Source organism: Cibotium barometz, chromosome 14, assembly GCF_041138505.1.
Source record: "Cibotium barometz isolate CiBa-2024 chromosome 14, ASM4113850v1, whole genome shotgun sequence".
NCBI classification, from domain to species: domain Eukaryota; kingdom Viridiplantae; phylum Streptophyta; class Polypodiopsida; order Cyatheales; family Cibotiaceae; genus Cibotium; species Cibotium barometz.
In genome coordinates, this window is record NC_141059.1 from 52,450,016 (window position 1) to 52,594,194 (window position 144,179).

General features: G+C 42.0%; 2 protein-coding genes across 3 annotated transcripts; one reads left to right on the forward strand and one right to left on the reverse strand.

Annotated features, from left to right (window-relative positions):
• Positions 1 to 23,859: 23,859 nt before the first annotated feature.
• LOC147632176 (uncharacterized) lies at positions 23,860 to 90,274 on the forward strand. The gene is made up of 9 exons (XM_086808813.1): positions 23,860 to 24,532; positions 43,055 to 43,094; positions 44,886 to 44,945; positions 45,106 to 45,155; positions 45,333 to 45,388; positions 45,694 to 45,727; positions 89,282 to 89,354; positions 89,590 to 89,682; positions 89,757 to 90,274. Exons 1-9 carry the CDS (start codon positions 24,075 to 24,077, stop codon positions 89,916 to 89,918), a joined length of 1,026 nt encoding a protein of 341 aa, XP_086664939.1. The 5' UTR covers positions 23,860 to 24,074; the 3' UTR covers positions 89,919 to 90,274.
• A 20,572-nt stretch (positions 90,275 to 110,846) lies between these two features.
• On the reverse strand, positions 110,847 to 114,607 carry LOC147632177 (uncharacterized). 2 transcript variants are annotated; one of them, XM_086807942.1, is made up of 5 exons: positions 113,890 to 114,607; positions 113,585 to 113,633; positions 112,647 to 113,374; positions 111,344 to 111,578; positions 110,896 to 111,058 (listed from the first exon to the last, which is right to left on the reverse strand). In XM_086807942.1, the coding sequence occupies exons 1-5, from the start codon at positions 113,914 to 113,916 to the stop codon at positions 111,039 to 111,041; spliced, it is 1,059 nt and encodes a 352-aa protein (XP_086664068.1). In that variant the 5' UTR covers positions 113,917 to 114,607; the 3' UTR covers positions 110,896 to 111,038. The 2 variants fall into 2 exon arrangements, with proteins under 2 accessions (XP_086664069.1, XP_086664068.1); XM_086807943.1 differs by lacking the exon at positions 111,344 to 111,578 and having other exon boundaries at positions 110,847 to 111,058.
• Positions 114,608 to 144,179: the final 29,572 nt, after the last annotated feature.

The following is a 144,179-nucleotide window of genomic DNA, read 5'->3' on the forward strand; positions in this document are numbered from 1 at the left end:
TCTCATCTTGGGATTACAGCTACTTGTTGTGTGATAAGATTAACTTTTTTGATATGCTTTTCCTTCATCTTTGCAATTATGCCTTTAGGGCGGCTTGCTTCTAAAGAAACCTTGCCCTTATCGCATAGGTGCACACATCATCACCCACAACTGATGATGGAGGAGTCACCAACAACTAGAGTTAATGGCTAATTTTTTTGATATGCTTTTCCTTCATCTTTGCCAATTATGTCTTTAGGGCTTGGTTCTAAAGCAACCTTGCCCTTATCGCATAGGTGCAGACACATCGTCTCACCACAGCTAATGATGGAGGATTTGCTAACAACTAGAGTTAATGGCCCACCATTGCTAATGGAGGAGTCCTCCACCCCCATTGTTGATGGAGGAGTCACCAACTTGAGTTAATGGACCACCGAAATCACCCTGAGCATTGCCTTCAAAAGTACCTCTGACATTATCCACCTAGTCGAAACCACTATCTGAGCCACCCCAATGGTATCATTATAAGGCATATTTTCTTAAGGCTATCACGGTAGCACGATAGTCCAGATCCAAGATCAACTAAAATTTGTAGGATATAGCCTATTTATAGTTGTTCCATTAAAGTAGTGACTTAGATTTCTAGGTTATCTATATGAGTAGCTATTAGTTCATAAACCTTGGTCTCCTCTAAAGATCTAAGGCATCAATCAGCTTTGCAGCAATAGTAATAGTTGTGCCCATTCTCTACACATGGAACTTCATGCTAGGTCATAGCAAAAAGATGATAATGTCGGGTTTGACTTGAGCTCTACATCAATATTTTGTACATCCAATAGCTCTACATCAGTATATTTTTGTACATCCAACAGCTCTTGTTAAACTCTATCCTTATATACTTTATTCGAGGTCCCCCTAGAGTACATCCATCGTTTGATTCCAAACTATTTGTGTCACTTCTAGCTTGGTGACTTTGACTTGTGTAGTGGTCGAGATAACCAAATGCTTCTTTAGGGTATTCACCCCCTCATCAGTCTTTGTAATTGGGTGTTTGCCATTTTCAATTCTTGAACTATTGAGCCCACACACCCCTACCACTATGCATTAATTAATGAAAGAGCATACTATCTGGATGGTGGCTACATCCATTTCTTAAGGAACAACAAATGTTTTTATAGTGGGACTTGTAGACATGGACAAATTTTTAGAAGTGGTCTCACTAGTGTTAGAGGAGTGTTGACGGTATATTTCTCTATATCCTTATCAACCTTAGAGGAAGAAATCTCAAACTTAGGAGTTGGATCTTAGATTGTAGACATAGATAGCTTTGTAGAAGTGGTCTCACCAGTGTTAGAGGAGTGTTGATGGTATATTTCTCCATATCCTTATCAACCTTAGAGGAAGAATTCTCAAAATTAGGAGTTGGATCTTAGATTGTGCCCTCCATTTCACCAGTGGTACCCTTGTCCTTCTCACTGGAGCTTGCCTTGGTTTTCTCAAGAGTTGGATCTTCGACTATTTCAACCTCTGTTTCACTAGTGGTATTGTTGGTGGGTGATTAGCCCTTAGCTCACCCGCAAGGGAATTCTAATGGATTCACTTCAGTTATGACAATCTTGTTGTAACAACTTCTGCTCAATGGGTAGTCCCGAAAGAGAAAGAGTGGAGACACTTCTCATATAAGAAAAGTATGAGTGTAACTAAGGGTGAGACTTATGAGAAAGATAAGAGGAATTTTGAGTGAGAGGACATCTCAGTATGATTCATGAGAGCAAAGCATGTTTTGGCAAGGATACAACAGAATGGGCAGAATGTTGCTGTGACCGAAAAAACAGGCACATTGCTGAGATTATGCAAGCATTGATGGAGAGAAGAATATGCCGCATAGGTATTGGGCCGAGGCTGTTTCTACAGCAGTTTACATCATGAACAGGACTCCAACTGCAGCCATACATGATGTAACTCTAGAGGAGAGGTTTACTGACAGAAAACTTGATTTGTCTCATCCTGAAAGTCTTTGGATGCATTGCATATGTGCATGTGCCAGATGAGCTGAGAACTAAGCTGGATCCAAAAGCTAAAAAATGTGTGTTTATTAGGTATTCCCTTGAGCAAAAGGGATACAGGTGTTATAACCCTACTACACGTGAGCTGAGGGTAAGCAGGGATGTTGTTTTTTATGAGGTGATCAGCTAGTATGCTACTGAAAAAGAAGCTATTGGGGCTGATGTGAGTGGAAATGTGGTTGCACAGAATGCAAGTCAGCAATCATAGTCTTTGAGTGGACCAGGAGAGTCCTCATCTAGTGGTTCAGTTGTGATAGATCAGGGAGTGGCAGGCTGTGTCATAATACCAGTCCTGCAAATGTGATTAGTACATCACATAAAGGCAAAGAGAAAGTGGTTGAGCCCCTCAGTATGCCTGACATTTCTACAGGGCATTCTCATGTTGATGTGGAGAGTTTAGTGGCTTAGAGATGAGCCTTGATGAGGATCTTGGGATACCAGCTATGAGAACACCTGGTGTAAAGAAGGCTATGGAAGCCATGAATGCAAAGCTGCGAAGATCTGGGAGAGTGAAGAATCCTATGCAGAGGTTTACCTATGATGGTTATATGGCACATCACTATGCATACATGACAAAAGTTGTACAGGTTGTAGAGCCCACATGCATTGATGAGGCTGTTGGAAGAAATGTGTGTTGGGAGAAAGCTATGGATGAGGAGATGGATGCACTATATGGAAATGAGACTTGGGATTTAGTGCAATTGCCTGAAGGCAAGAAAGCCATTGGATGCAAGTGGGTGTACAAAGTAAAATATAACAATGATGGAAGCATAAGCAGGTACAAGGCTAGATTGGTAGCTAAAGGATATGCACAGACATATGGCATTGATTGTGAGGAAACTTTCAACCCAATTGCCAAGATGGCAACAGTGAGAGTTGTGATAGCAGCGGCTACGTCAAAGCAATGGTCCTTACATCAGATGGATGTAAAGAATGCATTCTTGCATGGGGATTTGCAGGAAGAGGTGTATCTATTTGCAGCCACCTGGTTATGAGGATGTGAGTCACCCCGAGCATGTTTGCAGGTTGAAGAAAGCCTTGTATGGCTTAAAACAAGCACCAAGAGCATGGTCCCACAAGATTTCTGAATATCTTGTCACTATTGGCTTTCATGTAGCCAATGTAGATTTCTCGCTGTATGTGAGTCACAGTGATAGAGGGGTTGTGCTTGTTGTCATCTATATAGATGACCTGATTATTATGGGGGACCATGATGCAGAGATCTTTGATGTAAAGATCTTGCTTAGACATAAGTTTGAGATGAAGGATTTGGGGGAGCTCATATATTTCTTGGGCATTGAGGTGATTAGGTCACCACATGGTATTGGATTACTGTAGAGACAGTATGGCTTGGACATGTTGTCCAAGTATGGTATGACAAGCTGTAAGCTTATCTCAGTGCCATTGGATTAGAATGGCAAGTTGAGTGCAGATTCAGGAGAGATTTTGAAGGATCCTACTATGTATAGGCGCATAGTAGGAAGCTTGATCTACATAACGATCACCAGGCCAGATTTGAGCTATGTTGTTGGGTTGGTGAGTCAGTTTATGCAGGTTCCTCGAAAGCCGTATTTGGATGCATTGAGACGCATACTGAGGTATGTGAGATCTACTTTGCATTGTGGACTGTTTTATGAAACTGGGACAGAGATATGTGTACATGGGTACACAGATGCTGATTGGGCTTGTAGTATCTTAGATAGAAGATCTACTAGTGGCTTCATGTTTTCTTTGGGGAGTGCTGTTGTGACTTGGAGCAGCAAGAAGCAGCCTACGGTTGCTCTATACAAAGGCCGAGTACAGAGGTGCTGCTATGGCAGCATGTGAGGTAGCTTGGTTGAGAAAGCTACTTGTAGATTTGGGTCTATCAGTGGATAGACAAGTTGTCATTTTCTGTGACAACATTAGCAGTATACAGTTGGCCAGGAGCCCAGTTTTTCATGCTCGCACGAAGCATATAGAGGTCCACTACCATTTTGTCAAAGAGAAGGTTTTGGTAGGAGACATTGACCTTGTTTATGTCAACACATAGGATCAGGTCGCTGACATCTTCACCGAAGCATTGGGTACAGAGAAGTTCCGCAGATTCAGGGCTTTGCTTGGTGTACATGAGATGGAGTTGAGCTCGAGGGGGAGTGTTGAAATATCGAGCTCATCTAGTGAGGCGGTGGACACTGATGACCCGCGCCTGGGGGATAGGCCCCACACTTACACCACTAGCATGGTTGGTGAGATCATGGATGATATGCGGCCAGTGGGATGACAGGCTGCTGTGTGACAGCCATTCTAGAGACTGGCATAGTTATAATGCCAGCTCATTTAGTTGGGTTCACAATATAGAGAACCCTAGTATGTATTTGGTTGAGTACCTTTCATATTGTGTGTACTTTTATCTTTGTATATGGTGTGTTGAGTGTTGTGTGAAGAAGAATATTTTCACCTCTCACCTTGTGTGTTCTCTTTTAGGGTTTTGTGAGTGTGTGTGTGCTTGCAAGAGCTCAAGCTCTCTTCTCCGCTACATCTTTTCACCGCTTCCTTCCTTGCTTGCCTCCTTAGTTCTCACACGGACCAGGCTCTGATACCATAAAGAGAATGTGGGGGAGATGGAGAGCTTCAAACCCTAGAAAGTAAACACACACACACACACACATAAGAGAGAGCAAGACACAAGAGAGATGGATAGCTGAATTTTCTTCTTTCTATCTTCTTCTCTACTCAACCAACATAACATAAAGATAAGAGTACACAACACTATATGGGTTAGTACTCAACTACTACAACATACAAGGGTTAGTCCATAATGTGAATCTGACTAAATGAGCTGGCGCTATAACTATGCCAGTCTCTAGTAATCCAAAATGGCTGTCACTAGCCTGTCATCCCACTGGTCGCATATCGTCCATAATCTCACCAACCATGCCAGTGGTGTAGATGCGAAAGCTATTACCCAAGTGGGTCAATGTCTGCCCTAGCACTAGTTGAGCTTGATATCTCAACACATAACCCTTGGAAAATGTTCAAGGAAGCCATGGCTTCATTAGCCAAAAAATTTCCCGGTGTTCTCGGGAGATAAAGGGGAAGATGCAAATTTGCATGTGAGGAGGTTTGAGCAATAATGGAAAGTGGCCAAACCTCAGGATGTGGAAGAGCCAGAGCTGAGTGAAATCCGCAGAGATTCTTTCATGAATACCTTCAAAGTCAGAGCCACAGAGTGGGTGTCAAGATATCAAGACAACCATTTCCAGACCTATGAAGAGATCATCATGACTGCTTTTCTGGGAAGATTCTGCAAGATAAAGTCTGCAACTCAACTCTGATCAAATGAGAGAGCTCGAAAAGAGGATATGGATGTGGAAGCTTATGCAACAAAGCTGCTAAGCTTGAGACAGAGAGTGGCGAAACAAACCTAACCCTCAATGCAAATTGTTACTGATTGGTTTGTACAAGGGCTTACACTAGATATCCACGTAGCAGTTAGCACAAACCAAGTGAAAACTGAAGAGGAGTTCGAGGAACTGGTTGAGTTGGCCAAAATTGCAGAAAAAAGTCGAGAAAGGAGACAAAAGAGGAAGCCCAAGAAGAGTGTCACCAGAGGACGATTCAAGAGCGACTCCTTGCGGGACACTCTAGTGGCAGTAAAGAAAAAAAAAGGAAAAAAGAAGAAAATCAGAAGACACAAGTGTCAGGCAAAAATCTGAGAAGTGTTTTGGGCTAGTGTACATATGGGATGCATGGTTTGCGAATAAACTTTGCCCTGAATGCCCTGGTAAATGTACAGACTGAATGGCTTGCAGTGAGCTAGTACACGTTTGTTTTTTTTGGGAGCAGGTGCTTAAGATTTGGAAGTTTTTTTATTGCAGCAGCATGGTGTGCGGGTGGTTGCCAAATGCAGGGCACCGATTGGAATGGTCGTGTTTTGGTAAGTCATGATGCAGCTAATGGAAGCTTGTAGGCAGTTCTTGCACTGGAAGTCGTGGGCGTCGCACGTGCAGGTGAAGCAAGGTAATGAGAGGGTGATTGTGGCCATCTAATTGAGGCTCTAAAGGAAAAATAAAAATAATAAAATACACCACAACGTGGCCAGCATGAAAAAAGACCACGTGGGAGCCTAGCTTTATTGCCAATGCATTTGCCAGCGTGAAAAGAATACACGAGAAGGTTGGCGAGAAGAGCTAATGAGTGGGGAGTAGCGGCCTGGTATAAAAAAGCCTCTTGAGTGATCGTGTGGAGCTAAGGGGAGACATGAGCGACAACAAGGACGGTGATAGCTGGGGAAGCCGCCTCGGTCATGTTGAGAGATGAGGCCTGGCGGGTGATTCTGCAGAACAGAGGCGAAGAGGCCGCAGGTAGCCGCCTGGTGCAAGAGAAGCTGCAGGCCTCTGGGTGCGCAAAAGGGCTGGTCGTCAGGGTTGAGAGAGGCTAGCTGCAGGCGCCGACCATGGGGGCTCTGGAGTGATTGAGGAGAGCGAAGAGAAGGGGCTGTAAGGTATTGTTGCAGCTGCAGACGTAAGGAAGCCATCTCAGAGAAGCTGGGCGATGTGGTAGCTTCTGCTGGCAACGGGCTGGTGCAAGGTATTGTTGCAGCTGCAGACGTAAGGAAGCCATCTCAGAGAAGCTGGAGTGATCGAGGAGAGCGAAGAGAAGGGGCTGCAAGGTATTGTTGCAGCTGCAGACGTAAGGAAGCCGTCTCAGAGAAGCTGGGCGACGTGGTAGCTGCTGGTAACGGGCTGGTGGTGCAAGCTCGTCTTGGTGAAGTCATCGGGGAGGCAAAGGCGGCTGGGAGACGCCAACATAGATGTGCAGTGGGGCTGGCGGTGTGACTGGAGCAGCGAAGAGGCCAGCTGAAGTGTGGATAGTTGGGCTGCAGAGGAGGTTTCGCCTACGAGGGCTGTGGGCTGGGACAGAAGGACTGAAGAGAGGCAGACGCAGAGTGTGGAAAAGATGGTTTCCACTTGGCGCTTGTTTGGTCTGCTAGAGGAGCTATGGACTGGCACGTAAAGCAGCTGCAGAGGTGGCTGGTAGTGCCAAGACAGGTGCGAAGGGCTGGTAGTGCCGAAGACAGGTGCAAAGGGCTGGTAGTGCCAAAGACAGGTGCGAAGGGCTGGTATCATAAGGAGTTGGTGGCTGGTAGCACAGAGAGAGAGAGAGCCTTGGGTGTTTTGTGTTGGCTGCAGTAGAGGTGCTGATGTGTGGGCTGGAGATAGGTGGGGCTCGCCTATGACACTTGGCAGGCACAGCAGCTGGACAAAGAGTAGCCGGGCTACAGAGGAAGTTGAGGGTTGCTGGTGGGGCGCCCTCTGAAGAGAAGCAGAGACCAGGAGAGAGGCTTGGTTTGTTAGATGCAAGGGTGAATTCCCTTGGCAGTAAATCCAAGCCTGAGTCTTGGTTTTTGGTGTAACTGCTGAGTTGGTTAGAAGTGTGATGAAGATGGGATTGGATTTCCCAAAGTTGTATGGTGTGGATGGTGCTGTGTATGTTTTTTGCTGGATAATCATTTGTTTATCGTGATTTTGAGCTGTCTTTCTGGTGTGGGTGGGTGGTGAACAGTGGAAAGTGTTCCAGTCGGTGGTGGCTGGTGGTGCCCCCGTCATGTTAGTATTTTCAAAGTTGGGAGGTGAAGGGCTATAGAGGCATGGCCTTTTTTTCTTGTTTTCACCTCACAACAAGCAAGCCCTGAAGAATTGATGTTGCAGGTAAAGTAGCTGATGCAAGAAATGAAAAAGAGCAAAGGCTCATATTTTCACAAAAATGTGTTCTATTCCCAATGCAAACACGAAGGTCACCTAAAGGAGGAATGCATTGTGCCACCAACTTGTACCATTTGCAATATGTATTTATGGCTTGGAAGAAGTTATGCTTATGGAATTTGTGGTACCCAGCCTAAGAGTGGCCATTCAAGAGAAGCTGCCACCAATGGAAGAATCCCAGGAGCATAGAATACAGGAACTCCTAACCTTAGAGGAAGGAAGGCAAATTAGCTCTCTAAAGGCGGAGATAGTGCAGCGGACAAGAAAGGCTTGGACTGATAGGCATCTCAAGCACGAGATTTTTGAGAAAGGAGATCTTATATTGGTCTACAATTCCAAGCTGGGACCTCACCCTGGAAAATTCAAAATCCGATGGATAGGCTATACCTTTCATAGTAAAAGACCCAGTCAGCCAAAATGCCTTTACCTTAGAAAACTTAGATGGTACACCTTTTCCAAAGACAATAAATGGCTTCAGCACTAGAAAATACAAGGGCCAGCCCGGTGGTAATTACACTGGAAGACGAAGAAGAGGAAGACCAGGTGCCGGTCCGAAGCAAATGCTATGGCATGATCTCACTAGTGGAGGTGGATGCAAAAAATTCAAAAAACTACAAAGTCGCGGAAGAGTGGTCACTCCACAAGGGTGGCCAGACTGCAAAAACTCATATCTCCGCAACCAATCAAAGCCAGGACACTAAGAAAGCAAGTGACTAAGTGTGTGCCAGCCTGATCCACGTCAACAACTCAAAAGGCCACGATGTTGGCATAAGCAATTGCATGAAGGACAAGTGTCACGACATCATTAAAACTCCACTCGCAAAAACAGTAAGATGGGAAGATAGCAAGAATGCTTTAATACCATGAATCCGAGATGGCGGGCATGATATTGTTGAAATATACAAGTGAATAGGGTGTGTGCGGGAACAAGCCCTTGGTTAGAGGCTGTAAAAGAGAATCTATAAATGTGAGAGAACTTGTGAAAAGGTGAGAAGAATCTACTGGGAGAGAATAAAGCGTAGCATGAGAAGATTTCGAAAGTGTGGAGATATTCTGGGAGGTGTGGATATATTCTGGGAGAGGTGGAGAGAATCAAGCAAAAGAGGCTGTAAAAGAAAATCTATAAATGTGAATCTACTGGGAGAGAATAAAGGGTAGCATGAGAAGATTTCGAAAGTGTGGAGATATTCTGGGAGGTGTGGATATATTCTGGGAGAGGTGGAGAGAATCAAGCAAAAGAGGTGGAGTGAATCAAGGAGAAATTAGTGGGATTAGATGCTTGGATGTAAACTCTATAAATTGAGAAGGGTAGCATGAGAAGATTTCGAAAGTGTGGAGATATTCTAGGAGGTGTGGATATATTCTGGGAGAGGTGGAGAGAATCAAGCAAAAGAGGTGGAGTGAATCAAGGAGAAATTAGTGGGATTAGATGCTTGGATGTAAACTCTATAAATTGAGGCATTGTCCTAATGAGAATTTGCTGGTTTTTTATTATCCATACCTACATTAAGCTATTTGTTAATTGCTCACTAATCACATCTTAATTACTAATCACATCTTAATTATTTACTAATCACTTTGTTAATGATGTTGATTCTAGTATTTGATCCACCATAGCTCATTACATTGCTGTAATTTTAACATGGTATCAGAGCCAAGCCTAGAATTCATCAAGTTTATGAGCCCATTATCTAGTTAATTAGGATTAGTAGATAATTAGGAAATAATCAAAATTTTTAGTTATTTTCAACTAACCTCTATACCCCCAGCCAGTGGAGGAGCTCCCTCTCCTTACACACTCAAAATTAGCCCAAACCCTTCTAGCCCAACATAGCCAGCCTCTCCACGATTCACCTCATCGAAACAAAAGCGCAAACCGCAAAGACGGATTAAGGAGAAATCGCGATTTTGTCAAGCGCCTGTTTCTGGGAGAAAAATTGAGATCTTCTCTTCCACAGATCAAATGGGTCTAATTCCTCTTAGCCCCAAGTGTTTTCAAGCATGCTCTACAAGCACGTGAAGTCAAAAATTGATTTGATCAAGTCTACATTGAGATCCAAGCTCTTCATCAAATCTGTAGGTGACTTTGGTAAAACAGAGATTAAGCATTCAATGTTTGGTCAAATCATGTGTTTCTTGGCTTAATCCTCTACTAGACTAATTGCTATTGATGGGGCCTTGAAAGGATTTGAGCTCATTTGAACTCTAAGGCCTCAGATCTGGGCTCCCCGCATACTCTGTTTTCTACACACAAAATAAAGGATTAATTTGCTAATTAGTGATTAATCAGTGCTAATCACTATATTTTGGTGCAATTGAGGATTCAAATTAACCATTAGATATCTGATACACATCCCTATAACTTCATATTACAATTCGGAGTTGGTTTGATACTCCAACCATTCCGTACAAATTGGTTACCCTTGATTTAATGTAATTTCTGGTAAAATTATGCTCATAAATTTGTGATAGTCATCATTTCTCATGTCCGTGGTTAATGCCTGCAAATCACACTCAAATTCAAGATTATTCACAACCAGAGTTGCATTTGGGAATGTGCATAAGAATGAATGCTATATGCATTATGTATTGGGCACATTACATCATTGTAAAAATGGGATCAGACATTGCCCTTGTCCAGAATAAGGCAAGAGGTAAGACCTCCCAGATAGATTTGGGTTTGCATTGCATAATGATACAAGATAAACATCAAAAGCCCAAAAGAACTGTCAACAAAATGTTTAAACATGTTGCTCACATCATGGAGCAAGAAGACCTGATGGACAAGCTCATGGCCCCAGCCATGAAAAAAGAAGAACATCTCTTTCCAAGAAGAGGATCCATGCCGAGAAGAAGATCTAGAGGAAGCATTGAAGGAAGACATGGACATGAGAAAAGCTGCCACACAAGAAGACTGAAAGAAGAGAAAGACATGGATGCGTGAAGAGAATCTGCCGACAAGAAGACTGAAGACAAGAGGAGCCATGTGAAAATCTCTGAGAGAGAGAGAGAGAGAGACCCCACAACCCAATGTAACTTGCCCCAACAAAGTAAAACCACCTTTGAGCCACCGATGATGTAGGCCACGTGGTAGATGTATGTGTGAGCACTTTAGTCAAGGTCGCGAGCACTTATAGTAGCCTTGGACACATAGAGAGAGAGTGTGTCAAGGACTATGAGTTTAGGGACTTGAGGCACTGGTCGCTGACTATCAAGTAAGAGAGAAACTTGGTATAGGGTCCAGGTGTGCTAAGTTCACTTGAGGGGAAGTGTGCTAGACACTGGTCTCGCGGACTATCAAGTAAGAGGGAAACTTGGTATAGGGTCCAGGTGTGCTAAGTTCACTTGAGGGGAGGTGTGCTAGACACTGGTCTCGCGGACTATCAAGTAAGAGGGAAACTTGGTATAGGGTCTAGGTGTTCTAGGAGTATTCACTTGAGGGGAGGTGTTGAAATATACAAGTGAATAGGGTGTGTGCAGGAACAAGTCCTTGGTTAGAGGCTGTAAAAGAGAATCTGTAAATGTGAGAGAACCTGTGAAAAGGTGAGAAGAATCTACTGGGAGAGAATAAAGGGTATGGAGGAGTATGAGACGAAGCCCAGAGCACAATCAATCAGATGTGTGCCATGAACCATAAATAGCATGGAATGCTAATGAATGCCACAACTAAAGCCAAACATTTAGAGAGCAAATCACAAATGATAGCACAGCAAACCGAGGATATGCATAGAAAGATCTCCATGGCAGAAAGGGCCCTAGTACAACAAAAGGAGCTGAGTGAGGGGAAGATCAGAGCCCTCATCAACGAAAGGCACCTACTCCAAGCTCAGGTGGAAGGGCTATGAGAGGAATTAGTAGAAACAAAAAAGCCAGCTCTCGGCCAACACCATCCAAAGGACTGAAGGATGAAGTGCTGGACAGCACAACGGCGTTGGCAGTCGCCCAGTGAGAAGCCCAAGCCCTGAAAAACCAAGAAGAAGAAGAAGAAGTTATGTGCCTTTCGCTAGATACCAAAGCAGCAGTGATAAAGACAACAAAGGCCAGACACAACAAGGTTTGGGATCAAAGCCTTGATAGAGATTCAAGAATAGATGTCTTGCAAACCGCAACAGGTCATTCATGACCTAGAGGAAGATGATGATGAGCAGACAAGGAGCCGCAACACAACAACATCAGCTCCAGCAACAACGACAACAGCCAGTAGGCCAGGAGTCCCCCAAAACCAGTGCTTCAAGAAAGGGAAAACAAGTAGAAAATGAAGACCAAAATCTGGCACAAGCACTGAAGTAAGTCTACTACTTTGGAAAGCAGAACATTGGGAAAAGGAGGCGAAGAAGTTAACTGAAAGAAATAAGGCATTGCAGAGCAGGAGTTGCAAGATGTCACACCTCCAAGAAATATGCAGATATATTGAGAGAAGCTCTCCAAGATAGAGACAAGGCCAAAGAGTAGGAAAATGAGTACAAACAAAAGCTTGAAAGGAGCACAAAATTTGAAATAGACACCATCAATGAGTTGAATGCACTGGAGTTGGAAATGCAACACTACATGGAGAATGAAAATCAGCTCAGAAAAGAAGGGCCCATAGACTGGGAAAACTACAAAGCTGTCCTCCAGCTGCAAATAGAGGAGGCACGGCAAGTGGCAGAAAGGGTACATCAAACCCAAAAGACAAGGCTACAATGGAAGTTAGAGCTAAGGGAAGCAAAGGAAGAAATGGCCAGACTCCAAGGAGAACTCGTAAAAGTAAAGGCCGATGCTGAGCTAGCCACAGAAAGAATGAAAATGTTGTCACTCAAAGTACCCACCAAAAAGGAGCGCGGAGAGCTATTGGTTGAAGTTCGGAAGTTGCATGACACCAACCAAGCCTTGCACAAAGAAAATGAGCACCTGAAAGATTGATTGGTCAATAGCTCAGCAGCTTCGTAGACTAGCCTGGACAATCCATTCTTTGAAGCTTCACATGTGATGTTCTCTGAGTTGTTCAGAGTTAACAAAGAGCTACCACCATATTTTTAGAATGCAAATAGAATAAGATCCATGGTTACCAGGAAACCTCTTTCTCTAGAATACATATGCTCACAATTCTTGTTCTCACAGATGCCGGAGGGAAGGAGGATGCTTCCACCTTGAATGTAACCACCTACAAGTATCAATGTTTGGAAGTGGGGGACCAGAGACCCAGAAGCAAAAAAGGTACAAAGCTCACCTTTAGATGATCCAACATAATATGAAGAAGATGTACTAGTCAAGTGGAGGCCCATACCAATGGGGCGGAAAAGAAAATTATAGGGCAACAGACCGGTGGTAAAAGTTTTTGATCAGAAGACACCAGAGACTGATAAACAGGGGTCTAGCTTGCTCAAAAGAAAAGGCAGAAAAAATAAAAAGGATGTAGAAGCACGCTACCTACTCGAATGATGTATACATCCCAGACCATACTCCTCCAGAGATGTTCATAAGATTAAAAGAAAATTTTGTTAGGGACAATAGTTCTAGAGCTGAAGCTTAAGCACCGGGCATGCCAGGTGTTGCGCCCAGCAACTCAGAGGGTGGCAGAAGGCACAGACAACCCACTCCACATGTTGTGAGCACCACCTTGGTATCACACGTGTGGAGGTGGCATAACTCTAACCACCAGAGAACCATTGCAAGAACAAGAAGTCTCAGCATAAAAGGGCAACTGATCACTACAGATAGAGACACAAGGGAGATATGGTGATAGATAGAGAGAGTGATAAACACTCAGATAGAATGAATGTATAAAGGGTGCAGTCATTGTATGTTCTCAACTAATAGTTGATAATCTGTGTCATGAAGCTTGTTATAGTGATAGTGCTTAGGAAATGGTAATATGTACAAAGGCAATTGCTCTATATTAGTCTACAATTATTCTGGAATGTAACCAAGAGCAATCTTGCCATTTCATCATGTTTATGTGTTACTCTCTACACTATGTGGATTAAGCCTGCAGTGTCTCTGTTTTACTGAATATGATGTATGTGTGGGAGAGTGAGTGTGATATTTAGTGGAGAGATGCAAAGTGAGAACTGAGAGAGTGAAGGTTTGCTCAGTAGAGTGGTGTTCTGTGTGTCCTTGTGACTATTTGAGAGTTGGTGTTTGTACCTAGAAACTCTGGTGGGTGACTACACGTCTCCCATGGCATTGCCTGACTGATCTATCACCCCAAACTACTGTCTTGCCATTCCGCTGAGAGAGAAATCAACGAGAAACACCCCCCCATTTATTAGTCTTATATAATTTTCACTCTCTTTAACACCACATTATCAGCTCGACCAAAATTGACCTAAAAATCTGATTCCCCTTCAAAAAAAAGTTGTTACTGCCCCCCAAAAAGGTGTACCTATCCTCATAAAAATTACAACCACCCTCAAAAAAGCCCTCATATACCTACCTATGGGTAAAGCAAGTTTTTAAATATTCAAATGCACATTTCAAGCTTCATAACCACTCTATTTCTTTACTTTTAAATACCTAGACCACCATATCATCATCATGCCCACTAAAGGACATTTAAAAAAGAACATTTTTAAATTTCTTTCTAAAATCTTGCTAGCAACCCTTACAAAGCTCTCCCATGCATACATGTCATCAAAATATTCTTTTTGATCTTGCAAATCTTGAGATTAAATATTTTATTCCCTCATTTTCAGTAGATCTGAACCACCACATCATCATGTGTCAAAAAATTAATCAAAAAAATATCCCCCCAACACATAAAAAAAAGTAGTAACTACTATAAAAGAAGCTATCCCATACCTGCCTATGATGAGAAATTTATCTATAACCATAGATTAGGCTCTATAATGATGCCTTCTCACCTCTCCATTCTCTCTTCACTCCTATGGTGGCATCGCACCTTCCTATTTTAAGTGTTGTAATGAAGTCTTCTTGGAATAATCTATTTGATGTCTCTCCACTCATGTTACATCCCAGCTTTCCATTTCAAGTGTTGCAATGGAATCTCCCTATCATCTCTTTAATATTTGAGATGAAAAAACTTATTGGATAAAACTCCTTGGATTTAAGCGAAGCACATTAACAATACCTCTCCATCTCTAGTTTGCCCAACATTGTTGTAGTTTTTATCCTGCTCTTATCAATTGACATAATCTTCTAATGTTTTCATCTCTTGTATATTGCCTTTTATGCTGACTTTTTTGTTTCTTTTGGTCTATTTCTCTCACCATCATCACCCAAAAATGGAATGCCCTGGAGATATTACAAATCCTAAGAGGAAAGATGATCTTCACATTTAAGTTGATGAGGAGTATGCTACATGTAGGGGTGCACACCACAAGTAGGCCATCACGATAAACACGATTACTTCGTATCAAATACAAGGAAAGGAGAATATTGATTTGTGGGTGGATAGTTCTTTACATCCAGAAGATCCCCACCATTAAACCATGCAAATCCTCCCTTTTCAAAATTTCTCATCCTTGGTGAGGTATGTTGATGAAGTGAGTATAGATTATTGGGATATTATTGCATGGTCTTTTATACAATACACAACAATGTATCATCTTATGAAAGATAAACAAGGTGGTAGCCCCACTGCTCTCTAATCCTGCTTAATCTTTGGTGGTGGTGTTAGCATGTGAGATAAGGTGTCACAACCACCACTGCTCCTTACTCTTGCTTAATCTTTGAGGGTGGCAGTATCAGAGGCATGACTTTAGGTCTCCACACCAACTTGGATTTGAGGTTTGCATCTCCACACCAACTTGGATTTGATGTTTGAGGGTGTGCTTGTAGAGACCCAGGACATGGTTTTCTTTGACCTTAAGGTTCTATTGGGATCCATTGAAGTGTTGCCTATTGGGGTGACAATGCGTGTTAGGATCATTGCTTAAATATTTTTGGCCTAGGGGGTTGTGGTGTAGATGGAAAGGTTTTTGGGACCCAAATAGAGGGGTTTCCCTTATAGTATCCTTAAGCTTCTAACACTGATTGGGATCTAGCGAGACCATGACACCTTTTCTCGAGGCTCCCACTTAGCATAGTTGTGCTTCATAGGTAGGTTTTGGATCAAATGGTGGTTGCTGCTAGGTCTTTACTTTGGTGTTGTACCTATGGTGGATGGCTAAGGTACTCTCCATGCCTTCGTAGTAGTGACATCCCAAAAGGTCCATTGACCTTGAAGTTTTGGGGGTGGTCTTCGTCTCTGTCTCGTTGAGGTTTTGGATCTCCATTATAGGCTAATGAGTTGAGGGAAGAGGAGTGTTGAGTGTTAGGGTTTACTTGAGATGAATGAAATTAGATGACAAGGCTTGGGATGTTGAAGGGTTTGGGGTGTCTTGGTTAACCATTCCATGGGAGAGCTCGAGTCTCGTAATTCTTCTACATCACCAACTGATTCCACAATTAATCGCTTCCAAGGATGATGCATTCTTTCATTTTTGTACTTGTAACAGGGCCCAGGGTCACATAAAACTTTTAAGGTACATGTTTGATCCCATGGAAAACTCTACTTCAAAATAACCGACAATCATGGATTGGGAATTACTTACCATGATCGATAACAATAGCTGTGGATAGTGTGAGGGGTGGTGGTGGCCTCACGAGACTCATGTCTCCCAAGATAAAATATTATGACTAGCCCGAGACTAGCCACATAGCTAGGTGGTCTTTCTAGGGTAACTCTACCTCCAGGCGATCAGCTCCACAGTTTATATCTTGGGGGTTATGTTCTCTTTAGTTCTTTTATTATCAATAAATTCCTCTTACTTACCTGGCCAAGAAGGAGAAAACCGCATAGAAAGTTAAGAAGCATCTTCTCCCCATGGAGATGGATCTTCATCGGGGCTTCAAATGTCAAGGCCGTGGATTCACATGAGACCACCATATAGTGGGAATATAACCTAAACATTGTTTCGGTTTCCCACTAGAAATATTGAGCTATCATTGTAGGACACATTTTATAAATAAAGTGGTGGAGTTCTTGCTCAAAGAGTTCCTTGTGGTGCATAAAAAATTTTGACACCTTACTATCCACAAGAAAATGGCCAAGTTGAGAGCACAAACAAGATGTTGTGCATCACTATTCTCACTAAGATGGTGGTAGAGGCATCGAAAAGTGATTAGGAGCACAAGTTGTACTCTACTCTATTGGCCTACTGCACCACCTATAAGGTGGCTATTAACAACACACCTTTCTAGCTTGCATCTGGGCTTGATGACAATGCATTAGTATACTAGTATGAAATTCTTGGTTCTAAGCCTTTGAGTCCGTAAGGCATAACCTCAAGGGAAACCCTCTCATGGAGAATTTAGTTTCCTTAGAGCAACTAAGGAGCGAGCAAATTGTGCTCCACGTACAGATGGATAGTTGATAAAATACACTACAACAACTAGTCATCGATGACCAACTAAAGGATAAATGTATGAAGGTAAGAGACATGGTACTTATGTATAGTGTCAAGAACACCAAACCAAAACCCAAGTACAGAGGCGTCCCTACTGAATCACAAAAATTTCACCTCAAACTATAGTAAAGATAGAGACCCTAGATGGGGCCGACAGAAGGCTATTTTGATGGTGGCAAGCTAAAATGCTACTATGTACCTCTCACCCAAGACATGCTCTAGTAAATTAACAAGAAAAAGGAGGAGAAATCAGAGGTTGATAACAAAAATTTAAGGGCACACCTCAAGAAAGTTGATCCTTCTTCCATGGAGGAGTCCTCGCCACTAGCTACTCCTAGTTTAAAGGTACTATTTGCTCCCAAAAGGGATGCTACACTCGGGAGATTATTTCCATCTCATCCAGAGTACCCATGGTTACTAAGACATGAATCCAATTGTCATAGTCGTAAGGCTTTGCAAGAGGCTTGTAATCTTAGTTCCTACCTTCACTATCCGACAGCTTGGTGCAACACATGTTGACTGAAGCAATTCCAGATAGTTATGTCAGCATACACAGTAGTGAGAATGCCTCGACCCATGGGATGAGTCTTCCCTATTTTCAAGTCTATTTTCAAGGAATGGTTACCTTTGCATATGTAAATGTGTTTGGTTTCCCAATCATGAACCAACCTTGCTTCTCTAGTTTAAGACCTTCCAATGATCATGGTGTATGGCCCTCTTCTCTGAAAATCCATCACCACAAATATGTGGTGGAAACTGAGTCCGAAGATCTTAATCTTTGCATCTTACAGAATGCCTAAGTGTTTAAATGCGTTCTTGTCAAGCAAGCTTGAGACCACAAAGGATTATGCCTACTATGAGTGGCAGTATTTGCAGGCCTCCTGCCAATCCTTAGTGAGCACCACCATCCAAGGTCGTGGAGATTGTCATTGCTTAGATAACACAACAATCATTTAGTTGCTTTTAAAATAGTGTCCCAACTTATTCATAATCACTTTTGGTTATCCTTTGGTTTTGGTTATGGAGGGATAGTGCTCAATTTGCCACAACTCATGCTCCACCTCTTTAGGTTCGGGTTCAGTTGAGGTTCTCATTTATCTAATCAAATAAGTCTCTCTAAAGTTGAGAATTTCCTTGCTATAAAGAACTTATCGAAACTCAGACTTTCGAGGTGAAGCTCTAGAAAAGGAGTGGGACCAGGACCAAGAACCTCCAAGTTCACTCCCTTAGGTAGGTTAGTGGTGGTGGTGGACGTCACAATGTTGGTGTCAATCATGGGGTTATCCCAAGCTAGCCGCAGCCCAACAACCACAGTTGATAGCAATCAAGACATGTCCCTTTTGTTGTACTATTAGGGGTAAGTATTCTGAAAAACACCCAACAACAAGGACAGACAGAGTGTAAGCAAGAGTCCCACCTTCTACACATGAGCCCATTATAGAAGTTTCTTAACCAAGTTCCAGTTCCTCTTTATTTAGGTGTGGACGGATGAGGAACAAGAAACATGGGGAAGGGTAAGGAGCCAATGACTAGGACTATCTCAAACCCACGGGATCCACACGGGGAATGGTAAAGAGCTAATGATTGGGACTATCTCAACATGGGGAAGAGTAAAGAGCCAATGATTGGGACTACCTTAAACCCATGGGATCCACATGGGAAATGGTAAAGAGCCAATGTATAGGACTACCTCAAACCCACGAGATCTATACGAGGAAGGGTAAAGAGCCAATGACTAGGACTACCTCAAACCCACAGGATCTATATGAGGAAGGGTAAAGAGCCAATGACTGAGACTACCTCAAACCTATGGGAACCACAAGAGCATTCACATAACAAGTCCTTAGCCATAGCATACTTGTAGCCATATATCCAGGCTAGCATATGATAAGTGTCATTGGACGAAGCCCAACCTCTTGGGACAAGAAATTCTAAACTCTAAAACAAAAGCATTCATGCAACCACTTCCATTGCCACGTGAATATGCAAAAGACATGCTTAGGATAGTATTGAAATGGGAAAGGGGGTTCTCCCGCAAACATAGCCCCTAGAGATTTAGAGTTGGGCAAACAAAGCCAATCCGCTCAAAGGATGATGACTAAATTTGATGGAAATGGAGACCCCACTTAGAGTTGGGCAAACAAAGCCAATCCACTCAAAGTTTATGAGACGTGGGAAGAATTTGATTCCACCAAAATCTATTCATTCAGGCTTTATCTCGAAGGCAAAGTAGGCTAGTGGTTTAGGTCTCTAAACATACTTAAAAAGGTAAGCTACGAGGTCTTCAGAGATACATTCATTGTGGGATTCTCACCTAGTGGAGCAGATGGAGCCCCATCTCCCAAATTTATAATCTCAAGCAAGAGGAATGAGAGACTACATGACTATATTGTCTCTCATTCCTCAAGCAAGAGGAACGAAAGACAATGTAGGACTATTTTGCTAGAACCAAGTATCTCCAAAAGACTGGATGAGTTATCGCGTATCGTATAGCAACTTCATGATCGGTCTCAAGGGTAGGCTTCATGATTATCTCTATAGGTCACTGTGTATTGTTCTGTGAGATAATGGACCTAGTAGAAAATTTTCAAGATAAAGATATAGAAGTTATCCACTAGAAGCAAGACATAGGGGATGCATCATCCAAAACCTCAATGGCTAAAGGAGCCCAACTAGAACCAACAAGAGTTCTAGTCACGGACATGAGCATGGACTAGTCTGTAGAAAATCTACTCGATCGATTGGGCTAGTAGTGACATGATGGCCATCCCCAAGGACAGTCCTATATAATTCCTCAAGATGGACACCTACACTTGTTTCCATGAAGAGATAGGGTTTGGTGTTGCAATTGGCTTAAAAACAAAATAAGTACGAGGCTTTAATTTTGCTAAGGCCTAGATAGCAACAAATTTGTGCTCATCTTGTGAGTGCCATGGAAACCATGATATAAATCATTGTTGTTGGTACATAGGAAAAACCTAGCAGGGTGGACCTCGACACCACGATAGATGCTCCTCGTGCCAAGGCAACCATTAGCCTTTCCAACCCCACTAGTCACTTCTCAACCAGCACAAGCTTGAGTGCTTGCTTACTAAAACCCCTTACAAAGAGGTATGTATAGATCACCACAATTGCCATATGCACCTTTGGTATTACCACCTTAATCAGTTCCTCTAAGAACTGCACCAACATAACAATACTGATAACTCTATTGACATAAATAGAAACTCTAGAACAAAAGAGCTATGACTCTTATGAACAAGAAGGCTCATATGAGGAGCATAAGTATGATCCCTATGGGCATCCTGAACAAGCTTTAACCATATATTATGCCTCTCTGTTTGAAGCCATGGTGCATCGAAGAACAAGAGAACTCAACAATATGGTACGTAGGCTACCAATGTAATTCTTTTTATACAAAGGCCAACAACATGTTACAAAATGTCCTCAAAAAGACCTTGTACACTAAATCCCCTGAGTGCTCCAAGCACTCCCAATGAAATTCACAAGGCTCAAAGCGAACAGTTAAAGGAACATCCAAGGCTGCCAACAATAAGCAAAAATCTCAAGCTTTCACTTCAAAAAGCAAGCAGCTAAAAGCGTGAGGTGTAAGCCCCAAAGGTTGTAGTAGTTCCTAAAAAGGCTAATGAACTAGAACCAAAACCAAAGCTCCAAAACTAGATGGCTTTGAAGAGCACATGAAAATATAACGTGCAATCAATTATCAAAGATGACAACGTTGTGACATTTAAAAGTGGTTTAATAAGAGCTCTAGAGCTGCCTCCCTCACGGAGAAAATGAATGATCTCCTACTCAAGCTGGCTCTTCCCAAAGAAAAGAAGCTCATTGATTATGAAGACCTTTCAAAGAAACTCCAAGAGTATTCTAACCTGGTGTTGAGAAAGAAACAAGCCCAAGAGCTTGTAAGAAAGGTGCTGGCTAAATTAGAGCCTATTCTTTAGCAAGTGGTTGAGTAGGAACCACTAACCCCCCCACTTAAGCATATCCTAGACCCGGTGCCAAAGCCAATCATAAAACCAGTGAGGGAACTTTAAAGCGTGCCAAGGGCCTTGACTGAACCCATAATCATTCTTAACAGGCCGCATAGAAAGAGCCATATTTTTGAAGCCTCTTCCTCTGGAACTAATCCAACAAGACCTCACATTACTAGATGCGATGAAGGAGGACTTAGTGGGAGGAAAAAGTTAGCCTTCCACGTTCATCATAGTCATCATAACATTTTCTCTGAGGTGATTAAAGAACTCTTGCTTTCTTAACAAGGGAGCACTCAATTGAGTTTGGGCGCATTTAAGCTGGGTTGGTTTGCTGTTAACTTTATTGTCATTTTTTAATAATTAATTCGAACTGAACACACATCAAAGGGCATCACTGTCGTGGAAACGGTCTCTAATGCTTCCTAAAGCAGGTCTTAATTTGTTTTTTGACACATCTTTTCTACTCAAGCTATTTACAAATAAGTTTGTTTGAGTTGTTTTTTATCTTTTGAACCCTTTTTTTGCCAGGCTTACGTCTCTGGGTTCATGCTTGTAGGCTCATGTCTCTAGGCACACGTATGTGGATTCATGCCTCTAGACTCACATATGATGGATTTACGTGTATTTTGTAGAAATAGTCTTAATGCAAGTCTAGTGAGCTAGATTTACGTCACGCCTAGTGAGCTCATGTCTCTAGGCTCATGCCTATAGACTCGTGGATTTAGGCTACTATATGTAGACTTATAGGGCTCATGCTTACACACTCACGTCTGTAGGCTTACACCTTTTTTTGTATGAACTAGATTCCAAATTTAACTTTTATGAAATAGGCCTACCTAGGTACACAATTTTATGAGCTTGGCCTATGAGAGGGTTGGTGTGTAATTATTGGTTAATAATGCCCCAATAATTGTAAAGCACAAGATTTTTCCTTGGAAATTATAGTTGGTATACATACTTTATGATAAGAAAATCCTTAAAGGACATGTGAGTAAGTATACATACTTTATGATAAGAAAATCCTTAAAGGACACATGAGTAAGTATGTCCTTGGAAATTATAGTTGGTATACATACTTTATGATAAGAAAATCCTTAAAGGACACATGAGTAAGTATGTCCTTATAAGGACACATGATAAGAAAATTCATGTCCTTATAAGTCTAAGTCATTTTTCATTCGTTGATATAATATTAGGTATACCTACCTCTAGACTCACAGCTCCAGATCCATGGCTCACGTGTCCAAACTCACGACACTTGTGTTAGACTCACGGATCATGTGTCACACATTAGGTAAAATCACGGCTGGTAGAAGCCAAGATGCGAACTTGAAAGATATAAATATCCTTGACTTGTTTAATAATATCTGCTCAATGCAAAAGTAGTATCCTCTTAATGCAAAAATTTAATCCATAGTACTCTCTAGCTTTGCATTATAAATAATAAATAATCCACTTAAACATGTAGGATACCATCATCATATGTGTCAAAGATGGGCGTTTTACCAAAATCCACCTAAGTGAGTCTTGTGGGCAATCATACTTTTACCATTCTTAAAAGAAAACACATGTTCTTTAGCTAAGGAGCAGGATAAAGGGATAGGATTCATCATTATATAGTATTCAAATTACCTTTAGAATTGTCCATATGGAATAAAACCACATAATTTGAGAGTTGTCAAAATTAACCCTTCTAATATTTTTTTTTTGTACGATTACACCTCATTCCAAACCCGTTATCTTCCACATATGTCACCCAATTGCGCTCAAAATTTGTAGGGAGTGTTTTCTTAATGTCCTTTACAACTTTGTAGAAGAACATTAACTCTAATTCTTCATGGCTTTGTTGTAACAAGCACTTCAATCCCCTATTTTGAGATGCCCAAAAATTGCAACAGACACTACTGAGCTAATTTCTCACTCAATTCATGGGATAATGAGGTATAACTTTGTGGTAACTCCATCTAACACAATTTTGGGAAAGCTTATGTGAATAAAGAGAATCAATAGTTTCTCTCTTGAGCTTGGTTTCTATATTTTTTACTAAATGAAAAGAATGTAAATTGCCTCACACCAAGATTAGTGGATGGACAACTCTTGCTTGATTTAAAATCATTGCACCTCTTGCTTGATTTTCTACACTGTAACGTAACAAATCACCACTAGAGCTACTTTTCACTAATCACTCTCCTTAGGTTTCAAACAGTATGAAACCAGAAATTAATGCAATTTATATCATGAAACGAACGCTTTGTGGTGGTGTTTTTTACAAAAGCAATCTATGCTCATTTTGTGCATTTGCATAATCATCTACAGAAAAGCTCGCAAGCTTGCATAAAAAAAGCTAACTAAATGAGAACTCCAACACCACACAATCAAGTCATGGTGGTGAGGTGGCATAACATTAGATGTGGAAATAGTCACGAACATCTGCTTTGGGCTCCACCTAATCCTTAGGTCGAGCATACTAGCATAAGTAAAAGGTTGAGGAAGCCGTCGCCCTGTCACCATCATGAATTCTCATAGCCAATGCCAAAGCATGGCACCCTTTTTTTTGATGTGCACCTGGTAGTCGGTGGTGGTGGATGCCACCACCATTGATTCGAGCATCGGAGTGGGGTGGGTACGTGTGAAGCCACCCTAAAAATCAACAGAGGATGACGTATGGGTGGGAAAAATGTTTTAGGTAGGGAAGCTATTTGCAAGTATGGTATCCTGCTTTTGCTTTTGTGGAGTTGAGAGATTGGATCATTTCTCAGCATCTTCATTAAACTATAAATACCTGTGCATCACCTCCAGCATCGATGCAAACCAGCTACAACAGCACAGGCAACAAAGGTTAAAGATAACCGCAGAAGCCGCTAACAGAGCAGAGTATACTGTTTTCTGTGCAGGGTTATGGCAGCCTTCGTTGCAGCCGCTGGCTCATTTGGGCTCTCCATTGCAGCAGGGAGCTCATCCTTTCCTTCCACTCCCGAACCACACCTGCAGACTGGCGCTAGGGTTTCAGCAACCTCTAACTCTAGGGTTTCTTCCCGTTTCAGCTGCAGGACCTCCTACAGTTCTAGGGTTTCCGCAAACCCTAACTTTAACTCATGCTCTAGGGTTTCATCAGTTTCTAGGGATTTTTCAAGCTCCGGCTCCAGGGCTTCATCAGTTTCTAGGGTTTTGCTAGGTTCCAGCTCCATTTCGCATGTGTGGAGCCATGGCAGAGGCAGCTGTATGAAGATTGTAGCCAGAGCTGGTGGCTCCCGCCCTCCTCCTGGTGCTAGACGGCCTAGGCCTAACAATAACCGACAGCAACCAGCAGAAGACGACAGTGCACGCGACCGACTGCCTGTAAACGAGGAGATAACGTAATCTTTGCTTCCCTTAAGCTCTTTGCAAGGCCTGGGTAAGCCTGTTTCACTTATAGGCAATGGCTTTTCATGGAAGAGTAGGTTTGATTATAGCAACCGGCATAAATAAAGCTTTTGATCAATCTAATTGGCTAGATGGCCGTAGAATCTGGCATCAAAACGGGGCTTCTGAGGTATTTGCAGCCATGATGAGCCTGTAAGGGGTTTTATAGGCAATATAGAATACCTGTCCACAACATTAAGAAGATGTAGCCTGGGTGGAATGAGCCGGGTCCATTCTGTGTTGAGGAACGGCAGCCAAAAGATGGTTCTTGGCCCTCATGCATAGTTGGGGATGGCCTCACATGTGGTATGAATTAGTAGAGCCCTGTGGATTTCATCTTTAATTGATAAGCTGAGTGATTCCACGCTAATTATTGATTAGGAAGTATCAATGAAAAAATCCAGGCATTCGATGGGAGGACCCTGTTGTCTGGGCTTGGATTTGCAATTGTTTGGTCTGTGGGTGGGGGTTTGATCAGTGACATTGTTGCCTATGGGGTTACACATTGATTGGTGGGCGTTCGGATTAGTAACATTGTTGGCCATGCGTTACACATTCCTCATTCGTTGGTGGGGATTTTCGAGGGGCAAGTGCCATTCATCCTATTGATGAGTGCTTGGATAACCCGTAGTGGGGGGGTTATAAGCAAGAGTACTTAGCAGTGTGCCAGACATTTTCTCATTCAATGGGTGGGAGTTTAAGCCTCGGGGTCGATGGTCCATGCAAGATTGCTTGCCTTCTCTGCCACCTCTCTGACGAGGACTAGGTGTTGATGTACAGTGGCCCTTTGTGGCTAAGATGGTTATTGGTTGGGGGCCTGGTTACTGCGCGCTCCTTTGAATCCATGACTGAGGAGGATATCTTATGCTCGTGGAATGCTAAACTATTTCTAATTTTTGAGGATCGATCACCGTTAAAGTATATTTGTTAATTGAATCTGATCTAATTAGAGATCCTTGGGGCATTGGTGCAATAAGTAGCAGAGGAGCCAGCTCTCAATTACTGAATTTGTGCACCATGTTGTACTGCTGAAATGCAAGGCTCTGAAGATGCTCATTTGTTTGCTGGATCTCTGGCTGGTTCTGGTTCTGGTTCTCCTATGGCTGCACTTGCTGTCTGCACCGAGCCTCAAATGGGCTGAATGGAGAAATGAGAAACCTAGGGTGCCTTCTTAATGTTTAAACACACCCCCCCCCCCCCCCCCCCCCCCCCCCGCGCGCGGCCCCTCAGTGCACCCCCTTCCCGGCACACCCAAACGAAAGAAAGAAAAAACTAAAACATCCTTCCACCACCTCGGGCTAGCAATAAAACCTTTCCCTATGCTGCTTTTTTGTTCTCAGCCTGAATTGCCAAGCTTGGCTCAGCATTCCTTTTCTGCTTCTTAGTGCTCAGCCCGAATTGCTAAGCTTGGGCAGCACAGGAGGTAGATATGTTATACCCGTTCATGGCTCTTTTATTGGTTTTTCCATTCGTTGCTTGACAAGATCTTAGTTTGTGAAACCTGGGGGTGGGCTGCTCAACTTGGGGATCTAAAAGTATGAGTAGTGGGCAATTGGGTTCAAATGCATGTGTGAGGGAGGACCATATGGTTTTGGTTTTTGAAATGTTTGCTTGTTGTCATGAACCTATGGTCAGGGGCCTAGAGAGGTAAACATTACTCAATTGAGGATGTAATTGCCACTATTTGGGCCTTCTTTGTGCTTCCGACCTATGGACGGGCTCCATAGTATGTACATACCACCTCATGGCAGGGAACTAACCTTGTCAGGAAGGTTGGGAACTTTGGTGCATGCTTAGATTCAGAGTCCTTTTGCACAGAAATTTGATGCACACGAGGTTATTACATCTCATTTTGGGGGGACAACCCGGGTAGAGAACCCTTGACACAGACACAAAACAGAGAACCCTTGACACAGAAAATATAGATTTTTGGAAGTTTAATAACTTCCTAGGTGTTTGTTGATGAAGCACGGTCGTTTCCGGTGACGTTTCCATGCCAGTGCCAATGAAGACTTTGTTGATGATGTTGCTTGTGATGAAACAATTCTTGTGGATGATGCGGACGACATGTAAGCTCGGTGGAGTTGATGGTTTACTGTCTTGTGGATGACTACCATGAGGTTATAAATTGCACTTTCTCATAAGGTGAATTTGGGCATGCTCCTAGATTCATCTAGGTATATATAACATGCGGAAGCTCGGTGGAAGGATCGGTAACTTCAATGTTCAGAAATTAGCAATTGTTCGTGATGAAGATAACGCACGAGAGAGAGAGAGAGAGAGAGAGAGAGAGAGAGAGAGAGAGAGAAGCCTCTGAAGGTTAAAGACATGCTTGGAAACATGCATGTATCTTTTCATTTCATGTCCGGTGGCAAAGAAGGTGTGGGATTTTCTTTCTCGCGTATGGATTCCGTTGACAGATAGGCCCGTAAAGGTTAAAGATTGGATTTTTGGCAAGATTCCGAATGGGCCGGATAACCTAGAACATTTAGTCTTCTTTCATTTTTGAGGTGGACAGGTTTGTGGCATATCCTACACAAGAGTCTAAGGTCAGGTGTGCACTGTCCTGCACATGATCAGTGCCGGTCCGCGCTGTGAGTCTCCCTCTGGAATGATGTCAGTGACTCTGTGTATTTGGTATGGTACCGGATGCGAGATCACTGAGTAGTTAGTGATTAGAACAAGGGGCCAGCCCATAGGGCTACCCTGGGTCTTTGTGTGGGCATGGGGATGGTGTGAAATCACCCCCATGAGGGCTAGGAAGGCCCAGGCTGAACCCACCAGCCATGGAGGGGCTGTCCTAGGACAGCCCTAGGACAAGCTAAAGGCAGATTCCAGGAGTATACAGCCTTTGCAGGGCTGTAGGGCAAGTATGGGGCAGCCCATACAGGCTGCCCATACAGGCTGCCCAGCCCTAAGGATGATTGCAAAAGCCTTGTCCAGCCCATCAGAAACAGGTGCATCACTTTCAGCCTGTTAGGAAGAAAAACGCAGCATTTAATGTGATTTATTTCAGCATTTTATGCTGAATTTCCAGTCGTGGGAGCATTAAATGCTGGCCGCCTGCAGCAGAACTGACCGATTGCTCATACTTGAGTAGTATAAATAGAGATGGCCACTCCCTCTCTCTCTCTCTCTCTCTCTATTTTCTGCACATCTCCTTTCAGTTTGTGCGTGTTTAGGCCAGCCACCTTTGAAGACGCACTCTCGCTTACGCAGAGTGCAGAAATGAAACATAATGGTGGCAAGCCCAAGACTTCCCAGCCGGCTTCTCCCAGGGCTACCGCCTCGGGGGGGGGGCAAAAGCCAGAACCAGACGGGGTCTTCCCCAGGAAAGAGCCCAGGAGCCTCTGGCTCCAAGAACTCGAACAATGCGTCTAAGCTTACTCCAGATGAGAAAGCGGAGGCAGGCAAGACAGGTGGCAAGTTGAGTGTTGAAGAGCTTTCTCAATACAAGAAGGAGGGTAGATGTTTCTTTTGTCATACAAAAGGACATACTTCTCGGGATTGTCCGAAGAAGCATCCAAAGCTCGCCGTCGCCGCCGCCTCCACAGCTTCCGTGGTGAGCTCAGCTCCCACACAGACCCCAGCGGCTACCCCTAGTTCTTTAAACCCTGGTGCTTCAGTTGGAGCAATTATTAGCCGAGAGCTCGAAGATAAGGAGAAGGGCACCCATGACCAAGAGTATGAGCGCAACGAATTGCTCAAGTCCTTTGGCTACATAGGTGGCCAGAGAGTCGTTGTCTTGTTTAACAGCGGCGGCAGCACAGAGGATGTGGTCACGGAACAGGCCGATAGGCGTGCCCGTTTCGAGTTGACTTCGGTGGACAAACAGGTTGAGGGTTTTAGCACAGGCATGACAACGAGCGTCAAGTATGAAGCTCTAGGTGCTAAGTTAGTGATTCAGGGCATAGAGTTTGTGCGTGATTTTATGGTTGCCCCTCTTGTAGGAGTAGACATAATTTTGGGTATTCAGTGGTTTCACAAGTTTCTTCCTGATGTCAAGTGGGACAAGCACACGTTCCATATCAATCGGAATGTGTCAAACGCCCCGGTGACCATTAAGTGTGAGCCAGGAATTTTGAACTTTCTGCTCATAAGCCACTTGCAGGCTAAGCGAGCAGTCAGGAAAGGCGCACAGTGTGCGATGATTTACATCCATACAGCCCAGACGGTGGCAAGTGTTTCTGAGAAGTACTCGGTTCTCCATGAAAAGTTCCAGAAGATTTTTCTTCGCGACAGCCTCCCTCCCCAGCTCCCCCGTCCAGACCGGAGGACCACAAGATTGACCTCCTCCCAGGCTCAGAACCCCCGAGCAAGTTTCCGTATCGCCTTTCCAAGGCAACGGAATCGGAGTTGGACTGCCAACTCCAAGAATTGTTGCAATCTGGCTTCATCCGCCCCAGCGTGTTGCCATTTGCAGCACCGATCTTATTTGTCAAGAAGAAAGATGGGTCTTTCCGTTTGTGTGTTGATTATCGTGCACTCAACAAGCTGACTATCAAGAGCAGATTCCCGATGCCTCGAATTGACTATATTCTCGAGAAGCTGAATGGAGCAAAGGTGTTCTCGAAACTGGATTTAAAGAGTGGGTACCACCAGGTACGGATTGTGGAGGGGGACATTCCCAAGACAGCCTTCCGTACGGAACGGGCCCACTATGAATTTGTGGTCATGCCATTTGGCTTGACGAACGCCCCCAGCTACATTTAACCGCATGATGATGCGTGTTTTCCGAGATTTGATTGGAAAGTGTGTGTTCATATTTTTCGACGACATACTGGTATTTTCAGCTACGGTTGAGCAGCATGACGTTGATGTGGAGAAAGTCCCTTAAGTTGCTGGAAAGCAACGAGCTCTACGTCAATGAAAAGAAGTCGGAATTTTATTTGTTCTTGGTGCATTACTTGGGATATATAATTAGTGCTGAAGGCATTCGACTTGATCCGGCTAAAGTGGCCGAGATCGTCAACTGGGAAGTACTTCAGACAACCCATGACATTAGATCCTTTGTGGGTATATGCTAGGCATACTCCACCCACATCGACAAGTTTTCTTTTGACCTCTCAGCAGATCTCACCGATCTGCTAAAGGGAAGTGAAGACAAGAAGGCAAAAGATTCGAATCACTCCACGAGTGTTGGAGGCATTCCAGAACCTCAAGGTGGCTTTGTCAGAAGCGCCTTGTTTAGCACTTGCCTCGTGGGACGAACCATTTCAGGTGATCACCGATGCGAGTAACATCGCAATTGGAGGTGTATTGCAACAGAATGGTCATCCAGTAGCTTACATGTCTCGTAAGTTACTGCCCGTAGAGAGAAACTACTCAGTCTATGATCGTGAAGTCCTAGCAGTTATACAAGCCTTGAAACATTGGAAACATTTTCTGTATGGCCGTGACTTCGAGGTTCGCACTGACCATTAGGCAATACGCTGGATTCAGACAATGCTAATGCACAGTGGAGTGATCGACAACACCGCTGGAGTCAGATATTCCAGCAATTCGGTGGTATGATTGAGTACCTTCTAGGAAAGGCCAATCTAGTGGCCGATGCTTTGAGCAGGAAGGGACAATGTCTACGATTCAGACCACTAGACTTGATCTTGTTGGTACAGGACTGGATGACATGAAGCACACGTACGCGGATTCTGAGGAATTCGGTACACAGTGGGAACATGCATTGGATGCCACAGGACCATGCCACATTCTGATACGCAATGGTTGGCTTTTCTACAAAGGCCGATTGTGTGTCATGAAGTCGTTCAGGGCAGCTCTTCTCCCATGATGCCCATGACGCCATTACAGGTGGTCATAGGGACATGAATTGGACTCTGGAGAAATTGGAATGGCAATACTATTGGCCAAAGCTGAGGCGTGATGTGTTTACATATGTACAACGCTGTGACATTTGTCAAAAGGTGAAAGCTCCTCGTGGAAAGAAGATAGGGTTGTTACAGCCCTTGGCCAATTCCTGAGGGTCCTTTCCAATACATTTCCATGGACTTTGTCACAAATCTGCCTCCCAGTCCGAGTAAGCGTAATATGCAGTGCTTAACTATTGTTGATAGGGTTAGCAAATTTGTTATGCTTATTCCCTTGTAGGGTCAATGTGACCGCCGAGGATGTTGCCTAGTTGTTCATTCGGCATTGGTACCCGATTGGCGGGATTCCTAGGACCATAGTGTTAGACCGAGATGCCAAGTTTACCAGTCATTTTTGGAGGGCATTGTTTGATAACTTTGGTACTAAGTTGAATTTTTCTAGTGCGTTCCACCCACATACGGATGGTTATGGTTCCATAACAGATCCTTCTGGCACCGTTTCAAGCATGGCTCAGGCCGAAGACTGACAGTTCCTCATGAAGTTTCAGGACCGAGGAACCCATGAAGTGGTATGGCTCGACAAAGAGTTTTTCGAAGACTATCCGCCGTCGTTATTGACGGATTATTTGGAGGCTATGCAGCTTCCGTCAAGTTAAGCAGAAGGGGATGTCACGAGCATCCCGCACTTGGATGCCATGTAGACATTTCTGTACAGAAGGTGCAAGACTTGGGATGGTGAATTGGTCCCATATGAGCCCAGTCCGGGACGAGTCAGCCAGGGATCCATCTCAGTTGTCCGAGGTCAGGTGTGCATTGTTCTGCATAGGAGTCTAAGGTCAGGTGTGCATTGTCCTGCACATGAAATAGTGCCAGTCCGCGCTGTGAGTCTCCCTCTGGAATGATGTCAGTGACTTTGTGTATCTGGTATGGTACCGGATGCCAGATCACTGAGTAGTTAGTGATTAGAACAAGGGGCCACCAGCCCATAGGGTCTTTGTGTGGGCATGGGGATGGTGTGAAATCACCCCCATGAGGGCCAGGAAGGCCCAGGCTGAACCCACCAGCCATGGAGGGGCTGTCCTAGGAGGGGCTGTAGGACAGCCCTAGGACAAGCTAAAGGCAGATTCCAGGAGTATACAGCCTTTGCAGGGCTGTAGGGCAAGTATGGGGCAGCCCATACAGGCTGCCCAGCCCTAAGGATGATTGCAAAAGCCTTGTCCAGCCCATCAGAAACAGGCGCATCACTTTCAGCCTGTCAGGAAGAAAAACGCAGCATTTAATGTGATTTATTTCAGCAATTTATGCTGAATTTCCAATCGTGGGAGCATTAAATGCTGGCCGCTTGCAGTAGAACTGGCTGACTGCTCATACTTGAGTAGTATAAATAGAGATGGCCACAATCCCATTCATTCATCTCATTCTCCACCAAGAGCTCAAGCATAAGAGGCTAGACAAAGCCAAGAGGGTGCTAAGCAAAGGGGTGAAGGATTTCAGGTCAAGGGCAGGGAATTCCCAGCCAAGAAAAGGTCCAAGATTTCTGTATTTTCTTTCAGATTCACATCATTCTAATAAAGCAAATACACCATCCGTGGTGGGGGCCCTACAGAGGGTAATTGGGACCCAATATCGTGTCCTCTCCATCTCTCCCTCTCTCTGAAACTCGCGCGGCGGGTGCCCGGGGGACTAGGGCCTTTGACACACTTGTTGATACCATCAATGCATATTAAAACATTTAAACATGGCCAGAGCCTTAACACATATCCATCATCACTTTGCATAAAACATAAAGCTGGACAAAACATCCACAAATGCTGAAAATGGAGTTTGCACGTGTGACACCGCATAGAGGCCGGAATGGGCCGACCCCCCCCCCCCCCCTTGGAGTATTTTATTACCCAAGGAGAATAATATCATGTACAAGCTTTGAGGGCCTTACTCTCCCCATGGGAGATGCCGGATTATCCCTATACAAATGCCATAACACAGCCCAACACGAGGCAACCAAGCCGGAACATAGGTTGTAGAAATGCCGAGCCAACAATATAATCCATATATCTCCGTGTGGGTACTGATTCTTCCCCAAAAACCACGGGTCTTCATGCAATAGAAAGGATACAGCAAGTACAACTCTCCATTCAGCCGGTACAGCAGGTACAATGGCTGGTACAATTGGTATGGTGGCTGGTACAGCAGGTATAGCCGGTACAATGGGTGGTACAGCAAGTATAGAAGCTGGTACAGCCAGTACAAGGGCTGGTACAGCAGGTACAGAAGCTGGTACAGCCAGTACAAGGGCTGGTACAGCTTGTACAACAAGTACAAATGCTGGAACAACAAGTATAATGGCTAGAAATCATAATAAATGATTAAATACCCTTGCCTTCAGTATTTCTTCGCGATGGAAGCCTCCAAAACAGTCCCCAACAGCCGGTATTCTTCATGGGCAGCCTTCAAGTGAGAGAGAAAGAGAGTAGCCATCATTAGGGCAACCTGTAACGGTGGTAGAGGCTAGTGTGGAGCAAGAGAGCCTCCATTAATGAAGAGAGAGGGCTCCAATTTATAGATTTGGGCCTCCCATGAGCTAAAATGGCAAGAGAAGGTTACGATGACAAGTGGAGAGCCACACAATAGCTGAAGTGACAAGTGTGAGGCCACTTGTCTCACTTTGATCCTTTTTCTAACAAGTGTCAGGCCACTTGTCTCACTTTGGTCCACTTTCTTGCCACATGTCCCAATCTAAGAGATGGGTCCTTCCATAATCTTTACCTCTAAAAATATCCCAACTGGTAGACATTCTGTCATAGGCACTTTGCCAACTCTTGGTATCTGCTCAATTCCAAATGTAATGACGCGAACAGAATTTCCATCGGAGTCGGGCCAAAAATAGCAACTCTCCTAAATTTTAGGAGTGTGGTCCTTTGTATTCTAGGATAATCCCCCATTCCCAAAGCTTGTACTTTCCAAATATTTAAACATCTTGGAGTCCACCAGACCCTTTTCAGACTGGGAAATGTCCAGGCTGGTGACACTTTCTCTCTCTCTCTCTCTCTCTCTCTCTCTCTCTCTCTCTCTCTCTCTCTATTTTCTGCACATCTCCTTTCAGTTTGTGCGTTAATTTCCGACGCGAAAAGAGTGCTGAATTCTGAGTCCACCAGACCCTTTTCAGACTGGGAAATGTCCAGGCTGGTGACACTCTCACTCTCTCTCTCTCTCTCTCCCCCCCCCCCCTCTCTCTCTCTCTCTCTCTCCCTATTTTCTGCACATCTCCTTTCAGTTTGTGCGTTAATTTCCGTCGCGAAAAGAGTGCTGAATTCTGAGTATTGAAGTTACCGATTCTTCTCCGAAGCGTCCGCATGTTATAGGTCGTCTGTGGAGTGGTAGTCTTCTTTGGACAATCCTTAGGATTGTGTCCTTTTGTGTGACAAAAGAAACACCTTCCCTCCTTGTATAGGGTTGTCTCTTCAGCACTCAGTTTCCCACCGGTCTTGTCTTCTTGAGCTTTCTGGTTTGGAGTAATCTTGGCCGCATTGGTCGAGTTCTTGGAGCTAGAGGCTCCCATGCTCTATCCTGGTGAAGACTCCGTTGGTTTGGCCTTTCCCCCCCTGAGGGGGGGTGCCTTGGGAGTGGAAGGTTGGGAAGTCTTGGGCTTTCCGCCATCGTACTTCATTTCAGTACTCTGTGCAAGTGAGAGTGCATCCTCGAAGGTGGTTGGCCGAAACATACGCACTTCCCACTGGATTTGCGTGTCAAGGCCATAAAGGAACTGCCCTTTCTTGTCCTATGCTTAATTGCAAACATAGGTTCGAAATTTTATCGGCAAACCACAGTACTGGTTGCGCATTCTGACGTGCCCCCTTGAACTCGTATTTGAGTCGCTCAAGGTAATGGGGTGGGAGAAATCGCCGCTTAAGATCTAGGACAAACTTGTCCTAGATATAAGCTGCCATACCTAATCTTGTGTGGGCATGAGCCCACTAGGTCCACCATGGAAGGGCCTCATTTTCCAAATACCAACTAGCTAAGATAACTATGTCAGTATCATTCTTTCTAACTGCAGCAAAGTAAGCTTCAGATTGATGCAACCAACAATAAAGGGTTGTGGGGTCGAGTTTGCCATTATTCTTATTGAAGTTCATCCTCTCGGGAGGATGACTCAAGGAAGCCGTTGGTGTCGCTCTTGCGTGTAAAGCCACAAGAAATCTTTCGTACTCCACGTGTCACCTGGCGTCTTCTTGTGCAGGAGCATCGGATGCTGCCACATGGTCTTCTATCAATCGAATCTCCATTGCTCGCATCTGCAACTCGAGGGTCGAACTTGGTTGCGTTCGTAACCCTTCAAAAGGGTTATTTGGTAGAGGATTTGCTATCGGGATTTGGGAAACGGAAGGAGAGAGAGGAGGAGATGGAGAAAAAGGGGCTGGAAAATGGCTTCTTTCGAGATCTGCACCTTCTGCTCTTCCAATTTGGTGCTCTGGTCTGCGATTGTGTGCATCATTGTCTGGAACATGTCATGTACACTCATGTCCGTTGCCCGCGAAGGACTGCCTGGTGCTCTTTGTTTGGAAGTTCTTTGTTCTCTCTCTTCATCAAAGCTCGCCATAGTGGGAAAATGCACATCCTTACCGGAACGCAATTTGACTATCCACTAAGAGTCTGGGAGACTTTCTGGAGCAACCGTCCTTCTAGGGACAGAATTCACACCGAAAGTGGTGGTCCTCAACAAGCGAGAGAGAAATTTTCTTTCTATTTTTTTTTCGGTTTTCTGGCTGAATCTTTACACTTGAAGAAGGCTCTGATACCAATGTAACATGCGGAAGCTCGGTGGAAGAATTGGTAACTTCAATGTTCAAAAATCAGCAATCGTTCGCGACGAAGATAACGCACAACATAGAGAGAGAGAGAGAGAGAGAGAGAGAGAGAGAGAGAGAGAGAGAGAAGTGGACACAATATTGGGTCCCAAATACCCTGTATAGGCCCCCTCCACGAATGGTGTATTTGCTTTATTAGAATGATGCAAAGCTGCAAATAAAATCTGGTTCTTGACCTACACTCTTCACCTTGGTTGAGAGTTCCCCTTGGCTGTCTTGGCCCTTGGAATTCAGCAACCCGATGTGAATTATGAGATGCTATGACCGATTTATGGTATTTATACCCACTTTTGATGCTGGTCGGCTGTCTCTATAGGGGTCGGCCTATTGCTGAAAAACCCCATGGCCAGGTCTAAATGAAATTAAATGCTTTTTATTGAGCATTTCACACTGTTGGCCTGCTGCCCATCTGCGCATGCTGCTGTGTGCAGTGTGCTGCTGTCCAGGCTGGCTGCTGGGCAGCATTTGGGCACTGGCCGACTTGCTGCTGGGCAGCCTATCAGGCCTGGCCTCTAGGGCCTGTCGGCTGCCTGGGTTGGCCGACAGCCTTCCCAACCATCCATTGGGCTGGTGGGCAAGGCCTAGGGCCTTCTTGCCTAAGCCTACCCAATACCCACACGAGATGCAACATCTCCTTCTTGGGGTAGCCCTAAGGGCTGGCCCCGTCCTACATGCAAACTACATGCTTCCTACATACACCTGGTGTCCGGTTGCAAACCCAACATCTGACATCATTCCAAAGGGAGACTCATAGTACGGACTGGCTAGCTCCATGTGCAGGACAATGCACACCTGACCTTGGACGCTTAGAGTGGAATCCTGGCTGACTCGTCCCGGACTGGGCTCACATGGGACCAGTTTGCACTTCAGGTTCTGCACCTTCTTGTTCAAATATGTCCATGTGGCATCCAAGTGCGGAATGCACGTGACATGACACCCATGATGATAATGATGGAGACCGCAAAGGACTAGACATAATGACCATGTGAACAGGCTCTCATGAAAGTTCTTTCACATTGATTTTAAACCACTAAGGTTAATAACCTTTAGGGTTTCTCGTGTGATGTCTATCGATGATGTTGGTGACTGATAGGTGGGAGGCGGCCAGACTGTCAATGACGCGAAGAGCGTAGGTAGGAGGAGATGGCGGGCGCAAGTGTTTGGACGGTCCCAAGTGGCTAAAGGCAACGAGTAGATGCACTAGAGGCGGAGGAGGTGAGAGGACGTAGGTGGAAGCTGAGTTAGGCTGCCAGAGGGCATAGGTAGGTGGAAGTTGAGGAGTTAGGCTGCGAGTGGTGATCAGGCGTCGTTGGCAGCGAGGAGGTGCTGTCAGCAGTGAAGTGGCACAAAGGCGTCAACATTACACGTTTAGGCGGCAAACCTCTAGAGGGCGACAATGGTTGTATTAGGTAGTTGTAGGCGACGCTAGGATCCAGAGGTGGATGTTGGGTTGGCAGCATAGCAATAGCAGCAGTTGATGTCGGTGCTAGGCAGCTATAGTGGATCTGACATGTGGCGGAAGCAAGAGCAGCTGGCTCTAATACCATTTGCTGAAAATGGTGAGCCATGGGAGCTTGCACACGATAGACTATGGAGGATGAACGATCTCCATGGTGGGCGTGTGCAGAGATTTCAGCTTAAGGACATCCAGAGGCTTGACAACAGTGAGGTAATCATTTGCCGATTGAGCCATAGGTTGGAGAAGCAAGAAAGCATTCCAAAGAGCATGTGTATGGACTGGTTTTGCAGAAAATTGCCTTCTTCTACCTCCTCTTCAAAATGGCACCGATTTTTGTTGGGGGAGAGGAGAGAGTAAGCCTTTCCATACATTGAGAGGGTGGCCATTGGGCCACCTCAGGAGAGGCCACACCTCTCCCACAAGTGGAGAGGGTGCCCATTATGTTGCCCACACCCTTATAATGAAAAAGGTGCGTGTTTTGTGAGAGCCTGGCTGTCTCCATCTAATAAGTGCCAAAACTTACTTATAACTTGTGTGCCCACACTTAATGAATCGTGGATGCCCAAACTCACTTATAAGTTGTCCAATCATACTTTAGAGAAGTGTGACTAGCAAAATAGAAAAGTGAGCTATAACTCTTAACAAATATAAATAAAGAGTTTTATAGTCACACCTACCACAACCCACAACAAGGTTAGAATACAGATTCACACACTGCTCACAAGAGTGTTGGGTATCTAGAGCCTCATGTATGTGAACAAGTGTAGAGTTGCACAATAGGGAAGCAAAACAGAGGAGAGAGAGAGAGAGAGAGAGAGAGAGAGAGAGAGAGATGGCTAAGAGAGAGAGATGTCAGACAACGATCAACTTGTATTATAGCAAGAGGTTTACACAAGGCCAACAGATGGGTGGAGACAATCATGCGCTGAGAATGAATGGATACAACAAGTGGGGAGAGAAGCCTTTATATAGTGCTAACCCTTATATAAGTGGGGATACAACAAGTGGGGAGAGAAGCCTTTAATAAAGTGCTAACCCTTATATAAGACCTAGTTCCCACAAAACACATGAGATGCACATATTTTAACACCCCCTTTGCAGCTCATAGTGAGAAAATGTCTGAAGAAGAAAAGTTGATGAAGACGTGACCGTGGACACCCCAGTACTCAGATATTGGAAACACCGCGGAAGATGCACGTGCCAACCTATCTCCTCAAAACATAATGCCACCCTGAACAACAAAGAAATATGCTTGGCTTCGAATTCCCACACCAATGTGCATTGAACTCCAAGTATAGAATGATGAGCTAACGGACATACCACACCCATAATCTTCGAACAGTGGATTGTGAACTCATCATGTCCAAAAAACATCGAACAATGAACTTGGAACACATCTAGTCCATAATCTCTGCTACACCAAGCAATGAATTTGAAATGCATTCAATCCATAGCTACGAAAGCTGAGCCCTTGTATGTGTCGCTTCTTGTGTACCCCTATTTATGTGTCCTTGTATGTGTGTGTGTGTGAACAGCCCCTAAAAGGGTTTGAACACTCCCTTATGTTGTTATGTGTGTATGTGTGTGAACGCACTCTTAGAGTGGTAAGCATAATATCTAGATATTTTGTGTGTGTGTGTGTGTGTGTGTGTGTGACATAAGCAATGATGTCATGAGCTGAACCTTTATACCTATAAAGATATTGTACTTGATTGAAGAAATCCAACAGTCACATCATTTTGAGTCGTGCATTACTACCTCTCTAGTGTTGTGGGTTCTGGACCTTTTATTGGCATATTCATATTTTCTCATGTTTGAACCAGTCGTGAGGATTTATGCAGGTCGTGGGGCTGCTGTCGGCCAGCTACATGGCCTCCCTATATAATGTCCTCTTCCTCTCATCATTTGTATCCAGCTCAGTTCATTCCTTCACAGGCACATTGTTCTACGCCATCTGCTAGCTCATATTGCCATTGTAAAAGCCTCATGCTACATAATAAGATGTTCAGTGTTTGATGTCTCCCTCTCTCCTATGTTTTGCTTCCGCATTGTGCAACTTTATCATGGTATCAGTCGCTTAGGTGACCGGCACTTAAGGCGGTAGTGAGTTTCCTTATTGCAAGAAGTTCAGTGTTCTTTATTTTGGGGAGTAGAAGAAGGCTTGTGTTTTTCACCTACATATGTAGTAGAAGGATGTGTTTTGTGTAATTTTCTAGGCAGCTGCGTTTTCTTGATGACTTAGTGGCTATGTTTCTTTTGGCTGCTGCGTTTTCATCCTGAAGGCTGCATTTTCACATTGGTGGCTGCGTTTTTCTTCCGGGGGTGGTGCGCTTCAGCTTTGGTGGCTGCGTTTTTGTGGTGGCAGCAACACTTTCTCTCCTATGCTATCTTCTCCATCATCCAGTGTCGTTGGTGGTGCATGGGCTGCGTTTTCAGCCCTGGGCAGCAGTGGAGGTGTTTCTTTGCTTGTGCTTCAGCCTTGCCTTTGCTTGAGAGAGGGCTGATGGTCTTGTTCTTCCACGGTGTTGGAGCTTGGAGCAAAGCTCTGGACAGCAGTTGGTGGTCCTCTTCTTCGCGTGTGGAGAGCTACAGACTTGTGTCATCTTCAGCCTGCCTGTTCTTCGCGTGTGGAGAGCTACAGACTTGTGGCATCTTCAGCCTACCTCTTCTTCCATGGATCTACCTACTTTGTGGGTGTTTTCCGGCAAGTTTTGGTGGACTGTTTGCTATTGTCCAGTCCCTTTCTCTCTCAGTTTTGGGGGGCTGCTTGTTCCTTGTACCTCGTTCTGTTGGAGAAGTGTTGGAGATTGGTGGAGTGTTGAGATCATCGGTGGCGCAAAGGCTTGCTTGTAGAGGTGTGCTATTGCCGTGGATGTGGGTTCCCTCTTGGAGGAGGCATCTATCCTTGTTTCTCGAGAGCAGGTAGTAGTAGACAGAATCAGGCACTTGGTATAGTGCATCAGACAGGACGGTGTAACTGCTACTCTTTTGGAAAGCAGGTTCATTTGGCCAAGTATTGCAAGACCAAAGGTACAACCTAGGCCAGGATCAAGTTTTCAAAGACAGGTAATGATCATATACAGGATGATAACTTTTATACTTCTAGTGTCCCCAAGGCTGCACAAGCCAGGTAGGACCTGGATGGTCAACTTCTATAGTTATACAGATAGTTCTTCTCCATGTGCTTCCAGTCAGAGGAGGCTCGTGGGCGGGAGAGGGGGTTATTCGTAACTTCATTTCTGGTGCATGTGAACCGTGAGTCGGAGTTCCAAGCATTAAAATATCTAGCGAGACAAGTTCATTTTTTGGAGCTATGGACTGGATGTGTTCCAAGTCTATTGCTTAGGGTAGTAGAGATTATGGATCGGATGAGTTCCAAGTTCATTGTTCGAGGTTTTCTGGGACGTGATCTGTTCATAGTCCAATGTTGAGGTGAATGGAGGTCGCTGCACACCGGTGTGGGAATTTGGAGCCAAGTAGATTTCTTTGCTGTTCAGGGTGGCATTTTGTTTTGAAGAGACAGGTTGGTAGGTGTATCTTCTGCGGTGTGTATTTAGTATGCGGCCGGTACTGGGGTGTCCATGGTCTTATCTTCTTCAGTTTTCTTCTTTCGACTTTTGCACAATATGAGCTGCAGAGGGGGTGTTAGAATTTGTGCATCTCAAGTGTTGTGGGTTCTGGACCTTTTATTGGCATATTCATATTTTCTCATATTTGAACCAGTCCTAAGGATTTATGTAGGTCGTGGGGCTGCTGTTGGCCAGCTTTAGGGCAGTCGGCCAGCTACATGGCCTCCCTATATAATGTCCTCTTCCTCTCATCACTTGTATCCAACTCAGTTCATTCCTTCACAGGTGCATTGTTCTAGGCCATTTGTTGGTTGGTATTGCCATTGTAAATGCTCATGCTACATAATAAGATGTTCATTGTTTGATGTCTCCCTCTCTCTCTGTGTCTCTCTCCTTCTCTCCTATGTTTTGCTTCGGCATTGTGCAATTTTATCAGATAGTTGGTTATGGAAGATCCACATGAAGTGGATGAGTTGAAGAGAGGTTACAACTAGAGCAAATTGTGCTTCACAAGGAACGTAAGCCTGCAGGTGGCAAACTTCAAAGTGGCCATCTCGTGAAGTTTAAGAACTATTCACCATGGGTGCTAAGTGGATGGATGAGGAGTATCCACAGCTCCTAGAAGCATACTTGGATAAGTTGTGGTCAACTGCTTAGAAGCTGGGAGGATGTCACTATTTGGGCATTCTCTGCGCGTTGAGCTCCATAGTGTAGACATAACATCTCATGGCAGGGGACTTACGTCTACGCCAAGGTTCATGTGGACTGACACCTCATGGTAGGGGACTTATGTCTACACCAAGGGTCAATAGGATGGATCTGGTAGGTTGGGGACTTTGGTCCGCGCTCAGATACAGAGTACGATATTCCGGTTGGTGTGAGAACGTAATGTCTACGCCTAGAATGACCGCAAGCTATAAGCTAAATGAAAGAAAGATTGTCCAATACATATTTGGCATTCGTGCATGCCTAGAACTATTTTTCGCGTGAACTGTTTTACGCAAGATTTGTACGTGTAGTTTACGGAAAGAGGATGCCCCTCTGTGAATCATGCGTGTGAATCTGTATTTTGGTCTTGCTTGTGGGTTGCAGATAGGTGGTAGGTGTGATTCTAAACTCTTTGTTGATACTTGTTAGAGTTATTGCCCACTTTTCTGTTTTGTTGGTCCACACTTCATTTGTCACGTGCACACCCATTAGGTGTACAAGTGGCATGGCATCATCAAGCATTAATCAAGACATTTAAAACAGTTCACTCATCATATAGTCATCATAGGCAGCATATTCAGTCCATGATCTCATCTCTCTTCAGTGTTTCCTATCCATGGAGCAAGGGAGACAACAGATCAACAGTTTAGCCAGCATATTCAGCACATAGTTCATCATTCCTACCTCCTACATAAAGGGAAGTCGGCATCGAAGGGTGGACCTCAGCATTGGAGCAGGGAACAGTCCTCATCGTTAGCATTCACCATATCCTTCTCATCCTGAGAAGGATCTTCATCTAGGACAGCATCATAGATCTATTTAGATCTCATTGTAACCCATTCATCTAATATAGCTGCATTGCATTGCATTGACACTATTTGTCTATGTCTTAAGCATCATTAAGTGAAGTTTAGTTAGCCTAAGGTTGTGATTACTACGATCAATCTCCCACATGTCACATCATTAAAGTATGGCCAAACAACTTATAAGTGAGTTTGGACATCCACTCTTCATTAAAGTGTGGGTGGACAAGTCATAAGTAAGTTTGGGCACTTATTGGTTGGCGGCCGGCCAAGGTCTCACAAATGAGGCACTCTTTTCTCATTAAAAGGTATGGATAGCATAATGGGCACCCTCTCCACTTATGGGAGAGGTGTGGCCTCTGTTGAGGTGGTCCAATGGCCAGCCTCTCTATGTATGGAAAGGCTTACTCTCGCTCTCTCTCTCTCTCTCTCTCTCCCTTGGGTAATTGGTGCATTTTTGAAGAGGGGGAAGGTGGTGGCAATTTTCAGCAAAACCAGTCCATACACATGCTTTTTGGCATGCTTTCTTGCTTCTCCAACCTATGGTTCAGCCAACAAATGATTACCTCTTTGCTGTCCAGTCCCTGGATGTCCTTTTCAGCTGCCATCACTTGGATATCTACCTGTTGAAAATGCAATTTGACGTCAAGCTGATTTCTACTTACAAATTTCAGCAAATTCACTGGTAAGAGCCTCTTTGAGTTCTATTATCCTAGTCTATATTCGCGTGCTTGACCATTAAGGTCTCACGTCTCGGGTTGGCGCACATGTGCTTGTGTATGGATACTAGTGGAGCATAGTTGCTTGTGGCAAGACACTGGGGGATTGAGGAGTGAGGTTCTTTGCGACAAAAGCTGTGGAATCAATTGGAGTTTGACAAATCATGTTTGCAAAGCGTTTTCATTGCATGTATGTCATTGGAAATCTGGCATGTGATGCCCATGAAGCTTGTATCTTGAGGAATCTTTGGTAATACAATCATATTACAAGGGGGTCGACTCTTTCCAACCCTATTTTTGCTAGTGTCATTTAAATTTCAGCATTGCTATCTTGTTTGGTTTTGGCGCCATTTCATCTTGTTTAATAGTATTAATAGTTTAAGTGTGGCAAGATTGTGCTCAATCCCGTCCGGGGCAATTACATAATCCTAATTAATACACATTCAATGCAAATGTTAAGTCGCTTACAATCATTGCTTTTCTACAATTCCAATAAGGCTAAATTTATGTGTTTGGTTCTTGTATCAGGGCCAACACTGTAATGCTTCTTGGAGAGGATGGCAAATTGGTAGGCTTCTTGTTTTTGTGACTGACCAGTCTTTATCTCCCATGTGGTTTGTGGTCTTTGAAGTAGTAAATTAGGAAAATAAAATTTGTATTATTATGCAATAAGAATTATTGAAGATTTTTTTACATATTAATAGAATGGATCTAATTTTTTAAGGTCTAAAAATTATCATAAGAGAAATAAAATTGTCAAGGTTTTTTAAATTGAGTAAGTGAGGGAGAATAATTATCGAAGTTACTTTATTATTAGTAATGTGACGAGATTTATTACGCTAGCTTTTTGTGGTACATCCTTTTGATAATATAATTGAACATTATCCTATGTAATTTCTTCTTCTTTTATATTTTTAGGTTTTTGAGGTTTTTTGACGTTGCCCTCTTGGTCCGAAGAATCTAAGTCCAACGAACCCAAGTCCAAGTTCCAAGTTCCAAGTCCAAATCCAAATCCAAGTCCAAGTCTAGATCCAAATCCAAATCCAAGTCCAAGTTCAGGTTCCAAGTCCAAATCCAAATCCAAGTCCAGCTCCAAGTTCAAGTTCCAGATCCAAATCCAAATCCAAGTCCAGATCCAAGTTCAAGTTCTAGGTCTAAATCCAAATCCAAGTCCTAGAATCACTTGCTCATCCCATGAGTAACCTGCACATCTCCTACAGCCTTGTCGATGAAGAAAACCATGGAAAAGCTCTTTCTGGCAAGAAAACAGATATAAAATTTGTTTAATGGTTTTTGGGCAATAAAACTTCCAAAAAGCAGTTTTTAGAGTTTTTGGAGTAGTTTTAGGGTTTTTGAAATTTTCAGTCCATACAGCTCCGCACATGTGTATAGTCATGCGGATAAGTGATGACGTGGCACAACAGTCGATGGAGGCACTTTGAATCAGCAGGCAGCGATGAAAAATTCCATGATTTGGTTCATGATCAAGTTGATGATGATGGAGAAGATGATCTCCATGCTTCATTGAAGATGGCAACGTGATGAAGAGGTTCTTCTTCAACTTGATGCTCAAGAGAGGCTCATGCTTCTTTTATACTTGGGGAAGCCTTGCTTTTTGCAAAAAGTGATGCTTTTGCCTTTTACTTTTCTTTTGGTCGCTTTTAATAGTAAAATATTACTCAACTTTTAGTGAAAAGTTCTTATTTTGCTTTTCTAGCTTCAGGACCTTGCTTTTTGGCCCTGGAGTTGCTTTTTGAAAAAGCAGCTTTTAGCTTTTTGGTCTAGCTCAATCTCCTCTTTCGAATGGTGCCCCTGACTCATAGTCAACCTTGTTTGACTTTTTGCTTTTTCTTGCTTTTTGACCAAAAATGGTGCTTTTCTTAATCAAACCTTATGGATCTTGTCTCCGTGTCTTCTTCCACCTGTCTGGTGTCCGGGCATGGGTTTCATCATGTGAAATAGAGCTAGGAGGGACAAATAGTTACATTGGTAGTGTTTGCTCGTGGGTTTATCCTCCAGAAGAGATAGTGGTAGCGTTCGTGTACTCATAGTAAACTAGTCATCTAAAAATGTAATGTTGGTCAAATTTGATTTCCCCAGTACTAGCATGCATACCCGCTGTTTGTCGCGTGGGTACAGAGACTTTTGCAAACCCAGTGTCATGCCCTTTTTCTGCTAGTAGCCTTGATGACGCATGGCTAGATTTGGGGGGGGGGGGTGGGGAGAGAGAGAGAGAGAGAGAGAGAGAGAGAGAGAGAGAGAGAGAGTATATGTTTGCACCTATGTATGTGTGTAAGTATTTATACACTTATTATGTATTTGTGTATGTTAGTCATTCCTAGAATTTATTGGACTACAGGTTGGGACCATCTCAAGGGAGGAGGCACTCTTTAGAGCAAGAGAGCAAGAACTTGATCTGGTGCGGTTTTGTTCAATTAAGCTTTTGTTGTGGTTTTGCATCCCTTACGGTAGGATGTTTGATTAGCCATTGCTGAAACTTTGTTTGTTGGTTTGATGGTTGGGGCCTAGTACTAGAGGTCTTACAATCTGTAGGCTCTGTTATTTGGATATATATACAGGTGCAATTGGATAAACAAGATCCTCCATGTGTAAAGATAGTTCAGTACAGGTATGATGGGATATTCTCACTCTCTGTATGTATTCATTTAGTTAGTTTTTATGATGGGTGAAGTGGCCTTGTTTCTGAGGATTATACAGCAAGTTGGAGCTGAACCTAAGTTAGCCAAAATAGTTTCATTTTTTTTTTTTGGGGGCTAAATTTTGTTCTAAATTTCTGCATTCACAGCAAGCTCAAGTATGAACTGCAGAAAAGGAAGAAAGAGCAGCAAAAAAAGAGCTCAGGTGAGGACATTCGTATTGATGCATGTGCATGCCTAGGTATATATGTGTACACAAATAGGCAACACACACATACATATGTGTGTATATATGTATTGTGTGTGTCTGTGTACACACATGCACACACACACGCACATGCACAACACATACATCTACAATGTTTACACGCATGCACGATACTGAGATGGACATGGATATACATACATATGTATAATATGTGCATTTATGTATATTTATCATTTTTATAATGCAGTTCTTTATGCTATCCTTGTTTCACACAAGCATCTTTGTATGCCTTGTTACTACAGCAAATCGCATGGATTTGAAGGAATTGAAAATGCGGTATGTGTGCTATCTGTCCTAATCTTCACGTTCCACTAATCGCTTCTTTTCTGAATTTACCATGTTCATATGATTGCAATGAAGGTATTCAAAAGAGGTTTTACACATCCATGCCTGCACATGCACACCTGAGAACATGCTTGCACTTGCATAGCGGTGGAGCATACCAACCTCTCACATGCACTTGTCCCTTTGCATGTGCAGAGGTGTATGGATGAATTGTCTATCAGGTTCTCTTAGGAGAAGCATTTACCTATAATCGAGATTTGTTGCTTAAATGCTCAAATGACGGGAATGCCCCTCTTTCAATTGAGATCTCCCCTCCTGCGCCTGCCCCCAACCCATCCACCAACATACACATACACGAACACAGGTTGGCCTGCTGTGCATTTGGCTGTACGAGCCCTTTGCTGGAGCTTGGATGCCATTGCCAGGTGCTGTAGTAGACATTTTCTTAAAATCAAGGTTTTAGGCCTGTTGGCCTGCGATAATAGAAACCCCTATTTTGTGCATTTTAGCCCTTTTCACATGCCTAGTGGACGACCTGCTGGGGCTGCTTTAGGGGCATGTTTGGCAAATCCATAATGAAATCCATTACTATACTCTCCCATTGCTGAAGAAATTTTTTGGATTCCATGCCTGTCAAATTTCACCCTTTGGCAAGGTAGGCACTATAAGGCATGCCCATGGATTCCCTTTTGCATGCTGGGCGAAATACAGTTCCAAAGCTTTCTTAGCTGGAAAAATCCCTCTCTGTCCTGCATGTGGAGGTGCATGACATTCCACTATTTTGTTTCTTAGACTTCCAACCACGCAGAGACAAGTCTTTATCATAAGATACCCTTGTACCGTGTAGGATGGATCTACGGTCCTTTGCTGTACAACTGCCCACACAGGTGCAAAATCAACATCTAAGTGATAAGAATCCCGGATATGCGAAAGGTCCTATTGATAGGCAACTGAAATTGCATAAACCTAAGGCCTTGTAGATAAGGCATACACAATTTTTGGTCGTGTGTAAAGTTTGAGACGTTGATGGTCGGTTTTGGTGTAAATTCAGCACCTAAAAGATGGCATTTACATTGTGAACTACAGCGAGTAACTTGTTTTCGTATACACCCATAAAAAGTGCAAAAGCTTGTTACTGCTCTCAAAAGCAACCGCATGAGACTTTGGATTAAGGACAACTCCTATGCAATCCCTACTGCCAAGGTTATCTACACCTGTAACTTGTGTGGGGTGTTTAAGAAATTAAACTCAACCATTAAACGTGAACTAAGACGATATGACAAATTTGTAAACCATTCAAACATGTGAATAACAACAAAAGAAATACCATCATGAGATAATGTAACATGGGTGCTTGCGGAAGCATTTTATGATTGATTGAATGCAATTAGCGCTTGACTTAAACCCATGCACAACAAACTGTTTCTTCTTCATGCTCAATGCACAATAGAGAGAGAGATAGTAGGTATCTACCATGTATTACTAACATGAAGTAAATACACTGTTGCATAGAGTTACTAAACGGTAGCATTGCTCTTGAACTCTCAATGACTCAATGATGACAGATTGATCAATGAATGAATTTGGCTAAGGCCTAGGTTCTTGTTTATAGTGTCTAATGTTTGTGAGTTGACTACCAACCCTACCAACCCTAACAATAATGTCCAACTTAGTGTGTTCACAAAGTAACCCAATAACTTTATCCACACTAAGTTACTCATTTCGCAGTTGGACAATAATACAATGATCTAGAACAATAGCCCTTACAAACACATGAATATGGCCATGTACTCGACCTTTGAGTTGGCCAATGCGTAGAAGCATGTCCACATCACACTCGGGAGAGTGCTCACATGACAGATAAAGGCACCACACTAAACCGGAACGGTTGGCCCTCCCTTATGGAAATCATTAATTGCTTAGGAGTTTTCAAGTACAAGCACCGGGGTGTCCCGAGGGACCATCAGATTTCCACATGAACATGAAAGCAAACATAAAGCATTGCCTAGGAAGAGTGCTTTGTGGATAAGTCCCTAGAATGCTCTTTCTCCGTTACAACCCTCATCTCTTCATGGAGAAGTCAACAAAGCATTCATGTCAAGGTTCTAGGTGATCTACACAATGGATCAACCATCTAATGTACCATACTGAACCTCTCTAGCCTTACAAGAAAGCTATATTTACTTACCCAACCTATCCAAGACAAGATATTCCTTGGGACACGTGATTACTTGTTTCCAACGTGTGATATGCAGCGGAAGTCTTTGTATTGGTTGATCCTGTCACACAATATGCTCACACCGTCTTCTGTATCCTGAGTTTCGTGAGTTTAGCAATCCATTTCATTTACTTCAAACTTTAAAGAGTTGAGAGAGAGATAGATGAGAACTGTACACCAGATTGGGTCCCGAATTACCCACTGAAGGGCCCCCTATCCCGATAACGAGATAGTATTTGCTTTATTACTTTAGAGAGAATGACTTTGGACTGTAGATAAGCCAAATGCAAGATCTCGGAGGATCGGAGTAGGGCTGATCTGTACACTGCTGTAGAAACACCTCGATGACTTGATCTTGAGCCTATGCACTCCTCCCAAGGGCATGAGGAAGGGCTGCACACCTGAGGCTCAAAGAAGAAGAAGGTGGACTGTTCTACACACTGTTAGAATGCTGAAAACACATATGAATGCTGTGTTACCTTCACCAGATGACTGCTGAATGTGCTGATGATGCAGAGAATGCTGAACACTGATGCAAGCAACTGTTTTAGGGCTGGAAACTGTTGTAGACTGTTGCTTCAAGGCTGGATTCTGCTGTGGACAGAAACGCAGGTGTCTGGAGTGCTGGTGGACTGAAACGCAGGTGTCTTGGGGCTGCTGGACAGAAGCTGCAGGGTACTAAGGCTGCTGGACAGAAAACGCAGCACTGCTGCTGTACGGCTGTGCAAAAACGCAGGTGAATACAGGCTGATTTCTGGCGTTGAACTGAGGATGAACTGTGGACTGAAACAGGGCCTGAACTGAGTGCTGAATTCAGGGCTGAATGCAAGCACCTAGCGCTGAATGAAGCTAGGGTTTCTCAAGGGCTGGAGAAGCAAGCTTATGGGCTCTAGGGTTGGATTAGTCTTGGGCTGAAAGCAAGAGAGAGGAGAGCTCTTAGCACAATGAAGACTGAATGAGCAAAAGAGGCTCTAGGCAAGCCTATTTATACTAACTGGAGGTTGGTCATTTAATAAAGTTAATATTTATAAATGCCCAATAATGCAAATAATGATAAATAAATACTAATAAATATGGGAAAAATACCAGATAAATCCCAGTAAATTCCCTAAGGCTTTGGGGATGTTCTAAATGATGCACAGGCATATGTATGCATATTATGCAAGATGCAGAGTGCTTTCTGATGCAAACCCTAAGGCTTCTACTGACTCTACATGCATGAATGATTCTCTCCAAGTGGGTTAAGGGACTTGACTGACTGACTGACCCGCTATGGCTGAGGAATGACCTACGTAGCTCGTGCCTGACTTATCCTGGACTGAGGATGTACAATGGGGTCACGGCGTACGACAAATATCATCCTACTGGGTTCTAAAACTGTACAAATGCTGCACTTCTGATGATGAGCCATCTTGTCACCATGCACTTAGTGCAGAGTGCATGTGACACAACGCGTTCCCACGCTTCCGGCAAGTCTTGGAGTGAAGGCCAAAAGTGATGGCATCTCTTAGGAGTTCTTCACACGAACCAAGAATCAACGGAAGGCCAAAAGTGATGGCATCTCTTAGGAGTTCTTCACACGAACCAAGAATCAACGGAAGCCACATCACACACACACACACATGGGAGTATAGCCTCAAGATGATGTAGAAGCTGTTAGCAGTCATCTCCTGTCTATACACTATGTCAGGGCCTCTGTTGTGGGTGTGCCTGCCCAATTTTGGTGTCCCCATTTTTTCTCACTTCCATGTATTTTTCCCATTTTTTCTGGGTGTGGGAGGGCTGTCGGCTGTCTCCTTCTGGTGGCCGACTGATTGTTTGATACCCGACTTGCTGTACAGCCTTGACTGACTTTAGATTTGTTGGCCGACTGGACTTGTACTGGTTGTGGGCTACTGTCGGCTGTTTTTCTGCCGGTCGACCAGCAACCTGGGGCCATATAAAATGGCTCCTTGCCCCCCCACACTCTCCATTGTGTATTCCAGGATTTATTGGTGTATATAGCAGAGTTACAGTAGCTTCTCTCTCTCTTTCATCTGTGTATTTCTCTCCACAGCAGTTTTCTTCATTTTCGTTGTGCATTTTGACATGGTATCAGAGTCCGAGGTGGCTTGAAGCTTGGAGACAGTGGGACGTCAAGGGTTTGCTAATTGAGGTGCTGATTGGAGACTGTCTGGGCTGTACGGCACTTGGAGATCGGGTAGAAGGCGGCCATCATCGTTGGACAGCCACCTTGCATTCTATTTGCAGCCTCTTCTTCTTTTTTTTCCCGCCACCCTCCCTTCACAAGACCTTGTGAACCCTTGAGATGGCAGATTTGCTTGAGATGGCTGATAAGCACGTGAAGATCCTGACACTCCCCACGTTCCCGCCCGCTGGACGGGAACAACACGGCATATGGAAGGTAATGATGGAATCTGTTTTGGAGTCCTATGACTTGGTTGATTTCATTGTTGTTGGGGTTCCACGGCCGGAGTTGGAAGAAGGGGAGTTACCCTCTATTCGGAAGGAACGGGAGGCACATGCACAGTTATCGGATCGTGTCAATACCTGAGTCCCTTCTTTCATCTTCCTTAATTACACACCACAGGTGATCAATCACATAAAGCATACGAAACTGGCCAGAGGGATTTGGCAGCATTTGGCTTCTCTCTACAACAGGGTATCATCCATGAAGAGAATCTCCTTGGAAGTTTAGATGCGGGTGATGAATCCTGCAAAGTTGTCGACGATGCGGGAGCACATCAACAAGCTGCAAGCTCTTCAGCAAGAAGTTCTCCAGGCCGGGAAAGAGATATCGTTAGAGGATATGGCCATAATGTTGTTGTCACATTTGCCCTCTTAGTACTCAGCCTTTTACTCCTCTTTGATCACCAGTGGCAGGCTCAGCACCATCACATGGGAGGAGCTTGTGCCCATGGTCTTGGACCAGGAAGAGCGATTCATGAACCCTCCACAGGGCGGAGGTTCTGAGTCCTTGATTGGCCAACGGTCGAAAGGTCGTAACAACAACAACAAGGGCAAAGGGAAGTCTTCATCGGAGAAGTCTTCTGAGAAGAAGCCCGATTCAGACCGAGAGAAACTGAAGGCCGAGAGGACCTGTAATGATTGTGGCGAGAAAGGTCACTATTAGAGGAAGTGTTAGGAAGAGTGCTGATTCTTCAGCTTCAGCTGCAAAGACTCCAGCTTTTGTGCACTTGGAGATGTTGGACACCGATGCTTCATCTTCTTCGAGCGAGGAGGCAGTTGGCTTCACCGCCAAGGATACTGCTCTCTACAGTAGTTGTCTTCATTTCCGCTGTGCATTTTGATAGAAGCATGGCCAACTGCAGATGACATCAACTTGCTGTAGGACAATGTGCAGGTGTACGGCTGTACCGTACATTCGCTCATGGTGTAGAAGCCAGCTATGAGACGACCTCCAGCAACATGTACAACACACGGCAGCCTCCAACAACAGAACATGCCGTCCAAAAGAGTATGGGCATAAGCTGAGTGTATGGAAAGGAGGTAGTAGATCGCTGTATGGCACTGCCCAGTTGTACGGACAGAGGGGTGGTGAGGATCTTCAAGCATACCAGCAGCCCAGCCCTGTACAGCAGTAGCAGCACGATGATGGCAACTGTTGACCCAAAGATCCGGAAATCATACCACTTGACCTTGAGGGCCCGAGAATCGTACCACTTGGTTCTCCATTTGGCATAGATCGGCTGGGTATCGTACCACTATATCTATCTTGCCAAACTAGGCTAAAGAGTAGTACCACTTGAGCCACTAGCTCACCACTAGAGCTAAGACACCTAGACTCTGGGGATCACTCCACCTGAGTCTACTAGTGTCACATCAATGGATATAACTTCCAAACAAATAAATTTTATAAACAAAATAAAATGAGTTATGAAGATAATCAAGGAATAATCCAAAATGGTAACAAATTCAAACGCCAACATCCATTTTTTTTTTCCATGCTGAAATCTGTCCTTTTTTGCTGACCAAACTTGCTCTGTGTGTTCCTGGTGCACCTAATCTACATGTGTGTATCTTTTATTCTCACTGTCACTCTAGCTTTGTCCTTTTATCAAATATAGCTGCTCACAAAATGGCTAACACTTCAATTATTCTCTTATAGCTCTCGAATATTGTGTCACACGCATCCATGTTGGGAGTGATCCATCTAACACCACCTTTGTTTGCTATTGAGGAACATCCTTCAAGACAACACAAGTGCATGCAAAAGCACGAACACACACAAACTAAGAAACCCTACTTCTTTTCTTTTTAGTGCATCATGTTCTTCATTTGTTTTGGTGCTTCATATGTAGCTTAACTTTAAACTTTTTTGCACATTATTGGAAATTGTTATCCCCTCCCCCATGCGTCTCTGTCTTCTCCTCCTCTTCCCCCTCCCAAAAGAAAATGGTGGAAAAAATATGGGATTATTTTCTTGCTAGCACCAAGCAATTTATGGTTTCATTTTCTAGAGGGGGAGAGAGAGAAAGAAAGAAATATCTACAAAAGACCCAATTGGTCTATGAGATCAACATATGTTACAAAAGTTCCGTGTGTAGACTATGAACATGGAAACAAAAAGTGAATAAAATGAGATGAAAAGAAGATCCGCATTGTAAGGACTACATACGTGGAAACCCTAATAAGGTTAAGACAACCCGTATCGAATTTATTGTCGAGGAGATTGAGATAGATTGTGGCTTAAAGCTCACCTCACAGCGATAGGCTCCCTTTTGGAACCACCCCTGAACCCGAGGTTAGATTGTCGTGAGTCAGTCAAGCCCAGTACGCCATCCTTGGTGTCCCATACCAGTAGACTGCCAGACTTGGAAACCCTAATAAGGTTAAGATAACCGGCATTGAATTTGATGTCAATGATCACGATAGATTGTGGCTTGCAACTCACATCCCAACAATAGGCTCCCTTTCGGAACCACTCCCGATCGTGAGGTTAGATTGTCGTGAGTTAGTCAAAGCCTCGTACGCCATCCTTGGCGTCCCATACCACCAGACCGCCAGACCTAGCATCCCATACCATCAGATTGCATGCTTGCCTGCTACTCTGGCGGAGAAGTCCTGCACGCCTTGGAGACCTCCTTCTCCATGTAGGGACGCAACATTATCTCCCCCTTCCATTAGATTCATGTCCTCGTGAATCCAAATAGGAGACAATCCACTGTAAGCTTGACCTTGAGTTTGTCTATCCCAACATAGCATCTGCATAAGTTCCCTGGCTCTTAGCTAAGCGAGTGTGGAACCCGTGTAGCAAATCCTTACTATTGGAATGAGTCATGACATAATTCCTATGAGGTAACTTGCCTATTTATCCAATTTAATCCTAACTCAAAGGTCGGATGTCATGTGCATGCCACATGGACAGGAATAACCCTAGACTTCGGCAGCTGATTCAGTAGATTTATTATGGCTTTTGCGGATTCAGGAGGGCACAGGAGCAAGTCCAAGGGACTGGACAGCAGTTGGCCAAGAGGACAGGCCACACGTGTGGGAAGTCGGCAGCTTTTTAATGATGATTTATTGTCTTTTTGCTGCCCCCGACAGCAGGTCGGCCTGCTCCAGGGTGTCGAGTGAGCCTATATAAGGCAAAAGCATGGTGTTGTATCATTTATCTAGTTCCCTCTTGGGGATCAGGTCTAGCATTAGGACTTTAGGAGTCAAGGTCACCTTTTGGAAGGCCAAGGGTCTTCAGACATTGTATATCTTACATACACTTTTGGATATTATGAATATACTGTAGATTAGGTGAAAACTTTGCATTTTTCTCTCCATTGCTTCTACATGGTTGTATCTATGTGTTCCTATGAAAGGTGTTTAGGGCTGAATGAAGACATAGAACTTCCACGCATGTAACATCGGAGTTGGATACACAAGAAAAACTAATTAAAAAAGCCAAAGTTACTAGATAAAAGCATGATCCCATTGTTAGCCCCCACATACTCCTCTTTTAAGCATGAAAACAACTAAACATGTGCTTTTTTGCCTCCAAATAAAAAGTATTTATGCTATTAGTGGCTTTAGGCCCTTGCTTTCTTTTTTCTGGGAGTAAAAGTGTGCCATATGCGCTCAGCTGAGCTTGTATCTGCAGCCCTGTAGGAGTGCTTGCCTACTGTATGGCACATGTACAGCCACCTGCACAGCCTGTCCAGCACCTGCGCTATTTCCAGCAGATCAGGCCTGCTATATGGCCTGCGCAGCATGCTACATTCCCACGGGGTATATTCAGAGCACAACAGCCCATATGGTCTGCTCTGCACACAACATCCCCACGCTCTGCGGCAAGATATGCGCTCCCGCATGCATTAAATGAGGGTCAAATGGTTTGTACTTCATTCTAGATATCTAATCAAATCAATCCATTATCGTTGTACGTGCAATCCTCTCTCTCTCTCTCTCTCTCTCTCTCTCTCTCTCTCTCTCTCTCTCTCTCTCTCTGTGTGTGTGTGTGTGTGTGGACATCTTCTATCCTCCCTAGCTATGAGCAAACCCTGACCGTGGCTTGAACCAACAAATGGTATCAGAGCCTTGCCTTCATCTGCTGCTTCCATGCACATGGCGATCGTTTCTGCATGTGCCTGTATGAGGCACCCCCGTCACTGATGCTGTGTAGGTCCGTTGGCGTCACCCGGTTTTCATTCGGCCTAGATCGGGTGGAGCTCGGTTGGTGGCGGAGCAGTCAGGGAGCTGCAGACCGTGTGTTACGACCTTGTGTTTTTCCCTCTGGACAACAAGCAGGTGGGCACGAGCGCGGGCACGGGACGCACAGTGTGGACAGGCATCAGTTGAATGTGAAAAGGAAACTCATAAAGTGTGACCAGCCCAAGTGTGAAAAGGGGACAAAAGGGATTTTGATGTTATAAGGTTTTTAAAACATTTGAGGATAAAAAAAAATAAAAATAAAAATATTATTCTTTGAAAAGCATGCGTTTTTAAAACTTTTGCTTTTTGGCGTTTTTATGAAAAGCGCATCGTTTCTTTAAAGAGAGGGAAGGGTGGCGAGTCGGAGATGGTGATCGCTATGTGGAAAGGTGGCCGGATGGTATGCAGGCGCATCTCCTGGAGCGCTGCTGTGCATGAGGTGCTGCTGCTGCCCCCATCATCTGCTGCTGCCGCCGCCATCTGTTGTTGCTGTTGGCCGTTGCTGCCTGCTGCTGTTGCCGCCTGATGTGCCGCCGCCGCCAAGTGTAGCTGCCACCACCGCCAGCCACTACCGCTGCTGTTGCTGCCGTGCTGAAGCTGTTGTTGTTGGCTGATGCTGTTGACATGCTGATGCTGCTGCTGCCGCCGCCGCCGTCGGGTGCTACAGACGGGTGTTGCTACACTTGCACGCATGAGTTGCTACTCCCGGGCGCTGACAAGGTGCTGATGCACATGGCCTACAGCAGGGTGCTGCTGTTGGGTAGGAGGGAAGCTAGCCTGTGCACACACACACACACACAACCTCAAGCACAGAGAAACGTGAGAGTGCTGGAAAAGATGTACTCAATAATGATATGAAATGAAAGTACAAGTGAGTACTAAAAGGCCTAGGGCAAAGTGCCCAACACACATAAGTGTGTTCACACGGGGAAAAAACCTGTGTCCAGTTGATGGGGAGAAAACCAGAATTAGGGTTTAGAGTTCATTCATGGGAGACATACACAGAGAAGCAAGGGAGAGAGAGAGAGAGAGAGTTGTGGGGATAAGTCAACTCATGAAAAGCATGAGTGTGTGACTCCCCTATCACACATGTATATTGCACTAGTACACATAGTGCACTTAGTACATTAAAAGTACTAAGTGTACTATGTACTATAACTTATGGGCTTGTACACACTATAAGGGTGGGCATAACGCCTTTACCCCAACAACCTCCCACTTAAAGGCAAAGTGCCCTTAAGTAAAGGAAAAGAAAAAATCAGCATGTACATGATAATATACAAGGCCATATCAAGGCTGAAAATGGCCTCATCCAATGCCCATCAAGTGTCTGCAATGAGCAAACCGCTCCGGAGGCAAACTCTTCGTCAACAGATCAGCCGGGTTGTCATCCGTATGAATCTTAACAAGCTGAATTTGCTTGTTCTCTATCACCTCTCTGATGAAGTGATACTTCACATCCACATGCTTCGTCTTTGCATGAAAAACAGGGTTCTTTGCCAACTGAATGGCACCCTGACTGTCACAATGCAACAATGGAATATCCCCTGTATAGCCCAAATCAACCACTAACCGAGATAGCCATAATGCCTCCTTGCAAGCCTCTGTGGCTGCAATATACTCGGCCTCTGTAGTAGATAAGGCTGTGCACTTCTGCATCCTGGATATCCATGACATAGCACCTCCTGTGAATGTAAAGACATAACCGGTAGTAGACTTCCGGTTATCTGGATGACCGGCATAATCCGAATCCGTGTAACCATGCACTAATGCATCCTGTTTGCCAAAGCAAATGCACAAATCCTGTGTGCCCTTCAGGTATCTCATGACACCTTTCACTGCTTCCCAATGCTTCTTGCCAGGGTTGGCCATGTATCTAGAAACCACTCCCACTGCAAATGCAATGTCCGGCCTAGTAGCAACCATGGCATACATGAGACTGCCACAAGCTGAAGCATACGGAATCTTGGCCATATCAGCCCTGTCTCTATCTGACTGTGGGCTGTCCATAGCACTGAGTTTCACATATGGAGGCAAAGGAGTACTAGCTTTCTTCCCCCCGTCCATATTGAACCTCTGCAAGACTTTGCCAATGTATTCCTTCTGAGACAAATACAACACATGCTGATTTCTGTCCCGAAGTATCCGCATACCCAAGATGTGATTAGCATCACCCAAATCCTTCATATCAAAGGTTTGATGCAGCCTCTGCTTCAAAGCATCCATCTCTTTACGAGATTTCCCAGCAATCAACATATCATCAACATACAAAATGAGAATCAATAGACTGCCATCCAAAGCTTTCTTGGTGTACAAGCAGTGATCTATGTCACTTCTCCTGAATTTCTGTGATTTCATGAATGTATCAAATTTATGATACCATTCTCTTGGTGCCTGTTTGAGCCCATAAAGACTCTTTTTCAGCTTGCATACAAGCTTCTCCTTTCCACTTACTGCATAACCCTCTGGCTGCTGCATATATATCTCCTCATGGAGATCACCGTGAAGAAAAGCAGTCTTCACATCCATCTGAATCAAGTCCAGATCATCATGCGCAACCAAAGCCAACACAGCTCTAAGTGTGGTCATTTTGACCACTGGAGAGAAGATCTCATCAAAGTCCACACCATATTCCTGCTTAAAGCCCTTAGCCACTAACCTGGCTTTGTATCTTGGCTTTGCATCTGGTGCAACTTTGAGCCTGTAAACCCACTTGCATGGCAAAACCTTCTTGCCTGCAGGCAAAGGCACCAACTTCCAAGTTCCATTTTTGTGCAGAGAATCCATCTCTGACTTCATGGCACGCTCCCAAAGAGCCTTGTCTGCCCTCTGTAAAGCCTCTTTATAACATGAGGGCTCCCCACAGTCAGTAAGCATCAAGTAGTCAACCCCTGGAACAAACCTGTCAGGGGCTCTGGAGGGTCTAGTGGACCTCCGTACCCAATGACCATCATTTTCAGGTTGCTGTCCAGCCTGCATATCACCCATTGGTGGCTCCTGTTCCATGCCATAAGGCTGAAAAATCATGCCCGGTATCTCCTCTAACTGTGGTATATCCATAGGGATATCTTCTGCCATATCTGGCTGTCCATTTGGACCATTTTCAGCACCATTTAAGGGCTGGTTTTCCTGCTGTAATGGCTGATTTACAGCCCTTTGTTGTTGTCCATGATGTCCATCATCATCAAAGATGACTCTGCCAGGCTCCTGTTGCCTTGCAGGCTCCTTATACATGCATGTTTCATCAAAAATGACATCATTGCTGCGTATGATCTTTCTATTTATGGGATCCCAAAGTCTATACCCCATTTCACCTCTGTCACCATATCCTAGGAATATGCATTTGTGAGACTTAGGATCAAGTTTGGTGCGCATTTCCCTGCGTATGTGCACGTACGCAACGCAACCAAACACTCTCAAGTGCTTGTATGACGGAGGCTTCCCTGTCCATACTTCTTCTGGCACTTTCCCACCAAGCCTCGTGTTAGGTGACCTATTTATAAGGTGAACGGCTGTCATAACAGCTTCAGCCCAAAAACCATGAGGTAATGCAGCATGTGACAACATAGAACGGACCTTCTCCTGTATGGTCCTGTTCATCCTCTCTGCTGTCCCGTTTTGTGGAGGATCATAAGGAGTAGAGAGCTCCCTCTTGATGCCTTTAGCATCACAAAAGTCCTGAAACTGTTTGGACGTATACTCTCCACCATTGTCGGAACGCAAAGCCTTCAGTGTTTTGCCAGTTTGATTCTCAACAAGAGCAACAAACTTCTGAAACACTGAGAATGTATCACTCTTCAAACGAAGAGGATAAACCCACACCTTGCGTGTGGCATCATCAATAAAAGACACAAAATATTTTGCCCCTCCCAAAGAAAGCTGAGGCATCTCACATACATCTGTATGCACAAGCTCTAACTGAGCATCTTTCTGTCCAAGAGCTTTCTTGTGGGGGCACTGTAGTTGCCTACCATATATACAATGCTCACAAAATTGAAAACTTGAAAACTTTAGAGAAGGCAAGTAACCCAAACGAGACAATTGCTCCATTCCCTTGACACTCATGTGTCCCAACCGGCTATGCCATATAGAAATTTCCGGCAGCTCGGTTGCATTTACATTAGCATGGTGACAAACACCTGCATGCATAAAGTAAAGAGTGTCCACCTTAGAGCCTCTGGCAACAACCAGTGAGCCCTTACTAATCTTCCACTTTCCACTACCAAATGTGGTAACATAATCAGCATCATCAAGCTGTCCAGTAGAAAGCAGATTCTTCTTGATCTCAGGCACATGCCTGACATCATGGAGCATAAGCTGTGAGCCATCTGAAAATACAAGCCTCACATCACCTCTGCCAAGAATTTTGCATGCATGGTTATCACCCAAATAAACCACTCCTTCATTGCCAGCAGTATACCTGACAAACAAGTCTCTGCAACCTGTGACATGAAAGGAGGCACCTGAATCAATGATCCATGAGTGCATACCATGACCACCTGTAAGAAGTGAATGGGCATCAAGTGAAGACGTAAAGAGGACGTCATCCTCACTGCCACCTGCATGTGACACATTGATTTCTTCGATCTTGACTCCACTTTTGCCCTTTGGCTTTACATCTTTGGCTTCATCCTTGTCTTTGTCTTTGCCTTTTCCCTTTTCCTTTTGATCATTTTTCCATTTGTAGCATTGCTTTTTGATGTGTCCCTTCTTGCCACAATAATGGCATTCCAAATCCTTTTTGGAGCGAGACTTGCTCCTTCCCCTTTCTTGGCTTTTCCCCCTTTGCTGGGATCTCCCACGTGCATTCATTGCATTAGACTTGCCAACAGAGTTGTTTTTCCTGTTCATCTCTTCTTGAAGAAGAGCACCCTCAACATCTGCATATGACAGCATAGCATTCGAATTGCTAGTGGCTGTCCTGAATGTGTCCCAACTCTCTGGCAAAGTGCATAACAAAAAGGTGGCTTTGAACTCATCGTCCATTGCCAACTTTTGATTAATGACTTGGCTGACAATACCATTAAACTCATTGAGATGGGCTGTCATAGATGCCCCTTCCTTCATCTGAAGACCTATGAGTTTCTTCAACCAATACACTTTGCTTGAGGCACTTTGTTGGGCATACAAGTCCTGCAATCTCTGCCACATTCCCCAAGCTGTCTTCTCTTCACGAATGCTGAAAAGTAATGAGTCTGACACTGACAACATGATAGTAGATCTTGCCAGCTCATCCATATCTTCCCACTCTTCAGCTGTAAGAGAAGCGGGCATCACACCCCTTTCTTTGATAGGCTTATGTTGCTTTTTTTGTAGCAACACATTGTAGCACTGGGTTTGCCAAATATCATAATTCTGCGAGCCTTCAAGCTTCTTGATGTGAAGCAATGAAGAGCTCTCACCTGTGGTTGCCATAGCAATATGCAACCTTTAATGCCTGACTCCCTGCAAATGTGCAAACACTGCACCCAAGATGTGCAAACACTGCACTCAAAGCACACAAAGTGCTCACAAATGTTCTCCCAAGCTTTATCTCCCACTGCGGAAGCAAGAATGCAACTTTTCTCCCACTTTATGTGATGAAAACACCAAAATCTGGTTGCTGCAGATTTTGGATAGCACCTTAAATGTGCTCTTTTGCCCTTCCAAAGTACTGTACAGCAGTACTAAGCGCTCACCAATGATGTACCAAACCTGTACCGGCAATTTCAGCAGCTGAAATTGAACCTTTTGGTCACTCAAAACAATGTACAGCCATGCCAAAACATGCACAAAGCTGTGCCAAATCTGTACCAGCAGGTACAGTAGCAATAAATGCTCTCCTGGCTCTGATACCAGTTGATGGAGTGTGTGACTCCCCTATCACACATGTATATTGCACTAGTACACATAGTGCACTTAGTACATTAAAAGTACTAAGTGTACTATGTACTATAACTTATGGGCTTGTACACACTATAAGGGTGGGCATAACGCCTTTACCCCAACACCAGTCATAGGGAAAAAGTGCCCGTGAGTAAGCTGGGTTCACACCTGAACTAGCCGGGAGTGGACATGACCAACAACTGCTGCACGTGGGCAGCTAGGCAGGTAATTAGGTAGTTAAGCATGGGCTACCACCAAGTAAAAAGCGACCAGGCGACTACATCTATGGGCAACCAGCAATGGGCAGCCAGGCAGGCGTCAGGTAAGAGTTTCTCTGCAGACAATTGGGCAGCCAGACGAGTGTCAAATGGGAGGCTCTCTACGCCAGGTGGTTGCTTGTGTGGAAGCAGTCAGTGTGGGTCTCTCTCTCTCTATCTCTCTTGAAAGAAGGTGAGCTGAAGGAGGCACCGAGGGGCTAACAGCCAAGGAGTCTCTCTCTCTCTCTCTCTCTCTTCGCAAGCAGGCTTTGTTTACGAGATTTGGATACAGAGGATCAAGTTAAGATGCACAGGATGATGTTCTTGGAAGAGATGTGTGTTGCTCTTCGTCTTGGACCTATGTGTATTCAGGGATTGCTTGACACATCCTCTATCTTTCTCTCTCTAGGTTTTTGGCATCGTGATTGGATGGTGCATATGAGGATTTATCTGTCATGGAAATAGGACATTGGTCTTTCGTGAAGAAACAAGACTATGGTTTATGGCTACAGGTCTATGGTTTATCAGATACAGGTCTTTGGTTTCGTGTGGAAAGCATGCCTCTGGATTCATGTGAACAGGTTTTAGTTTTCTTCAGGTTACATGCAAGTTGTGACTATAGAAAGGACATATGGTTTGGTACAGCCCTACTGCTGTTTGGGAAAGGGTTGTGGGATCCATGGTTGAGATGGAGAAGATCTTTTCAAGCAGGGAGGTGTCGTACAAATGTGCCTTCTCTATGGAATGCTTTGCTGTAATAGCGAGAGATCTTATTTGGAAAGTCCTGGGTGAAAAGCTAAAAGGGATCCTATTGGTAAAGGATTTGACAAGTTGTACTTTGTACTCATTTTTGATCAAGTAAAGAAATACCGCAAGGGGCGCCACTGCGTTTTGGGGCCAATCGGTGTCCTTGTACTATTTGCAGGAGCATTCTAGCTCCCCTGTTTGTTTTCCTTTTCCAGGTTCTCATGGGTGATGAAGTGTTTTGTGTGCGAGTGTTTGCTCCACCTCCCGTCAGATTTCTGAAGGCCGGTTTCATGGTTCCATCGCCAGGATATCGTCGACTTTCTTAAGGAGGCGAGCCCGTGGTTGTCACATCAAAAGCTTCAACATGGGAAAGTGAAAAGGAAGTACATGAGACAGTGCAGGATTGTGTATCTTTGCCCATATGAGGTGAAGAGGAAAAGCTAAAGATGAAGCTCAGGAGAAAAGACACCAAGGACAGGAAGTAGTCAACTAGGAACAAGAAGCAGTTGAAGTGTTATGGTGCAAGAGATGGGTTGAAGGCTATGGCTTTCGACACTTTGTCACCAGTGGTATCTTCACGGAAGCTTCATGGGTTCGGAAGGCAGCTTCTTTCTATGTTTAGCAGTGGTGGTCTACTATGCTTCATCAGGAACTTGTGCTTACCACTTGGGTCGAGTGCAATCAAGTTTTGGGTGCCTGAGGATGTATCAGATGAGGCTCAGATGGAAGCGGAGGATTTTGATGAGGTTCTTATTCCCGAGCAGATACTGGCACACAAGGAAAGAAAGGTACAAAGTAAAGTTTCCCATCGCTATCCTGTGAAGTTCAAGAACTATTCACCAATGGATGCGAAGTGGATGGAGGAGGGTGACTTAGCAGATTCACCTTCGGTATTGCAGCTTTATCTTGACGCCTTTGAGTTGGAGCCGACTCTTGCGACGGCTCATTTAGGTTCAATAGAGCATGGGTCTAGAGCATTGCCTGATGCTCAAGAGGGGGAAACACCTCCGCTCCCTTGTTACAGACAGGCTCAGTTTTCATCTAGAAGTCGCTTGGTGACATCTTTGTATTCACCCGAAGGTACTAAGGCTGACAGTACATCTGCTTATGGGACTTATATGATATTGTGTACTAGTCACATGAGATGGTAAAGTTGGGTATGGTTCACAGTCGGCCGCACCATGAACTATAACTGCAACTATGGATAACTCTGTCTACATCTATGGGTAACAGAGATGGTTCTTGCCTTTGGAATGCCATGGTTTCGTTGAGCTCAAAGTTTGCAGCAACCTGAGCTAACACTTCGAGACTTTATGGAGGGCATAAGTCTTGCGAGCAGTCCTAGAGTTGGTTTGGTTCATTGATATATGGATTGAACTCTATTTGTGCATGTATGCATACACTTTCCGAGATATTATGGTATTCTTGTGCCATTGAATCCTGGTACCCTTGAGAATACATTGGGCAATACTCTGGATGTGTCAGGATGAGATGCATGTATGTTGGTATGATGCATCAGGTACTTTACCATGTTCATGGTGTATAACTGAGTGGCTCCTGCGGGATGGCCATGTGTAGAGCGTGTAAAGCATCAAGAGGGACATATGTGGAAAGTACTTAGTGGATGTATAGTTTAGATGCATTGAGTGCTTTCATATGCTCATGTTGTACCATCAGTCGTGGGTCCTGCGGGATATACATGGGTGTAAGACTTGTGAGCAACCTCAGACTGTTATATTGGAGTGGGTAGAGTATCTTGAGGAGCATATTGTTTGCGAATGCATATATGTGTCATGCATATGTTTGTCATATGTAGAATGATGCATGGTTTTGTTTTTGGCTAACACAGATTACGTGTTTCCACTTGATTTTAGACTTTTTGCTACAGGTTCTGAAGGAACAAGCAAGAGTTGTTTGTCACTTCGACGTGACAGTGTGACCTATTGTTCAGGATGATTGTTTCATCACCCAGATGCACTGGAGGGGCATTGCTTTGGTCATATGGGGAATCTTTCTTCATTGGATGCTTACTGTGTTATTGAGTGCAATCGAGGACGCTTGCTATTTTTCAAGAGGGGGTTATGTTACGACCCTGTGTTTTTGGATACAGGTCTATGGTTTATCAGATACAGGTCTTTGGTTTCGTGTGGAAAGCATGCCTCTGGATTCATGTGAACAGGTTTTAGTTTTCTTGAGGTTACATGCAAGCTGTGACTATAGAAAGGACATATGGTTTGGTACAACCCTACTGCTGTTTGGGAAAGGGTTGTGGGATCCATGGTTGAGATGGAGAAGACCTTTTCAAGCAGGGAGGTGTCGTACAGATGTGCCTTCTCTATGGATTGCTTTGTTGTAATAGCGAGAAATCTTATTTGGAAAGTCCTGGGTGAAAAGCTAAAAGGGATCCTATTGGTAAAGGATTTGACAAGTTGTACTTTGTACTCATTTTTGATCAAGTAAAGAAATACCGCAAGGGGCGCCACTGCGTTTTGGGGCCAATCGGTGTCCTTGTACTATTTGCAGGAGCATTCTAGCTCCCCTGTTTGTTTTCCTTTTTTTAGGTTCTTATGGGTGATGAAGTGTTTTGTGTGCGAGTGTTTGCTCCACCGCCCGTCAGATTTCTGAAGGCCGGTTTCACTGTGACGTGGTAGCGATGATGTGATAGCCAGGTACAATTGGCCAAAATCTACTAGTGGTTGACTAGGAGCATTGGTGCATATATATACGTGGGTTGCAAATCGTCACGTCATATTCATGTGTTTTCCTCAACGTTGTACTTCACAGAGCGTTTCTTTGTAGTTGAAGTGCTAGCTGAGAGGGAACAATAGGTCATAGGGCTGTGAATTGACTCCTTTTCTCAGTCACATCTTGTACTTGAATTTTAGTTGTGTTACTTCTTCTTGTACATAATACAAAGCAATAGTTTAGGACTCTTGTGTGTGCTATATGTGTGATTCCGCTGCACTCTTCTCTCTATCTTTGGAAAACCCTAGCACATAGGCGAAAGTGTTCTACAATTGGTATCAGAGCCTAGGGAACTCGCAAATTTCTTTTCTTTTCTGGCACCTGTGTACGTTTTGGTTTGGGGAAAGTGAATATTTGGGTTCTCTTCATTGCACTTGGGTTAATTGGGCTATATTGAGCTTCCCTCCTCCACCAAACCTGGGGCTTTTCAGATTGGAGCATGTAATTGGGCATTACAGCTGTGATTTGTCGCATATGTATACACATTGTGTGTAATTGGACAATTTGGTGCAGGTTTACACTTTTGCAGGCAAACATTTGCATAGGACATTTGGTTGCGTGGCAGTGCACATTGGTGCTTGGTTTGCTTGTAGGTATATTTGTTGACATGGCTCAAAATGCTACAGATGTATTTGGTGTGCTCACCCAAGAGGACAAGTTGGATGGATCTAACTACTCCCTCTGGAGTTTCATGATCCGTAATTTGCTGGTAGCCAAAGGGCTTTGGGGCATCGTGTGTGGTGATGACACATGCCCACTTACCATACAGCCAGCCACGCCTCAAAGGGGAGGTGCTCAAAGAGCTCCTGAAGTAGAACCTGCTCCCACACGAGCAGAAGAGATGGGACTCTAGGGATGCACATGCCATGTCATTGATAGCTCTTTCAGTGAAAAGGACTATTATTCCGCACATTCGTTCGTGCAAGACATCGACGCTTGCATGGGACACATTGGAAGCAATGTATCAGGTACGCAACGAGGCAAGTGTTGCCTACTTGAAGAGGCAATTAGATCTTCTTTCTATGGATGAGGGTGATTCCATGGCAGATCATCTCACCAAAGTGAAAGATTTGCAAGAACAATTGCTCAACATTGATGAGGTTATCCCAGACAGACAGCTAGCCACCAACACTCTTCATTCTTTACCACCTTCCTACTTGGGCTTTTACACCTCTCTCAACCTCTCTATGAGAGGAGGTGGTGATCCCGTCACTTTTGAAGAGCTGGTGGGTTTACTCTTGCAGGAAGAGCAAACAAGATCAAACTTAGCGAGCAACCGTGGTGGAGACAAGGCATTTACAGCCAAGGATAAGGGTAAAGCAAAGAGCTTTAAGCATGGGGGACAACAATCTAGCAAGGCTGGTCATGGACAGCCCTCTTCTGGTGGTGAAAAGTCTGACAAAGGGGATGCAAATAAGCCCAAAAAGAAGGGCAAATGTCACTACTGCCATAAGCGTGGACACTACATCAGTGAATGTAGGAAGCGGATTGCAAAAGAGAATAGGAAAGATGCAGGCAATCCAGTAGCAGACTCTTCTGATGACAAAGCATAGCAATCAGCTAAAGTAATTCAGGAAGAGTACACCTTTTTGGTCACATGCACTAGTGACACACCAAGTGCTTCAGACAATCATGTCTTGCATTGCATCTGACAGACGGGATGTATCATGGTATTTTGATAGTGGTGCTTCGAGCCACATCACTTCATGCAAAGATGTATTTCAGCACTTGGTTTATGCTTCAAATGGCCGCACCGTATCATGTGTAGATCATACCACATATCCAGTAAAGGGAATTGGCAATGTCATACTTATTGCAGCCAATGGTGCCAATATATGTATGAAAAATATATTGTATGTTCCAGGCATAAAGAAAAATCTGCTGTCCGTCTCAGCCATAAACGGCCAAGGTTTAAAGGTTGAATTTGAAGATGGGAAGTGTTTGGTAAAAGACCCATCAAAGGGTTATGAAATAGTCACTTCTAGAACACGATACAAAGGCTTGTATAAGCTGGATAGCTATGACAAGCGTACTTATGATGCAAATACAATGGCTGCCCACACTCCTGCTATGCATGATGCAGAGCTATGGCATGCTCGTTTTGGGCATGTAAATTTTCGGAGTTTGATGCTTTTGCAGAAGCATCATATGATTGATAATATGCCGCCTCTTGAGTCTCCACCAAGACATTTATGTGAGGGGTGTATTTTGGGAAAGATGCAACGAAAACCATTCCCCAAAGATGGAGCTGTTAGAGCTGAAAGTTAATTACAGCTCATACATAGTGATGTATGTGGTCCAATGCGGACACCATCCATAGGGGGGCATCTTTACTTCGTCACATTCATTGATGACTACTCCAGGTTTGCTTAGGTTTACCCTTTGAAAGCGAAAGCAGTGGTGTTTGCATGCTTTCGACACTTTGTAGCAAGGGCTGAAAATATGTGTGGATGTAAAGTCCAAACACTCCGCTCAGATAGAGGTGGAGAATACATGTCAAATGCATTCAAGGATTATATGCTTCAAAAGGGCATCAAACACCAATGTATTGTGCCTTATACACCGCAGCAGAATGTACTGAAAGAAAAAATAGATGTCTCATGGAGATGGCAAGATGCATGGTGAAAGCTCAAAAGTTGCCTCACAATTTTTGGATGGAAGCTATAATGTGTGCAACTCATGTGTTGAACAGGTGTCCAACAAAAGCTTTGAAAACCATAACACCATTTGAGGCTTGGTATAGCCGAAAGCCAACAGTGGATTATATGCATACATTTGGGTGTTTGGCATATGCACATGTGCCAGAACAACTCCGAACAAAGCTAGATGACAAAGCAATGAAATGCATTTTTGTGGGCTACAGCAATGAGAGCAAAGGATACCGTCTCTATAATCCAACAACACAAGAAAATCCTCATGTAGAACATGTGGAACAGCCAGCCATTCAGACCCTTCTATGGAAGGAGTGGAAGATATTGCCAGGGAAGAGCAAACAGCCATAGACACAACCAAGTTAGTGCCAAGATGGTTGTTGAAAACTTTGCAAGAAAGCAAACTTGCAGCTCCACTCAAAGGTAGAACAAGGGCTAGTTTCAGCCATGCATTGAATATACATCGTGGGGAGTCTGCATTAGCCATGGGTGGTCTCTTTGATTCCGAAGAGCCTTCTTCTTATGAAGAAGCACATGAGAATGAGCATTGGGTGCAAGCTATGCAAGCTGAAATCTCTTCTATCATGAAGAACAATACTTGGGATCTTGTGGAATTGCCTAAAGGCAAGCATGTCATTGGAACAAAGTGGGTGTACAAAGTCAAAAGGAAGTCTGATGGTACTATTGACAGGTACAAAGCAGGACTTGTGGCTAAAGGCTACTCCCAGAAAAAGGGAATAGATTATGAGGAGACTTTTGCTCCTACTTCGAGAATGACCACAATAAGATCAGTGATTGCATTGGCTGCACATAAAGGATGGAAAGTGCATCAATTGGACATCAAAACTGCATTCTTAAATGGGGATTTACAGGAGGAAGTATACGTAAATCAGTCCATTGGTTTTGTGGTTCCTGGTGAGGAACATAAAGTATGCAGGTTACATAAAGCATTGTATGGGTTAAAGCAAGCTCCAAGAGCTTGGTATGATAAAATACATGCTCATCTAACCAGCCAAGGTTATGTGAATAGTCCAGCTGAAAGCACATTGTATGTGAAGAAAACCGGTGCCGATATTCTCATAGTCATCTCTTGTATGTAGATGACATGCTCATTATAGGTACTAGCAAAGCACAAATTTCAGATTTCAAAGCTGATTTGAAAGCTGAATTTGATATGTCAGATTTGGGGCCTTTACACTACTATCTTGGCATACAGTTTATGCATATAGATGATGGCATTGTTATGCAGCAAACTAAGTACATAAAAAGTTTGCTAAAAAGGTTTCACATGGATGAATGTAAGCCCATCTCTACTCCAGTAGAACTAGGTGTACGGCTTACTATGCATGATGTACATAAAAAGTTTGCTAAAAAGGTTTCACATGGTGTGTTGTCCTCCACAGTCTTGATGTATGCCTCCACCTGTTGCATCAGCCAAGAATATCTCGCATAGGGAGTTGCAACATGGCACCCATTGTAGTGAGGCTGACAGGGCGGGAGAAAGAACACCACCTTCTGCTCAATCAACGCCTTCTTGGTGTGTTGTCCTCCACAGTCTTGATGTATGCCTCCACCTATTGCATCAGCCAAGAATATCTCCCATAAGGCGCTGCAACATGGCACCCATTGTAGTGAGGCTAACAGGGCGGGAGAAAGTCCTCCGATGGTGGGAAATGATTGCTCCAATCCTCTTGACGTGATGTGAGCGTGGGCGGCAGCCACTATGTTGGGGGCGTCGAGCTTTGCATAGCTTGGTGGCTCTGTCTAATGTCATTCCTCTCAGCCAGGCTCCTGCATCAGCCTGGAGGTCGGGGGTAGTGGGTGGATCTGCTCTCGGGACTCTAGTCTGGAAGAACTCTATTGCATCAATAGAAGGCCAAAATAACCTATGAGACCAAGTACATAAATGAAGATAACGGACGTCTTATCCCAAATCTGTGGTCCAAACGAAAGAACATCAAATCAATCTAGAAAAGCTAAAAAGTCCTAGTGTTCAGGTTATATGCCACTATGCGATGCAAGATTGGTTGTCATTGGATGTTGATGAGGCTACGTTGACAACAGGTGCATCTTTTTTGCTTTAGTTATGCCGATGTTCGGGCTTATACCATTGCCTGCTCAAGGAGGGATTCGGCCCACTATCCAGGGTGGCGGATTACGAGGATTAGCGTTGCCTAGGCGCGTATTTTGGTTGGAGATGCATTGCCACAGAGATCGACTATTTAGGGTACAAAGACCACCAAGACGAGACACATCACATAGAGTCCCCACATAGTTTTTTGCGGAGACCACCCCCGAGGTGACCATATGTCGTGACTCGTACCCATGAGCAGGAGGATCCCCAGCTATCGCAGACCCGCCAGCACCTTACCGAGGGCATCCATCAGCGAGGGGTGACCATCAAGAGAGCATGCTAGATCCGACGGGCCTGACGTCCACGCCCACCTAGGTGCATACCCTCGACAGAGTAGCTCCAGATCCAGATCCAAATCTAGATCTGAGACATACTTGAGCAGTAGTGGACTCCCCCGGCCCCCGTGCACGGCCCTTTCCGAGTGGATGTGTCTCACCTCATAGATGGTAGGATGTACACATGCCCCAAGGCCCAAAGCCTTGGGGCTTTAGCTAGGCAGCATTATTTTGTCTTTTCGTCTGTTTACGAGTTTTTTGTAACACACAGTCTTTGTAATCCCTCATGTCTCATAGACCTTATGGTCTTTTGAAGACGTTTAATATAAATTTCTTTCTTTCTTTCTTTCTACTCCACCATGAAGTCCTTCGAGCCTCTTTAAGCTTGCTAAACCTAACCATGGCTTGAACCACCAAGACAAAGGGGGGGTAGAGAGAGAGAGAGAGAGAGAGAGAGAGAGAGAGAGAGAGAGAGAGAGAGAGAGAGAGCTTTTTAGGGTTCGCGCTACTGTTTTTCTGTGCATTTTAGGGTTCGCGCTACTGTTTTTCTGTGCTTTTTAGGGTTCGCGCTGCTCAGCCCTCTGCTGCTTGTGGCCAGAAGCTGCCCACTTGCTGCTGCTGCTGCTGTTGAGAGGTGGCGGGGAGAGAGAGAGAGAGAGAGAGAGAGAGAGAGAGAGAGAGAGAGAGTGTTGGGCAGTTTCATCTCCGCCATGGGATCTACGGACTTGAGAAGACAACACACCGCCTTTCGTTATCAGTGGAGCTGCTTGCAACAAGAGGTATTACTGTAAATACAGCAGGTACACTAGGGTTTCTAGCAAGTACTGCAGGTTCAGTAGGGTTTCCAGCAGGTGCTGCAGTACAGTAGGGGTTCTTCAAGGTACAGTAGTTTCAGCAAGTACTGCAGGTACAGAAGAGTTTCCAGCTGCCGGTACTGTAGGTACAGTAGGGTTTCTAGCAGGTGACTTGCAGGTACAGTAGGGTTTCAGCAGGTGGTACAGAAGAGTTTCCAGCCAGTACTGCAGGTACAGTAGGGTTTCAGCAAGTACTGCAGGTACAGAAGAGTTTCCAGCCAGCACTGCAGCAGGTGCTGAATTTGGGTTTGAGAGAACGAGTTTTCTTTGCTTTTGTACATGGATTTGGATGACACGGCTGCTGCTGTTGGCGACATGGCTGCCAATAGCCTTAACATGGATCTTATTGAGGAGATGATCGAGAAGGATGTGGGTTATGCTTCAGATGCCTCAGAGCAACAAAAACGTCAAAGGCTTGATGTTGATGCAAGCTATACTCCGGTGAATGTTGGAGAGAATGCAGAGGAAAGTTCTCAGGCACCTTCTCCGGAGTTTGCACGTTTGCTGCAGATCACTGGTGAGCTTCTGCAAGAATATGTGAAGGCAAATAGCGTGCAAATGGCTGCAGTAGATAATAGTGGTGTGGCTGATGTATGCATGGAGACTCCTTTGTTGCTACAACAGCTAGCAGATTTTCATGATCGTGCTGCTATCTTTTTCTTTACTGGGCGTATTCCATTGTTGCCTCGTCTTAGAGCATGGCTGGGCCGCTTGGTGTCGCCTGAGGCACTTGTTGAGGAGATTTACGATGTGAAATACTTTTTCGCACTTCGAAAGCCCGTAGGGGAGTCTTGGAGCAGGTGCCACTTTTTTTGGATGGGCAGTTGGTTCATGTGGTTCCGTGGAAGCCTATGGCAGAGTACCAAGATATGTTGCGCCAGGCTTGCCCAGTTTGGGTTGAAGTGAAACAATTCCCACCAATGTTTTGGCGTGTTTTACCAAGTCTCATGCGAGGTATCGGTGATGTCTTGGTGGTGCCTCGAATGACATCTAGAAACCGAAATCGTCTATGCATGTTGTGGAATACTGGGAGACTTAGGCCGACACATTTGCGTGTCAATATGGCTGGGCTGCAACCTTTAATGTATGAATTGAGGTGGGATACATTTGCTGGCCACTGTTTCAAATGTGGTGAGATGGGCCACTTTGTCTCCGAATGTCCTAAGAAAGAACAAGTTGCTGCTACAAAGGATATCCTTGATGGGCAGTTGCCCGTGGAAGATGAGCATGATGCTCCTTCACATGATGCCCAACACATGGATGTACATGTGGATGTTCAGAATGAGGTTGAGCAGCCATGGGTGGAAGTACGTGGTAAAAAAACACGATTTGTTGCCCCGCGGGGGGATTTCTTAGATGCTGTATGGCGGGGACCTTTGCGTACTCATCAGGGGCCCTTACATACATATGCTCGTCGCCCTTTGGGTTCAGGTGCCCAGCAACAGACCAGGATTGAGAGGCCGGGAGGCCAACTTTCTCAGGGTACAGGGCCTCTTGGGGTGGATAGAGTAGAACGCTATCCTATTAGAAATCGCCTAACAAAAGAAGCACAACAACAATTGCCTCTTGTGTTTGGTTCGAAGGGTGAGGTCATCTCGCCATGGGATGGTCATTACCCTTCGACACGTGCTCGGGAACTCCAAGGGCAGTCTGAGATCACAAATACCATGTCTAAAAATGCAATGCTTCAAAAGGTTCGTGATTTGGCAGATTGTCCTGGGCCTAGTACACGGCCTTGTTCATTCCTTTTCTGGGAAGGCTTATGAAAATTGTACAATGGAATGTAAAGGGTATTTCTTCGCGCCAAAAGCAGTTCAGGCTTTGGCGTACAACTTTTTGTCATGGTTGGGATGTTTTGTGTGCAGTTGAACATAAGCAGCATAAGTTGGTTGGCAAAGCCTATGTATATAAGGGATTTCATGTTTTCTACAGCGGACATCCTGCTTCGCAGTCAGGTGTTATGTTTGCTGTAGAGAAGACAGCTTGGAGAATGTGGCAGAGATTGCAGGACTTGTATGCCCAACAAAGTGCCTCAAGCAAAGTGTATTGGTTGAAGAAACTCATAGGTCTTCAGATGAAGGAAGGGGCGTCTATGACAGCCCATCTAAATGAGTTTAATGGTATTGTCAGCCAGGTCATTAATCAAAAGTTGGCAATGGACGATGAGTTCAAAGCCACTTTTCTGTTATGCACTTTGCCAGAGAGTTGGGACACATTCAGGACAGCCACTAGCAATTCGCATGCTATGCTGTCATATGCAGATGTTGAGGGTGCTCTTCTTCAAGAAGAGACGAACAGGAAAAACAACTCTGTTGGAAAGTCCAATGCAATGAATGCACGTGGGAGATCCCAGCAAAGGGGAAAAAGCCAAGAAAGGGGAAGAAGCAAGTCTCGCTCCAAAAAGGATTTGGAATGCCATTATTGTGGCAAGAAGGGACACATTAAAAAGCAATGCTACGAATGGAAAAATGATCAAAAAGAAAAGGGAAAAGGCAAAGACAAAGACAAAGATGAAGCCAAAGATGTAAAGCCAAAGGGCAAAAGTGGAGTCAAGATTGAAGAAATCAATGTGTCACATGCAGGTGGCAGAGGATGAGGTCCTATTTACGTCTTCACTTGATGCCCATTCACTTCTTACAGGTGGTCATGGTATGCACTCATGGATCATTGATTCAGGTGCCTCCTTTCATGTCACAGGTTGCAGAGACTTGTTTGTCAGGTATACTGCTGGCAATGAAGGAGTGGTTTATTTGGGTGATAACCATGCATGCAAGATTCTTGGCAGAGGTGATGTGAGGCTTGTGTTTTCAGATGGCTCACAGCTTATGCTCCATGATGTCAGGCATGTGCCTGAGATCAAGAAGAACCTGCTTTCTACTGGACAGCTTGATGATGCTGATTATGTTACCACATTTGGTCGTGGAAAGTGGAAGATTTGTAAGGGCTCACTGGTTGTTGCCAGAGGCTCTAAGGTGGACACTCTTTATTTCATGCATGCAGGTGTTTGCCACCATGCTAATGTAAATGCAACCGAGCTGCCGGAAATCTCTCTGTGGCATAGCCGGTTGGGACACATGAGTGTCAAAGGAATGGAGCAATTGTCTCGTTTGGGTTACTTGCCTTCTCTAAAGTTTTCAAGTTTTCAGTTTTGTGAGCATTGTATATATGGTAGGCAACTGCAGTGCCCCCACAAGAAAGCTCTTGGACAGAAAGATGCTCAGTTAGAGCTTGTGCATACTGATGTATGTGAGATGCCTCAGCTTTCTTTGGGAGGGGCAAAATACTTTGTGTCTTTTATTGATGATGCCACACGCAAGGTGTGGGTTTATCCTCTTCGTTTGAAGAGTGATACATTCTCAGTGTTTCAGAAGTTTGTTGCTCATGTTGAGAATCAAATTGGCTAAACACTGAAGGCTTTGCGTTCCGACAATGGTGGAGAGTATATGTCCAAACAGTTTCAGGACTTTTGTGATGCTAAAGGCATCAAGAGGGAGCTCTCTACTCCTTATGATCCTCCACAAAACGGGACAGCAGAGAGGATGAACAGGACCATTCAGGAGAAGGTCCGTTCTATGTTGTCACATGCTGCGTTACCTCATGGTTTTTGGGCTGAAGCTGTTATGACAGCCGTTCACCTTATAAACAGGTCACCTAACACGAGGCTTGGTGGGAAAGTGCCAGAGGAAGTATGGACAGGGAAGCCTCCGTCATACAAGCACTTGAAAGTGTTTGGTTGCGTTGCGTACGTGCACATACGCAGGGAAATGCGCACCAAACTTGATCCTAAGTCTCACAAATGCATATTCCTAGGATATGGTGACAGAGGTGAAATGGGGTATAGACTTTGGGATCCCGTGAATAGAAAGATTATACGCAGCAATGATGTCATTTTTGATGAAACATGCATGTATAAGGAGCCTGCAAGGCAACAGGAGCCTGGCATAGTCATCTTTGATGATGATGGACATCATGGACAACAACAAAGGGCTGTAAATCAGCCATTACAGCAGGAAAACCAGCCCTTAAATGGTGCTGAAAATGGTCCAAATGGATAGCCAAAGATGGCAGAAGATATCCCTATGGATATACCTCAGTTAGAGGAGATACCGGGCATGATTTTTCAGCCTTATGGCATGGAACAGGAGCCACCAATGGGTGATATGCAGGCTGGACAGCAACCTGCAAATGATGGTCATTGGGTACGGAGGTCCACTAGACCCTCCAGAGCCCCTGATAGGTTTGTTCCAGGGGTTGACTACTTGATGCTCACTGACTGTGGGGAGCCCTCATGTTATAAGGAGGCTTTACAGAGGGCAGACAAGGCTCTATGGGAGCGTGCCATGAAGTCAGAGATGGATTCTCTGCACAAAAATGGAACATGGAAGTTGGTGCATTTGCCTGCAGGCAAGAAGGTTTTGCCATGCAAGTGGGTATACAGGCTCAAAGTTGCACCAGATGCAAAGCCAAGATACAAAGCCAGGTTAGTGGCTAAGGGCTTCAAGCAGGAATATGGTGTGGACTTTGATGAGATCTTCTCTCCAGTGGTCAAAATGACCACACTTAGAGCTGTGTTAGCTTTGGTTGCACATGATGATCTGGACTTGATTCAGATGGATGTGAAGACTGCTTTTCTTCACGGTGATCTCCATGAGGAGATATATATGGAGCAGCCAGAAGGTTATGCAGTGAGTGGAAAGGAGAAGCTTGTATGCAAGCTGAAAAAGAGTCTTTATGGGCTCAAACAGGCACCAAGGGAATGGTATCATAAATTTGATACATTCATGAAATCCCAGAAATTCAGGAGAAGTGACATAGATCACTGCTTATACACCAAGAAAGCTTTGGATGGCAGTCTATTGATCCTCATCTTGTATGTTGATGATATGTTGATTGCCGGGAAATCTCGTAAAGAGATGGATGCCTTGAAGCAGAGGCTACATCAAACCTTTGATATGAAGGATTTGGGTGATGGAAATCACATTTTGGGTATGCGGATACTTCGGGACAGAAATCAGCATGTGTTGTATTTGTCTCAGAAGGAATACATTGGCAAAGTTTTGCAGAGGTTCAATATGGACGGGGGGAAGAAAACTAGTACTCCTTTGCCTCCATATGTGAAACTCAGTGCTATGGACAGCCCACAGTCAGATAGTGGCAGGGCTGATATGGCCAAGATTCCGTATGCTTCAGCTTGTGGCAGTCTCATGTATGCCATGGTTGCTACTAGGCCGGACATTGCATTTGCAGTGGGAGTGGTTTCTAGATACATGGCCAACCCTGGCAAGAAGCATTGGGAAGCAGTGAAAGGTGTCATGAGATACCTGAAGGGCACACAGGATATGTGCATATGTTTTGGCAAACAGGATGCATTAGTGCATGGTTACACGGATTCGGATTATGCCGGTCATCCAGATAACCGGAAGTCTACTACCGGTTATGTGTTTACATTCACAGGAGGTGCTGTGTCATGGATATCCAGGATGCAGAAGTGCACTGCCTTATCTACTACAGAGGCCGAGTATATTGCAGCCACAGAGGCTTGCAAGGAGGCATTATGGCTATCTCGGTTAGTGGTTGATTTGGGTTATACAGGGGATGTTCCATTGTTGCATTGTGACAGTCAGAGTGCCATCCAATTGGCAAAGAACCCTGTCTTTCATGCAAAGACGAAGCATGTGGATGTGAAGTATCACTTCATCAGAGAGGTGATAGAGAACAAGCAAATTCAGCTTGTTAAAATTCATACGGATGACAACCCGGCTGATCTGTTGACGAAGAGTTTGCCTCCGGAGCGGTTTGCTCATTGCAGACACTTGATGGGCATCGGATGAGGCCAGTTTCAGCCTTGATATGGCCTTGTATATTATCATGTACATGCTGATTTTTTCTTTTCCTTCATTTAAGGGCACTTTGCCTTTAAGTGGGAGGTTGTTGGGGTAAAGGCATAATGCCCACCCTTATAGTGTGTACAAGCCCATAAGTTATAGTACATAGTACACTTAGTACTTTTAATGTACTAAGTGCACTATGTGTACTAGTGCAATATACATGTGTGATAGGGGAGTCACACACTCATATCATCATGAGTTGACTTATCCCCACAACTCTCTCTCTCTCTCTCTCTCTCTCTCCCTTGCTTCTCTGTGTATGTCTCCCACATGAATTACTCTAACCCTAATTCTTATCTCTCCCATTCATTTCTTTCTGTCGTACATCAAGAATCTTTTCTGGGATTAAGATCATATGCTCATCTTCAATCTCTGGAATATAATCTGAAATATGAAGCATCATCTGTCCATCTGGAATCGAAGAATCTCCTTGTACAAACTTCTTGATCCATGATATGTGAAAAGTCGGATGGATCTTTTCCCATGAAAGTGGTAACTCCAACTTATAACTCAAAGGAGAATTCTTCTTAATAACCCGAAAAGGGCCATAGTAACGTGTTTGCAACTTTGGAAAAACTGATTTCACTGTTTTATATTGATGAGGAGCCACAAACAAAAGAACCATGTCACCTTCTTCGAATTCATCATGTCGGCGACGTCGGTTAGATGCTTGCTGATATTGTTCTTGAACTTGAATCATCTGATCTCGAACTTGAAGAAGAACACCTTGCATTTCTTGAACTAACTGATCTGCTAATGCCACCTTGTGTTGAAGAACAAAGTTTGATGGCACAACTGGTGTATGACCATAAGCGGCTTGAAAAGGACTCATTCCTATTGCTGTGATGAGAATTATTGTAAGCAAATTTCATCAATGGTAGATAATCTTCCCAAGATGCTAAGCGAGACTGAATATAATGTCGAAGCATCTCTTCAAGAATTTGATTAACTCTTTCAGTTTGGCCATCTGTCTTTGGATGATAGGCTGAACTGAACAATAAATTTGTGCCAAGTGACTTAAAAAGTGAAGTCCAAAAATGTCCTGTAAACTTAGGATCTCCATCTGAAATAATGGACTTTGGCAATCCATGTATCTTGAAAATGTACTGAAGAAATAATGAAGCAATATCCAGAGCTTGAGCTGTCTTCTTGCATGGTATAAAATGTGCCATCTTGGACAATCTGTTGACCACCACCATTATCTGTGTATTACCTTTCGAAGAACGAGGTAAAGATGTAATGAAATCCATACTGATACTTTTCCAACGTTCATTTGGTACTGGAAGCGGTTGTAGAAGACCAGTTGGAGCTTGTCTACTGGCTTTCATTTGTTGACAAGAAAAACATGCTGTAACAAACTTTATAACATCTTGCTTCATTTGAGGCCAATAATAACAAGCTGTCAGCAATCGATATGTCTTGTTGATGTGTCCAAACAGGGTGATACAAAGATTCCTATGATGTAATATTTTTGTTCTTCTCCATACTCTTTGCTCGACACCCAAGAAAGATCAATATGCTCGTGTAATTATAAAATAAAAGGTCTCCCTATTTTGTCCGGTGCCCAAAGGACCCTTATGCCCAAAGGATGAGGTGCAAAGAGCTTGTGATTGTGGTTGGCTAGGTTGTTGAAGAGCGGGAGAGTGACTGTTGCTTTGTGACTGATGCGGAGACCTGCAAATATTGCTGTGATACTTCAAAGAGACACTGAGGTGTGGCATGCTGCTTCCTTTCACCCACTGTTGGAGTTTTTTTTTGGGGGAAAAGACTCTTCTATTAGTTAATGAAAAACAGACATGAAGGGTTAGTATAGCCACAAGGGGCTAGATACAAACTCGCCTCCATGTACGAGCCAAGGATCAAATAATCAAAAGGGTGGAGAAAGATGCACTTCCCTTTTGGCTGGCTCCTCTATGAGGAGACGGCTATCACATACAAGTGGAGGGGGGGGGGAGAGGTGTAAGTTGCCCGGGAAGCGTGGGAGTGGATGGCATCGCTGGGCCATGGGCACAACTAAATATTTTGGCATTTAATGACAACCATTAAACAATCCACAAAGTTGAAAACAAAAGCTGCACATACAACATCGCATATGGGCCGACTCCCCCCTTGGAGTATTTTATTACTTAAGGAGAATAATATCATGTACAAGCTTTGAGGGCCTTACTCTCCCCATGGGAGATGCTGGATTATCCATATACAACCATAAACATGTCCTTCATCCAATATGGCTATCTAGCATGTCCTTCCACAGGCGCACAAACATGTGTAATAGTCCACATGGCTCTTCCATATGCGATAAACTTGTATGACAGTCCATATGGCTCATCCACAAGCACATAAACCTGTAAACCAGTCCACGTGGCTCATTCATGAGCTCATAAACCTGTAGACCAGCACATGTGGCTCATTCATGAGCACATCAACCTGTAGAACAACTTGTATATCGCATAAAAATTTCAGCAAGCTTTAGGACTGTTTTACTGAAAAACAGCCATCTGGGGTGTGCAAGATGGTGTAGAGTAGTGAAAATCATCTTCCCCAAGTTGGATATAGCTATGGTGGGCTTAGAAATGGTGTAGAGTAGTGAAAATCATCTTCCCCAAGCTGGATATGGCTATGGCGGGCTTAGAAATGAAGGGAAATGGTAAATTAGAGTTTGCAGCCTCCAAGGACACTTGTCTCACTTTTATTCTCTTATCTCTGTCACATGTCCCAAATCCAAAGGCCAAAAATTCCACAATCTAAAAATATCCCAAATGATGGCTAATTTCACAATGGTGCTTTGGCAATTCTTGATCTCTGTCAAATTTCGGAGGGAATGACACGAACGGAAATACCATCGGAGATAAAAAAAAATAGCAGCTTCCTCTAAAATTTAGGAGATGATCTCTTTGTATTCCACCACATGAGAAATACATGTAAGCACCATGTAGAAACATGTTTCATTGCTCGACCTCTCCCAAATCACTTGATACTTGAGATCCAAAGCCCATTTCTCTGTCCAAGAAACCATCTGGAGTGGAGTGCCTGGACCATGCTACGAACACTTGGTCCTCTATACTAGGTAATCTCCCATTCCTAAAACTTGTATATTCTTGATCTTTTGGGCATCCAAAGCCCATCCACACACATGAATTTTGGAGATGCCCAAAATGGTGACATTCCCCCCAGCTTCTTAAAAGTTGTCCTCAACTTTAAAGCTTCAAACCATATATCAAAATATAACCATGTCCCAAAATAAATGGGCAAGAATATAAAAGTCTCCATCAATCCAAAGACCATAAAGATATATTGGATACGGGCACAAGAGCCAACTGTATCTCCAATATATATAAATCCATAAATGCAAAGCTTCCATGCTTACATTCTGTGGAGGATATGCTAGACACAGGCACAAGAGCCAAATGTGTCTTAATAACCAATATCCATACGTCAATGAAAATCGCCAACCAGGTGCTAAGACACTCAAACAAGTGTCATGCACAAGAAACTAGCACCTTGCACAGAAACATGTACTGTGCACTCAAAGTGGTGCCATTCCAGAGCACAAACCATGGTGACAGAAAAGCTGGTTCTCCATAGTTATGGCAATCCTGTCTCCCAATCCCAATGGTCCCCATGTTCTCCCATACAATCTTAACGCCCATCAATGAGCCTGGTGTGGAAACAATGAAGCACTCACTCCACAATCCCAACGCGAATCCACGTGTATGGTGGAGTGTTCATTGAATTGTCCTCTCACAATCCCAACACGAATCCACATGTATGGTGAGATGAACAATGAAGCTGTTGGTCTCTCTATGGGGATATATTGATTCCAATTTATTATTCTCCTTGGGTAATAAAATACTTAGAGGGGGGGCGGGGGTCCGCTCATTCCGGCCTCAATGCGGTTTCACATGTGCAACTTTTGTTTTCAGCTTTGTGGATTGTTTAATGGTTATGATTAAATGCCGAAATGTTTAATTGTGCCCATGGCCAAGCGATGCACACCCACTCCTGTGCTTCCCGAGCAAGTTAGGGAGGGGGGGATAACCACACAGGTGGTTTGTAATGCCAAGTGGGATCACCACCTCTATCGGTGAGAAAAGGGTTAGGCTGCCAGAGCCTCAAGAAAGCTTCCCGCCGCTTCTGCACATGCGGTCAGAGCGACTCTGCAACTTCCCCCACTGACCTTGGAGGGTATGGATGATGTCAAGCCAAATGCTCCTAATGGACTTCGTAGGTGGAGCGTGGGTATCTTCGATGGCTTCGTTGCATCTAGCTCTCCATATATGCCAGGCTGCAATGCTACTGTAAATCTCCCATCTTTGGCATGATCCCGGTCACCAGTGATGAGTAGATAGGATTGCGACTGGTACTGCCGAAATACGAAGGTGAGAGACCTGAAGGGCTAGCCCCCCATCTTCCTCCTCGTAAGCCCTGGCAACCTCAGCCTCTATGGCCCAAGCGACAATGCTCCATGTAATGATACGGGTCGAGGTTCTGTCCATCGTGAAGATGCGGAGGATTCATTGCCAAACTTGTTGATCCTTCGGGCAATCCCAAAGGCAGTGTCGCTGAGACTCCCGAGGGTGGCTCCACCTTGGATAAGCTGTTGGTTGACCACTAATGGCCAACCACGTGCCAACTGCCAAGCTCTTGTGTGGCGTCAACCAAAGAGAGAGGGTGATCTTTCGAGGCCAAAAATTATCCCAGAGCCTCTTCCAAAAATCTAAGAACATTGTGAGAGGCTGTGTGACTGCCAATGTGCTGTTGCTGTTGAGGTGCCATCAACCTCCAGTATCTGAATCCTGCGGCCTAGCCGCATTGTGTATGCGAAAAAGGGGGTATCCAGAGTCTCCTCTCAATCTGCAGGATCATGCCAAGTCCACTTCCCCGAGTCCCACTGGAGGCGCGTGAGGAGCTGGCTCTCCCAAATCTATAACCGCCAGAGTCTCTCCGTGGCCACCTTGGCCGGTGGGTGGTCTATATGCCACTTATGAGCCTGAAATCCAATCACCCTCACCCTTTGTAAGGTGCAGCCACTGAAATCCTCCAAAGAGAGCTCTGATCTCTCTAATCTGCCATGGGGACCAATAGAAAAAATGAGCAAACACAACCCTCATTTGTGCCATGGATTGCCAAGAGAATATCATGCCTAGTAAACACACCTAGCCACTTGGGGGAAGCTGGGTCTAGGATAGGTGTCAGCCACTCTTGAGGAATAGTAGAGTCGATGTCGAGGCTGAGTCTATCACTACTCTTGATCCTTGCTAGGCCTCTCTCTTGAGCCTCCGGGGGCAGCTGCTTGTCAGCAAGCCAATCGCCAAGGGACTTGGTAGGTCCTATGGTTAATGCTCCCCATGATACATGAGGTCAAGTCCCGAACATATGGCCATTGGGTAAACAGATCAGGGGGTTCTAGAGATCAGGGGTTGCCGAAGATGCTCCTTTGCGGCTACCGGAGCTAACTACCTAAGGGCCGGCTTGAGGTGATCCCAAGCTCGGAGGTTGGCTGCAAATCTGTCCTCAAACGTTGGGCTAAATCCGCGGGCCCGCATCTAAGTGACAATCCATCTGGTGCTCTATGGCCAGGGGCCTCCCAGGCTCGGGGTACGGGTTGAAATCTGGGCCAAGAGGAAGTCTGTAACTCGCGGCGGCGGGTGCCCGGGGGACTAGGGCCTTTGACACACTTGTTGATACCATCAATGCATATTAAAACATTTAAACATGGCCACAGCCTTAACACATATCCATCATCACTTTGCATAAAACATAAAGCTGGACAAAACATCCACAAATGCTGCAAATGGAGCTTGCACGTGTGACACCGCATAGAGGCCGGAATGGGCCGACCCCCCCCCTTGGAGTATTTTATTACCCAAGGAGAATAATATCATGTACAAGCTTTGAGGGCCTTACACTCCCCACGGGAGATGCCGGATTATCCCTATACAAATGCCATAGCACAGCCCAACACAAGGCTACCAAGCCGGAACATAGGCTGTAGAAATGCCGAGCCATCAATGTAATCCATATACCTCCGTGTGGGTACTGATTCTTCCCCAAAAACCACGGGTCTTCATGCAATAGAGCTAGTACAGCAAGTACAACTCTCCATTCAGCTGGTACAGCATGTACAATGGCTGGTACAGCAGGTACGGCAAGTACAGAAGCTGGTACAGCAAGTACAGTGGCTGGTACAGCAGGTACAGTGGCTGGTACAGCCGGTATGGTGTGCGGTACAGCAAGTACAGCAAGTACAGAAGCCTTGCCTTCAGTATTTCTTCGCGATGGAAGCCTCCAAAACAGTCCCCAGCAGCAGCCGGTATTCTTCATGGGCAGCCTTCAAGAGAGAGAGAAAGAGAGTAGCCATCATTAGAGAAGCCTTCAACGGTGGTAGAGGCTAGTGTGCAGCAAGAGAGAGCCTTCATTAATGAAGAGAGAGGGCTCCAATTTATAGATTTGGGCCTCCCATGAGCTAAAATGGCAAGAGAAGGCTACAATGACAAGTGGAGAGCCACACAATAGCTGAAGTGACAAGTGTGAGGCCACTTGTCTCATTTTGATCCATTTTCTAACAAGTGTCAGGCCACTTGTCTCACTTTGGTCCACTTTCTTGCCACATGTCCCAATCTAAGAGATGGGTCCTTCCATAATCTTTACCTCTAAAAATATCCCAACTGGTAGACATTCTGTCATAGGCACTCTGCCAACTCTTGGTATCTGCTCAATTCCAGATGTAATGACGCGAACAGAATTTCCATCGGAGTCGGGCTAAAAATAGCAACTCTCGTAAATTTTAGGAGTGTGGTCCTTTGTATTCTAGGATAATCCCCCATTCCCAAAGCTTGTACTTTCCAAATATTTAGGCATTCCGGAGTCCACCAGACCCCTTTCATACAGGGAAATGTCCAGGCTGGTGACATCCTCCCCAACTTCTTAAAAGTTGTCCGCAACTTTAAGCTTCAAGCCATATATTCAAGATATAATCATGTCCCATCGATTGGGCGAGACGAGAGAGTCTCAAAAAATCCAATATAACTGAAGAATCCATGTCCCAAAGAAATGGGCGAGACTAAATAAGTCTCTATAATTCCAATATCAAAATCATGTCCCAAAATAAATGGGCGAGATAAAACAGTCCCATAAGTCCAGATAGCATAATCCATGTCCTAAGTAAATGGGCGAGACAAATCAGTCCCATAAATCTAGATATCATAATCCATGTCCCAAGTAAATGGGCGAGACAAAACAGTCCCATAAGTCCAGATATCATAATCCATGTAGATCACCAAGGAGCTGCCTTGACGCCCGGCCCGACTTCAGTGCCCATATTCTCTACCATTGGCTCTATGTTCTACCAAGCAAGGTAGCAACATCTTGAAGAGCACTTAGGACAAGAGAAATACTACACAGGGCGGCTAAACAAGGAGTCCTGAAAACAATCACTCGCAGGCATAGATAACCTGGTGTTCCATACGCATTTCTGCTACACATAGTTTATAGGCATTTCAGCCACCAATAGTTTGTAGGCATTTCGGCTACCAACTCACACTACCCTCTCAAGTGCCCATGTTCCCTTCCATCTGCTCTCTATTGTTCCACCCACACATGGTAGAAACAATCTTCAAGAGAGCACGTAGGACAAGAGAACACTACACAGGGTATGTTGTGCTTGTCACTACCCTTTGAAGTGCCCATGGTTCCCTTCCATCTGCTCTCTATTGTTCCACCCTCACATGGTAAAAACAATCTTCAAGAGAGCACGTAGGACAAGAGAACACTACACAAGGTAAGTGAACCATGAGTTCCATAAGTCCAATGCATCCCAAATAAAGGGAGCCAAAAAGAATAATCCATCCCAGTAAAAGGGAGCCATAAACATAATCCATAAACCTGAGGATGGATCCAAATCCCTAGAAAAGAAGTCCAGGAATGCATACACCTGTATACCATAATCCTTGTATACCATAACTCTTACCACATACTCCGTGCTAACCACACACCTTGGAGTAGAGGTGGACTTTATCCATAAAAGCATCATATCCATGAGATATCCAAAGATTTCTTCTCTATAAACTCGGACAGATTCGTCCATAGAAATTGCCTGTTAAGCTCAATATCTATATAAATCTCGTCCAAGAAAGAAATCTCCATAGATATATTCCATCCCAATAAAGGGAGCCATGAAAAGAATTCATTCCATTAAAGGGAGCCATAAACAATGTTTTCCTGAAACCATCTCAAGGCAAACAACAACACCTTTCTCCTTGCATAGCTATACAAGGGTTAGTGAACATCAAAAACACTTGATAGCAAAAGCACTAACTTTGCAAACTCAAAGTATACTTAGCTTTTCTTTGCGAGGTTGGTCATGAAGCCAAAAGAAATATCTCCTCACCATGTCCTTAAGATATCCCGAGATATATCTCCATATAGCTTGCCTGTAAGCTTGATAATATAATCCACAATATCCATATGGAAAGAGTGCTAAATGTGTGCACATAAAGCCAACTCCATACTTCCAAGATAAATTTTGTGAATTCATAAATCCTTAGACCAAGCTGTCTATTGCTCATGCTCTTGCTTCATAGGCTCTGAAGTGGCTGGCCATGCTTAATAGCAATGATGGTAAGTGTGGTCCCCACTCGAGATCTTTTCTCTTCCTTATTGATAGAAGGAAGCCTCTGCTTCCAACTTCCAAGAAAGCCTATGCTCTGATACCAATGTAACTCGCGGCGGCGGGTGCCCGGGGGACTAGGGCCTTTGACACACTTGTTGATACCATCAATGCATATTAAAACATTTAAACATGGCCACAGCCTTAACACATATCCATCATCACTTTGCATAAAACATAAAGCTGGACAAAACATCCACAAATGCTGCAAATGGAGCTTGCACGTGTGACACCGCATAGAGGCCGGAATGGGCCGACCCCCCCCCTTGGAGTATTTTATTACCCAAGGAGAATAATATCATGTACAAGCTTTGAGGGCCTTACACTCCCCACGGGAGATGCCGGATTATCCCTATACAAATGCCATAGCACAGCCCAACACAAGGCTACCAAGCCGGAACATAGGCTGTAGAAATGCCGAGCCATCAATGTAATCCATATACCTCCGTGTGGGTACTGATTCTTCCCCAAAAACCACGGGTCTTCATGCAATAGAGCTAGTACAGCAAGTACAACTCTCCATTCAGCTGGTACAGCAGGTACAATGGTTGGTACAGCAGGTACGGCAAGTACAGAAGCTGGTACAGCAAGTACAGTGGTTGGTACAGCAGGTACAGTGGCTGGTACAGCCGGTATGGTGTGCGGTACAGCAAGTACAGCAAGTACAGAAGCCTTGCCTTCAGTATTTCTTCGCGATGGAAGCCTCCAAAACAGTCCCCAGCAGCAGCCGGTATTCTTCATGGGCAGCCTTCAAGAGAGAGAGAAAGAGAGTAGCCATCATTAGAGAAGCCTTCAACGGTGGTAGAGGCTAGTGTGCAGCAAGAGAGAGCCTTCATTAATGAAGAGAGAGGGCTCCAATTTATAGATTTGGGCCTCCCATGAGCTAAAATGGCAAGAGAAGGCTACAATGACAAGTGGAGAGCCACACAATAGCTGAAGTGACAAGTGTGAGGCCACTTGTCTCATTTTGATCCATTTTCTAACAAGTGTCAGGCCACTTGTCTCACTTTGGTCCACTTTCTTGCCACATGTCCCAATCTAAGAGATGGGTCCTTCCATAATCTTTACCTCTAAAAATATCCCAACTGGTAGACATTCTGTCATAGGCACTCTGCCAACTCTTGGTATCTGCTCAATTCCAGATGTAATGACGCGAACAGAATTTCCATCGGAGTCGGGCTAAAAATAGCAACTCTCCTAAATTTTAGGAGTGTGGTCCTTTGTATTCTAGGATAATCCCCCATTCCCAAAGCTTGTACTTTCCAAATATTTAGGCATTCCGGAGTCCACCAGACCCCTTTCATACAGGGAAATGTCCAGGCTGGTGACAAAGTCCTTCCAAGGCTCTCCACCGGGAAGGAGTCCTCTAACAATCAGTTTGCCTAGCAAGGCACGGCTCTAAATGGAGGGGTCAATGATGCCTAGGCCCCCTCTGTAGTATCGCGGCTGAACGATCACTCTCCAGGCTCCCATCACTGCTGGCCCACAAGAAGTTCCAAATCAACGGCTGTACCTGACCAATGTATGCTTGGGAGAAGGCCCAACAGGAAGTAATGTACCACATGGTGGCAAGGAGGACTTGGTTTGCCACCACCACTCGACTAGCTAAAGATAGCCTCGCAGAGCTCCGGTACAAAAGCTTCTTTTGAATGCTAGACGAGGAGGGGCGAGTTGCTGCTCCGGAGAGATATCGATGCCCACTTGGCATCCTAGGTAGTGGAGTGGAGATTGGAGTGCCCCTCGAGATCCATGGAAAGCCTGAACTGGTCGCCAAGTCGGGGCAAGTGCAGAGCCTACCCAGAAACCACACGACTTGTGCCAGTTGATCTGCGCTCTTGATGCACGACAAAAGATCTCAATCGCCTCAGCAAATCTCTGGAGATTCCCAACATCTCCGGGTAGGTATGCTCCTGTGTCATTTGCAGACTCTGAGTCTAGCAGCTCCTCCTAAGCACGGAGGTGGAGACGCAATCCCCGGAGTCCCGTCTCTTGAGCGGAGAGGAAACTGCTCATGGCCTCGGCGACGAATAGGAAAAGGTAAGGTCCAAGAGGACAGCCCTGTCGGACCGAGCGAGAAAGGGGAATCTGTCGCCTCGGGCTCCCTGAATGAGAACCTGACTGTGAGAGGTTGAGTAAAGTCCCGAAACACCACGGATCCACTCCATTGGGAACCCCATTTGGTGCATCGTGCCCTCCACAAAGCTCCAATCAACCCTATCATAAGCTTTCTCAAAGTCTAGGAGCACTATGAGGTCTTGCTGCCGCAGCCTTGCTGGAGCTGCCACCTCCTAGAAAGTGAAGATGTTGTCCAGAATGCTCTGATCCTGAACAAAACTTTGTCTGAGTGTCATGGATCAAGTCAGAGTGGAAAGGCTGAAGTCTCCGGCTGATGGTGTTGGCCAAGATCTTGTAGGCGGTCCCGAGAAGGGTGATGGGTCACCACTGCCGGATCTCCAATCTGTCACCACCCTCCTTAGGAATCAAGTGTATCAAACCCTTTGAAAGCCTCTTTGGCATGGCACCTGTGATCATAATCTCATTGAAGGCTGCTCGAAGCCGCCTTCCATGAGATATCAGTAGCAAAGAAAGAAAGAAACTGGAAGCTCATCGCCCCCCGGGCATTTACCCCTAGGGAGAGCCGTCAATGCCTCCGCCAGCTCCTCTGTTGTGAAGGGAGTCAATAAGGACTGTAGAGGAGGAGGAACCACCTCTCTCGTGTGCCGCTAGACCCTCTCGCGCATGTCCATCACCTGTGGGGATAATGGGGCGCCCATGAGGAGGAAATGAAAAAAATCTGTGGCGATAGTTCTCTCCTGGGGGGGTTAGAAACAATAACTCCATTCTTGTCGGCTTTTGCCTTTACCTTGTATAGCTGATTCCTGACTGTACTGCTGCTGCAGTGACTTGTGTGGGATTGACTGTTGTTATATGGCTGGGGTGGAGGTTGATGAGAGAAATAAAGTTTATATTAACGTCCTCAAAAGACCCAAAGGGTCTATGTGACCAAAGAGTAATACAATAGCTCCATGAAAATACTGATCCATGTGGAAAGCTGAAGAATTGAGAAAGAAACCAGCTACCTATGCTATGAACATGTGTCGAGACTCGAAAGTAATACATGTAGCTATGTGGCTAATAAAGGGTGCCTATATGTACATTGGGGTGGAGCCTCATCCAATAATAGTACCATCCTTCTCCATGAGAGAAAGAAAGAAAGAAAGTGCTATTAACGACTATCGAAGACACCAAAAGGGTCTATGAGACCATAAGTAATACAATGGTACTATGGGTAATACTGAGCCACGGAAGAACTGAAAAGGAAATGAAAGAAATATCCAGATAGCAGATGATTATCCTGTGATCTCTCCTCACCGCAGTACCAATCTCAGGGCAGAAAGAGGGTCAGGCCTGTGAGAGAGAGTATGAAACATCTATAAAAGATTCAAGAGGGTGTATGAGACTAAGAATTAGTACATATGATCCACGAATAACTGGATGTTAGAGACATGAAAAAAAAGAAACATCTACAAAGAAAATGGTCCATGCACTACTTGGACCCGTGTATACAATGAAGAGGGTCAAAGCTCTTCAGATGTCATCCTCCTCCTGATCTATATGGTGTTTGATGATGTTTTGAATCTGCAGCTGGCAGGTGGAGGGTCTGGATCTCCGAAGATAGGGACGTTTGGCTCACTGGAGAGAATGTGTCCTCTCTTGTGTATCCACAGGTGCGTGGTGCCAGTTGGTTGCGGGCTCATCTGTGATGTCTGTGCTTTCTCTATTTGGGGCAAGCGTGGGTGGTGGTCGCTGTGGTTGCCTGGTGGGGCCTAGAAAAGACTGAAATGGAGGTCCAAAACGTTTCCTACTGATCCTGCCTCCGAAAGTGCTATCTTGTCAGAGTCTTCGGATGATGGCAAAGCTCCAAGTACCAGCCTAAACATCTCTGATCTCTGCATAACCCATGGGAGGGGGCCAAAACCATCTCGGAATAGGCATTGAAATGACTTGGGCATCTGCATATGTAATGCTCGTCCATCTCAATCTCTCCAGTCCTGTGTAACCTGCATATCCATGCCTCCAATGCAATGCCCTCAACTCTCCCAGACTCAATCCAAAGGCAGTGGGAGGATACCCTCAACTGGCCGATTGCGATCCTTATGGCATGCGAAGTGTGTTTGTGAAGATACTCTACTGCCTCGATGAAGCCAAAGGTAGTGGGAGGATACCCTCAACTGGCCGATTGCGATCCTTATGGCATGCGAAGTGTGTTTGTGAAGATACTCTACTGCCTCGATGAAGCCAAAGGTAGTGGGAGGATACCCTCAACTGGCCGATGGCAATCCTTATGGCATGCGAAGTGTGTTTGTGAAGATACTCTATTGCCTCGATGAAGCCATCCTTTGAAGTTTTGAGAGAGAGAAAGATAGAAAGATATATTAAGTGTCTACTAAAGATGCAATGGGCCTACGAGACCGATACAATAATGTCCATGGCATATCTTATCATGGAATGGAAAATAAAAGAGAGAGAGAGAGAGAGAGAGAGAGAGAGAGAGAGAGAGGTTCTAAAACAGATTTCAGGTACAATATTGACGTCCACGATTATGGCGTTCGTCTAAGGTCTGCTCAGAGATTTCTGAAAGATGGAGACAAGGTGCCTGTTCTTTTCTCCAACTGTGGAATAAACAAAAGCTCAGCTCTTTGATGTTTTTTGATGTATTTGTTTTGAAGTTTGAGAGTTTCCGCAAATATATTTTATTGCAAGGGTATGGATTTCATCTGTCAGGTAAGTTCATACCCACTCACCCACAAGTCCGTGCGTGTGTGCACCTAGCCCCATGCCCACACATAAACATAAACAACCCACAAATAACATTGTCTATGTGCAGGTAAAACTAATTGTTCAGTTCAAGGGAAGAGAGTTAGAGTTCAAGGACCTCGGCCTCAAGCTTTTTGAACGATTTGAAGAAGACCTTGGCGAGGTACATAGACTTTTGAAAATGCTGTTTTTTTCCTTTGCAATCCGTTTGTTTCCTTAACATTTTCATGTTTTTAGGAAGCAATTATTGAAAGCAAGCTAACCAAAGATGGAAGAAGCATGTCCATGGTATTGGCACCTAATAAAGGAAAGTCTTCTGGACAAGGACCAAGTACGGAGAAAAGGAGTGAAGATGAAGATAATGTAGGAGCTGCTGCAGTTGTGGGTGCAGAGGCTTGATTGACTATCATCTGCATTGTCGTGCTTGTGGATATGCCAAACAAATATATATCACTGGCAAAGGTCTTTACCATCTCAGCAGCAGGCTGGCTTGTGCTACATTAATGGGAAAGCATGGAAAAACCCTAGGAAATCTATGGAGATCCCCACTCTGTAAGTAAAGATACACAGTACCTCAATCAAGAAGGCTGGGACATGAGAGGCCCCAACAGTGAATAACCCCTTGCAATCCATCTCTCCAGATCCCTTGCAATCGACGAATGGGGTTTCTGTCGAGTCCTCCATTATTATTTTATCATTGTTCCTCTTGAATGTTATAAGAAATGTGTAAATTTATCACTGGTTTTTGCACAAAACTAGGCACATGTTTGTTACTTCACTGGTCCCTTCTTTTTGGGTTGCTTTTGTAAAAGCTTTATTTTTAGCTATTCATTGATAGTGATGCTGATGTTAGAGATGTGTGTGTCCTTGGCTGACTCTTTATTGCAAACCAGGGTGCTAACTGTAGTGAAAAGCCAATCAAATCATGACGGCATCAGCCTATGTCATTGCACGAAGGGATGGGGATTAAACTCACCTTCAGTAACAGCACAATGAAACTCAGTTGCCTTTTCCTCCTCGGAGGAGTCTATGTAACGATCTGCAGCACACACATTGGAACTACCATCAGATACCTATGTAGGATTGCTCTTAGAAACAGCGAGCTCATCATAAGCGTCTGCTTCTTAACTGTGTGGGCTTTGAAGGAGTCCATTCCATTACCAAATTCCGGGATAATCCACTGCGCATCATTTTTAGGAGTCACTGGCATTCGGTACAGAATATAGCTATCCGTAATGCGTAAGCGTGCTTGAACACATTGATAGGAGCGAGAGAAACTTTGTTCTACAGGTCTCCCTCGCCATACTTTGCACAGAAAGTCTGGGCCTCCCAACACATGTACCTCCTTATTAATTTGCCCACTGCAAGGATTGAGGTGGAGAGCATGCAAACCACCATTTGAAAGTGGAGGTGATGAAGGGTTTCACCCCTTTAGAAAGGGAAGAGACCCGGCAAGCAATCCGTTACCAATGTGGACGGAAAGTAGGACATTCGGCGGTTTTCAAAGAGCTTATGACTTTCATCTTTGTCATGGTGTCATTTGTTTTCTCTCTTTCTAAGCAGGGCTTAGGAAGACTTTGAGCTTCTTGCATGTAACATAAAGCGACCATGCAACGAACAGTGAGAGAGCTAAGAATAAAGACAAACATACTTTTGTTGAAAGAAAAAACAGTGGGAGAAGGCAAAAGAGGAACTTGATGAACTCATTCTAGTCAAGCTTTGCATGCCAGTTGAACAATCGAGAGGTGTTAGAACTCTTGGACGCACATTCTCCTTGCCTTCAGAAGGTTGGAATGTAGAGGAGTTAGACAATCCTAGATTTACATAAGACTTCTATGGACTTGTCTTATAAAGAGTCAATGGGCGGTTGTTAGTCATAATAATCTCTATGGAGACTTCAATCATTTTATTTTGAATGCGTTTTTTATTTATATCATCTATTAGGATTAATGATTTAATCAATTGTGTGTGCTGGTATGTTATAGTCAAGATTAATGTGTTTAATCGGTTGTATGTGTTGACTAATACTATAGGTGTTAATTTAATGGCAAATTATATGTTAATCGCAGGTGGAACATGTGTTGGATTATTACGAGTATTTTGAAAAATATGTGAATATCTGTTAGTTTTATATTTTGGTATTAATATTTTTGTAAAGCTAAGGTTTTAAGCTTTTATACATATCAATTGATATTTTATACTTTTGGTAGGTCCAAGACTTTATATTTGAAGCTTGCTATATTTTGTTATATTTTTGTAAGAGCTTTTACATTTAAAAATTTAAAAGCACTCGTTATTTATTTTTGGAGTTATTTTTTTTAAAAGCAAGCTTTTTAATATATATAAATATGGGTGAATGGTATAAAAGATTCAATCCAATCTTGTGTCGACGGTAATGTCTTTTTTATTTTTAATCTCTTGTTTATATAATTTAGTTTATTAAGATTTATCTTTAATTTATGTAAGTCTATGTTTTGTTCTAATTTTTGTGCTTTAGAATTTTTGAAGTGTCTTAAGGATCTTAACATGTATTAAAGGTCCTAACAGTGATATAAGAGTTTTGGGAATCACTTAAGGCGATTTAAAAAGCTTATAAGCTTTACATTGTAAAGCTTACAAAGCTTTTAATTCTCCTCTTTTTTGTCATGTGCTAAGTTTTTTTTTAATTTAAAGAAAGCCTATAAGCTTAATATCAAAGTGTTGATTAAAGTTCTTACAAAATCTTTACTTTAAAGTTACAAAAGCGTAAAGCTTGGCACACTAATTTTTAGAGACTTAAAAGCTATAACCATAAGCCGAAAGATTTTGAAAGGGGGTTATACCAAAGGATTTCTTAAGAATTAATAACAAAGAAGCATTTTCAAAGGCTTTATCCAAGATTGATTTTTGCAAACAAAATCAAAGATTTTAAAAGGCACTTTGGATATCAAGAACACTCATACTTCGGGCTTCTTTGGCGATCCTTCTCAAAGTTGACACCACTTATAACACTTGAGATGAAGAAGAACATCTTGTGTTTGAGTTTATCATTGATCATGATACTATCACTACAAGCTTATACAATGCTTATGTTAAGTATCTTGTGACTTTCAAGAATCATCTTATTGAAAGAATGTTTTTTTGATCTTACCAAAATCTCATCCACTCTTATTGTCCATGCAATTGAGATCAATTGGTAACTCGATCAAGAGAGAATGTTAGACATAACCTCTATGGAGATGACTATTATTTTATTTTGGGATATTTTATTTATATCATCTACTAGGATTAATATGTTTAATGAGCTGTGTGCCATTGGTATAATATAGTCTAGATAATGCGTTTAATTGATTGTGTGCATTGACTAATATTATTTTGGATATAAGCGATAATTAAGTGACGGATTGTGTTAATTGTGGGTGAAATATGTGTTGAATCACTATGAGATATTTTGAAACATGTGAACATCTATTATCATTTCATATTTGAACATTAATATTCTTGTAAGGCTAAAACCTCAAACCTTTGTACATATCAATTAATATTTTATACTTTTGGTAGTTCCAAGATTTATTATTTGTAGCTTGTTATATTTTTGTAAAAGCTTTAACGCTAAAAAACTCAAAAGCGCTTGTGCTTTGTTTTTGGAGTTATCTTTTTAAAAAGAAAGCTTTTTAATACATATAAATATAGGTGGGTGGTACAAGGGTCACACTAATCCAGGAGAGATTAAATCCAATCTTGTGTCAATGGTGATCTCTTCTCTATTTTTCATCTCTTGTTTATTTAATTTAGGTTATTAAGGTTTATGCTTTTAATTTGTGCAAGTCTATGTTTTTACTCTAATTTTTGTGCTTGAGAATTAGAATTTATTCTCCAAGTGTCAAAAAGGTTCTGAAGGCTATAATGAGCGCCAAGCGATTATACGATGAGAGCGGGCTGCTACACAACCATCATGACCTAGCCTAGGTATCCTTATACGAGCCATGGGACAAGAGGTTGCATGCCACACATGCTATATAAACAAGCGATGCAACAAAGATACATTCTTTGCATGAGATTAAGAAACGATAGAGCAACAATAACACGAGTAGTAACAATAAAAAACAACATGGAGATTTCCAGAAGGCAAGCATAGCAACACTCGGAGAGCCAAGGATGAAAAAAGCCATGGCGATTTTCAAAAGGTAGGCACAACACGGGTAGCATTAAGAAAAAATAGCATTTTCGACAGAGCAGCACCCGGAGAGCTAAGGATAAAAGATGCCATGGTGATTTCTAAAAGAGGCAATCCAACTGCGAGCTTGAGGTGGTGTGAGGAGTCGAGCATGCGAGTTCACTAGGTGTCATGTCGATGAATATTGCTACCTATTAAAACTCCCGTGAAAGAATATATTCTAAGGTCACTACCCTTAGATCTCTAACAAAGAAGCATTTTGGGATATATTATTCACTACTTTTTATCGTGACATTAATTAATTACTACCGGCCTTAAGGAGGCCTTAGGTGATAACCTTACCCTCTCTCCCCTCTCCCCTCATTTTCCTCCTCTCAATATAAACATAGAGCACCCACCCTCTTTCTCCTACCTCCTTGTACACTCCTCCTACCCTAACCTTCAATTTCAAGGCCATAAATTAGGTTAACCTTCAAAATATAGAAGGTTAGTTTAAATCTAGAGAAAGTTTAGAAATACTGGCCTTCTTTTGCACCCTATTTAGAGAAAGTTTAAGCATAATGACCTTCTTTTGTAACCCTATTTTTTAAGGGGCCTTCTCTAGAAGATTTTAAGGACTTAGATGCCCTCTAAAGGCTTTAAATTTTAGCACTGCTCCTAGGGGCATCAATGTCCACCCTCTACATCGGATCTCTTTATACGTTCTTCCTCTACCTTTGCTCACCTAACACGTTGTCCCAGCTTTGAACCTATCTCCTGCCAGAGATATGTGTTCACATGCCTCTACTTGTGTCAACGTCACACCTGCACACCTCCTTAGTCATTTATAATCAAAGGTAACAGAGAGAGGGGGGACATCTATGTATACACACATCTCTACTCGTTCACAAGCATAGGTGACGGAGACAAAGGAGGACATCTATGCTTCCGTGCCTCCCTACTCATTTATAAGAAAAGGTAATAGAGAGAGGGGACATCTATGCTTGCACACCTCCCTATTCATTTACGAGGAAAGGAGAGAGAGAGGGGGGGCATCTATGCTTGCACACCTCCCTATTCATTTACGAGGAAAGGAGAGAGAGAGAGAGAGAGAGAGAGAGAGAGAGAGAGAGAGAGAGAGAGAGAGAGATGCCTTGTTGTACTTAAGAAGAGATGGAATCAAATGTTTTGTAAAGGATGGATCTAGAAGGATGACTAGATTGTCAAAATTACTACAAAAGGAGATACAAAAGATTTCATGCTAAAACAAGAACTACTTAAAAATTATAAGCAAATAATTTTATACAAACCTTGTGAATTCAATATTTCCAAGGTTGTAACTCCCTCCTCCCTACTATGGAGCTCTAAAAAATAAATAGCTCTTCAACCGCTACACTGATCACAAAACTGCCTCCACAAAAAACGTGAACAAAATTCATATGGAGAAAATTGTATGTAATTGTGCCATGCTACCCATCATTGTAGAAGATTTGAGGTTTTTCCAATTGTTGATTTTCATGACATGATAAGGAGGGAAGTGACTTGCATGCAACAAGAAATGGAAGTGAAGAAGAGGTGAGGCAATGAGAGAGAATGAAAGGGGGTGAAGGGGAAAAGGGAGGCAAGATGAGAGGAGGAGAAGAGAGAGGCAAGGAGATAGTGGGTGGAGGTGATGAGAGAAAAGGGGGAAAGGGAGTTGGAGGTGATGAGAGAAAAGGGGGTGCAATGAGAGAAAATCGAAATGATGCATGAGGCAACGCCTCTTACGTAGCCTAGAAGTAGTTGAATTTTGCTAAAAAAAATGTTTTACAACCTTTGCAAATTGTTTCACTATGGTCATCCACTCTAAATCAAGTTGATGATTTTCAATTTTCACTCATTTTCACCTAAAACATTTAATTTTAGGAGAAAATTACCTACCTCCTCCCTTATGCCCTCAGACTTGTGATTCCAAGATCCTAGTAGATCCTACCTCTTTATCACCCATCCATTCCACAATGTAAAACTTGGATTAAAAAGCTCCACCAATAAAATTACAGTAATTTTTGTAACCAATCAAAAAGTTGGAATTAATCAAATGCCAGCTCACATGTGTGCAAGAGGGTGGGCCCCATCATAGAGATTCCCTACCATCCCTGTCATGAGAATTCCCGATACACGTGCCTTGACGTAGTATAGAATTACAAGTCTCCCAGCTAAGGCAACTCACTTATCAATCAACACTTAACTTCGCTTTTTTGAAATGCGTGAAGGCTATACCATTAACTCTTTCTAAATGTATGTAATGTGAGGTTGAGGTCGTTTTACTTAACTCTTTTTCCCAAACTCACACACACTAGATTATTTGGTGTGATTCTTCTCTAAATTGAAACCCTATCTCCACTAAGTGATCTGCACTTCAACCAAGATTATGACAACCCACACTATTCCTTATATGGGCTAACAACCACAACCGTTAGCTCTACAATTGGGTTATAAAGTAGGCAAGGTTCTTTATTAAGAAGTAGCACACATAAGAGACAATGCAAGATCCCTTTAAGTTGGTTTCTCAATTATCCAATTACCTACCTAGAGAAACCAATGTAGCTATACATATATCTTGCAAACAACGATCCCAATTTATTGCACTTTTCAGTGTGTATGAGGGAGAGAGAGAAGCTGTAGAAAGCGACTTGCAATGTTCTCTAATTTTTATTGTTGTGTTGAGAGATAGATCAAGAGGGTTTATAAATGATGATATATAACCTATTTGATCCACGTGGGTCGGTGGGCATGTAGAAGAAATTTGCTTGCATGTAGTCACATCACATGCTATTACACACAAAGGAGAGATGGGATAGTCGTAGAAGACATGGGATCAAGTGGGAGGGGAGGGACACATAGACATTACTAAGGTTATCACCTCAAGGAATATGGCCGCGTTAAGTGACCCATAAATTTATACAAGATTAGTAAATCATTACTCTTTATTATGACATTAAATTAATGCCAATCCCCAGACTCTTATAAGTCTCCATGTGATTTTTATGCTATATGTGTACTCCCGATATGCTCGTAAATGATGAATATTCATCATATAAAAATAAAACTTTTAGAATGGAATTATTGGGAAAGATTACAAAATGCCAACCTTAAAAGTCCTTTCTTGCCGATTTTATATGAAGATAGTTAGATTTGACTTTTGAAAAGCATATGATTGTATACAACACCTATTTAGAAGAGGAAGGAATAGTCCTTGGGCTTGTAAATTTGTTTCTCTTCTTCCATTAGCGGATGGAAAAGCCCAACATAGTTCAATTAGTTGATGGAACTATTAGACATGATGGGTTTACCTCTTACACGTTTAATTGGATTTTCTTGGGATGGCGCATCTTATACATGAGGGGTGTAAACAATGGGGTACTTACAAAACTACAAGAAAAATTTCATGTCATAGATGTTCGTTGTGTTGCATATTGGGAGGCACTTGTGGTATCAAATGCATGTGATCATTTTGCAAAATTTGCTTTTATGGATGCTTTTGCCAATAAAATCCATTGTGTTGCACATCGAGAGGCACTTGTGGTATCAGATGCATGTGATCGTTTTGCAGAATTTTCTTTTATTAAAGATGCTTTTGCCAATAAAATCCATGCATGGATTGGGAGATTTACAAAGTGCCACAAGGATCTTGATTCTTTGATGAAGTCTTTTAGCCTTAAACCGCTAGAGGTGCTAAGAATCCATGAGGTTCGGTGGCTATGAAGTCTTTTAGCCTTAAACCGCTAGAGGTGCTAAGAATCCATGAGGTCCAGAGGACACGTTATGGAGAGGTTGGTGAAGATAGTGCCTCCCTTGTTGAATAAGTTGACAACCACATTTTAAGTTTAAATTTTTCTTCATTTTTAAGCTGACCTCTTAAATAAATGAGTTGAATAAAAGGTATCAAAGGGAAAATGTTGATATCACAGAAATTGCAATGGCTTTGGATGCTGTCATCAATCTCTTAACAAAGAGATACTTAGGAGATCAATTTGGGTATGGCTATAAGAACTTGCGATTCTTTTTGTGAAATGCAGAGGATAATATGATAGTGTATAATGATGATGATGGATGCGTTCATAGCCATGCTTTGCATTTCTCTTCGTTGCTAAACTTATAAGTGGTGATTAAGTGGATGCATTGCTCTTGTGCAAGTTAATTTGTTAGAGGGGTTATCAAAGGTATTGATGCCAGGTTTGCCCGTTTGCCTCTTTTTAATGCGGCAAATCTTTTTTCACCTATTAGCTATGACAAGGAATGTAGTGTGCATGATCAAACAACTAAGGTATTCATGGATCATTTATGCACAAAGTTTGGGATTGGAGAGAGGAAGTTAATAGATACCTCTCAGTGTGAGTTCCAAATAGACCACTTTTGTTTAACATTGCAAAAGGTAAACCAACGTTATGGATTTTACAAAGCATGGGAACATTATCGTGGTCAAGGTGAGAGCTTAGAGTCCTTTCCAAATTTGATGAAGCTTTTTCAACTCTTACTTGTGATTCCAATGAGCATTGCTATACGTGAACATGGGTTTTCAAAGTAAAATTAGATTAAGGATATAACATAAGTGGTCTTACTTTGATTACCTTTGACACCCTTATGCTCTTATCTTTGTCAGTATCACATGGCTTGAGTGAGGTGGATTGGGAATGCATTTATGACACATAGAGATCTATGAAGCTCCATAGAACTCAACCTTTATTGGCTTAGCTTTTAGTTTTAGGAGCAAAACTGCTTGTATAGGCTTTTGGTAAGCTTTGAAGTTTGGAAGTTATGAGACATGACAAGTCATGTCAATTTTGTGATTTTGAGGAAACTACTCCTTTAATGTAAAAAAGTAAGCATTCTATCTTTTATTATGTTGATTTAAAAAAAAATCATTTACTCATTTACTGTACATGTATATATGAAACTATTGTTGAAATGTAATGCGATTTAACTCTTTGCTTATGACTAGCTTTTTCCAAGCTTGACAAGTGCATTAATTGTAAACTTTGATTAATTTGCAACTAGCGAGTGGATCCAAGACAAATTTCACAGAAAAGTGAGCTATAAAGATAGAAACAAAATGAATCACCCTTATGCTAAATTAAACTTCTAAAGTAATGTTGCCTTTATTTTGTTTGATAAATGCTTGCTTTTTTACATTGTTTCAGTCATGTAGGCATTGTATGAGCTGCTTCAATATTTGTTCGAGTTATTATGTACTATGGACAGACAAGGTGGTGGCTTGTGTTAAGCTTTGTTCCATCATCCTCCAAACCCTTCACAAAATTATTATCAAAAGGTACTTCATAATCTTTGGCATCTTTCATGCATGTAGTTTATCCTAAGTTGTCTTTGTAACTTATTGAGTGATGTTTAGCACTAAGTTGCTATTAGGATTTTGGGATTTTGTGCATCATGGAAAATATGTGAATATATAAATATTGATATGTGGCATTTTCGTGTCTTAATTTCTCCTTTCTATGAATGACCCACTTACATTTATAAATCAAATTGTTTCTCTTTCAAAGGGATTTGTTTTTTAAAGAAGAAGTATATATAATGGCATGCTTGCTATAGAATGAGGCAAGATTCTGTGTGAGAAGAGAATTAAGTAATGGTAAAGAGAAGGCCGACTTGGATAAAAGAGTTAGCTATGAAGTCTAAGAAAAAAAATTAAGTTATTAAGAAGTGGTTTCATGCTTGAAGGCCACTCACCATTTTGGCCTTCAAAAAGAAGGCTAGGGCTAGCCTTCAAATTTCAGCCCTGCCACCCACACCATCTCCTTGTACTCCTAGGGGCACCGACATCCACCCCTATGTGTACTCCCTATATGCTCGCCCTCTACCATCGCCCTGCGAGCACACACCATCCTAGTCATTTACAAGCAAAGGTAGCCTGCACACCTCCCTAGTCATTTACAAACAAAGGTACCACAACCTCATCATTGAGGCAGAGACCCTGTGGTATATAGTGCCGAGGCACAGACCCCATGTCATATAGTGCTAAGGTGGCATATAGTGCTAAGGGTAAGAGAGAGAGGGGGATGTCTACGTGTACACGCCTCCCTACTCAGAGAGAGGGGGGACATCTATGTGTGCACGCCTCGCTATTAGGGGAGGACATCTATGCTTGCGCACATCCCTACTCGTTTGCAAGCAAAGGCCTTAGGCAATAGAGAGGAGGAGGGGGGGACTTCTACGCTTGCATACCTCCTAAGTCCCGTGAGAGAAAAACACAGAAAGACGGAGACACAAGAAACCATGTAGGTCAGAGGGGGAGGATCAGAGAGAGAGATGATGGGGAGTGCCTATACATCCTTGCTCTGTGTTTCTTGTGTTCCTTTGTCTTTGTGTGTTCGTTCGTTCTCTCTCTCTCTCTCTCACACACACACACACACATAGAGGCCTGCATGGTTTCTTGCTCTCTTTCATTTGCAAAGGAGAAGGAGACTCCAATGAAATACGAGTACAATGCGTGAAAAACATAAATCATTAATTAAAACTTTGTAGTTTGGAAGCATAAGGCTTTTATTGTAAGATTTTTACACTTGTTTTAAAAAAAGCTTATCAAACAAACGACCTTTTCTATAGTGGACTAACCCGTGCTTCACACGTATATATAATTCTTCGCTTGATATTTTTCAAGTTCCTAGAATTATAGGACCTTACCTCTCTTCCGAGAGTAATAGGAGCCTATCCCTCAAACTTCCAAATTGCATCTCGAACCCCCAAATTCTTGCCACATGGCAGCTTCGTAAAACTCTTCATATATATATATATATATATATATATATATATATATATATATATATAGAGAGAGAGAGAGAGAGAGAGAGAGAGAGAGAGAGAGAGAGTGTCAATTGGATGGATGGCTCAAGTGGGCCCACCCCGCCTACTATATATTTATTATATATTTGCTATATAATTTAAAAAAATATTTTAGATTTTAAAATAATAAAAATGTTTAATTTTAATATGTATTTTTTTACATGATAAACATATAAATTTTTTCTATGTTATATATATATATATATATATATATTCTATAATAAATATGTATATTTAATATTTAATAAATATATATTTATATATATATTATAACTTATATATATATATACTTATTATAAATCTACTATAAGAAATAAATAATTATGTTTATATGTATATTTATGTGTGTATACACACACACACACACACACATAAATATAAACTTATAAGTTTATATTTATGATTTATTTATTTATTTTATAATAAAATATTAAAAATTTATATTTATAAAAATATGTATATATATGTGTTATATAACAAATAGATGTTTATTATGTGAATAATATATATTTATATAAATAGTTTTTTTTGCATAATAAACACATAAGTATGTATTATGTGTTAAATAAATACTTATTATATAAATATATATTATTATATGAATATATATATATATATTTATATATATATATATATATATAAGTATACATTATAAGTATATATTTATTATATAATAAAAAATATATATTTCTTTAAAATAATTAATTTCTTATTATATAATTATTTATGTATTTACATAATTAACATATAGATTTATTTTATGTGAAATATATATATATATTTATTTTATAATAAATACACATATATATTATATAACACATTATACTCTCTATATTAAATATATATTTATTTTAAATTCCTTTTGTATTTTTAATTTCCTTCTATTTTCGATCTATAACATATATTATCATATATTTTTCATCTTATTAAATATTTTCTTGATATCGGATTTAAATATATACCCATTATACTCTTTATATTATATATTATATTCAAATTGACACTGTAACAGGCCAACTTCTCTCCTCTGTTGCCACATGGGGCTCTCTTTGCCTGCCATGTGGCACATAAATACACCCACACACATATATATACACATTCTTTTTATATTTATTATATACTAAATATATATTTATCATATAATAAATAAATATATATTTATCATATATTTTTTCTATACACACACACACACACACACACACACACATTCATTTTATTACCTTTGTAACAAAGTGTTCTTAGGATGCACATGCACATGGGGGCCTAGGCACATGGGCTTAGGGTCATTTACATGTGGGAATAGGGTACATGGGCCTTGGGACTATAAAAGACATGTGCTCTAGGAGTATTGTACCTTTTTGACATCTTGTGATATTCATTACATTTACTTTCCATGCTCCTTAGTGCTAATCACTCTTGCTTTTCCTAATCTAAGCTAATTAAGATAATCCTAGGCTAATCTAGATAGACCTTTCTTTCATTGGTATCAGAGCTCTTGGCGTAGATCCTTACTTAGGTAGTAATTAGTGATAATGATTTTTGAATTATTACTAATCTAGTTGTCTAGAATGCATTATCTTGATCTTGATTAGTGTTAATTATTTTTTATTTAATTTTTATATCGTTTTTAGATTTGCTAATTTATTATTTTGACAAGATTAGCAATTAAATTTATGTTAGTTGTTTTCGAATTTGTATGAATCATTATTTTCAGAACCCTAATCTACTTTATTGTTTGATTTCTTGAACTTCTTGATCTTGATTTTCAAAATTAGGGTTTGCAGAGATTTTAGTAACCAATTTGGAATGATTCTCTTGCTTTACCTTGATTAGAGAGCCTACAATTTCAAATATTAATCCTTTAAGCTCTTATTTCTTTAAGAACAAACCTTAGATTCCCACATCTTGAGTTCTTGGAGAAGAATTGCAAGAAGAAGATTATGGTGTAGAAAATCAAGGTTGGTGTTCACAGTTTTCAGAATTCTGTGCAGAATATTCATATTGTTGTGGAGAGTATTCAGATTATTGTGTAGGAAATTCAGATTGCTGTGTAGAGTTCTTAGATTTCTGTTGCAGAATTGTAGAGTACTATGCTAAGTGCGGATTTATTGCAGTTTTGAACACATTTCCAAGATTTGGTGTAAATTTTCAAGAACAATGCGAAGTACAATTACGCTGTTCAGATCTACAGTGCAGAATAGAGGAGTCTATAGATTATACAAAGTTTATTGTGCTGAAATCAAATCTTGATGCAAAAACAAAATAGTAAGTTATTCTTGATCAAATCTTTCTAATCCTGTCACTTTCTTGCAAAGAAGTTGGACAAAGATTATAAATCTGTAGGAGTAGGATGAATCTACATAGATTAGTATAGTCTTGATGTATTACAAGTAAAGGAAACAAGAAAAGTGTTGAGAAAACACTGTTTACAAGCACATACCCTGGATTACAACATTTAAGCACATTTTCATCAAGAAAATGTATAGCATATTGTTGTATTACAGATCTGAGCATTAGTATTATGCAGATAGCATGTTGATAACTAGTTACAAAAGTGTACAAGCTTTACAATTTTGAGTGTAGAAATTCAAAAAGTTTTTTAATTAACACTATGTTTGCAAGTATGGCCCTGCTGAGAATTGAACCCAATCCACTGGAGTGAGCCAGTGTGCACCGTACACCACAGAGTTCACTAACCTACAAACACATGATGCAAGTGTAGTTCAGATGGTACAAATGGTGTGATATAAATTGAACTCAAGTAGGTACTCCTCTGTGAGAAGCCCATAGTCTCTTCATTGAGCTTTTGCAGCTCTCAAACTGGTTGCAGAGAAATACTGGAGTCCAAAAGAACAAAGCATCATAGCCTTGTGGGGCTCAACAAGGCAAGCAAGTGGACCTGAATAGTAGCTTTTGCAGCTCTCAAACTGGTTGCAGAGAAATACTGGAGTCCAGAAGAACAAAGCATCATAGCCTTGTGGGGCTCAACAAGCAAGCAAGTGGACCTGAATAGTAGCTAAGGGCAGCTCTAGAAAAGCAAGCAACAGATGGCAACATCAGGGCTACACATTTGTCGTGCTTAGCTTAAATAGATTTGTTTTTCTCAGAAGATGATGCATCAGATAGATGGTGTTATAAGCTCTCATTGAAGCTTATTAAAGACTTCTACAAATGCTTGGATCTAGCAGCCATTTAAGTGCTTAATAGTGCCCGAATCCAAGATTTTTCTTGAGGTTTTAGGAAGCCTTAATAAGGTTTAGTTCACACTAGGCACATCAGCAGCGTTTCAGCAGCACTGATCTACTTTCAATGAGCGCTTCAACACAGTTAGCCCATTCCAAATCGGGAAAAAAAACTAATAGTACTGCATTTCAAAAATAGTACCACTCAACACCTGAAAATAGCTACATGCAACCTCTATCAACAGTCTAAGCATGGGTTTCCTGCCAAATCAATAGCTAAAAAAGATCATGCATTGGACGACAAAGACTACGCGCAGAACACGGGAGACTTCCATATTTGGCTGTGGATCATCAGCTCATTTTGGGCCTACTAGAGGATTCACAGGTTGGGGACTTTCTCAAAGAAAGAAGTGAAACGTACCTAAGCCGAAGCTCAAGCAAGTGAAGTGAAAGCAGACGTTGTGGTGGCAGCATATATTGTTTCTTGCATCGTTCATTGATCGGGACAATCGACGCAGCACAAGCAGACGAGGAAAAGAAAAAACAAACGTTCCAGCACACTAGGAGTGACGAGAAACACCTCACTTTGTCACCCACTTCGCTGGGGGCAACCCCTCTATTCATCATCAGCACCGATAGTAGATTTACTAAGCTCAGGAGAGGCAGTAGTTCGCATTCAACTCATTTACTTCGACGAGCAAGCTTGCCCATAGTTCCTTGCTTGTCCACATCTTCACTTCATTTATCGGCACCTTTACCTTGAACACTCTTTCACGAAGTCTAGTGTTCACATGCGAGAGAGAGTTACGGAAAGGTTTGATCACACATGTCTTGGGGTGTATTCACATGTGATGTGGTCTAGGATATCTTGATGCAGTTGGTGTCATTGTGGTGGACACATTGAGTGTGTTGGTGATTGTTTGGGGGCATGTTCACATGTATTCGGGGCTTGTTCACATGCTTTGAGCCTTGTGGAGGTGGTTCGTGTGTCGTGTGGCCGATTTGGTGTATTTTTTTTGGGTGTTCACACCCGCGTTTTTGGTCACTCTGGTGAATTTGAGGGTGTTCCTACCTTGTGGATTGATATTTGGTGGTGATTTGCATTGAGTTTTGGCCCTTGTTCACACGCGGTCAGTCATTTTGATCATTTTGTTTAACCTTTGTTCACGTGTGGGTGGCCATTTGAGCATATTTGTGCCTTTTCCACAAGTGGTGTGGCATTTTTGAGCATATTTGGGAGTGTTTTCACACTTTCGATCATTGGCGGATAACATGGGGATCCATTACTACCTCTACCCCGCCTATGATCGTCGTGCTACCCATCATCATCGTCGTCCACATCACTACGACTCTATCCCAGATGCTGATCGTGCAGCATCCACTCATACCCTATCAGACTGGCTCCATGTCTGTCATTTTGATTTACCATTTTAGGTGTAGAGATACATATCATTTGTCAAGTTCATACATACATTTGGCACATCGTGGCTTCGACCTCTAGATCCTTCTTCACCAATATCATGCTATGATGACACATCATATGGATGTTTGAGCTTTAGATGTTGCGTAGCCAGTTTAGATACTTATTTGATGAGGAGGATGTCCGTACCAGATGGTCCAGACATTCTACACATGGTGATTTTGTTGAGGATCTATGTGGTTATCTTTACGGGGATGGTTCGACATTACTTGCATGGGATGATGTATGTGGGGACTTGATTGAGTGCTCTACACTTGTGGGCAGTGATGACTATATACCTGAGGATGGGTATCATGATGACATGCATTCAGTGTGATGATCATCATCATGTTGATGATGATATTGATGTTGACACATGTACACATGGTGATGATCATACACACACATGTGATGACATTGCTGTATCACACCCACATACCCATGATGATGTATCGTACACACATACACATGATGATATTGATGTATCGCACACATATACACATGATGATAGTGATACACGTGCACATGTTGCCACTGACACATATGCATATGATGATGGTGTATGTGATGGTGGTAGTGAGAATGATGTGTGTGAGTCAGATCATGTGGGCATGATCTTGATGGGAGGGATGGTGGAGAGCACATTGAGCATCGCGAGCATCATAGAGCTACCTATCTCTATTCTTAGTGATAATGGGGATACATTAGATGACCATAGTGATCAATGATCTTGATGGGCATTTGACTAGTCATGGTCATTCGGCTAGTCATACATCCCTAGTTACACATGGGGATGACACTTCACATGTTGATGAGCACATCATAGATCATGAGGAGAATAGACTCGAGGTTCTAGTGTTAGATGTGTTGGGCTATCCCTCTAGAGTTGTCACATGTGGAGAGATTTTGGATACGACCACTACTCCTAGTTTTCATAGCATTCTTGGCAGCATTTGTGTGGATCGAATTGTTGTGATTGAGTAGTCAGGGATAGTGCATGCGAGTAGTGATGAGTTCGTGGAGGATATGTGTGGATATGTTGATGCTTAGGGTTTGGGATGTGATCCATTAGATCATGCATATCTTCTCTTTTGTTCTCTCCTCTCCTTCTCCACTCTATCTTCTTATGGGTCTAGGCATTAGAAGAAAGCATATTGGAGCTTGGAGCTTCCACATGAGCGTTAGCTTTAACAATCGTAACACCTGCAATATAAGAAAGTGCCTTTGTGTGACAAGAAGTGTGAAAAGATCACTTGAGGAGTGAGATCTCACTAATATGAGGGTTGACTTAATAGGTTTAGTTTTGTGGTAAGTTTCACAATAGCCCTTGCTATAACAAGGCTAAATAGTGAATTGTCATCATGGCCTACAAACTCACTCATGCAATAATTAGATTAGTAGAGCTAGAGGCTACACAATAGAACCACCAGAAGTGGGAGAATGTTCCCTTCTTCCTTGTAGATCAATCATAGATGTGAGGAATTTTTTGGATTGAAATGTTTTCTTTATAGCTTTTCGTATTTATCCTACTCCATCAATAGCTAATTGCACATAGTTTCTTTTGTGGTCCACTTTGCAAAGACATTTCTTAGACCTTAGGACCACATGGTAGAAATCCTAATCATCCCAATTTAAGCTAGATAATGAGATATATCTAGAATTCATCACTATATAAAGATGAGAACATTATAAGTTCCTTAATAAAGTTTGTTGTGCTGTGTACTTTGATCGTCTTTTGTGAACTACTACAATTTTTGTTTTCCAACTTTATTGAAATTAAATCACTCTGACACAAACACGCATATATATTTCATTGATTGAGTAATGTTGCGTTAGGACATTTAAGAGTTGGCAGTAGTGGGATGTTAACATACTAACATACTCTTCTAACCATAGGCGAATAGCCAGATAACAAATCATGGAGATGCTGCAATAAGGCAAATATGATGGTTTAGATCTTCTTTTCCAAATAGCTATATATACATGCACAAAGTGCATTGTAATAGAAGATGATAACTGTTATATTCAGTAATATGTTATACAATTTCATGATCAAGAAACTATGTTGTCTTGGAGTTTATCTATTTATTATGTTTTGTCTATGTTTTTATGGGTACTCAATAAGTGTTGAAATCACCAACACTTTTGGCACCAGCTAGTTTTAATTACTCACGCGGGCGAGCGATGATGTGGCATCTTTTATTCACACGTCTCTTTTTCTTTTTTTGAGTAATGACAGTCATCATGAAGGGACATCTGTATCATGTCATTGGTGCCTCATGAGTAGCACACATTGACACGGAAGGAGAATCCACTTTGATTGAGGAAGAGCTCGATGGGTGGCGTTGGGTCTGAAGGTCGTTTCCCTTGTGGTGGAATAGAATGAAAATTCTCCTCTCACTGCCCCGCTGTGCTTCGGTCTTGGGTTGATTTTGTCAGGAGAGGTCCTCACTTCGCTCAGCCTCAAAGTTCTATGCTCTAGGTCTATATAGGATGGAAAAACTCCCCCTACCCAGACCTTTCCATCCTTGTCACGTCCTCAGAGCCGGTCTTGGGGTGTATGCGTTATCGTCCTCATCTCGCATATATCCTTTAATCACTAGAGCTGGATGATAACACCTGCTAATTAGGGGTGCATTCAAAAACTTGTGGTTTTCCATCCACATCCCTCTGTACGATGGTGATGTTAAAGAGGTTGCCATCAGTATCTTCATTATTAGCCTATATATTGCCTTGATTGTGCCTTGAACTCTGCCTAGGAAGAATATTTCTATTACATTTAGAGGTTGAGTCACAATCAGCTTGCTACAAACTCTTGAATTTTTTAGTATTCTATGAGATCCTTGTGCTCTTGTTGAAATGCTAAATGATCGGACACTAGAAGAGTCTTACGTAGGGATATACATATTTTCCTCTAGGTATACGTAGAATTTGTGTCCATCACCACACGAAGCGATGACAACTTTTGGGTTGTCCACCAGAATCTGTGGTTCACACCTTAGCATTGCCAAAAAGTGACCATTTCTCCAAAAGAGCACCCCATTACGGTTAATGTAGATTGAAACGTTTGTGGTTTCATGATAGCCATAATGTTATAGAACATAGGTTGCACTTGTTGTTCTAGCACAATTAGGGAGGCAACTTCACATGCAATCCAATAACACCCCCTAATGTGAGAGAAGTCTCGTATTCTAAGATTGGGTTAAAATAAGATTGAGCAATGATTCAACCTAATCATAAGCACTTGATCCAGTACCAGAATTGCTTGCTGAGGTTCTTTTTATGAGGATTTTATGACTTTTAAAGTTTTTATGGGCTTTTATAATGTTTTTGTATTTTTTAAAGATTCTTGCATGTAAAATGGTAAATTCATAGAAAAATGAATAATAATTAAAATGTGTAAGACGCATATAAACAATGTAAGTATAAATTTTTACATTTTTACATTTTCTTGTTTTTTCTACTTTTTGGAAATCCAACCGGATGGATGATCAAGTCTAGAATTGTTTTTCTAATTTTTTGAAATCCAACCGGATCGATGATCCAAGTCTAGAATTTTTGAGGTAATGATCTAGATGTAGATTTAACGATCCAAAAGGTAGATGATCCAAAAATTGAACGATCCCAAAGTGACAAACTAAAAAACTTGACGATTCAGAGAGTGGGCAGCCGATTCGAGAATTAGATCGATGATGATCAAAGTCGTAGACGATCTAAGGTTTGAATTGATGATCATGGATAGGCCACGATCCTCGATAGGAATTGCTCAATCCGAAAGGTAACAATCTAAAATATGGGACAATCTTGGAGTCAAATCAATGATCTAGACTAGTGAGCTGGAATTCAACGATCAATGTTGTTGGGGTTGGCGATTTGGATTTGGGATTGGTGATCCAGATGTGAATTAATAATGGTGGGTGGTGCTAATTGTACTTTCTAAGTAGAGTGGGGATCTTTACACAACTTTATACCCTTTTACAAGAGAATATTTGATTTGATTTGTATCTTGACAAACCTCTTTCTTACAGCTCAAGTGTGTTGAAATGAAGATCATTTATTGACAGTCTGTTATTATCCACTTTTAAACCGTGGTCAACAATTTGGATGCTTATTGAATGACTAAATGGACCACCCGGATTTTGTTCAACAATATGAAAATTCTAGGGAGCAAAAAACACATTTTTTAAGTATTTTAGAATTTTCAAGGTTTTTGGATATTCTGGGGTTTTTTTAATATTATAGGGGAGCTTTTAGCAACACTTCACTGTCATGATTTTGCACTCAATTTTACTAAAAACAACAACCACAAAGATTTATGCTTGATTAAGTTAATCTTTGTAAAAAAGATAAAAAATACTGATGAGGGAGCTTTTAGCAACACTCTACTGTCAACTCATGTAAGGGTTGAAGTAGATGACACGTGAAAGAAGTAGACTCCACTTTTAGTAGTCCAAGGGTCAATCTATCTTTTGCTTGCCCTTTGTTATTCACCCTTTTCAAGGAGGGTTGGTCTTTGCTAGCCAAAGGGAAAAGAGTTGGCATGGTTTTACAATACTTTGCCCTCAACAAGCATGATCAGTTTTGATATCAATTCACAAGACAATATATGGTCTCTCCACACCAGTTATTAGCCTTTGATTTTGCAAATTGCCCCTCACTATGCCCTCTCCTTTGCCACTAAATGGGAATTGCTTTTTATAATCATACCTTACCTCTTATGAGATACTAATCCCCATTAATTCTAGAAGAAAATCTTTTACTGTATTTTCCTCCTTCGTTGTAACTCATATTAAAAAGAACCGGTTTGGAATTTTGGCTTGGCTTAAAATTCAGTTATATAACATTTAGTTATAAAACCAATCGATGTGTAGATTTTTGAAGGAAAAACCATCCAATGTGAGAGACATCCTCCATAACTATGATGGCCCCTAATTTCTTAAAGCAATTGGTTGTGTTGACCTATTAGTTCTTGGTGGGCACTCACCTTGAGTGTACTTTTCTCGCACTTCATAGGTCTTGTTACTCGTATTCCTTTTTTTTTCCCGATTAACCTTAGGCCCAAGATCCTCTCGTAGTTACCATTTTTCACCCCTCTTAGGCACTTGCACAAAGGTGCTTTTTATGTACCCATAGGTGATGCCGCCAAGGAAGCATCTAGTAGGCCTAGACAAACACCTTCACCACTTGAACTATGACCTCATTGGTTGCTACTTGTATTCATCTTTCACTTGTTTTTGAGCTTGTGTGAATAAACCAATATTTTATAAGTTTCAAAAATTATATGCAAAACCCACCTAGCTAGGTATCTGGTGTGGTAATTCAATTTGTCTCACTGTCACCTCCTTCTGGCGATAGCATCAATGCCTCTCTAATATGAGGTATTGGGTTGGAATCTACCCTAGTGGCATCTAAAATTTAGTATCCTCTCTCGATACATACAAATTAGACATGGACAATGCCAGCAATGTATCCACACCCAAAAAGCTAGGCAATGGGCATCCCTACCAAGCTAGCTGGGTATCCACACCCAATTCATGGGGCATAAAAGTTTGTTGCTCATACATTAGGGTTAGTATTTATGGATGATTTTTGTTTTACCATAGTAGCAAGCAACCCAATAATAATGGCATGTTTTGAGTTTGTCAAACTAAGCAACCACCTATGATTAGTTCACAAAATCCAGTGCAATAACATGCTTCTCCAACCCGACAAAAATGCATTTGCATCTGCTGTCAAAATGGGATGAACTAGAGAGGGATACAAAGTGAAATAATTGGCAGGGCAACAAAAACCATCATTCATTCATGCAATCTTGTTATGTACATGGCTTTAACCTAGTTTCCTTGTGAGGTAGCACCCCATTGTAGTGTTGGCTGGCTTTCCACTTGGTGGTGCAGTGTGCTTCAAAGCTCCAACACCACAACTGCCACAAGAAAGGAGAAACAATGCCAAGCCAACATTAAAACAGAAACAAAGCTCCTCACTCAGTTAGTCTTAAGGTGGATACACAACCAACCCATGCCCATCGATGGGGCCGCCCCATCTAGGCCGCCTGCTGGACAGCATGGGTGTGCAATCTTGCCTGTCTAACTCTCCCCATTGCATGGGCAGGGGAGGTTTTTTATATCCAGCCTAATGACCCAAGTTGCAAATAAGCAATGGCTAAGAATTACTCAAAGGATCTGAAGACTTAGTGAGCTTTACTTACATTCAGAGTCGGTTGTGATCCATTGGCCTTGTTTGTATGAGCTTTTCAAAGAGGATCTCCTATTGTTAGGGCACCTATGCCCACCAGCTTGCGAATTCCAAGGGGAACCCATGGTGCTAAAGCTGCCTCTTTGATGGGTAGTCCCGCGGTCTACTAGCTGTTGGTTGTTCCACTCAAGCTGGTGGAAGCAGCTAGGGCTCCTTGGAGAGCCTGCTGACCTAGAGTAGGAAAGCAGCTGCACACAAGATGAAGAGAAAATAGTCACGCCCAGTGCCACCATCACCACCCATGAGATTGGAAGAGAGCAACAAGGTGATATATTATGCATGAATTCAAATGCCCATTGGGATATACTAGATGACATGCTTCTGCACATGTGGGATAGGGATGACTATGTAACCAGCCCAAAAAGGCTGCAGCATAGATGGGCATTATAAGGCCCGGTACACACTGCTAGGGCACCCAACTTGGGCGCCCAAACTATGGACAGGGTAAAGAAAGGACGGGCACCCATGCTTCGGCGGCCCCCTTCACAGAGGGCTGCGCCCTGAGCTCCACCCTGCCCTGGGCAGCTGGAGTTGGCTGCCCCTGAGATGTGAAAGTTGGGGCAAGACGTGGCATTCCACGTGGACATTATGTGCAAAACTCAGTTGGCTGTGTGTTAAGCCCAGGAGCCCTTCAGCCTTTTTTTTTCATTGGTTCGCACCCTCATTCCTTTGGCGACCGGGCCTAAGGGCACTCGCAGCAGCAGTTACCCCTCAAATCTAAAGCCCTCCTTGAGTAGTAGCCCTTCACATAATGGGATTAAAATATTTACGTTTCAAAACAAAATTTTATTTTTGAAAAATCTTTTAAAATGCCTTGAGCCCTTCTTAGCTAAAAGCAAAGAAATGTGGGTACCCTTCGAATGAAAGAATGGTGTCACCCTTCAAATTGAAAGCCTGCTTGCAGTCATAGAGGCAGCATGGGTGCCTGAACTCTTGAATGGACCGGCACGTATTGCCCGCTGTCAAAGCCCAAGAGTGCCCGCCCATCCGCAGATCTCTAGTGCTGGAACTTCTCTCAGAAGGAAGGGCAACAGTGCCCAAGCATCTTCAGATCTCTGACAGCTTTTTAGGGAGCATCAGTGCTGGAACTTCTCAGAAGGAAGGGCAGCATTGCCCTGACAGCTTTTTGATGGACAAGACATACTTCAACTTACAAACCAATGCATGCACATGAAAACAACAAACCAATGTGCATGGAGAATGACTGCGTGCTTCAAGCATCCTAATTAGGCATTAGCTGTCTGATAAGGAGTTACCTTTCTCCACTTGATTTCTCGAGGCGATTTGGGCGACTCCGGGGAAGAAATCTTGGCAAAGCTTAGCTTCTTGAGAGAGATAGAGCCTGTTCTTTTGAGGGTTTCAGGCTTGGCTACTATCATGGCTATGGAGACAGGACCTCCCTCACCACCACTATTAAGATCAGTGGCGGCGGCGGCAGCAGTTGTAGTAGTAGTAGTAAAATCCACATTCTCCTGCGTTGTCAATGGCAACACTCTGTTCTTCAGACCGGATTTGTGCTGCTGCAAGTCAACACCGGCATTGGCAGTGGCAACATCAAGACCCACAGTCTCTTTCCTGGAAGAGTCCCCACCCACATTCACCATTAAGTTTCCTACAGCCACAAGCCCTTGGTGCTGCTGCTTATGGCCAAGCAAAAAGCCCACATTGTTACTCTTCGCCTTCTCGTCGAGATCTAATGAGCTCGATTGGATGTTTCTTTGAGCCATTTGATCCGTGGTACCACCCATTGATTCGGCCGAATGATCACCAGCACTGAGTCCCGCTAACCGGGATCTAACTGTGCCTTGTTGTTGGTGGTGGTGGTGACGACCCTCTGTGTACACATCTTTTGCTTGAGGACATGGCCTTTTCTCCAGATGGAGAAGCTTCCAGTGTGACATCCACCCTCTCTTGCCATACTTCACCACAGCTTGCTGCTCTCCTTGATGATCATGTGTATATGAGTTGCGCTCGCCAGAGCCACCTGCATATTTGCACATCAGATTCTGGAAGAAAACACATTCCATCAATTCTCCCTTAACCCTTTCCTCATGACCACAACTTCGACACATGGTGATTATGGTAAACACAACCGTGATGATTGGAAACAAGCGTAATGACACATTGCCCATTCACTAATATGATCACAAATACAATCAATCACAGGGTGGATGAGGGTCATCTTCTGTTAAACCTGTGCTGGAGTTTTTGGAGTGATGCCAGAGCCTCAGCCAGCTGAAAAACTACACCAGAAAGAAAAAATATAAATTTACGTCTTAAAAAGAAGAAAAACACAAACCAATATAACGGGGCAGGCAAGCTGATACGGGTTAGCTTCACAATTTTTGGATCGATTTCGTTGTTTAGAAGAGATGAATATATATGTTTGGATCAATTTTTGGAGGTATTATTATTGATTTTGATTTTTAGTTGGGTGTGATTATGCTGCAATAAAGCCAAAGATTAAAGCAAATTGCGTGCGCGCGCGCGCAAACGTACCTTAATTTTATCTACCATGCTGAACATCGTCTCTGCAAGTCTTCAATACGCTTCAAGGTTTCTCCTTTCTCTTGCACGCAGGGTATGACTACATTGCTCTAAAGCCTCACATTGTCTAAGATACAGCAGGATACATTTGGCAAGTTCTCTCTCTCTCTCTCTCTCTCTCTCTCTCTCTCTCTCTCTCTCTCTCACACACACACACACACAGCTGTCTCTGTGTCTGTGTCTGTCTCTGTCTCTGTGTGTCCTATTGGCAAGTCAGTAATCTCTCTGTCTTTCTCTCTCTCAACTCATCAAGATTTGCACCTTTGGAAATTGGACAAGACACACACTCTCTCTCTCTCTCTCTCTCTCTCCCCTTTCCAAGGTGGCCTCCCACATACCCAATGCAACAAGCTTAACCACATAAACCTAGAGCTCTTAACGTGGACCCTTCTTGGGCTTTGTTCTCTATCAGCTTTCCTTCTCAAAATGCATGTTACCCATCAATGAGAAAAGGCCTAGAGATTGCAGCCCCTCTCCTTTAAACACACACACTCTGTGTCTCTCTCTCTCTTCTAGTGGGCACTCGGGAGTCGGCAGTGGGCAATGCCCAATTCCCAGCCTAAAGATGAGGATCCACAACCCAATACAACAGATCACTCTATTAACATCAGTGCTTAAAACCACACAACATCATGCCCAAAAACGTGACTTATTGCTAGTAATAGGTCAATACAACAGATCACTCTATTAACATCAGTACTTAAAACCCCCATAACATCATGCCTTCTTGTCCCCAATAAGGCACCAAAATGTTTCTTCAAATTAATTAATTACTTTCCTAGATTTTTTTGTTTTATAAGGTTTTAGGACCTCAATTTTGTGATATTCTAATGCTTGTAAATCTTCCCAAAAATAGTTACTCCAGATTTTATCCACCTCCTCACAACGAGTGTCTGTTTGTAGTCCTTCAAGCTGCATGCATGCCCTCTAGAGCTCTCTGGAGTCTGACCTTGTCTCTCTGTATAGCTAGGTCAATACAACAGATCACTCTATTAACATTAGTACTTAAAACCCCATAACATCATGCCTTCTTGTCCCCAACATACTATACCATAAAAGCTAATGCCATCTTCTCATGCTTTCCTTTACGGTATACCTCCTTTACAATTCCACATTTATCACCCCATGCACAAGGCACATCCCTCGTCTATAAAAGGCACGGTGCATTTAAGAAGTGGGGACCATGGCATCGACGGCGTGGAAGTCGGGCGTGCGAAACGAAACACGAGCAGCCGTTCGATTTTCGTGGGATGAACTCGGGCAAGAAGGGGTTGGGTTATAAGCAAGTCGCGTAGCTAATGACCTGCGAAATGCATGTAGCATAGAGCGGTAGAGCATTCGCACGGCTACGTGGAGGCAATGTTCGAAACCCGATGTGGTGCTGAACTCAGGCACGCCATGAAAAACACGGGTTGTTTTAAATCTCGGCCGTTAAAAATGCCTTGGGATGCCCGTCCGACTTTCGCGCCGTCGATGCCATGCTCCTGGCTTCTTAAATGCACTGTGCCTTTTATGGTTGAGGAGGCACGCCGCTAGCTACCAGGGTACCTCCCTTTGTATATATATAATAATTCCATTACCATATCCACTCTTTACACACTAACACTTTTCTCCCATAAGGTGATGATTTGTGAGCTCTATGTAAGTTGTTTGCTTGTTGCCCACTCCCAACTTGTATCTCAACAATTGAATACTGTCGATTCTTTTAGACACAAGGTTCTATATGTGTGATTTGCTTGTTTCACATCACAACGTTCTATATGTGTGTTGTGCTTGTTGCCACTTCTAATATCCATGTACATGTTTTCAAATGCAACTCACATAAGAATAAGGGAGGTCCCATTTATAAGCATTGTAATACTTAAAAAGAAAAGTGGCTAACTTTTCCTTTTCTTATTTTAAAAGAGAAAGGCCCTATTTCCAAATGTATTATCTTTCTACTAAATATGCATGGTAGTGTGTGTGTGTGTGTGTGCGCGCGCGTGTGTGTATAGAGAGAGAGGAAAAGAATGAATGAAAATTTGTATTCACGTATGTGATAGGTCAAAATGACCTATGAGACCAAATGCAACATATTCTATAATGGCATTTAAAAATAAGAGAGGATGCAATATATGACTATTTGCTATGCAAGTATTTTGAAGCTTAATTGGTCATAGCACAATTGTTACTACATGCTAACTTGCATCAAAGGTATGGTTTGAAGTCTCAAATGACTCATTAAAATCATTCTTAATATCTCCATATAAGGATTAAGAAATTAAAGGAAATGCTTTTGTAACATGTGCATATGCATGTGTTGCAAAAGTATGGATGCATATGCCATGAGCAGAGTTGCTTTTTGATGGAACAAGTGTTGTTCCTGTTTTTTTTAGCATTTTGGCTGTAAAAAACTTGTAAAAATTTTGAATGCCCAACACAAAATACTAAAATACAAAAAAACTTGCTATATTTCACCAAAGCCGCCAATTTTGACTCTCTCTCTCTCTCTCTCTCTCTCTCTCTCTCTCTCTCTCTCTCTCTCTCTTACACACACACACACACGCGCTCTTCTCATCTATCATAAAACTCACATGAAATTGGATACCTCTCTCTCTCTCTCTCTCTCTCTCTCACAAACACACACACACACACACACACGCCAACATACACACACACACTTCTCATCTATCATAAAGCTCACATGAAAAATCTCTCTACTTTTTTGTACATACTCACACACACACACACACACACACTTACACATTTCTCATCTATGGTAAAACTCTTATTAATGGTGTGATGGGTTGGGAATGGCCTCACACAAACACCTAAAGTATGGCTATTATTCAAATACATACAACTACCCAATAATAATAATATTTTAAAAGAGGAAGGCCTTATTTCCTTTTCTTATTTTAAAAGAGGAAGGCCTTATTTCCAAATGTATTTTAAAAGAGGAAGGCCTTATTTTAAAAGAGGAAGGCCTTATTTCCAAATGTATTTTCTTTCTACTAAATATGCATGCTAGTGTGTGTGTGTGTGTGTGTGTAGAGAGAGAGAGAGAGAGAGAGAGAGAGAGAGAGAGAGACAGAGAGAGAGACAGAGAGAGAGAGAAGAGAAAATAATGAATGAAAATTTGTATTCACGTATGCAATACGTCAAAATGACCTATGAGACCAAATGCAACATATTCTATAAAGGCATTTAAAAAAAAGAGAGGATGCAAGCTCAAGCATATATATAATTGTTTGCTATGCAAGTATTTTGAAGCGTAATTAGTCATAGCACAATTGTTACTACATGCCAAACTTGCATCAACGGTATGGTTTGAAGTCTCGAATGACTCATTAAAATCATTCACAATATCTCCATATAAGGATTAAGAAATTAAAGGAAATGCTTTTGTAACATGTGCATATGCATGTGTTGCAAAAGTATGGATGCATATGCCATGAGCGTAGTTGCTTTTTGATGGAACAAGTGTCGTTCCCGTTTTTTTAGCATTTTGGCTGTAAAAAACTCGTAAAAATTTTGAATGCCCAACACAAAAATTATACTAAAATATAAAAAAACTTGCTATATTTCACCAAACCCGCTAATTCTCTCTCTCTCTCTCTCTCTCTCTCTCTCTCTCTCTCTCTCTCTCTCTCTCTCTCTCTCTCTCTCACACACACACACACACACACACACACACACACACACGTGCACACGCACAAGCACATGCGTGTACGAATGGGCACATGCATACATGCACATACACATACACACGCATACGTGTGCACATGCAGGCGCGTGCACACATGCACGCACGCGCGTGCGCGCGCACACACACACACACACACACACACAAGAACCAAACATAGCAACATATTTGTATTTGAATCAAGAAATTATGGGGTAATAGAGGAGCAAGTAAGTCTTGTTGGTTACTTTGCAAGCCCCCTCCTATAGGGACTTCACATACTTTCCAAAAAGTATCTAGTCCAAAATTTAAACTTGTGGAAACCTTTTTCAATAAGTTAGTGTAAAACCATACGCCTTAAGTACCACCTTATATAGATTTTTAATCATACAACCCACTGAAGTATAAAAATAACATTTTTGTCATCAATCACAAGGAATTACCGTATCATTGAAATTTTGTGATAAAAGAGAGTGTTTTCTTTTCTTTTCTAATCTAATTTGTGTGTATACATGCTTACACAAAATTACACTAGCCACCTTGTGTGACCTTTAGGCTTTTAGATGTTTTGATGAGTGGAAAATAGTTTTCCTAATCATCAAATTTGACTTGATAGTCAAGATATGATGAAAAATCATTCCATACTTATGTTTACTTCTTTTAATAATGTCAAAGTTCAAATGAAGTATAAGTTTTCCTTGGCATAATAGTATTATTATGTGCATAGGGGTCACCAAATAATTTGCCTTTTTTAAATGTGTATAATTGTTGGAGAATTCTTGTGATACATTTAGTATTGATGATTGAAAGTTCACTTAAACACCAAAGAATCAGGTAGAATTTTGAAACAACCTTAATATTATGCTTACCACCATGACTATTCTAATAGTATGGCAATTAGAAAGCTTTGTAATAAAAATCTACCTAAACTTGAGAAGGTGCAAAAACATTTCCTACCTATAGGTTATGAAAGTAAGGAAAAGATGTTGCGCTACCTACTTATGTTCTCTAGTCTCATTAACTATATTGAAAGTATAACGAGAGGAATCCACAAGTATGAATAGAAGATTTTTATTTATTCTGCTAAAGGAAAGTGGCCTTATTTTTGTATAATATTTTACTATAAGAACATTCACTTAATAAGTGGTTGTAAAAAAAGGGCCCTTATGAGAAAAGATAGATGGTGAATTATGCAATGAGAAAAGAGATTTGCACTTCCACAAATGCCATCACAAAATAAATTCATGATAGTAAAAAAAGAAATGCATGGCATGCAAAAAGAGATATAATGGTATCACAAAAAAAAAGATATGGTATGCAAAAAGAGACAATTGTATCACCATAGAAAGGAAATATATGTGGAGAGAAAATGAACAAAGTTTACTAAACTTTCTCCAAAGTTTTAGAAATCATCGAAGAGTTGCAAGAGTTTAAATAAACCTTGAGGATTTCAAAAGTTTAAATGAAAGGTAGTACATATCAAAATTCGACAAAATAGTCATGGTGTAAAGAAAGCTTTTGTAAAGAACACGTAAAGCATCACAAACTAGTTATATAATTAAGAGAAACAAAAATTCAAATTCCTATACGAAATAATGTTTACAATAATTGATATGGGTAGGGCATAAAATTAAACTTCTAAAAAACAATTGCATAAGGTTGCTTTAAGCCTTTCATTACTGCATTCTAAAAAAATGGAGTGCTAGGGGTATATTGAAATATTAAAGATCAAGGGGGGATAGTGGACACACAAAAAGGTGGTGGATCTTCAAGTTGAGTAAGGTTTCTTTAAGCCTTCCATTACTGCATTCTCAAAAAATGGAGTGCTAGGGGTATATTGAAATATTAAAGATCAAAGGGGTATAGTGGAACACGCAAAAGGTGGTGGATCCTCAAGTTGAGTGGAGAATAAGTGGATGAAAGAAGGGGGAATTTGATTCGACCCTCTCATAGGTTTTAAGGACCTTAGGAGTGTGCTTGAAAAAATGATGCCCATCTTGGGCCACTTATATGACATAGAAAAATGGACCATATTACAAAATGTCATAATGGGGTATCTTTTCTAATGGAAATTAGTTATTATTGTGAGGCTATATTATGAAAATCACAATGGGGTCTCTTTTCCAATAGAAATCGATTATTATTATGAGGCTATATTATGAACTTACACGATAATCACAATGGGTTCTCTTTTCCAATGGAAATCGATTATTATTGTGAGGCTATATTATGAACTTACAAGATAATCACAATGGGGTCTCTTTTCTAATGGAAATCAGTTATTATTGTGAGGCTATATTATGACTTGAAAGATAACCATGCTTGAATGAATATGTCCTAATGACTTTATTGAAATTCACAATGTAAGGAGATAGTCAAGATGAAATCTCATCTATGTTTTCCATAGTCCCCTTTCACTTTATCCATTCATTAGTGTCCATAAGGCTTAGAAGCTAGGGTGCGGTGCATATGCCCTCTAGTTTTGTCACTAGCCGAATCTAGGCTAAGAAGCACATTTAACAATTGGAAGCTAGGGTGCATATGCCCTCTAGTTTTGTCACTAGCCAAATCTAGGCTAAAAAGCACATTTAACAATTGCCACGATTTATTACATTTTGTTAGTTGGCAATACTCCTACCCAAATGATTTTAATGGTCGATGATTCTTTTAATTTCATTGGAATATGAATGCTTATTTTATTCATTTAAGTTTTAAATCATTACATAACTTGATTTGATTGCTTTCTTTAGGGTTATTCATTTAAGTTTAAAGCATTACATAAGTTAATTTGATTCCTTTCTTTAAGGTTATCCTAATGCTAAGCATGGCTCAAATATTATTTTTAGTTGTTAGAATATATTTGAGGATTGTTTTGGTTATCTAGCAGTAATAATCTTTGGTTAAAGAGAAGAATATTTCATGGAGTTTGTGTTGAAAGCTATTAGCTACTTTAAAGCTCAATTTCTTCAAAATCAATGTCAAGAGATGTTAAGTTGAGATCTTATATATATATTCTATAGTCCCCTCTTAATATATCCATATATAGTAGCCATCAAGCTTGAAAGCCAAGGTGCATATTCCCTCTAATTTTGTAACTAGTCAAATTTGGCCCAAGAAGCACATTCAACAACTGTCAAACATCTCACATTTGATAGTTCCCACTACTCCTACTAGTTGCTTGGGTTAATGATTCTTGAAGTTTCAATATTTCATGGAAGAATGTATGATTTACTTATTCTTTTAAGGTTTAAGCATTGAAATTGACTCAAATATATTATTTTTAGCTATTATAATTCTCTTTGAGAATTTTTTGATTATCTAGCAAGAATGTTTAGTCAAAGAGAGTATTTTTAAATGGATTTTGAGTTTAAAATCTATTAACTACTCTAAGCTCAATTAGAAATATTCTCAAACTTCCTAATGAAGCATTGTTGGAATTATTAGAATTATTTGGCATTTATGGATATATTTGAAGGATATTTATTTTATGTGCAAGCGAGATTGATCACCTCTAACTTGTCACATATTTTGAGCTTACATTGTGAATGTTAGTGCAGATCAATGGCAGGGTTAGTGTGCGGGATGTGCATGGATCCATTGTGCTTGCTTCGACGAAAATTTATTGACGCATGGCGCGTGGCGATTATTTATGATCGGCAATAGCACACATAGAACCACCATCGCACTGGCAATAAGCATCGAGACGATAGCACAGACAGCACACGACACGGCCACGAAACCGGCGCACCTCACCTCCCCCACAAGCAAGTGTGGATGTCTCCTACGAGACAAGGGTAAACATCTCTCTCTTCTCCCCTTTATATCCGGCGTGCATCGACTTCTCAACACTATATGGGATTAAGTGTGGATGTCTCCTAAGAGACAAGGGTAAACATCTCTTCTCCCCTTTATATCCACAGCGTGCATCAACTTCTCAACACTATATGGGATTAAGGGTGTCTGCATGGCAGTCTCGCTGTTGGTGAAGCCATGAGAGAAGAAGAAAGTGAAGAGAAGAAGAAGAAGAAGAGAGAAGAAAAAAAAAAGACGAAAGAGAAGAGAAGAAGAAGAAGAGAGAAGAAAAAAAAAGAAGAGAAGAGAAGAGGAAGAAGAGGGAAGAGAAGAGGGAAAGAGAAGAAGGAAGAAGAAGAAGAATCCGAGATATATATATATATATATATATATATATATATATATATATCTTTCATATTTTTGGGGTTTTCTTTTTCAAAGATCTTTCCAATCTTTGGTTTAACATCTTTGATTTCTCCAAAGCATCTAAAGCCATGGATTTTGATGACGGCACTCAACCACCAACGATTTCGAATGTGTCACCTCTTCCTGCTCTTACTTTGGAGGAGTGCATTCTTCTACTCAAGATGGAACTTGAAGAACAATACAAACGCCAACACGTTCATGAAGAATCTCCTAATGTCTACTCAACGATTTCGAATGTATCACCTCTTCCCGCTCTTACTTTGGAGGAGTGCATTCTTCTACTCAAGATGGAACTTGAAGAACAATACAAACGCCAACACGTTCACGAAGAATCTCCTAATGTCTTGCCTCCCGAAAAGATGATCGCTTGAGCAAAATTCTCAAATTCGTTTTCGACTCGCAATGATTTCTTCAAAGAATCTAAAGCCATGGATTCCGATGACAGCACTCAACCACCAATGATTTCGAATGTGTCACCTCTTCCCTCTCTTACTTTTGGAGGAGTGCATTCGTCTACTCGAGATGGAAATTGAAGAACAACGAAAACGCCAGCGCGTTCTCAAAGAATCTCCTAATGCCATGCCTCCTGAAGATGATCGCTTGAGCAATATTCTCAAATCTAAATCATTTTCGACTCACAAAACGGACTCACAAGGACTCCAAGATTAGCCATCGTGCATTCATGTTCTCCAAATAAAAAAGATGGTCGTTTAGTTCTCTCTTGGTTGACTCAATTTGATGATTATTCTACTGGTGAACGTTTCTCTGAGGAAGATAAAATAAAGTGTGCTACTAATCATTTGAGTGATTGAGCTTCATTATAGTGGAACACACTTCACATGGGTACTACCAAGTCTCTTACATGGGATCAATTCCAAGACAAATTCAAGTTTGCTTTTCTTCCTCCACAATTCCACTTTAACACTCGTCGAGCATGGAATCTTCTTCGCATGACAGATCGTGCTATTGTTTCTCAATACACGGAGAGATTTTGGCAATCACTTCTTATGCTTCGTATGCTCGAGGATGTTCCTGAAGAGTCACTCCAACAAAAGTATGAAGATGGTCTCAAGACAACTATTCAAGCGGATGTGCACATGTTCAAGCCAACTTCTCTTGATGGCGCAATCTATCTTGCTCATGATTCTGAGTGCAAGAAAGGTTTGCCTAGTCAATTACCTTGTAATGGTCAGTATGCTTCTCCACCCAATTGACAATCTTCTTTCATGGGGAATCAAGGTTTCAGATCTTCTTTTCAACGTCCTTACAACAACGGCGTCCATGGAATGGTAATAATGGTAATTTTGGTAATGGTAGTAGCAATGCACACACTTTTTCCAGTTCAAATGTAAAGAACAATTTTAATGCTACCACCCCAAGCAATGTACACCCCAAACCCAATTCTAGTCACAATAGTAATGCACCCACTCCTCGCCCTACCCAACCTCGTCAAGCGGTAATGTGCCTACATGCTTCAAGTGTCATCGAGTGGTATATTGAGCTGACAAGTGTACTTTTCTTCCTACTCAAGTGGCACAACTTCAAAATATCAAAGCCGACACATACTATGATGGTGATGGTGATATGGCTCCGGATTAGACGAAAGATCAACTCAACAATGAAGAAGTGGGTACGCAACGCGAATCAATAGGTACTTCAATCACTCCTCACTCTTTGCTTCATATGAAAGGATTTATTAATAACAATATCACTATTTTGCATGATGATGGTAGTACGCATGATTTTATTTCTGAAAAGGCAGTTTGTAGATTGCATTTGGAGACTCATCCTTCGTGTTATAAGGTTAAATCTGCATTTCAAAGCACATAATACATGGGAACTCGTGAAGTTCGTGACCTTGAGATACAAATTGGAGCTTATAAACAAAACCAAAACTTTCTCATTGCACCTTTGCATTCTAGTGACATCATACATGGTCTACCATTTAGACATGAATTCAATCCACATATTGATTATTCCATGCATACTATGGATTTCACACATGATGGTACTCTCATGCAATTAGTTGGTGATCATTATCTTGAGATGTATTCATTAGTATCCCATACCCAAGCTAAACGTGCACTTCAGAAGCAATCATGTGCATATATGATTTTAGTTAATGAAGTGCAAGCATATGAAAATAATCTCACTCCTTCTTAGCAACATTCATGGCTAGGTTTCAGGATTGTTTTGTAGACTATTTACCTCCTACCCTACCTGTTTCACGTCCTAAAGACCATACTATAGAGATTATTCCAAGTAGCCAACCACCTCATAGAGATTATTCCAAGTAGCCAACCACCTCATAGAGATCCTTATCATAAAATCCTCTTCAACAAAAAGAAATAGAATGCCAAATTAGAGAATTATTAGACAAGAAACTTATTCGACCTAGTAGTTCTTCTTTTTGTGCACCTGTTCTTCTTGTTTGAAAAGAAAAATAAGACTTACTGAATGTGTATTGACTATAGAGCTCTAAATAAGGTCACAGTTAAGAATAGATATCCCATCCCTCGTGTTGATGATTTGCTAGACATGCTTAAAGGTGCATTTTTATCTTTAGTAAAATTGATGATTTGAAATCTGGATATCATCAAGTTCAAATGACTAGTTCTGACATTTATAAAACCGCTTTTGGTACACAAATTGGTCATTATATGAATTTTTAGTTATGCCTTTTAGTCTAACCAATGCACCTGCTACTTTTGCACGCATGATGAATCATATATTTCTTAACTATTAGCATTGCGTCATTGTTTTCTTTGATGATTTACTTGTCTTTAGTAAGAATCATGCAAAACATGAAGAGCATCTTGCATTAATGTTTAATCTTCTTAATTAAAGAAAATCAACTTTATGCTAATACAAAAGTCTCTTTGCCCAAGATGAAATTGAGTACTTAGGCCACATTGTTTCAGGTGAAGGTATCAAAGTTGATCCAAAAAAAGGTAAAAGTCATTGAGACTTGGCCTACTCCAACATGTGTTAAAGAAGTTAGGTCTTTTCTTGGCTTGGCTGGTTTTTATAGGAAGTTTGTTCATAATTTCTCATTGATAGCACTTCCTTTGACAATGTCGATTAAGAGAGGTCTAGTTCTTCAATGGGGTGAAAACCTAAAAAAAATCATTTGACAGACTAAAATATTTGTTGAACCATACCCCTATCCTCCAACTTTCATACTTTACTCGACCATTCATCCTCGTAGTCATTGATGCTAGTGGCTCAGGAATCGATGCTGTCCTCATGCAGGATGGACATCCTTTGGCTTGTGAGAGTAAAAAATTGACACCTTTTGAACTTTTTTATAGTACATATGATAAGGAGTTATTAGCCATTGTCCATGCCTTACGTATGTGGAAATGTTATCTTATTGGTTTTGAGTTATGATTAAGACCAACCAACAAAGTATTAGATATCTTCTTAATCAACCTCTTATCTCAGACTACCATATTAAATGGGCATCTTTTATTCAGAGTTTTTATCCACTTATCCAATATCAACCTGGTAAAGAAAATGTAGTGGCTGATACACTTAGTCAATGACCTTCTATTTCTAACATTTCAGTGCTTGACATTCATTCTTTGCATTATATGCGTGACTCATATGTTATAGATCTTGATTTTTCTGATGTTTGGCATAAGCTAGAAATTAATAATTGGTTGCCTCTTCATGATTATGCATATAATGATGGTTTCATTTTTTTTTCAAAAGCGTTTATGCATTACACTTTCTTATAGATCTTTTATTCTTGAAGAGATGCATCGTCCCCCATATGTTGGTCATCGTGGCATTCTCACTACTCTTTGCACCATAGAAGAATATTTTTATTTTGGCCACAATTAAAACATGATGTTGCTTCTTTTGTATTGGAATGTGTGACATGGCAACGAGTTAAAAGATGCCAAGGAAAACAGTATGAGCTACTCATGCCTTTACCTATTCCCACGGCACCATGGCAAGAAATTTATATGGACTTTATAACTGGTTTACCTACCACATCTTCTCAAAATTATATGGACTTTATAACTGGTTTACCTACCACATCTTCTTGAAATGATATGATATGGACACTTTTTGACAGATTTAGTAAGCAAGCTTATTTGATTGCATGTCGTAAAACATTGAATGCTTCACTACACCTTTGTTTATCAAAACTGTTTTCACAAATCATGAATTACCTAAAATCATTATTTCAGATTGTGATTCTTATTTTTGTAATCATTTTTGGATGGCATTGTTTTCAAACTTAGGCACTACTTTAAGATTGATTTTAGTTTTGCATATCATCCACTAGAAAGTAATGGACAAAGTGAGGCCACAAACAACACTATTTTAGATCTTTTAAGGTCTTACACTATCTCATCTCCTACAACTATTAGGATCAATATTTGCATCTTTTGCAATTTGCATATAATCACACACCTCATACAACAACTGGCAAAGCTCCTTTTGAGATTGTCTATGGTAAGAAACTTCTAACTCCAATTACTATACTTTCTCATGAAGTTCTAGCGGGGCCGATGATTTTGCCGTGACTTATAACCGTATTTTGGCCAAACCTCGTGATTCTATTCTTGAGGCTTAACAAGCTTACACTAGACAGGCTAACAAACATAGAAGACCAAAGACTTTTGAAGACAATGATTTCGTTTTGCTTCGCATAGAAAAATGCATATTAAAGTCTGTTGGAAAACATCCAGCCATTAAATTATCTCCACGATTTTATGGGCCTTTTAGAATTATTGCTAAGATCAATGACAATGCTTATTGTTTGTCCCTTCTTGACCATTGGAATATTCATAATTCCTTTCAGATTAGTCTACTTAGACCACCACCTTCTACCCCCGTTTATGATGACCCACCTCTCCTAGAGGCTGATACAAAAATTTTAGTACCTGAAGCAATTCTTAATCGTGAGCAAACTACAACTCGTAATGGCAATGTTTATGGCAGATATTTGGTTAGGTACAAGAATCATCGTGTAGAATAATCTCAATGGATTCCAGACCATGCCCTTGCTACACACTCTGCTCTAATCGACTCCTTTCACAGTTGCAGTGAATTTTATTGGTATTGAGATCGGTGTAGTCATGTGAAGGTCACCGATTTGAGGTATCACACGATTGGCAGTTTATTTTGGTATTTAATATTGATATGTGTGAAGGTCACCGATTTGAGGTATTACACATGGTTATTTTCCATGCAAAGGTCACCGAATTGAGGTATTGCACGAGGTTTTGATATTGTGAAATCTGATTTTTTGTGATGGATATTATGAACTTGATATTATGAAATCAGATTTTTTGTGATGGATATTATGAACTTGATATTTTCTTTCATGCAAAGGTCATTGAATTGAGGTATTTCATGTAGTTGTTTAAATATGCAAAGGTACCGACTTTGAGGTATTGCATGTTTAGCAACTGAGGAAAGTTGCTTTTCATCATGGAGGAATGTTGGAATTATTAGAATTATTTGGCATTTATGGATTTATTTGATGTGCAAGCGATATTGATCACCTCTAACTTGTCACATATTTTGAGCTTATATTGTGAATGTCAGGGCAGATCAGTGGTGGCAAGGTTAGTGTGTGGGACGTGCATGGATCCACTGGGCTTGCTTTTTCAGAAATTTATTGATGCATGGCACGTGGCGATTATTTATGATCGGCAATGGCAGTGATATTTTATGTGCACATTAGTGTGCAACATTTTGATATACATTAGTTCTATTTCATGAGTGAACCTTAGAGTGTTCACAGTTTTGTATTTAGGCTTATGCAAGCCCAAAGTGGAGATCCATATTTTTGGCTACATGTATTTTTGGCATGAGCCACCATGAAGGACGTGAGCCACTCTCATGGTGGGGGAGATTTAACCCATTCTTGTATCGCGTGCATGATTTTTTTTATCTATTTTGAGCTTTGAGCATTCCTTTCAAGTTTATTTTTATGGAGGGCCAACCGTGAGCTTCCAGTAAGCATTAGTGAGTTTAATGCTAAAATAGATTTTTTGGAAGGATCCTATGTAGTATCAACCAATGTAACAAGATATTACAATGCAATATCAATCAGGTAACAAGACGTTGGGTAATATTATAAAATTGGTGCCTCATTGACAAAAAAACATGTCACTTAATATTGTGCAAATGGTTCAATCCCTACTTGCATATAACATCATACCATTTTAAAAAAATAGTAACATGATAGTGGAACATTCCTATTGGGTTAATATACTTTTATACTTAGCCACATCACAAAATGTGCTATTTATTATACATTGGTATGAATTATTATAAAATGCATCAAATAGCTTGAAATTCATATAAACTAATATTTGGCATGTTATTAACGTCTCATTCACATTAGGAAATTTTCACCTAGTGAATAGTATTTATATTAATGTATCGAGTAGCTTGAAATTTATATAAACTAATATTTGGCGTATGTCTTATTCACATTAGGAAAATTTCACCTAGTGAATAGTATTTATATCAACCACCCTAAAATGCATTTATTGTATATTGGTATGAATTATTATTAAATACATTGAATAGCTTGAAATTTATGTAAACTAATATTTGGCGTATTATAAATGTCTTATTTACATTAGGAAATTTTCACCTAGTGAATAGTATTTATATGAACCACCCTAAAAGCTTTGCAAAGAAGACCTTAGAAACATTGGATATTAAAAGGTATCAATCCAAGGTTTCTTGGCATTATAATTTCCTAAATTACCCCACACATGATAGTTGGTTGCCTAAGGTCACTATTATATGGTAATTTAAACATATGGTAGGTCACCATACCATAATTTTCTAGATTAAGTGGCATTAATAATGGATAGAATATACTAACTCAAACCTTTACTAACATATAGGTTTGAGTGCAAATCGACACCTCTAATCAAGTATCATTGAATACCTCTTTGATATTTTTATACAAGAAGTGAAAAAATTTCAAATAGTGTTATTTACTTCTAGTATTTGTTAATGATGTCCTATGTTTGAAAAATTCAAAGATTGTCTAGTAGCCTATCATTTATATATATAGTGGTTTTTTAAAAACAAATACTTAGAAATGAATACAACTAAAAGCACAACTCCTTTGGTCAATGTATATCAATCTAGATTATTAAAATATGCCATTTAGTTTTTAAAGAAGCTAGAAAGTTTACTTAGATACGGATTGTGAAAGTCTACTTTGATAAGGATTGTGAAAATATTGACCTTACATATGGAGAGCATTTATTAATATGTGGATCATTTTAGATAAAAGATTAAAGTTTAACCTTACAAACATGAAGGATTTAAGGATGTGATGATCTTTGAGTTTCTCATTTAGTTTATCTATTTTGAGTTTTTTGGGCCTGCGATTCTATTCACTAAATAATTCTCTTGAACCTTTAAGTGGCTTTTATGGATATTATAACAATAGTTTATAATTTTATTTAGTTTTTTGGGTCTAAATTTATTTCTAAGGTTAAAAAAACAAAAATTCCAATTGTATCACCTTGTTTTGACTGAGGTATGAAAATAAATGTTTTTATTATTATAATACATTCGTGACACTCAGGTTTGGTGGTTATGACTCTATAACTTGAGATTCTATTCACTAAATAATTCTCTTGAAATTTTTACATGGTTTTTATGGATATGCTAAGCATTGTTTATATTTTTATAGTTTTTTGGGTTTGAATTTTATTTCTAAGGTTGAAAAAGGCGAATTCCAAAAGCCTTTGTTGGGATTTTTTTGTATCACCTTGTTTTGATTAATGTGTGAAAATAAATGTTTTTAAAAATTATTATACCTTTGTGTAAGACTCAGGTTTGCTGGTTGTGACTCTATAACCTACCTTGTTTGCCATTTGTTTGAAATGGACCCTGAGGTCTCTCTTGCCATATCTAGTTTGCAATAGGAGTCTGCTAGGATTTTCATTATCTCTTGTCATATTGTGTTATAGCTCAATTGCCTCTATGATTTTCCTTTTTTGATGATGTTTCTCTATTAACCTCTCTATTTTACATGGACAGAGAGAGAGAGAGAGAGAGAGAGGCGTTTTTTAACATCGTAATAGGAACGATCCCAAGAGACCAAATATGATATGATCTATTTGATAGGAGTGAGATTCAAACACGAGACGTATTGAATAACAACTCCATGAGCTAACCAATCTACCACACTTGAGTGATAGAAGGGTTATCCCATTTTGTTTGTTTACCCACACACTTGATGAGATTCAGCTTTTTTTAACGTTGTATGAACAATCCCAAGAGAGTAAATATGATCTATTCGATGGGAGTGATATTTGAACACAGGACGTGTTGAATAACAACTCTATTTTACATGTGCACAGAGAGAGAGAGAGAGAGAGAGAGAGAGAGAGAGAGAGAGAGAGAGAGAGAGAGAGAGAGAGAGAGAGAGAGGCTAGTGCTTGTGTATTTTGTGTGGAAAAATATTTTTTAACGAGCCATGTGGTGGGTGATTTGTAAAATTCTCTCTAACATACATAAATAAATTGATACATACATGCATGCAAGTATACATACATGAATGCATGCATGCATACATTTAATCCTCTTCTCTGCTCCCTTCTCTCTCTCCTCACACACACACACACACACACACACACACACACACACACACACACATTCAATCATCAACTCTTCTATGTCTTCTCCATTCTCTCTCCGCTCTCACCTTATTTTTCTATGTGTGTTTGTCTTGTTCTCCTTGTCCCCCCCCCTTCTCTCTCTCTCTCTCTCTCTCTCTCTCTCTCTCTCTCTCTCACACACACACACACACACACACACACACAACCCTCCCCTATTCTATCTTTCTCCTTGAGAGCTCTCGGCCCCTCTCTCTCTCATACACCTTTCTTTATTCTCTCTCTCTCTTTCTCTTTCTCTCTCTATCTCTTACCTTCTCTCTCTCTCTCTCTCTCTCTCTCTCTCTCCCCACAAACATGCACGCACCCTTCCCCTTCCCCTTCCACTTCCACTTCCACTTCCACTTCCCCTTCCGCTTCCTCCCCCCCCCAATCCTCCATATTCACACACACAACCATGTGACAATATGAGAACTCTTAAAAAAGTAAAAATTATAAAATTGGACACAACCTTTTTGAATATCTACAATGGCAATGTATGCATGAGGCTAAAAATAAAAAAAGAAAGTTATATTTAAGCTAAGGTGTCTACCTCTGGAGCCTAATAGTCCCGAATATGAAATGGGATACACATAGCCCCACATACGCACACACACACTAGCCTTACCATTAATCCATCTCACTTTAAGCATACCTACCTTGGAGTAAATATCATGTGGAACCGACAAAAGCGTTCTTAAGATGCTCCCAAGCCTTGTATGTCAGGGTGCACAATATTAAAAACCCAACTAGAAAGGATAAACACTTATAAGCGCCTTGTACTAGGTCATCTTGGGTCACTTGCTTCTATGTGGCTGATTGAGAAAAGCCTCACAAAGTATTAACAATTCTCTATACATGGAATCGAGCTAGTGTTTTCTCTACTACTCTATAGCTCTTTCTTAAACTAGGATTAGTGAGTGAGTAAGGAGGAGATTATCACCCATTGGTGGGGAGCCATTGCGGTGTGATAATGGACGAGGAAGGAACACAATGTGAGCTCTCTATGATAGTGCTTTGCTCAAGCTCCTCTAAACTAGCCAAGCCGCATGATATAAGTTAGTGTGACAAGGACATTGTCATTGTCGCTATCGCCAGGGCTAGAAGGTAAGCCTAATTTTGTTCTTCCATTCTATTGGTACTACTTGTAGCCTGATGCTGATTAGTGGTTCACCACAAAAAACACACGATATTACATGATATTTTGGTCAAGTGGAATGAAGGATTTTTTTCTTTGTTTTTTCCATTGTTATAGAGCATTTTAGGGGAATCAGAGAAGAAGTTAGAGCATTGCATGGAAAGAGTGTTTGTTATTACATCTTGGAGCATGGGAAGCATCATTTAGAAGTCTTTTTCACCAATTACAGACTTCAAAAAACCTGTAAAAAAACCTTTAAATTGCTAATTCTCTTCAATTGTCAGCAAAGTAGTTTATTGCTAAAATCCAATAATTTTAGTGTTAGTTTGCTTGCTCAATCACTAAAAATTTAGGCATTTAGGGAAACTCTTAAATTTAAAAATCTTTAATTCAATAGCAAATATTATATTTTCTTAAGTGTCTAGGCTTTTCAGATATAGCAACAAGAAATTTAGAACTAAAGCACAGTTCTTTTCATTAATTTGAAAATATATTTGTAAATTAGTTACTAAAATTAGTAAGGCATTTACATTAGGAAGGTGGGTTTAATTGAGGTTAATTAGAGCTTTATTAGTAAAACGACTATATTTGTGAGAAAATTAAAGCTAAGAGAGTACACTTGATCAATCTTCAAAATCCAAGTTTGATTTCTGAACAAGTTTGGCAAAAGGAGAGCTTTTTCTTCTCCCATTTGACTAATTGGATGAGTTTTAAGATTAATCATTGCGTTTGGAGCTTCGTGTTAGATTATGATGGTAGTGGCAACCCAATGGCTTAAGAAATCTTTGATTTGCTTACCTTTTGTAAAAACATGTTTTTTATTGTGTTTAGATCTTCATGTTAGATTATGATGGTAGTTGCGCCCCAATTGAACCCATTCCCCCTTTTGTCTTTTTTTATTTGGGAGAAAATTCTCTTTTTTGCCATTTTTCCAAAAATATTTTTACTATTTATTTTTTTGGGTAAATACTAAAACCCCCTTGCTTATAGTTTACCTTGAAAAAGAAAATAAAAAAAGATCCACCAAAAAGAAGAACTTAAAAAAACCAAAAAACAAATTTAAAAACCACAAAAAAGAAAAAAGAAAACTTATTATTATTATTATTATTTTGGGGGGAGGGGAAGAGGCTTGAATATATATTGAAAAAGAAGCTTAACATGAACTTAAGATTCTAGTGACTCCATAATTTATTGAATTATCTCATTGTCCCTAATGTTAGAAGCAATCACTTCTTGCTTACTCAAAACTATTTCCCTTGAATCCCAAAGGATCATAACAACCCTTCTAACTCACCATCTGACCCTCTAGATGCATAGTTGACTGTAGAGTTGACTCTCTTCTGACCCTATGTAACTGTATTCTCTTCACAAAAGATGACTGCTTCAACTATGAGACAGTTCTGACTTCCAAGACATATCAAGCTCCATATCACAAATTCTCATCAATCTTAATACAGATTCAAGCTTTGAACTCTCAGCTCTCTTCACAAAAACAAAGATAGACTGTCTCAACACCCCTGAGACAATGGGTCCAAACATATCAGAAGAACTCACTAAAAAATTGGGGATTTTCCACTGATATATCCCAACAACTATTCAAACTACAATGAAACTACAACCACAAACTACATGCCCTCCCTAGATAATTCAGCACTTAACTGACTTACAAGAGCAACAATTGAGCAAGAACTCCATGGACTAAATCATGTCTCTAACAGAGTCGCCACATAGAAATCAAAGGGAATCCTCTTCGAGTCTGATTCTTTGGCCCTCGACACAATCTCTACTTTGATTTATCCAAATTCATCTCTGTTGTACTAAACTTCACTCTACAACCATCGAATTTTGTTAGACCTTCAATCTTCAGTGTAGTTTCACTTCACTCTCTTCCTCTTCTTTTCTATCCTCTTTCAATTGTCATCGTCTACTACTATGAAAATCTTCTTAATTTCCCCCCTAGGCTCGTTGCCACCTTGCTGCCTTCTGGATTGTTGTGTCGCCAGCTCCCTTGTTCTTCCATACACCTTCTATTTTTTATTTTTCGCACCTATTGTTATCCACTTGGGTCGCCACACTGTTTCTGCCACCTAGGATCCATGTCATCTCACCTTATGTACACTATATGTTCCCAAATTCCATGTTTGTTTTTAGCTTTAGGATCCATGTCATCTCACCTTATGTACACTATATGTTCCCAAATTCCATGTTTGTTTTTAGCTCTAGGATCCTCTCACATATTGCCCCAACCCTTCAATGAAACACTTTCAAGTGTTCCACTTCCTATTTCCTACTTCACATGACTCTAATATGATATGGCCTCAACCTCAGGCCATTAACTCTACTGACATGCATCTGACCTCCCAGGTCCTGCAACAACTGATAAGTCCCATTAGAAAAAACGTCCTTCCACCTGACTCTGAACATGGTCTGAAATGTAGTATCCATAGCATTATTGTACTTCAGAACCAACATTCCCTTGTTCAGATCTTTGCTACCCAACTTATCATTAAAAGTCTCAATCCTCTTCTGACTTATCGGGTAGTCCACTACTGCAATGATGATATAAAACTTTCTACTTCTAGTTCTTGGAAGAGGCCCTATTACATGTATTTCCCATTTTTCAAAGGCCCCATAGCTCATAATGTGATGCATGGGCACAGGAACTAGTACCTTCTTCTGAAAAGCTTGATAGCCATGATAGCTTCTACAACACCAATGATGGATGTATCTGTTCATGCTTGGCCACATAAGCTTTGATGTTATAACCTTTCTTTTGGTAATGTCAACCCCATATTGGCCTCCACATCCCTCTTCATGGCAAGCAATTCAGAATCTCATCTTGACACAAAACTCTTCTCAAAACAATATCATTTCCTTTATGATACAATATGTCTCCAATAAATACATATTTCAAAGCTCTTCTAACAACTACCCTGCATCCAACTCTCTTCTCTCGCAAAACCTGTCAGAAGGACCTGCTCTTCCTCATAAAGGGTTTCTCTACCTTGATATAATGGTCCTTGGACTCTCACAGCATGCAAATCCTTGGAGAAAACCTACTCTGCTAATTCATGGGCTCTCATGTTGTCTTCCCTGGATACATGCAATATCTGAAAGGCCTGGAAACAATTTAGGAGCTTCCTCACCTTAAAAACTAGGTCTTCATCTCATCTTTGTTAACTTTCCAAGTACCTTGTACCTACCTTATAACAAGTAGAGAGTCACCCTTTATAATTAGTCTTTTAATCTTCCTCTGTTTGCACTCCTCTCAAGACCTGAATTGAGGCTAGAATACTCAGCCTATTGTTGCTTCTAACCTGAATCTCTTGCTACCAAACCACATCTCTTTACCTTGTTTGCTCACAAAAAAAAAACCCAACACCCCTTTACCTAGACTTATTTTAAAAGCACCATCAAAGAATAGAGTCCCATCTACATCCTGCAATTCTTCATACAACCTATGATCAGGAACCACCTGCTTTTCAACATCTCTAATGGGCTTAGGTCTAACCTGAACCTCCTTATAGGTTAGCATGTCTGCCATCTGGGCCCTCACATTGTCTTCCTTAATAACGCTCATATCAAACTCTTGCAATGCCATGATTCACTTCTGTACCTTTGGGTTTTCCATATGATATTTCATCACATGAGGTAGAAGATTACAAGAGGTAATCACCACAAAAGGCCTATAAATCAAATAGAACTTCAACCTTTTTGTGACATATACAAGTGTCCAAACGAGCAGCTCAACCTCATGCCAGGCCTTCTCAACCTCACCTTTTGCCCTACTGATGTAAAAAACAAGTCTCATATATGATTGCTTTGTTCCTTTTTGCATTAGCACTGGCCCTACTGCATGTTTCCCAACACTGAGACTTCCATAAAAGGGTTGGCTCCAATCTGGGGGCATTATTGTTGTCAGGGTAGACAACTTATCTTTTAGGCTTTCAAAAGCATCCTCTTCCATCGGCTCCACTTGAATGGATCTTGATAACTAGCCCCTCATCTGAGTAAACAAACTCAGCCAGCATATAGAAAGATATGGATAGAAATATGAGCTTTTGAAAAAAGCTCATCGATTCCTTGGTTGACTTGGGGCTTTCCATCTGTAGCAAACTCTCTACCTTTGATGGGTATGGAGCTATTCCATTCTCACTCTCCTCATGTCCCAAAAGCACTACTCTAGCCCTTGCTATTTTACATTTTCCTGGGTTCAGCTGAGCTCCATCATCATCAAGATGTTTAAAGATAACATCAAGCCTCTCTACATGCAAAGCCTGTCACTATATACATAGAAATCATCCATGAATATTCTAATCCCAGATATGGGGCAACGATCTTGTCCACCCAACTTTGAAAACTAGCATAGGTATTAAGCAATCCAGAAGGCATCACTCCGTAGAAAAACACTCCCCATGGAGTAATAAAACTAGTCTTCTTCTGGTCCTCATCAAGAGCTATTCTAATATGATAGTATCCACTAAAACCATCACAAACTGAGTATCTTTCATGCCCTACTACCTAATCTAGAATTTCATCTTGAAAGGGAAGAGGGTGGTGATGCCTTTTTGTTGCAGCATTCAGTGGTTTGTAGTCTACACAGATTCTCTACTTAGTACCCTTCATAGAAACAATAACAATAGGAGACACCCACTCAACATCATCAACTGTGAAAGATCCCTGTCCCCTCTGCACAACGAATTCTGGGGTGCTACCAGCACAAGTAGCACTTCTTACATGGGGCAGGGTCCCTCACTCGGGGCCTCGCCCACGGATATCCGGACAAGAGACTAATCCCTCGGTTCTTCCAAAACCGAACCCGGAAAAACTTCCCTCACGCGAAAAGCACGGGCGATTCCTCCAGGATATTTTTACTCTAACGTAGTCAAGGTCATTACTAACCAAATTAATCCAACCGAACCTGTAAAGACACTCGGTCAGATCAAGGAAGAAACTTGCACTTGGATCATAGAGACCAACACTTTTTTCCTCATTGAGAGGCACAGCCGTTGATTCTTTTCCATAGAACAATTTTTATCCGAGATTTACTTCATCTATCGTACCATAACAGAATTGAGTCTCATTTTAGGGATCCATCAGTCTAGCCTAACCCCATCTAGTCCCATGGGTTAGCCAACTGCCCAACCACTGTAATGATGGGATCCAATTAGGAATTTGGTTAGGTTTTGTCTCGGGTACCAAGGAAAAGAGTTCCCAGGTCCCCTAGCCAAATATTCATGCAAATTTAGAGCTAGTCACACCACTTACACACCCAATATGAAATTGCCTTTTTCACAGATTCAGCTGTGAAATTTCTTTTTTCACAGATTCAGCTATTTTTAAAACAATCATTTAATGAAATCATAGTGTCACTGATCATAATTCTCCAAAATATCTGGTTGAATCCTAATTTCCACTCATTCCTTCATCGGTGTACCTATGGCATCATTGGTAACCAGAACGCTCACCACCTGTCCACTCAGGGGCCTTTTCGATAGTTCCTAGCTCATAGTACCCGGCAATATATTCACTTATAAAAATCAAGATGGAATCTCTGTTGAAGATCAGCAAGATCAACCAACAGATCCATATAAAAGATCCATGGACTCATCCGTTGAGGACCAGCAAGGTTTATCAACCAAATCCATGCCTGGTTTCAGAAAACAACTCTTACTCCTTGTTCCAATATCTTCCACGATGCATGTGTGGGTATCTTTGGTGACCCAGAGCCCGAGCACCATATGGTCAGCACCCTCTAGGATCCTTCGTCTCGCAGGTCACCTAACGCTTCACTCATAGGCCGATTCCTTGGTCCCTCATCCACCATACCGGAAGCTTACCATTTAAATCAGCTGTTGTAACTTTATCAGTCAGGTCTCCACGACCTCATTACAAGACGATCAAAATGCTTCCCTAGTATTTTTGACATAAAATAGTCATTTAAAAACATGTCATAAATACAGTTTCTATAACGAACTCTCATCTTTCCACATTGTTCCACATCAATCCACATCCATTTCATATGTATTCCCATTCTCATCCAATCACATCATTTTCCATCTCATCACATCTTTCCTCATTTGACCTCATCAGATCTCATCCACTCGCATCTACCCATATCCACATCTCATCACCTCACATTCATTCACATCTCATCCATTCATATTTACCCTGATCCACATCACATCCATTTCACCTCACATCTCATTCATTCACATATATCCCGATTCACATCCCATCACATCTCATCCATTCGCATTACATCTCATTCATTCACATCTATCCCAATTCACATCACATCACATCTCATTCATTCACATCCCGATTCACATCACATCTCATTCACTCACATCTATCCATTTCACATCACATCATCTCCATCCATTCACATCCATCACATCACATTCATTCATATCCATCACATTCATTCTCATCACCATCCCATCACATACATTCTATCCATATCATATCTCATTCATCCCATCCACATTACATCACATCCACATCATGTCTCATTCATACACATCTCATTTCATTCATCCACATCCATCCAATCGTTCACATGTACGACTGCCCATATCTATCCATACATTCACATTTATCACTTCACATCCACATATATTCATATCACATCACATCTATTTCCATCACATCACATTCTTTCACATACACATCCACATCCATTCTTTCATATACATCCACATCCATTCTGTGCCTTGTATGGATGAGGAAAAAAAGCGTTGTCTCTAGGAATCAAGACTAATAGTTGCCCAAATTTATGATCAATTACCCTATGGGTGATTTGATTTTTAGAAGACCATGCTCCCCCTGCAGGATAGAACTAGGTCTTACCTATGAATCATATCCTTGAATCTTTGCATGGTCAAGGTGTCGATGAGTAGGAAATTTTCTCCAAGATAAGACTTAGTGGACTATCTTAGGTGTTTCCCTTATTTTTGGAAGGGGGAACCTTACAGGATGTGAATGTGTATGTGAAAGAATGTATGTGGATGTATGTGAAAGAATGGATGTGGATGTGCATGTGAAATAAAGTGATGTGATGTGACATGAATATATGTGGATGTGAAGTAATAAATATGAATGTATGGATAGATGTGGGTAGTCGTACATGTGAACGATTGGATGGATATGGATGAATGAGATGTGATGTGAAATGGATGTGATGTAAATTGGGATAGATGTGAATGGATGATATGTGATGTGAATGAGATGTGATGGGATGTGAATCGGGATAGATTTGAATGAATGAGATGTGAGGTGAAGTGGATGTGATGTGATGTGATGTGATGTGGATCGGGGTAGATATGAATGGATGAGATGTGAATGATTGTGAGATGGATCGGGGTAGATATGAATGGATGAGATGTGAATGATTGTGAGGTGATGAGATGTGGATATGGGTAGATGCGAGTGGATGAGATCTGATGAGGATAAAGGAGGAAAGATGTGATGAGATGGAGAATGATGAGATTGGATGAGAATGGGAATACATATAAAATGGATGTGGATTAAATAATGTGGATTGATGTGGAACAAAGTGGAAAGACGAGAGTTCGTTATAGAAACTATATTTATGACCTGTTTTTAAATGACTATTTTATGTCAAAAATGCTGGGGAAGCATTTTGACCGTCTTGTGAATGAGGTCGTGGAGATCTATCTGATAAAGTTGCAATAGAGTTGACAGAGAGTCAACGGATGACGTCTCGCATAGCAAGGTCTTTCGAGGTCTTGACCAGCACCAGCCTCGGTTCGATTTAAATGGTGAGGTTTCGGTACGGTGGATGAGAAACCAAGGAAGCGGCCTATGAGTGAAGCGCTAGGTGACCTACGAAGGATCTTAGAGGGTGCTGACCATGCGGTGCTCGGGCTCTAGGTCATCGAAGATACCCACACGTGCATCGTGGAAGATATTGAAACAAGGAGTAAGAGTTTTTTTCTGAATTCGGGCATGGATCTGGTTGATTGACCTTGCTGGTCCTCAATGGATGAGTCCATGGCTCTTTTATATGGATCTGTTGGTTGATCTTAACAGAGATTCCATTTTTATTTTTATAAGTGAATATATTGCCGGGTGCTATGAGCTAGAAACTATTGAAAAGGTCCCTGAGTGGACAAGTGGTGAGCATTCTGGTTGCCAATGATGCCATAGGTACACTGATGAACGAAAAATTAGAAATTAGGATTCAACCGGAAAATTTTGAAAATTAGGATTCAACCGGATAATTTTGGAGGATTATGATCAGTGATACTATAGTTTCATTAAAATATTATTTTAAAGACAACTGAATCTGTGAAAAAGGCAATTTCATATTGGGTGTGTAAGTGGTGTGACTAGTTTTAAGTTGCATGAATATTTGGCTAGGGGGCCTGAAACTCTTTTCCCTGGTACCTGGGACAAAACCTAACCAAATTCATAAATGGATCCCATCACTACAGTGGTTGGACGGTTGGCTACCCACGGGACTGGATGGGGTTAGGTTGGATTGATGGATCCCTAAAATGAGACTCAATTCTATTATGGTACGATAGATGAAGTAAATCCCGGATAAAAATTGTTCTATGGAAAAGAATCAACGGCTGTGCCTCTCAATGAGGAAAAAAGCGTTGGTCTCTATGATCCAAGTGCAAGTCTTTTCCTTGATCTAACTATGGGACTTACAGGTTCGGTCAGATCAGTTCACTTAGCTAAGGCTCTTGACTACGTGTTAGAGTAAAAATATCCTGGAGGAATCACCTGTGCTTTCTGGGTGAGGGAAGTTTTTTCGGGTTTGGTTTTGGAAGAACCGAGGGATTAGTCTCTTGTCCAGATAAATTTGGGCAAGGCCCCAAGTGAAGGACCCTGCCTCGTGCAAGAAGTGCTACTTCCGCTGCTAGCCCCTAGGATTCGTTGTGCGCGGTGGGGACATGGATCTTTCACTAATGCCCAATCATGCATCAATTTTGTTTCTCTCATGAAAGGTCTTCCCAAGATAATGTCATATGAAAACGGTTGGCATAGAAAGTCCATTACAACAAATGTATGATGGTAGCAAAACGAAAAGACCTTAACCCTAACGTTTTTCAATAACCCCATTGGTCTTGAGGAAGTTCCGTTTGTTGTCTTGACAATTAGATCTGCTCTTTCCAATTCTAGTTTTCCCTAAACATTTTTTTTTGTAATGATGCTCACCCCCGCTCGTCCATCTATGATAGCCAGTGCTTTGCTTGGTACCCATTATGGTGAATGTGGATCATAGCATTTGTATCATTAGGGCATGGCACAAAGTGTTGTGCGACTTTGCATCTTCATTTCACTTGCACTAAATCGATAGATGAGTACATATATATGTAATTATCATTGCACTTGTAATATGTAGATAGGTAAATACATATATCATTAGGGCCAAAAACAAAATAAAAAGAGCCCTTTAAGGTTTTGATTAAAACACTAATTAGCTAAGGTTTTAGTAGAATGAGATCTCCAAATTTTGCTGTTCAGAGGCACTTTTGGTGCATTTAAGAGATGAGCCACAATAAATGCTAATATTCCTTAAATCATGTCAGAGGTACTTTTCAGTCTCGTTATTCTCAGTGTTATTTGAACTTTTGAAACGTCTATTGTACAAATATTCCCACCAAAACATGCCTGTTTTTAATACTGGTCCAGTTGATTGACATGTATTTTGACAAATCTGGGAGTTCCCCCCTTCTCATACACTAGATTTTTCTCTGCTAGAGGTGACTAAGTGTCCTTTGTAGTGGACATTGGGTTTAATCTTCCCTCTACCTAGTCCTTGACATCTGCCCATAATGCTGGCGTATTGTGTAACAATGGTCCTAGCGGCATTTTGATGGTGGTAGATAGTATGGCTATAAGATTGCCTATGTCTCTAGGCTCCCTGGCAAGTGAGGGTTCCTTCCATGTGTTTGTTGCATATTCAACCCTAGGGAATGAATGGCTAGACAAATCTTGCTCTGCTTCCTCAAACATTCATGCCATGAGGTCACTGTGAGTCCCTTCCTCATACCCTTCTAGAATTGGAGTAGGCACATCCAATTTCCTTTCCTTCAATAGCTCATTTCTTGGATAAACTGTATCCCTAACTCGATTAGCCCTTAATTTGGCTTCGTGATTTTGTTGGCACTCCTTAACTAGGGACTTAGCTTCTTCAAGCTTCCTTATTTCTTCATCAATGTTTGGATATTCTCCAATCCCCTTAGGCGTTGCTGGTCTCTCCCTTGCAGTTTCTTGGGCATGCCCATCCTGTTTAGGCACTTGGTCGTCTCCTTCCTTTGATTGGGTGAATCCGTGTCAATGGTATCTTCTTTGGATCCATCTTAAATTGTGACCATGGTATCACCTTTGGCCACTTTCTTCACTCTTCTCCTTCTCCCAATTTTAGAGGCTGCAACACCTACTAGGTTTTTCCCTTTGTCCACTTGTTTTGCTTGTGCTTGTGTCAGGACATTCAATGGCGTGATATTCCCACACTGCACACTTACAGTCGTGATAGTGGCATGGTTAGAAGTGGAAGCAGAACCACTGGCACGATGTCTTTGATCAAATGATCAATCCCACACTTGACACAGGAAAGTGTTCGCATGATGTTGGTCGGCGCAATAGCCACATTCTTATAAGGACACTCTACTACTTGATGAGGTCCATTAGAACAAAAAAACTGTATTGGTCCCTTTCTCATAGTTGAGTTTATGTCTTTTCCTTTCCATTGTACCGTGGTTTGAAACACTAGCACTGGCATGTTGTTCTATAAGACAATCTAATCTAGCGTGAATCTTTGCGGGCTCCTTGTAGTAGTCATTATACCGTGGTTTGAAACATTGTACCGTGGTTTGAAACACTAGCACTGGCATGTTGTTCTATAAGACAATATAATCTAGCGTGATCTTTGTGGGCTCCTTGTAGTAGTCATTATTGACTTCTACTTGGTGCACATGACTTCACTCTCATCCAAGGGATCCTCAATCAATACCTGGTTGATTTTAGCCTGTGGTGGTTGTCGTGGGGTAAAACAGGTGGTGGGACAAAGGTTGCATGTCCTACATTTGGAACATCCCTCTTGGTAAGTAAGATGGGTTTGGCTGCCCTGCGGAGCAGCGGTTTGCATTGGTGGTGCTGGTAAGGCTAGCAGCACTCTGGGTGCTGGCAGTTGTGCTAAGGGCTGGACCCTCGGATATCTACACATGGCAGTGTCATGGTTTCCCAATCTCTGACAGTGAGCACAATAAAGTAATTGCCTGTCTTAAGTGAGAGAATTCGGTGCTCGTGTGATTTTGTCTACAAATAGACCACCAAATCAGCTCTCTCTCCCGAGGTAGAGATGAGCATTCCCTGATGCTTCTCTCCTATCCTTGACCTTTAGTTTCTCCAGTATGGCATTACTAAGATCATCCACTGTCATATTTCCAACTTTCTTGCTCTTGGTTCCTATGTCCTAGTAGTGACTTGAGACTCACGATGTTGCCACTACCGAAGTTGCCTTGGCATCTTCTGGTTGAGGAAACTCAAGCATATTGTTCTCATATTCAATTGCCAGCTTACAACACATATCTAGAGTAGCCAGTTGGGCTAATACTAGATAATCATGCATCTTATGATCCCGGACTCCTCTTTGGAAGCAAGGCAGCAATTGATCATCAGTTAGCCTCTCCCTTAACTTGCATCTTAAATTCAAGTGCTTGAGCCAAGATACATAATCTCTCATGGACTCGTTTCCTTTTTGTTTGATATTGTGGAGGTGAGCCACAAGACTCCATCTATCACCACTTCGAGCAAAGCTTGGTATGAACACATTCTTAAGTCTAGTGAAGTTGACTTTATCCTTTAGCTTTAAGGTTTGATATCATTGGTGAGCCTTCCCTTCTAGGGTTAGCAAAAAAGCATGGATCATGGTTACATCACTCATTGGCCCACATGTCTCACAAGTTGACTCAAAGATTTCTACATGTTGGATCAGGTCCCCATCTCTTGAGAATTTTTACACAAGCTTTGAAATAATATGTGGCTTCATCTAAAATGTGAGCTGCGATCACTAACTAATTCTAAGGGCAGCCGAACCTCGAGATAATTTGCTCGTATAAAAATTTTGCTATTGTTTGTGCATCAGCTCTCTTTAAGGCTCTGGCTTCTGCCCATTTTGTGAAATAGTCCGTGGATCACGTATCGGGCTTGGGATGGATGTGCCGCTGGACTAATAGGTCCCACAAAATCTATTCCCCATTTCTCGAATGGTCTTACAATAATAGGGGTGAGCGGCATCTTGTCCTTTTGTTGTGGGATAGTGAAACGTTAACATTCTTCGCATCTTTTAACAAATTCTATGGTGTCTCCGAATAACGTAGGCCACCATAGTCCTTCTTGAAGCACTTTTCGAGCTGTGATTTCTCCAGCAAAATGCCTGCCTACTATCCCTGAACGAGTTTCATCCAATATGGTGAAACGAACTCATCTTCTCTAATGCATCTTCTTAGCACATTATCTTTTCCTAGCTTATATAGTTCTCCCGCAATCAGTTTGATAAGGTGCAACAAGCTTGATAAGTCGTCGC

Excerpts from the sequence above, each read along its gene's own strand:
- LOC147632177 (XM_086807942.1), bottom strand. The coding sequence starts at position 113,916 with ATGTTCAGCATGGTAGATAAAATTAAG. Across the intron at positions 111,579-112,646 it reads GAGAAATCAAGTGGAGAAAG|CTGCTTTCCTACTCTAGGTC; the intron begins GTAACTCCTTAT and ends TCTTGTGTGCAG. Across the intron at positions 111,059-111,343 it reads GATCACAACCGACTCTGAAT|TTGTGGTGTTGGAGCTTTGA; the intron begins GTAAGTAAAGCT and ends TTCTTGTGGCAG.
- LOC147632176 (XM_086808813.1), top strand. The coding sequence starts at position 24,075 with ATGGCAGCCTTCGTTGCAGCCGCTGGCTCATTTGGGCTCTCCATTGCA. Across the intron at positions 24,533-43,054 it reads CCTGTAAACGAGGAGATAAC|GGCCAACACTGTAATGCTTC; the intron begins GTAATCTTTGCT and ends TTCTTGTATCAG. Across the intron at positions 89,355-89,589 it reads TTCTGAAAGATGGAGACAAG|GTAAAACTAATTGTTCAGTT; the intron begins GTGCCTGTTCTT and ends GTCTATGTGCAG.